Source organism: Cnephaeus nilssonii (assembly GCF_951640355.1).
Source record: "Cnephaeus nilssonii genome assembly, chromosome: 21".
Taxonomy (NCBI): domain Eukaryota; kingdom Metazoa; phylum Chordata; class Mammalia; order Chiroptera; family Vespertilionidae; genus Cnephaeus; species Cnephaeus nilssonii.
In genome coordinates, this window is record NC_137092.1 from 13,909,199 (window position 1) to 14,024,975 (window position 115,777).

The following is a 115,777-nucleotide window of genomic DNA, read 5'->3' on the forward strand; positions in this document are numbered from 1 at the left end:
CCAGGACCCTTTAGTCTGCAGGCTGATGCTCTATCCACTGAGCCAAGCTGGCTAGGGCTAAAATAAAATATTTTTTAAATGACTACTTAGCCAAGACCAGAAGTAATCTATCTACCTCCTGACTCTATCGAAGGCTGAGAGATGAACATTCGTTTCCCCCTCACCTACTTAATACCTCTTTTTGCTTCACTCTGCTCCAGGAAAGCGGTTTTAGCACTCTTGCTCCAAGATAAGGCCAGAAAATTTCCATTAGACCTCAAAAATATATACCCATTCATCCTTTCATTCACTCATATATACATAAGCTTCAAGGACAAAATTTTCTTTTTTCACAGCAATTGCTAGGAGTCTGGAGAAAAGATCACCTGAAGACCCAAACTCCAATCAATACCTATGAGTGTATGAAAAATACCATACAAATTTTAAAAATAACTCTTTAATCATATACACATAAGGGGAGTAAAGGGCAGCACCAGGCTGACAGGGGAAGAGAGCAATGTGTTCTCCCTTTGTCCAATGTCAGCTGGGCACAGTTCTGCGATCACACACACAAGTGGGCCGGGCTGGGAAGTAAAATAAGGGAGAGGACTGAAGAGACATAGGCAAGAGGGTGGAGGCCAGGGCTTGCAGTAGTCTCAGTCAGTAGACTCCAACACAGATTCACTCAGCGCAAGGTCCCAGTAGTGTTCAGCCCCATGCTTTTTGAAATGCTCCCGAGCCATGTTCTCTGTAGGGCACTGTTTGAACTTCATATCCCCAAAGCTCCGGTCTTTGGCTGTACCCTGAGAAAGAGACAAAATATGTAATAACAACACTGCAATTTCTAGTTTAAATCAGATATTCTTTTATAAAACCTAATAACACTTGTATAGCAACGTGCTTAGCTGAATATGATTTTAGGGTAAAAAGAAATCCTAATCTCCACCTCCTTGGATGTTGCATGAGTTTTCATGAATTTACGCATAAAGGTTTGTTGGTCATTTTTGACTGAATGGAAAAAGAGGAGTTCTGTGCTCTGGTGCCTGGGTGGAAGAGCAAATCTGGAAGGACTATGGATGGTGAGATGGGATGAACTTGTCTCCCATCAGGCCTCAAAGATTAAATTTGGTCTTTTCAGGAGAAAGGTGTTAGAGAACCAGAGGCCGAAAGGACTCTTTTCACAAGACTTAGTGAGACCCTGTGTACAAGGAGGCTTTGGGGCCCAGTGACGAAGAATACAGGGACAAGGGGGACGACCTCCAGAACTACAATAGAAAAAGATACTGGGTGGAAGCGCATTCTCAAAAAAGGCACCAGTAGCAACAACAGTCATAAAGTGCTACCTCAAGAGGCTTCCAGGGATCAGACTCCAATAAGGAGGCTAGAGCAGAACTTGGCTTGTTTTTGAACCTGAGATATAATTCCTGAAGACATTAGATAAATGGAAGAGATGAAGAGGCTGGGATATTAAATATGCAGGTGGGGTTTTATGAGACAAAAACAAAAAACAAAAAAGAAGGATACATGAAAAACAATTGCCTATAAGAGTGGTCTTAAAGAATCGGAATCAAAAGGGAACTATTTCAGTAAGTGCTTTTCTTTGTTGTTAGAATTTATTTTAATAAGCATTCACTGCTTTTGTAGAACATTACTTTTATAATGAACTAGTTACTAAACATGAGCACATTTTAAAAATTGCCCTAGCTGGTTTGGCTCAGTGGATAGAGTGTTGGCCTGCAGACTGAAGGGTCCTGAGTTCAATTCCAGTCAAGGGCACATGCCAGATTGCAGGCTTGATCCCCATTGTAGGGCATGCAGGAGGCAGCCAATCGATGATTCTCTCTCATTGTTGATGTTTCTAGCTTTCTCTCCCTCTTCCTTCTTCTTTGAAATCAATAAAAATATATTAAAAAAATAAAATAAAAAATAGAAGGTACACATGAACTCAATACAGAAGAACAAAATGAAAACAATAATCACAAAGGTAAAAATATTTACAATGTATAAAGTGTATTCTGGAGTGGGAATAAAAGGATTATTGTACTATATCAGGACACAGATAGCTACTGAGAAAAAAAACTTTTAATGTTTCCTAGAGAAATTGGGTATTTTATGCTTCAAAAAGGGAGAACAATGCTTACTTCACAAATTGGTCTGAACAAGCATATTCATTCATTCATTCATTCATTCATTCATTCTTCAGAACTAATACTGCTTCATTAAGATTTCAGGAATGAAAAAATTGTATAATCATAAGAAAGTTCCATTTGAAGAGTGATTTCGTTACACTGTACAAAGTACAATTACACAATAATCTAATTAGGTTCCCAAACAAAAAAACACCTGACAATAGGGAGGGAAAATTATATTTACATTTTATAGACAAAACAGCAGTATTGGATGTTAAACATGCCTCACCCAGTTGCACAGTTAATAAGTAGTACTGCCCAGATTCCCAACTTTATATTGAGTTTAGTATTTCTTTTACTATATCCAGACAAAGAAAAATCCAACAATTAATTTCCCACTTTATAGGCCTCATCTATGACTATGAAATAGCTCAATCGAGAATTTGTGATCTTGCCACCAGTTTTCCATACTCTTTTCCAGATGGCAGATACTAACATGCTCTTCAATTTAACTAAAATCTAATGAGGAAGAATTTGCTGCCAAACATTTAACAATAAATTCCCTCCCCCCTGCCCCCTAAATAAGCAAGAAACCACAAATTACTTAAGGCTTAAGGGATTAGTCATTGTTTAGTTTTACCATTCCATCACTTCATTTGAATAGTATAAACAATCAAGAATTAAAGTTCTGCTTCAGTGTTTAATAAAGAATCACCTACCTCCCAGACTAGTACACATTTGTTGGTTTTCTTCACAGCTTCCTCATCGGATTCCTCATCATCTGGAAAAGACAATATAGCTAAATCTTGCTCTAGATATAGACTAGAGACCAAAATTTAGGTTCTAAACAATGTTTAAACCTACCCAAATTATTTTAAATATTGTCAATCTTTACCATGAGTTGGGAGTCCATTCTCAAGGAGGTTTTAGTATAATGGAGGAGGAGGGCATATATATCAAATGAAAATAGGAACACGAAACAAAATATAGGTCAATTATAGTAAAAAATATACTTTGTGCCCGCCACCGTGGCTCAGTGATTGAGCATCGACCTATGAATCAGCAGGTCATGGTTCAATTCCCAGTCAGGGCACATGCCCAGGTTGCAGGCTCGGTCCCCAGTAGGGGACGTGCAGAAGGCAGCAGACCCATGATCTCTCTCATCATTGATGTTTCTCTCTCCCACTCCCTCTGTGAAACCAATAAAAATATATTTTAAAAATTTTTTGTAAGGTTAAAAAATACTTTAAGTAAGACCAAAATGTTAGGTAGAATTAAGTAAAAAAATAAGGCTCTCTGTATATGTTAAATGCCAACCGAAGTTTTCAAAGAAAATAATGAATACTGATGGAAGAATGGTGGCCAGGAGGATTTCAAATATATATATATATTTGATAAGATAAAGTTGGGCAAACGAATGAAAAGTACATTTTCTTAAACAAAGCAAGAAGTTTATTTAATCTGAAAATCTTTTGTGTGTTTTTTTGCCTTCAACCCCTTAAAAATTTTTTTATCAAAAAATAATACAGCCTTGGCTGGGTGGCTCAGTTGGTTGGAGCATTGTCCCATATACCAAAAAGTTCCAGGTTCAATTCCTGGTTAGGGCATGTAAGGGAGGCAACTGATCAGAAACATTGATTGAATGTTTCTCTTTCACATTGATGTTTCTCTATCAAATTAAAAATACACACACACACACACAAAAAAACAACACACAGACAAGGCCCTGGCTGGGTAGCTTAGTAGGTTAGAGCATCATTCAAGGTTACAGGTTTGATCCCTAGTCAGGGCACATACAAAAATCAACCAATGATTGCATAAATAAATGGAACAACAAATCAATGTTTCTCTTTCTCCCTCTCGCTTTTCTCCACCCTCTCTGTTAAAAAAAAAAAAATTAAAAAACAGCCCTGGAAAAAAATAAAAATAAAAAACAGCCCTGGCTGTGTGGCTTAGTCAGTTGAGCATGGTCCCACACACCAAAAGGTTGTGGGTTTGATTCCTGGTCAGGGCACATGCCTAAATGTTGGTTCAATCCCAAACAGGAGCAACCAATGGATGTTTCTCCCTCTCTCTAAAATCAATAATAAATCTTCACTTGAGGCCCTGGCTGGTTTGGCTCAATGGATAGAGCATCTGCCTGTGGACTGAAGGGTCCCAGGTTCAATTCCGGCCAGGGCCACATACCTGGGTTTCGGGCTCGATCCCCAGTAGGGGGTGTGCAGGAGGCGGCTGATCGATGATTCTCTCTCATCATTGATGTTTCTATCTCTCTCTCCCTCTCCCTTCCTCTCTAAAATCAATATTAAAAAAATCCTCACGTGAGGATTAAAAAAAAAGGATAATATAGACAATGCACACATGACAGTGAAACGAAAGAGGTAAAAAGGCCTTAATGGACAGGCAGAATAACTAACACTCATGCACATGACCATGCAATAAATACTGTATGAGTGTCTAGCATATTCATAGTCCAAATGGGCCTTTCTAAAATTCCAGTGTTAGCAAGAATATCAGAAGGAGGATTGATGAATGGACACAATACCATCCCAACTCCCACTTAATTCCCTCTAACCCCCATTCACCATCTCCCTTTGTGTTGGATGTCTGTTCATCCCACTTTATCCGATGCAGCATAAGACGCTTGAATTTCTTCTGGGACTTGGGGCCTGGAAACAGAAAAGGAGAATTTTGCCAGAATTGTGGAAAGTGGTGGGGTAGAAAATAACCTCTGAGCTCATTCAATGCTGACATTAATATGGTAGCTGAAGCAATCCCAGGAACCATAGCTTAGGTCCTTTTACTCCAATAAACACGAAGCAGAGGCCCAGGATATTATGCCCAGGTATGGTTCTAAAATAGTACCCTTTTCTCCTTTCTCCCACCATGCTAATCACTTCAAGGCATAGGGTTGCCTGGGGATAATCTCCCTCAATTTTTTCAGACTCACCCCCTTCCACTACTACCACGTTGACATCCTTGTGCAGTACCACCACCCCTGTCAGGTACAGTTGCCCAGCATTGGCCTCAATCTTGAACTTCTTGGCTGGGTTGCTCAAATTTCGAACTCTGGAGAAGGGAAAGTTTAGTTATGGCTTTCATTTTAGCATCGGTAGCTGCCTGAATGGAATGGCAAATAAAAAAGATGAATCCAAAATGATTTTCTGTCTAAAAACGAAGGTCTTTGGAGTAAGCAAATATACTAATGCTTAAAAGGTAGAAATGATGAGTTTAGATATATTTCTACTGCCTTACACTTCTCCAAAGTCTAGCACTCCACCTTAAAACAAATAACAGGTAATCAAAATTTACTCTAGATGCTTAGGATGTAGTTACAATGCTATCCATAAAAAATTTCTAGGATGCATGAAAAAACTGTTAGTAGCAATTAGCTATAGTGAGTGGTCCTAAGGGATAGAGAATAGGAAGGGGACTTCCCCTTAAGTGCCCTTCTATATTGTTAGAATTTTTTTTCTAATCTTAACAAGGATTCACTACTTTTATAATAAAGAACTAGTTACTAAAACATTTAAAAAATAGAAGACACACAGGTACTCAACGTAAGAGAATAAAAACATTAAATCAACACAAAGGTAAAAAATACACTGTATAAAGTGCATTTTGGAGTGGGAATACCAGTAAAAGGTTACTGCAATACATCAGGATATAAGGATATAGTTACTGAAAAAACTTTTAATGCTTCCTGGAGAAATAGGGTATTTTATGCTTCAAAAATCATAGATGATCTTTAGTTCACATTTGGCCTGAACAAATATACGCATTCATTCATTCTTCAGAACTATTACTGGTTCACTAAGAAGCCTCAGACATAGAAGGGTAAGCCTTTAACCCTCACCATTGTAAAAGATTTACTAACTCCTCTTTACACTTAGGTCATTTAAGGAGAGTAGGGGCTGATGTTAGGTATGCTTTTAGACCACAGTGATTCTGCTTCAAGGACTTAGAAAATGTTCTGGGAAAGGCTGCCAGTTTGAACACCTACCTATATACAGATATGTGTACCCCCTGAGAAATGTCTTCTTTAAGCTTTTTAATTTTCTTGACCTTTCTCTGTTCTGCTGTAAGTTTTCGGGCAGCGTTGGCCTCTTCATGCGCTCTGTCGTGACAGGAAGGACATCCACAAGTGAGAAAGGCATTGAAGATCAGAGGCAGGGCTGAGGGAAAGAGAGAGCAACGGAGGACTCTCCCCTCCCTTCAAATGTGGATCCCCTAGAAAGTTTGGGAAAAATACTTGCCCTGGGTTTCCACCCAGTCCCATGGCACTTACTTCTGTCTTTTCGCCATCTGAGCTCTGACATGGGCTTCTACCTTCGTGGGGTCTTGAACAGCTTCTGTTCCTAATACTCGCATCAAATTAGAAATTCTCACTGCAGTGGAAAGAGGACAGAAATCAATCTCCCAAATCTTCTCCAGCTGGGATAGCCTATCCTTTCTTCTCTACCAATTCATATTGTTTACATATTTCAAATCTGCTGAAAACTAACTTCTTCTAGGAACTCCTACCTTGAAAAGACCATACAATTAACTCAGTATTTGTGGATGTTCACACAGTTAATCTACATAGTTGGCATGCATTAAATTTATAAAAGACAAGGAACTTAATTTTTTAAAATGTCATTGTTTATTATTTTTATTATTTTCTTTTTAAAGAAACTTATAAATTTAATTAATTAATTTTTTTTTTTAGAGAGAGAGGGGAGTGAGAGAGAGAAGGAGAGAGAAACATCCATTTGTTGATCTACTTATTTATACATTCTTTGGTTGATTTCTGTATATATCCTGACAGGGAATCAAACCCGAAACCTTGGCTTATCAGGACAACACTCTACCAACTGAGCTACCCAGCCAAGGCTGTTGTTTTCTTTTTTTAATTGAATTTACTGGGGTTACACTGGTCAATAAAATTACATAGGTTTTGCCTGGTCAGTGTTGCTCAGGGGCAAAGCGTCCATCTATGAACTAGGAGGTCACAGTTTGATTCCTGGTCAAGGCAAATGCCCAGGTTGTGGGCTCGATCCCCAGTGTGGGACGTGCAGAAAGCAGCCGATCAACAATTCTCTCTCATCATTGATGTTTCTGTCTCAACTGTCCCTCTCTCCCTTCTTCTCTGAAATGCATAAAATATTTTTTAAAATTACATAGGTTTCAAGTGTACAATTCTACAATACATTATCTGCACATTGTATTTGTGCACTCACCATCCAAAGTCTAGTTAGTCTCCTTCCATCACCATTTGTCCCCCATTTACTCTCTTTCACCTTGGGAACTTAATTTCTTTGGTATTTTCACTCTGATAACAGCATTTAGTGAAAGATCCTATACATAACAGTGCTCACTCAAAATCTATTTGAATAAGGAAAGATGACAGAAATTTTGGAAATGGAAGAAGAGCCAATAAATGATTCTCAGAAACAGAATATAGAGATGCTGAAGTTCCTCTAGAATTGCAGAGATCAACATGGCCACCCTTTCATCCCCGCTTTTAAAAATGTACCTTTGGGTTCCGGAGGAGGCATCAGGCCCAGCCTGACTTTCTCTTGTAGCTCCTTCTGGGCTTCCCTCCTTGTTTGCCTTCGGAGTTTCTTCTGTTCCTTCTTGGTAAGATATACTCCCAGAGTAACTGGTGTGTCATTGTCGACTGTTAATTAGAGAAGTGAACGTACTAAAGCAATAAGCATGTTAGAGGGACATAGGTGTTATATCAATCACATTAAAAGAATCTTTAGTTTACCCCTAGATGGTTTGGCTCAGTGGATAGAGCATTGGCCCGTAGACTGAAGGGTTTAATTCCAGTCAAGGGCATGTACCTCGGTTGCAGGCTCAATTCCCAGTCAGTGTGCACGCGGGAGGCAACCAATCGATGTGAGAGACACATCAATGTTTCTCTCTGTCTCTCCCCCTCCCTTCCACTCTCTCTAAAAATCAATGGAAAAATGTCCTTGGGTAAGGATTATAAACAAAAAACAACAAACAAACCAGAATCTTTAATTGTTTTGGTTATTTTTAGGTAGTAAAGTTATATTTTTAAAAAGCATTCTTAACTGCGTAGTGTTCTAACTTGATTTTTTTTTAAAGCAATTGAACCCTTTATCAACTGAAATGCAGCAAATAGAGAAAACAAAATTAGAGCTACTCTGGTCTCTCTGCTTGAGGATTTTGAGTAGGTGGGGGTTATCTAGAATCCCATTTGGATCTCACCTGCTGAACCTCAATGTTTCTATGTAATACAATTTGAAAACCACGGCCCAAGATGATAAAACTTATAATTTTAGAGTTATAGGGAATGGAAAAAAATCATCTGGATCCCCAAAGCAGGTTTACACAACTTTTTAAAACAACCCCTCCACATTCTTCTAATGATTCACATTGATGACAGCTAAGTAGAGTAGACTCTGATGAAATAAAATTCAATATTATACCTTGTATTAGAGCTCAATCTATTTTTCTGAAGTTACTGGAGATACTGACAAGCAAATTTACTAATTGAGGTATTATCTCCTCTGTTCATCTCAAACCTGGTGAAAACATTAAAGTCTTTTATAATCCACACTAGAGACCCGATGCACAAAATTCATGCAGGAGGCTCAGCCCTCGCAGCCCCGGCTGGCCCTCGCAGCCCCAGCTTTGTCTGGAAGGTCATCCGGATGGTCGTTCTACTGTTCGGTCTAATTAGCATATTAGCTCTTTATTATATAGGATAACTCTTTTTTTGTTGTTAATCCTCACTTGAGGGTATTTTTTCCATTGACTTTTAGAGAAGTGGAAGGAGGGAGGGAGGGAGGGAGGGAGGGAGAGATGGGAAGGGATGGAGGGAGAAAGAAAAGGAAACATCAATGTGAAGGAGACACATTGACTGGTGGCCTCCCACACATGCCCCCACTGGGGTCTGGGATCAAACCTATAATCCAGGTATATGCCCTTGACCGGGAATCGAATCCACAACCCTGCGGTCCAGAGGCTGATGCTCTAACCACTGAGCAACCGGCCAGGGCTGAGCTAATAAAACTTTTGCTACAATAATGATAAAAAGAGAGAAAGGCTAAAGACAAAAATTGAAGGTCAGGAATTTAGAGTTGGTATACAAGACTGGAGTTGGGAGTCAACACTATGGCAAAAGCCCAACTTGTACTATACATCAGTATGGTCCTCTTTAGATTAGGCCTCAGTGCTCTAAAGCTGCAGTAATACTGTAGCTACTAGCCACATGTACCATTTAAATGTAAATTAATTAAAATTGAATAAAATTAAAAATTCAATCCCTTAGTTACATTAGTGCAACTCAGTTTTTAAGTGCTCAACAGTCACATGTGGACAGTTGCTACTATACAGACAATACAGATAGAGAACATGTCCATTATCACATAAAGAATAAAGTTCTATTGGTTAGTACTTCTTCAGAGTCTTGACTGAGTAATCTATATATTACCTGGAGGGTTGAGCTGGGCTGGATGTTCAACAAGATTTGTGATTCCAAAATAATCTTCTCTCTTGGGATTTTGCTCTGTACTAAAATTGGAGGAAGAAGGGAAAACAGGCTATGTGGGTAGAGATGATTCTGAGAGGGGGAGTCTCAGAAACACAATGAAAAAATCCACTCTCTATAATGCACTCAAGCACTTTTTAGTATTTGCATATCTATAATATGTAATTACATTACACAAAATTTCCAAGACGAGAAAACTGGGTCCCACTAAGGTTGGATGCACTCTCCACACCAGTTATTCTGGACCTTTTTTCTACTCTAACACCCTGATAGATACCACATTCTCTCATTAGTAACATTAATTGGTTGACAAAGAAAGGGTAAGGAAAGGCTGAAATACAGTCTCCTAAAGCCATGTATCAGGATGATGAAGCAGATATAATTAATGGTCTCCATTTTTATTAATGCTCTCCAAATTTTATTTTTTAAATTAAATTTATTGGGGTGACATTGGTTAATAAGATTCTATAGGTTTCAAGTGTGTATCTCCATGACACACAATCTGCATATAGCATTGTGTGCCCCCCCCCCCCCCCATCCAGTCAAATCACCCTGTTACTATACATTTGGCTCCCTTACCCTTTTCCAAATGTTTCTATATGCTTTATTTACCATTCTCTCTCCCATCAACTAAGAATCCTTGCTCTATTCTAGAACTGGATCTTTAAGAAACATAAACACCTATTATAAGTAAAAATATAAGAAATAAGTATGCTAAAAACAAATAGCAATATATAACAAAAGCAAATAATTTATAGATCTGCTCTTTTAGATTGATTGTGCCCATTTCTCCTACATTAACAAAAAAAGACACACAAAAATAACTCATACAACATATTCTTTATAAGTATATGAGCTTGTGTACAGTTACCTATTTCTCTTGAATTTTAAATGTTTACTTAATGCATAAGTGTCATCTCTCACATTAAAACTATAGTCTTATTAAAAGGAACTAACAAACTCACAGGTCAAAGCCATTGGGGATGATATAAGAATCCCACCACTCGATTTCAGGAATATCTCCTTCCTTTAACTCCTTCTTAGGAGCAATGAGAGCCAGCCTAGTTGAAGTATGGATGCCTGTTTTTCGAGCTGCTTGTGAGATCTCTGCCTGCAGCTTTTCCAGTTGAGCCTAAGGACAAGATAAACCGAGAAAGGAAGATAAAACATGGAGTGGTAGAATCCCAAATTTTAAAATACTCCCCCGTTAAACTCTTTACATTTAATGTAACTAGTTCATAATTTCTGAAAGTTTAGAAAAAAAGAGCTGTCCTGCTTTATTTTATCCTTTACTTAAGACATCTCACCCTCATCACTACTCTTTCACCCAATGTGTGCCTGCAGCAAATGTGCAGAAATTGAATGTTATGAAAACCTCATTCTGAGAAGATAAAAACAAGGCAAAAGTCATTGAATATACAGTCAAATCAACTCTCCAAGTGTGTGGATTGTCTGCAGTAAATTTTAACACCAGGATAGCTTTCCTCAATCACCCAAAGGGTTTTCTGAATTGTCTCCCTCCACTGTTATTTGGATGTGGAGAATTTTCAACTCAATTTTATTTCCACCTAAATAGAATGTAATTAAGAAGACAAATCAGCTAAAAATCAAGTCTGATTGCCTAAAACACAGAGAAATGAGTTGACAGTATTTTAAGACTCTATTCAATGTCCTTTGTCGCCTTCCTAACTTCTTTGAAGTTCTAGGTTATATTCTTATCCAGATACCTTTGTCCGTAACCGCTGGGCAATCTTCTCAAATTTGCCCTTGTCATGAAATTTAAAAGTGCGTCTCTGCCGCTGGGAAGGGGCAATTGAAACTCGGGGGTCAAAAAAGGTATTGGATTCCATGTCTTCTGATGGCTTTTCTTTAAGCTGTTGCTTGAATTGTTCCCTCTTCACCGCACGAATATTGGCCTTCAGAGTAGGCATTCGGTGTGTCAGCTCAATCTCCTTGCCTGTTGCATCTACAGTGCGACCTTGCTCGTCGAGAATCAGTGGTGTAGGTTTAGTTTGATCTTTTAATTCAACCTTCCTGAAAAATAGCCCACACAGAAATAAAGTGCATATGGAACAATAAGGCAAACAGAAAATAAAACAAATCAAAACCCAACAAACACAACCAGGTTACCCAATTCTAGGGAACATAAACCCATAGGTGAGTAATAACATTTTGATTGAAAACACCAAACTGGTTGACTATAAAGTACAATCAGGTTAAACAAATGGATAGATTACATTGACATGAATTTGCAATCCTATCTTTCTTTACTCCTGAATTCTTGGGTTAATAAGGGATGCCATAACAATAGTAGATGCTAAAGATGAAGTTTATCATCTTTACCCAGTTATAGAGAACTCTCAGATATGGTCTCACCTAATGTGGTTTATTGGATAGAGCTGAGTTAGGAACCAGGAGACCTGATCTATTTCTAGCTTCAATATTAGATGAATAATCTTAACCTCAGTCCTACCAATTATAGAAATATTATGAACTCTGCAACAGGGAAGCCAAAACAATAAATTCAACTGGTATTTACTGAGTTTATGTAAGAAATATTTAACTGTGAGAAATAATTTAGGTTCCTTGGAAGAAGAGGATTAATAACATGCAAAGACATTTATTGCTTCTCAAGCTTCAGAAACAACAAGGATTACATGAAATAGATACTCACGGGGGAGCAATGCCCATGGCATGAAGATTGGCCAGGCCCACCATATTGGCATTGCCAATGAGCCCTGGCTTCAGTGCCAGCTGGGCTTGGATGCGGGCTTGTAGTTCAGCTGCTTTCCTTGCCTTCTCAATGGCATCATTCATGAAAGTGGCGGCCTGGGAGGGCTGAATAGTGTTGCCAATTGGAAGTCGCTCTGGTTGGGAGGAAGAAGGAGTCTTTGGCTGTGAGATGGGTAAAAAGAAGTCAGAATTAGATGGATTAGGCAGGCAGGTAGGTAGGTGGGTGAGCGCCCATGCATGCACACACACACACACACACACACAGTGGTAGACTGGAGTGAAACATGCAGTCACTTCTGGACTCTCATTTGAATGGATGACAAGAAATTCTGAGTTAAAGATTCTTCTTTTCAGAGTAATCTGGGTATAATACCTGAGGTGTAGGGGGGCTGATGAAACTCAGTTGTTTTTTCCTCTCCTCGATTTGTCGTGTTGCTGCCTCCATCATCTGTTTGATCTGCTCTCGGGAATAGGGGAGAGTTGAAAAGCTGTTAATGTCTCTCTTTTATTTCTCCCATATAGGTTCCTAAATCCAAAGGGCTTTCAGGTCTAGAAGCTAAACATTTTTTGAATGACAACATCACATTCTGCCTGTATCATAGGCTAGAAAATTTAGTAAAGATGAACCCACATAGCTAAGCACTAGAATTTTTCAATGTATCTTCCCAAGGCAGGACTGGTATGTTAGGTAGTAACACAGCTTGATGACTAAGACTTTGGAGTCAGAGAAACCTGAGTTTGAATCTTAACTCTGCCACTTAATGCTGTGTGACCTTGGACATCATATTTAATCCCTAAGCCTCCAAGTGTCTAAAAGGGGTAAAAACAGTAGCACCTACCTTACCAAAGCTATTGTGAGCATTTAAATAACATATGCAAAACTCATAACAGAACTTCTATTCCTAGAATAGAAATCATTGTTTTGTTTTGTTTTTTAATCATGTTATTGGTCCCTGAATTACTTGTTTGGGTAACCAGAGATGACAATACAAAGACCTGCTTCATAGTCTCTGTAAACTCCTTGAGGATACAATCAAATAAACTCTTCTTAAATTTTCCAAGATAACTGGTATCAAGGGGCTCTAAGAGATAGATAGATAGATAGATAGATAGATAGATAGATAGATAGATAGACAGATAGATAAAATTTTATTGATTTATATTCAGAGAGAGAAGGGTGGGCAAGGGGACTGGGGAGGGGGGAGAGAGAGAAACATTGACTTATTGTTCCACTTATTTATGCATTCATCAGTTGCTTCTTATATGTGTCCTGACAGGAGATCAAACCTGCAACCTTGGAGTATTGGAACAATATTCTAACCAATTGAGCTACCTGGCCAGGACGCTCCATGATATTTTTTAAAATTTATTTTTAATTAACATTTTTTGTTATTAATCCTTACCCGAGGACATTCTGCCCCCCACCCCCAATTGATTTTTAGAGAAAGTGGAAAGGAGGGGGAGAGACAGAGAGAGAGAAAAACATCAATGTGAGAGAGACATATTGATTGGTTGCCTCTGCACATACCACGACCAGGCCGGGGATTGAGCCTACAACCAAGGTACGTGCCTTTGACTGGAACTGAACTCAAGACCCTTCAGTCTGCAGCCGACACTCTAACCACTGAGCAAAATGGCTAGAGCAACTTTATATATATATATTTTTTTTTATTGATTTCAGAGAGGAAGGTAGAGGGAGAGAGATAAAAGCATCAATGATGAGAGAGAATCATTGATTGGCTGCCTCCTGCACACCCCCCACTAGGGATCAAGCCTGCAACCCGGGCATGTGCCCTTGACTGGAATTGAATCCGGGACCCTCAAGTCCGCAGGCCAATGCTCTATCCACTGAGCCAAACTAGCTAGGGCAACAAAAAAATTTTTAGTAGGTAATATATTCACATAGTTCAAAATGTAAAAAGTACAAAAGCTTATATCGTGAATTCTTCCACCTCATTCTCTATTAAAAAACATCATTATCAGTTTCATTCCCTTTCAGAAATATCATATAAGCAAACCTATCTACCCAATGGAATATATCCATATATATTTCCTCCCAAGAAATTTTAACTGGTATAAGAAACAGTTACTGCTTATGAGGTATCAAAATTGTCTAACAGTGACCATTAAAAAAACACACAAGCCAGGTAATTCCTATTAAAAAAATTAAAAGTCAACGTGAAACTATGTAAGTGGATTATACTTTCTCTAAATTGTTTTTGGAAATTCTCTTCTGCTATCAAGCTGAATTCTGATTATTTCAATAATTTTCTCAATGACCCAATGAGGTAGATAATTGGGTAAATGAAGTTACGTAACACACCTTGTTTGCCACATAATAGGTGGTTTCCAGTTCTTTTTTTTTTAACTGAGGAGTAAGGATATTTTTTCCATTGATTTTTAGAGAGTGGAAAGGAGGGGAGAGAGAGAAACATCAACGTGAGAGAGACTCATTGATTGGTTGCCTCCCGCAGGAGTCCAGACTGAGGCCAGGTATTGAACCTGCAACCGAGGTACATGCCCTTGCCCGGGAACCAAACCAAGACTCTGGTTCTCGGGGCGACACTCTAACCACTGAGCAAACGGGCCAGGGGTGTTTCCATTTTAAAAAATATATATATTTTATTGATTTTTTACAGAGAGGAAGGGAGAGGGATAGAGAGTTAGAAACATCGATGAGAGAGAAACATAGATCAGCTGCCTCCTGCACACTCCCTACTGGGGATGTGCCCGCAACCAAGGTACAGGCCCTTGACCAGTATCGAACCTGGGACTCTTGAGTCCACAGGCTGATGCTCTATCCACTGAGCCAAACCGGTTAGGGCTGTTTCCATTTCTTAATACTAACCTGGAGCTTAGTCAGCATGCCAGGGCTCTCTGAAGGAGGCCCAGGGATCACTTCTGGCTCCTCTTCTACCTCCTCAAAACGAGGTATCCGTCGCTTCTTTACTCCTGATGATTCCTTGGAGATCTCAGAGTCATCACCAAACACTTCCTAAGGGAACCCAAGATGAAAGAAGAGTTGTATCCCTGCCCATGGGAGAAGAGAAGAATCATCCTAGTTCCTATCAACATTTTGTGGCATTTCCCAGAGTCTTCTAGACCCTCCACCAAATGGACCATCTCACCCAACTTCATCATTCACCCACTCCAGTCAAGCAAATTTCATCCCCATGTCCTTATCAACATGCCCATCTCAAGGTCTTTGCAAATGCTACTGCCCATATGTGTAATGATCTCCCTCAACTTTTCCACAACCCCTGTTCCAAATCCTGCCTAAAACACCTCCTCCAGCAAGTTTTCCTCATTAATAATCTCATCCCATACTGATCAAACTCTTGTTTTGCCTCCTCTTAGCACTTAATAGCTGGGTTTATACTATGTAAAATTACATTCTGCTTGCCAAGTGTTACATCTTTCAATGTTAGTACTTTCTCCCAATTAGAATCTAAGCTCTTCCAGGATAGGGGCTTTCTCTTTCTTCTTCAGTACTCCCCAATAACACTTTGTTCTTATCAAACAATGGGAACTCACTGTTGACTAACTGACAAGGTGAATTTAACAGGACCAAGAATGGCCAACTGGAAGGGACAATGGGAAAAAGCAAATGTACACACCGGTGGTAGGCTTTGGGTGACATCCCCTCTTCACTAGGAGGGCTCGTGTTTTGCAAGGACATATCCTCGGCCAGGGGTGAGCGCTTCCTGGAACTCCTACAGTTCAAGAAAAAGGACTCTCCCATAATATATGGTGTGGGGTTGGGACGTGAATGGACCAAAAAGGGACCCATATCCCAAGGCTATCTAGATACCTTCTTCAAGAATCCCACCTAAGCACTTATACAGCAGCATGCCCTATCATAACTAATGTTCACTCTACATATCTGTGTATACTGTATATCAAGCATTCCCCTTTAAACATAAAATTCAACAAAAGTCTACAGTCAACCCTAAAATTTACATGAAATTGCTACTCATATTTTATAATTTGTGATTATTTTGTTTGCTCCCCCGACCTTCAACCCTTAAATAGCAAATTCCTTTAAGGCAAGGTCTAGCTCTCATTCCGCTGATCACCCTCCAATGCCCTAAACACAGAGAGCATGAATGTTTGTTTCTCTTAGTTCCACAGCCTGGCCAGGGACCAAGCAGACATTGCTTATTCACCCTTTGTGCCTCAGGAAAAGCAATAGGCTACAAAGTATCAAAAGCACTCTGGAAGGTTTGATAGAAGTCACAGAAAGATTTTCTTTAAAGATAGAGACAGAGAGCAAAGATATATAGAGATCAGCTACTTGATACTGCAAATATTCAAAGAGGCCATGACCAATCAGCAACCACAGAATAAAAAGTGAAGTAGGTAAGGGAGTAACGATGGTCCCATTAAGTACTCTACTCATGGGGCCAGATGGCAAGTAAGATGCTATATAGAAAAATGGCAGGCTCTCCAGACAAATAGTAACTGTTGTTAGGTATTCCATCTATAAGTCCACTGCAGAGAAACCTCTAAAAAGGAGCAACAATGAGGTCTACACTCAGGTAGCAGTAGAATCACATTCTGAAGCAATCTATTAGGCATCAAGCAAATTGAAGCATAAAATCTTAAATCAATCAATTTTTAGGTAGTAGTAAAGGTGGGGGGAGGGGGAGAAAGAAACATAGGGAAACATGAGAACCAAAACCCCTAACTGTATATGAAAATAGGACAAACTTATCAATTGTTTCCTTGGAATATTTCAACCCATGAACTTAGGTAGTTCATTACCATAAGATGGTGATAATTCAAGTTCACCCCCTCTGCTTTAAGGTGTAAGTAAGTACCTCTCTTGAATATTAGGTATTCTAATAGTGGATATCAAAGTGTGAACCACGTAAGCTCAGCAACTTTGTTACCATTCAAAACACTCCCGAGTTAATCAGATAGTTAACTGTAACCTACCTTTAGCTCTCGTTTTCTGCTCCTGTCACTGCTAGACTTGGAATGTCTAGAGCTTCGGCCTTCCTCTACAGCCTCAAACAGTTTGTCCACAAATCGGAGAGTAGAATCATCAAGAAAAGGTTTCAGATGGTCTGAAAGGAAACAAAGAGGTGGTAGGGTTGAAAAGGTAAGAGTACTTAATTTAGTCTAATACTAGGCATATAACAGACACCAACACTGGAAATTTATCTCTGGGGGAGGAAAATATTTTCAGTTCTTTGTAGGATTCCCATAAATCCTCTTACACTGAGTCACTTCGCCCTATGAGGTAAAAATACAGTTATAATTCTTTAGAGTAGGAAGTAGCATAGCCAGAGCAAGCTACTTAAGTTGAGCATCAAACTTTGGGATGAAAAGAAGTCTCCCTAACTCTTCCCCAAATAGCAGAGATGATCATTAACAAAATCTACCTCCCTCAACTTTTTCATAACAACTTCTATATATTTAGATGTCAACCTGAATCTGAATGTATCCACCTCACTTTAACATATTTCCTAAGTAAATTTAACTTAGGTAACTCAGGACAGTGGTCAAGGGAAGTCAGTCTGAGATTCAAAATGTCACAAAAATAAAAAATAGGAGAAAAAGCAAAATCAGTTATTTGAGTTATTTTCATTATAATGCAAGAAAAAAAAATGTAGCCTGATCCTTTTGGGGAAGTTCAAAGCAGTCCTTGGGGTCATCTCATGGTAAGTCAGAAGATTCAGAAAGGTACATACCAGCTGCTTTCTTCTTGTCCATGCCCTTCCCCACACAGTTCAGTGCTGCTGTGACCACTGTGGGCTCTGAGAAACCCAGTACCCTCTTCACTGTCTTCTCTACCCATGGTTTTAACTCATCCAGCTCCCTCTTAGACAGCGCCATTCTTCAGGGAAAGGAGGATAGCTCAAATGGAGTTCTATACTGCACCTAAAAAGAAATCAGGAAAGACTTAAGTTAGAGGACAAGAAAAGACCAAAGTGATTCCAGGCAATGGTTAGTACATCATTAGGCTTCGGCAGTTCCTCCACTTCATTTCAAGCCAAATACTTTACCTAAAACGCATACTTCATAGCAGAAAGAGCTACATCCTGTTTGATTTTTAACCCTAACGCAGTATCAGTGGGTCAATGAAATTTGTGGAATAAATAAACCAACCCTGGGAATAATCTAGTCTGAGAAATGAGTTCTAGCCCTGGCTGGTATGGCTCAGTTGGTTGGGTGTCCTCCTGACATGGAAAGGTTGCCATTTCAATTCCCGGTCAAGGCACATGCCTGGGTGTGGGCTCGATCCCCGCTTGGGTGCATGCAGGAGGCAGCTGATCAATGTTTCTCTCTCTCACTTCCCCTCTCTCAGAAAAATCAATCAAGATAAATCAATCAATCAATCAATAGTTCTAGCTTCTTTTTCGAACCTGTCATATCAACAAGGACTTGTTTTATAACATGAAAACAAGATTGAAAAAAGCCCACCCAGAGTTTATCTTTTGTACTTCTAAGCAGGCATTTCTTAACTCAACCTATAGGTTCCCTTTCTTTTAAGGGTTGCAAGTAAGGGAGGGCTTGTCCAGGTCAGTTTATCCTATATTAAAGCTCATAATCTTTAAGACTATTCGGTCACATTTCTTTTTTTATTGTACATTTTTATAATTTCACAAACAAGTGTGACAAATCATTCGGCATCTCGGTGTTTCTATAGTTGGACAACTTAGATCTTATTCATCAGCCTGCTGAACTGTTCCTTTTTCAAAAACATAAAATACCATCCAAAATTTCCTGATATCCTTGTTTTTAACTGTTGTGGCTTGCTGAATCAAAACAGCTGAATTTGATACAAGTTCAATGTCATTTCCTTCAAGAATCAACTCATCTTTCTGGGCTTGAGATACTGAACAAGCAATGCCTGACCTCATCCGAACTCTGCGGATGTATTTTTCACCCAAGAAATTTCTAATTTCAACAAGAGAACCATTCTCCTGAATAACGACGTTGATGGGGAAGTGAGTGTACACAGACCCCATCTTGTAACGGAAGCCCAGTGTAACACCCTTGATCATGTTCTGTACATGACTGTAGATAGTGCGAACTGTGGCCAGTTCCTTTCTATTTCCCCACCATTTGTCAACCCGGAGCCTCTTCTTTTTCTTTCCAAGGAGACTGAGCTCTACATGGATGTGATTGAAGTCCCTCCGCAGGGTGCCTCTGGGGCCCTTTACTATAACTGTGCGTCCCTTCAGAGCGATGTCCACATTTTCTGGGATGTCCAGAGTCTGATTGCTGAGAATGGTCTTCATCCTCGCAGTAGATGCAGCAAAGAGCTGGTCACATTTCTTTGAACTCATATTCATCCCAGTGAGAATTCTATACCGATAATTTTCTCTCATGTCCTACAGCAAGCATGTCAAACTCCGGCCCCCGAGCCGCATGTGGTCCACAACGATTATTTTTGCGCCCCAGCCAATATAACGGTATGTAAGAAACTTATTAATATAATCGTGTTACATTCATTTTTCTTACTTGCAGGCGCACTAATACTCTCCACTAATAAGATTTCTCTCCACTAATACTAGCAGCGAATATTTTAGCAGCTGATTGCCACATCATTAATCTTGTACTGATTTGTTTGGTGTTCGCAATTGGAAATATTTCGATTTCGTTTGTGTTACACTTATTAATTTGTACAGTTATTCAGTGTCTGGTGAGTTAATGTTCAAGAAAAAATATTAATTTTTGCCGAAACCGGTTTGGCTCAGTGGATAGAGCATCGGCCTGCGGACTGAAGGGTCCCAGGTTCGATTCTGGTCAAGGGCATGTACCTTGGTTGCGGGCACATCCCCAGTGGGGGGTGTGCAGGAGGCAGCTGATCGATGTTTCTCTCTCATCGATGTTTCTAGCTCTCTATCCCTCTCTCTTCCTCTCTGTAAAAAATCAATAAAATATATTCTTTTTAAAAAGAAAAAATATTAATATTTATTAAAATGTAATAACAATTACTCATTTATTTCAGTCTTTTGTATTCAGCATGTCTCTATAGAAATAAACCTACGTTTTTATGAAAATTAAAGCTTTTTTTTTTTTGAGGCCCACATAAACTTAAACTTTGTTTATTTGGCCCGTGTTAGCCTTTGAGTTTGACATGCTTGTTCTACAGGGTCTCTGTCAGTTGACTTGATTGAGTAAATCCCTCAGCTCAGAAAAAAATACCCTCATTTGGACGTTCTAGCTCTTTGCTTTTTCACCTTTATTCTCCGACTTTATAGCTTAGCAGAGAAAACACTATCATAAAGGACTCTCTACAACAAATCCTTGTTACTTAATGCAAGCTGGTATAATTCTTAAACATTATTCATGTTTACATTCTCATCTCCTACCTAATCTCAACTCAAAACTCCGCATGAGCCTGGCCGGTGTGGCTCAGTGGTTGAGCATTGACCTATGAGCCAGGAGGTCAGGTTTCCATTCCTGGTCAGGGCATAGGTCCTGGATGTGGGCTCGATCCCCAGTAGGGGCGTGCAGGAGGCAGCTGATCAGTGATTCTCTCTCCTCATTGATGTTTCTATCTCCCTCTCCCTTCCATTCTCTCTCTAAAAATTAAAAAAACATTAACATAAACAACTCATGAGCATAGAGAACATTTTATTTCCCTGATTTTCTCCATAATGCCTAAAAGTCAATAATTGCACTGACCTCAATTTCTAAGCTAACCTCCCAGCAGTGCAACATATCAAGGTCTAACCTAGGAATCAATCTTTCAAGATGTGTTAAGGGCCCTAGCCGGCTTGGCTCAGTGGATAGAGTGTCAGCCTTCAGACTGAAGGGTCCTGGGTTCCATTCCGGCCAAGGGCACATGCCTGGGTTTCAGGCTCCACCCCCAGTAGGGGGTGTGCAGGAGGCAGCCAATCAATGATTCTCTCTCATCATTAATGTTTCTATCTCTCTGTCCTTTTCCCTTTCTCTCTGAAATCAATAAAGAAATATATTTTAAAAAATTGCAGTTAATAAAAATTCTGATTTTAAAATTAAAAAAAAAAAAAGATGTGTTAAGGTATCTTTTCTCCTAAAAGATAGTCTGATTAACTTCCACATTCTTGGCAGGTTTATCTTCTTTAAGATCTGTTGCTAAACAGTGTATTTAATTTTGGTATCACCACAAGCAGCTAGTAGATTCAAGTCATGAAAGTAGGAGTGAAAAGATTTTATGCCTCAGTGACACATTATATAAACAGTTCTCTATTCACCCATCATGAAATAGCAGTATAACCTATCCAATCTCTACATGTTAAGTGTGTACTGCTCAAAAGCAGCATATTCAGATACCAAAGTGAAGAAAGAGCTCACAATGAACAGTTGCAACACCCAGCTCTACTATTTAGCAGCCTTTGGGCAAGTGAGTCCCCTTAAGCCTCAGTTTACTCACCTTACAAAATGAGGACAACTGCCATACCTACATTGTACTTAACCCACTCAATAAATATGTATTGTGCCAAGCGGTATACTGGGTGCTGAGGATCTATACAATAGCGAACAAACCAGAGAAGAATCCTCGCCTCTAGAGTTTTATATTCCAGTAAAGGTGAATCACAGGCGAGAAAGTGCAAGCCATTGGAAAATCCAAAGCAGTAAATGAGCTACCGCTCTATTGGATGAAAGGTATGGCCAAGCGCTATACTAACAGATGGATTCAAGTCCATAGAAGGTAATGTGCACACGGAACAGGCAGTGGGCAAAAATCAAAGTTTCAAACAGTAACTAGCTTTGTCACTAATCAAATGTTGAACAATAACCGAGTGGGGCGGGGTGTTTGCTATCGAGAGGAAGGCGGAATGATGTCTGGATGAGCAGGTAGCAGAATCCAGTCTCCTGAAGGATTTCCTCACGCCCTGCTCTTCTTCACTACAACCCGTTACCCACCCCCACCCCCAGCCCCATCCTTCCCTTTTCGCTCTCTCCGTCCCGCCGGCGGGTCCCTATCCCAGCGCGTTCTCCCCAAACTCCTCATTTCTGAGCTCGTCTCCCCAGCCCGTCTCCTTCCCGCCCCCGCCCTTTTCCTCCTCCACAATCTCATTCTGACCCGTTCTCCGGCAGAGCCAGGTTCTTCTCTCGGCTGCCTTCCCACGGAACCTTCCCGCTTCGTTCCTCCTCTGGGACTGAGCCCGGGCCCCCGGCGCTCGGACTGGGGGGACACCCCCTCTGGGCCCGGGGCCACTACTCACCTCACAAACTTCAGCCCCTGAGACGGAGCCCGAACGTTACACCGGAACCGGAAACCCTCCGACTGCCCGACGTTCTGCCGTCGCTACCGCCACCGGGGCCTCCACGCCGCGGTCCTCCAACACGTGACGGGGGAGGGCCGGGCCTTCCCCTCGCGCAGCTGCAGTAGCCACCGTCCCCGGCGGCGGAGCGCACGCGCAGTGGAGCCCTGAAGTTGCCCCGAGCGAGTGCCTGCCAACTCCACTAAGTCGATTACTGCCAGGTTAATGTTGCCTAAAGCAGAAATTGGGCGGCTCGCAGCGTTCCTGGAGTGGAGAATCGGTGCGCCAAAGTCAAGTTATGCTAAAACTAAAAGCGAGCCTAGGCGCAGCCTTTCTGGTTGAAAGTCAACTCCTGGCAAGAGTCGACATGACTAGTTTTAGCCACGTCTCCTTAACCTTTCTCCCTTGGTTTAATTAACAGTGGTACCAGAGACCAACCACCCAGAAAAAAAGGCGAGTCTAGGACTCTGAAGATAGTAGCGCCCCCTACGTTTTATTATTTCATTCATTCATTGATGGAACAAATATTTATTGACTGCATGTGCCGGGAATCCTCTGAGAATCAAGATTGCTTAATGATTAAGTAAGACATGGGCTTTAAAGCTCGACTACTTCGATTCGTATTCCAGTTCTCCCACTCATTAGTTGTGACAGTAGGCAAAGACTTAAGCCCTTTACTATTCCCTCACCTGTAAAAAAAATCCATCTCATTGGGCTGCTGTGAGTGACTAAGGACAATGCACTTAAAACAGTGCTTCTCAATAAGCTACATGATATAGAACATACATGTGTAATAGACATCTCTGTTATAGATGTTTTATATATTACCTATATCTACTATATAGCTGTAAACAATGTACACAATGAAAACTAAATTGATCCCCCCCCCCCCCAAAGAAAACACACTCCAGCTCCCAATACCGTCTTCCTCATCTCAGTTAATGGCAACTCTGTTCTTACAGTTATGCAGGCCAATGATCTTGGGAGTCATCCTGGACTCCTCTGTTCCATTGGCCCTCTTTTCAAAATGTATACAGAAACTCTTCTGCTTCTCACCACCTTCACTAACATCACTTGTATGCTTGGATTATTTTAGTAGTCGCCTAACTGCTTTCTCTTGCTTCCACTTTGTTCCCTTTTAGTCTCTCACAAAAACATAAGTAAATTATCTAGTACTATAGTGAGCATGTTAACACATTAAAAAGGTCATATTACTCCCCTGCTCAAAACCATCCCCCCTGGCTTTCCATATCCCTGAGTCAAATGCCCTCCAAGAGGTGCCCCACGTCATTACCTCTGTGATCTCATCTATTGCTACTCTTCACTCATTCAGCTTCAGAATCCTGACCCCTTGTTGTTCCTTGGACATGCAAAGAATAATGCCAAGCTCAAGGTCTTTGCATTTGTTGCTTTCTGCCTACATTGCTTTTCATGTAGATATTTATATAGCTTGGTCCCTCATCTCTTCAGCATTTTATTCAAATGTAACTGCAGGGATGCCTTCCCTAACCACCCTATTTAATTCTGAAGACTGTTTGGCACTTTTTTTCTTTAATACTTTTATTGATTTCAGAGAGGAAGGGAGAGGGAGAGACAGAAACATCAATGATGAGAGAGAATCATCGATTAGCTGCCTCCTGCACACCCCCACTGGGGATCAAGCCCACAACCCAGGTAGGTGCCCTGATCAGAATTGAACCCTGACCTCCTGGTTCATAAGTCAACACTGAACCACTGAGCCACGCTGGCCAGGCCTGTTTGGCACTCTTGATTCCCCCAATTTTTCTTTTTTCTTTTTTCCATAGTACTTATCACCACCTATTGTATTAGTACTAAAAAATTTTACTTACTGTATTTACTGCCTATCATCTGACTCTCTCTGTTAGAATGTAAACTCCTTAAAGGTGGGGATCATTGCCATTAATATATCTTAAATGCCTACAGTAGTACATGGCACAATTAAATAAACATTTATTGAATTAAAGAATGAATCTTTTGCCCAGCCAGCATGGCTTAGTGGTTGAGTGTCGACCTGTGGGCCAGGAGACCATCGTTAGATTTCCAGTCAGGACTCGTGCCTGGGTTGTGGGCTCAAGTCTGTATTGTAGGGCATGCAGGAGGCAGTCAGTCAATGATTCTCTCACATTGATGTATCTCTCGCTCTCTCCCTCTCCGTTCCTCTCTGAAATAATATATATATATATATATATATATATATATATATATATATATATATATATAATCTTTATTGCAGTGGATCTTGCAGGCTTCGGAACTTGCTAAAGCCTGGTTTTTACCTAAAGAATAGAAATTCTTTAAGGGCAGGAATCATGTCAGATTGTGTTTGTACCTCCAGAACCTAAGATAGTGTCCGGCACAGTAAAGGCTCAATAAATGATAAATGAGTAAAACTTTCCAGTACTGTTTTCCTCATTCTGCCAAAAAGCCTGTATTTTTCTCTTTCTTCAAAATGAGGCTCTAAACCCTGCTGACCCTTTAGTGATTTTGAAAAGCATGTGTATGGGCAAAGTATAGTTTGGAATAAGCATATCCAACATTATGATACAATTTCATAGATGGGAAAATGAAAAAATATTCCATTATTCCATTATATCAGATTACAGACTACAGAAACTAAAATTCTAATTTGTTTTCATGGATAGTAGACTCACTAGAAAATGAAGCTATTTGCTAGGGAGGTTAAGAGAATTTCCCAGGGAGCACATGATTTTTGTAAGAAATAGATACCTAAACCACCTTCCCTGATCATTATGCAGCAGACAAAATGGAATAAAGCCTGGCTTTAAGGAACAACTTGAGGGAGCTTGAACATGGTGCTCAAGTTATCCATGCCTGTTTCCTCATTGTATCTACAGCCCCTAACACCAATGTCTCACTTAATATTCACTCAAAAGTCTGTTGAATGGGTAGTGAGTTCCAACTCTGCAGAGTTGTAAACTTTTTTGTTTCAGTGCTTTTAACCATCTGGGTTCAATTTCCCAGAAGGAAATGTTTTTCTAGGAACTGATTTTATTTCCAATATTTGGAATTGTATGGGTTTAAATCCTTATTCTCCCAGTTACTAGCTGTAATTCATTCAAGGAATTAATTTTTGAGGTTGTTTCCTCATTTATAAAATGAGAAGAATCTCTACTTCAAGAGTAATGTGAAGATTAAATGTAATATATAAGATACATTTAGTGTGTCACTGGCATAAAGACAGACATATAGACAAACAGAATAAAATAGCCCAGAAATAAACCTCACATACTAGTATATGGTCAGTTCATTATTGACAAGGATGCCAAGACCTTTCAAAAGTATGTTCAATAAATGGTGCAGGGAAAACTGGATATCCACATGCATAAGAATGAAGTTGCGGCTCTGACTGGTTTGGCTCAGTGGATAGAGCGTCAGCCTGCGGACTGAAGGGTCCCAGGTTCAATTCCAGTCAAAGGCATGCACCTTGGTTGCGGGCACATCCCCAGTGGGGAGTGCACAGGAGGCAGCTGATTGATGTTTCTCCCTCATCGATGTTTCTGGCTCTCTATCCCTCTCCCTTCCTCTCTGTAAAAAATCAATAAAATATCTTAAAAAAAAAAAAAAAAGAATGAAGTTGCACTCTGGCCAGTGTCTGCTCAGTGGTTGGAGTGTTGGCCTATGCACCGAAGGGTCTCGGGTTGGATCCTGGGTCAAGGGCGTGTACCTGGGTTGCAGGTTCGATCCCTGGCCCTGGCCAGGGTATGTGTGGGGGAGGCAACCAATCGATGTGTCTCTCTCACATCGATGTTTCTTGATCTCTCTCCCTCTTCCTCTCTCTCACTTCCTTCCACTTTCTCTAAAAATCAATGCAAAATATATCCTTGGGTGAGGATTAACAGCAACAACAAGAAAAAGAATGAAGTTGGATCCCTTCCTCATATCACATAAAAAAAATTGATGCAAATTGGATCAAAGACCTACACTTAAGAGCCAAAACCATAAAACCTTTATTTTTTAATTTTTATTTTTAAAATATATTTTATTGATTTTTTTACAGAGAGGAAGGGAGAGGGATAGAGAGTTAAAAACATCGATGAGAGAGAAACATCCGTCAGCTGCCTTCTGCACACTCCCCACTGGGGATGTTCTTGCAACCAAGGTACATGCCCTTGACTGGAATCGAACCTGGGGCCCTTCAGTCCACAGGCCGACACTCTATCCACTGAGCCAAACCGGTTAGGGCCATAAAACCTTTAGAAGAAAATCTTCATAACATTGAATTTGGCAATAATTTCTTGGATATGACACCAAAAATATAAGCAACAAAAGAAAAATAGATAAATTAGCCCAGCTGTCGTGGCTCAGTGGTTGAGTGTCGACCTATGAACCAGGAGGTCACCGTTCAATTCCTGGTCAGGGCTCAATCCCCAGTGTGGAGTGTGCAGGAGATAGCCGATCAATGATTCTCTCTCATCATTGATGTTTCTACCTCTCTCTCCCTCTCCCTTCCTCTCTGAAATCAATACAAAATAAAATAATAAACATTCCACCCCTAAATTTCCGCAGTATTTTTTAAAAAAAGATAAATTGGACTTCATCTAAATTAAAAACTTTTGTGCATCAAAGGACACTATTAAAAGAGTAAAAAGGCAATCCACAGAATGGGAGAAAATATTTGCAAGTCATACTTATATCCTATATAATAAAAGGCTAATATGCAAATTGTCCCCTCGACCAGTTCGACCAGCAGGCAGGCCAGCCAACAGCCCATGTCCCCTTCCCCTAGCCAGGCTGGCCGGACCCCACCCATGCACAAATTCATGCACTGGGCCTCTAATACACACACACACACACACACACACACACACACACACACACACTCTGAGTGGCCAGGTTATTATGCATTCAGAGATCATACTAATCTGGCCACTCAGTGTAATCAAGCCTTGAAAGGCAAGGAACAATGGCTTCAGCATATCTTCTGGCAGGCCTGCTTAATAAGTGTGAAAGGGAGAAAAGATAGTGAAAAGAAAATTAAGGCCAGAAATCTGAAGCCACACTACACCACCACAAGGGGGCAATGTTTGAACACTAGCAATATGGAGAGGTGTGTGCAGGGGGGAGGGGGTGGGGGAGCCTTGGCAATCTGCTCTGTTTACTTTTTTTTAAAACACCATGCTGAGAGCGGCCTTGGTTGAGATGAGGTGGGCTCGCAGCTTCTGCCTACCCTCTGCTGTTCTCCTACAAGGGGCTGGCATCAACTCTCCTTGTGTCAGCAGCATGGCTGTCAGGGGAACAAGACAAGAGGGAATACACAGGAGAGGAAGCGGAGTAGCTGGTCTTCCCAGGGATCAGATACCCCCAGCTATTAAAAATCACAGACCCAGACCCTAGCTGGTTTGGCTCAGTGGATAGAGCGTCGGCCTGCGGACTGAAGGGTCCTGGGTTTGATTCCGGTCAAGGGCACATGCCTGCCAGAGTTGAGAGCTTGATCCCCTGTGGGGGGCATGCAGGAGGCAGCTGATCAATGGTTCTCATCACTGATGTTTCTATCTCCCCTTCTCCCCTGCTCTCTGAAATCAATAAAAATATATTTAAAAAAAAATCACAGACCCAGGAGTGCCTTTTGGGGAAAGGTAGGGAAGGTGGTGGGGCTCTCCGTCTGGACTCCCGTTTGAGTACTATAGGACAGTGTTCTCAAATTTTTGCAGGCATCAGAATCACCTGCAGGGCTTGTTAAATATATTACTGGGCTCCAACCCCAATTTCCAATTCAGAAGTCTAAAGCAGGGTCCCAGAATGTACATTTCAAACAATTTCTCAGCTTCTGTAAATGCTGCAGATCTGAAAACCACACTTTGAGAACTGCTGCTGTAGGCATTTCTGGCTCAGTGCCCTTCTATTTCTCAATACTCCTATTTCCTTTATTACCATTCACCTACTGCTTTATTTCTTCTCCACCATCCCTCTATTAGCCTCTTTTAGGAAAACTAAAGGAAAGAGGGAAAACAGAGGTGAAAGTTAAATTTGTCTTAAAGATCCCTTTGGGCAAGGCTTCTAGCACTCTCATCTGGTCAACGGGTATTTCAGAAGCGGGGAGGGTAAGGAAGGGTGGGAGTAAAGGGGGAGATCAACCAAAGGACTTGTGTGCAAGCATATGAGGCTAACCAGCGGTTAAGGACAACAGGGGGGTGGGGGCATGTGTGGGGAGGGGTGTGGGATGGGAATGGGGGGACGAGGACAAATATGTGATACCTTAATCAATAAAGAAATTAAAACAACAACAACAAAAAACCCCAAATATATATAAGCTTCCTTTCCTTCTTTTACCTAACAATGGGGGCAGTATAGTAAAGAGTAACAGATGCTGGGACTTCCGGTCAAAATGGCAGTGTAGGTAAATGTGGTACTCGTTCCTTCTACAACCACATCAAAATTACAACTAAATTAAGTTTAGTTGTAAATTTGATTGGCCTGTGGATAAGTCCCTCTCACTGACATGCCAATAGCAATCAAGGTCACCAGTTGGGTTCCCAGTCAGGGCACATGCCAGGTTGTGGACTTGATCCCCAGTAAGGGGCGTGTAGGAGGCAGCCAATTGATGATTTTATCACTCTCCGTCTCCCTTCTTCTCTTTGAAATCAATAAAAACATATTTTAAAAAAGAACAGAAAACAAACATCAAAAACATGAATAAAATGGCAATACATTTCTATCAACAACTGAATCTAGCCCTAATCGGTTTGGCTCAGTGGATAGAGCGTTGGCCTGCGGACTCAAGGGTCCCAGGTTCGATTCTGGTCAAGGGCATGTATCTTGGTTGCGGGCACATACCCAGGAGGGAGTGTGCAGGAGGCAGCTGATCGATGTTTCTCTCTCATCGATGTTTCTAACTCTCTATCCCTCTCCCTTCCTCTCTGTAAAAAATCAATAAAATATATTTTTTTAAAATCTAAAAAACAACTGAATCTAAAAAACCAAAATAAATGAACAAACATAACAGAAACAGACTCATAGATACAGAGAACATTTTGATGGTTGCTAGATGGAAGGGGGTTGGGGTACTGGGTGAAAAAGGTGAAAGGATTAAGTACAAATAGGTAGTCATAAAACAGTCATGGGGATGTAAAGTACAGCACAGGTAATATAGTCAATAATATTTTATTAACTGTTATTGGGTCAGATGATTGTGAGATTTACTGGGATCATCTCTTAGTAAGTTATGTAATGTCTAATCACTGGGGTGTACATCTGAAATTAATATAATAATATATGTAAACTATAATTGAAAATTTTTAAATTGATTTAAGAAAAATAAGACTATGACAGTGGCAAGGGTATGGGAAAATTGTGTGGGGGTCTAGAACCAGCCACCCCAGGATGTGCCTCGGTGGTATGCAGATTACTTTGAGCTAAAGGCAATTTTAGCTTCAGGCTCAGGAGAAACTTCTGCTTCCCTGCCCCCCCTTAATTACTTAGAAGAATTTGAATTAAAGGCCTTGCCCATAAAAAGAGATTATCAGTACTAACCTTTTGACCCACTTATATAGCAGGGCACTTTTATTAACTGAAAACCCGTTCTTTTTATCATCCTGCAATGTGCATTACCTCATCTCTAACTCAGGGTATCTTACATACTTCAATCCCCCTTTCTTCCTCTAAATCTCTCCTGTATGCAGGGTCTCTGACTCTCTCATGTATGTGGGGTGCCCGTGTGCATGATATTAAATTTTATTTTCTCTTGTCAAAAAAAAAGAGCCCTAACCGGTTTGGCTCAGTGGATAGAGTGTCCGCCTGCAGAATCAAGGGTCCCAGGTTTGATTCTGGTCAAGGGCATGTACCTTGGTTGTGGGCACATCCCCAGTAGGGAGTGTGCAGGAGTCAGCTGATCGATGTTTCTCTCTCATCGATGTTTCTAACTCTCTATCCCTCTCCCTTCCTCTCTGTAAAAAAGCAATAAAATATATATTAAAAAAAAACAGGTAACAGCTGAAACCGGTTTGGCTCAGTGGATAGAGCGTCGGCCTGCGGACTCAAGGGTCCCAGGTTCGATTCCGGTCAAGGGCATGTACCTTGGTTGCGGGCACATCCCCAGTAGGGGGTGTGCAAGAGGCAGCTGATCGATGTTTCTCTCTCATCGATGTTTCTAACTCTCTATCCCTCTCTCTTCCTCTCTGTAAAAAATCAATAAAATATATTTAAAAAACAAACAAAACAAAACAAAAAAAAAAAACGAGTAACAGATGCTTTTCCAATAAGATCTTCCTTTGTGTTCCATGAAAATTGGGTAGGAAATGGTAGATACTGGTATATTCCACTACATTTATGAAATTTCCTTACCTCTCCTACTTTAAAAAATTTATTACTGTAAAATAGACCTAACATAAAATATACCATTTTAACCACCTGAAGTGTACAATTCAGTGGCATTCAGTACGTTCACATTGTTATGTAACTATGCAACCACCATCCATCTCCAGAACTTTTTCATCTTCCCAAATTCAAACTCTTTACCCACTGAACAATAACTCCCAATCCCCCCTCCCAACCAGCCCCTCTATGCCTAGACTACTTTTTGACTCAGTTTCTCTTTCACTTAATAGAAGAGAGGGTCCATTGCTGACTAGTGGATTATTTCAATATACACAGGCCTTCTTGTATATATATGATTGAGTTTATTGCAAGAAATGGGGTTGCAGAAAGAAAAGAGATGGAGATACAACCAGATAGGTGTTTTCCTACTATCCACAGGCCTTAGCAGCCTTGCCATGGATCTGCCCGATTCTTTCGCATCAAAAAGTTGATCTTGCGAGTCATTTCCATGTTGTAGATCCTCCGGCAGGTTTCATAGCTTTCCCTCTGTCGTCGGCGGCAAGGCTTCTCATAGTACCGGCGTCGCTTGATATCCTCAATGAGCCCATCCATGGTGAGGATTCTGTAGTAAGGCAGGCAATGAAGTTAGAAGCTTGGACTCATTATTATTCCTTTTCAATTTTACAGATGGCCAGAAGTCAACTGACCAAACAACTGATGTCTGTAAAAAATTAGGGCCCAGCCAGTGTGGCCCAGTGTTTGGGCATCGACCCATGAACCAAGAGGTCACCCGTTCAATTCCCGGTCAGGGCACATGCCTGGATTGTGGGCTCGATCCCTGGTGGGGGAGTGCAGGAGGCAGCCGTTCAATGTTTCTCTCTCATCAATGTTTCTATCTCTGTCCCTCTCCCTTCTTCTCTCTCTAAAAAAAAATTAGGGTATGAAATGGTGGCAATACAGCATTACTGCCTACTTATAGGGACCCCAAATAGGAATTTGAGGGGAATAAAAAAGCAATTAATTACACAATCATTTACTTTTTTGTAGACCTATTTAGCAACTATTTCATTCTGCCCTTCCATTAGTTACTTATACTCATATTTCCCTTATTAGACTGAAAATCCTCAAAGGTAGAAACCACATTTTATTAATCTTTAAGTGTCCATAAAACTGAGCTCAATCTGTCCCCCCCCCCCCCCCCCCCCCCGGATTCCTTGCAATGCAGCTTCTCCTGCTGGATTTATAACATGCCTAACTCAAACTCACCTCTGTGTGTGCACTGAGCCAAGAAGACATGGGGGTTTATTCTATAACCTATCTAATCCTATGCTCCTGAGAGCTCAATCTGTAATTTGTGTCTCCCTCTCAACCCATCATCAGTTGATCCTGAGGAGATCTGGAGGCACCTCCATTCCTGGCATTGTTTGAATGGTTCCATTCCTGCCTTCCCTGCCCTTTCATTACATATAAGAAGTCATAAACACAATTGGCGATAAGGAGGTTGAGACATGGCTATTATAATTAGAAGAAGGAGGACCCAGGAAGAAGTTAGTAAGAATAAGAGAAACCACCAGCTACTCTGCCAAGTGGGAAACCCTATTTACTGCTGTTATATTACAAAGCCCAAGATAACAACAATAGATTGAACATGAACTTGAAAAGATTTGAGCTTTGGGTAAATTACAAATGTGAATAGATATGGGAACCACTATACCTATGGGATCCTCTCCCAGCTTCTTGCTGTTTAATATCGAGAATGATTTGTAGGCTAGTAGAGAATCATATTTGGATTGCAGGTTCAATCCCCGGCCCCGGTGGGGGTGAATGCAGAAGGCAACCAATCAATGTGTCTTTCTCACATCGATGTTTCTCTCTCTCTAAAATCAATCAATAAATGTTAAAAATCTTTCCCAGTATACAAAATAGTTTAAGCCAGTGGTTCCCAGTCTTGTCTGCATATTATAATCACCTGGGGATATTTTCTTTTATTTTTAAAAATGTTTTTATTGACTTGAGACAGAGAGGAAGGGAGAGTGGGAGGGAGAGAGAAACATCAGCTGGTTGCTTCCCATAACCCACACCAACTGGGGACTGAACCTGCCACGTGGGCATGTGCCCTGACTGGGAATCAAACCAGTGACCTTTTGGTGCATGGGACAATACTCAACCAACTAAGCCATACCAGCCAGGGCCACCTGGGGATATTTTTAAAATTCCACCCCCTAGGCCACACTCCAGAAGAATTAAATCACAAGGGGAGAGGAACATGGTGATTCCAATGTGTAAATAAATCTGGGAACCATTAGTGTAAGCTTGAAGCCCTTAGCAACTGAGCTTCACCCTATTTCTCTAGCTTTACCTTTAATATCTTGCCTATAAAGCCTATGCCCTAGACATACTGAACTAGGTGCAGTTCTCCAAACATACTACTTTTTTAAAAAAATATATTTTATTGATTTTTTACAGAGAGGAAGGGAGAGGGACAGAGAGTCAGAAACATCAATGAGAGAGAAGCATCGATCAGCTGCCTCCTGCACGCCCCCTACTGGGGATGTGCCCACAACCAAGGTACATGCCCTTGACTGGAATCGAACCTGGGACCCTTCAGTCCCCAGGCCAATGCTCTATCCACTGAGCCAAACCGGCTAGGGCCATACTACTTCTTTTTTTACCTTGGCTCAAGATGTTCTCTTTACCTAGAATATCATTCCTTTCTTTTACTGTTTTATAAAATCCTATTTATACTTCAAAGGTCCACATCAGTAGTTCCATCTGTGAACTGGTCCAGGTGAAATTAACAGCTCCTTCCCTGTTCCAAAGCACCAGGGGTTCTCAGTCTTTAGCATGTGGCAAAGGAAAACTTGTTAAAACACTGACTACTGTGCCATCTCCATTTTCTGATTCCATGGTCTAGGGTGAAGCCCAAGAATTTGCATTTCTTTTTTTAAAAAAAATATATTCTTTATTAATTTCAGAGAGGAAGAGAGAGGGAGAGATAGAAACATCAATGATGAGAGGGAATCATTGACTGGCTGCCTCCTGCATGCCCCCTACTGGGGATCGAGCCCGAAACCCAGGCATGTCCCCTTGACCGGAATCGAACCCAGGACCCTTCAGTCCATAGGCCGACGCTCTATCCACTGAGCCAAACCGGCTAGGGCAAGAATGTGCATTTCTAACAAGTTCCCAGATGATGTTGCTGCTGAAGGTCCAGGGAAAACCAATGCCATAGCACAGTATTAATGCCCCTTTTAGAATACTGATCAGACAGTAGTATATCTAACTGTGGTTATTTGTTGTTATTTTTTATCATCTCTCTTACTGGTCTGTGTGCTTCTTAAGGTTAGGGATTAAGCCTTTATCAGTAAATATATGACAAAAATGAATCCTCTAGGTCCGTGGCCGGCAAACTGCAGCTCGAGAGCCACATGCGGCTCTTTGGCCCCTTGAGTGTGGCTCTTCCACAAAATACCACGGCCTGGGCGTGTCTATTTTGAAGAAGTGGCGTTAGAAGAAGTTTAAGTTTCAAAAATGTGGCTCTCAAAAGAAATTTCAATCGTTGTCCTGTTGATAGTTGGCTCTGTTGACTAATGAGTTTGCCGACCACTGCTCTAGTTGACTGACAAATGTCCACAGCTCAAGGGATTGACTTTATAATAGACACAGTTCTTGGAAATGCTGACTCAGAAAGCCTCAATGATATTATCTTTGCTAAGATAGCACATTAGATTTTTAGATAACTGAAGTTCAGAGAGGCTAATCTGCCCCAAGATCACAGAATACAGCTAGAAGTAGAATTCCGTCTTTAGTACTGTGCTCCACAACAGCATTCTGCTTCTCAAGCAAAAACCGCTGGGGTTCAGAAGACAAATCACTGCAGTGCTCATGAGCCAAGGAAAGAAGGAAGGAGGAAAGAGCTGGCTAGGCTCCTTAATTAAAGAGATGTAAGCCAAAACATGGCACACTGAGGGAAAGGAATGATGCCAACACCTAAGCATTACTTCTGTCTAGTTGGTTACTGCTGTTTGATGAAGGCCACTTTTTGGACTAGGCACTAGTATATTAGAGAAAAAAGCAGGAAGAAGTCCCTGAGAGAAAAAACTAGAGATATAATATAAAAAGGACAAGGAGACTGGATTTGAAGACAGACTATAAAAAGAACAGGGACCCCTGGATAGGACTTCACCTTGGAAGAGGGCCCTACTGGAATGACAGACAGTTTAAAAGCAGGATGGAAGAAAACTGCAAAGGGAGGAGAGAGTTGAGACACACTCGGGTATCCTACCGGAGTTTCAAAAGGGGTTTGAAACCGAAGTGGTCATCTTACCAAGTAAATGCCTGTGTGGTGAGGCCAAAAAGTAAGACGCGAAGGAAACTAACAGAATATGAGAATGGAGGAGGGGCAAGAACAAAAAGATCGGTGGCCCACAACATAATTAGGGGGTTGCTAATGGTTTTCCCGGGACTAATCTAACTAACTCCTGAACACAGACCAAATAAGCTCCAAGATTCCAGGTGCAGATTCCCTCCCTTACTCTGTACTTTTTAGTTATTGTAAAAAAAAAGTACAGATTAGCTTCAAATGGTCCCGAGTTCCTACCATAGAGGCATCTACTCCACTTATTTCTAACAAAAAGGATACAGGAGGAGTTTTGCAGAACTCATGACGTAAGCAGACGGTGTTACTAAAGATGTTTCTGCTTCCCGAGGTAGTTCAAGGCCTAGAAGACCAGCAGCTTCAGTGTAAACAGATCAGCCTCGAGTTCAGGCGCCTGGTAACCTAACACTGAAGGAGAAATCAGCTGCCAGTTTTAGTGAAAATCAAGGGATTATGTAAAGGGAGCTGCGGGGGGAGGGGAGCGCCTGGAAGTGGCAGACTCACATGTCCACATAGCTAGCCTACGTCAGGACCAATGTGAACGCAGAAGGACTCAATGGGCCCAGAAGCTTGCCCACCGGAAATAAAAGGGGTCATCCGGGCATGTGTCCAGTGTCCTTGCCTTTCCTCGCTTGGGGTCAGCCAATCATGCAGGGCTTCCTAGCAAACCCCACTCTCTTATCTCCTCATCCCGGGGCACCCCTGAGGGCCCTGGGTTATATAATAAACATTTACGGCGGTCTAACGAGGCGGACACGTAGGCTGTTTCCTTTGTAAGACTGCTTCCACAAAACATGCGCAAGTTTTAGCCACCTCCCTCTCCTCTCATTTGCTCTCCATCTACTGTTGTAATTAGACCACAGAACACGCAACTTATTTTTAAACTACCAACTATCAGAAAGCTGAGAGAGATAAGTAGCCTGGGACGTAATAGATACATACAGAAAAGGTGGCCAGAGAGAGGATATTAGGGAAAAAAGGAGAAAAAGAAGAAGAGTGTATCAGAAAACACTGTGTCTGACAGACAGAAGACTGGGACACTCCAGCACCAGCTAGCTCATAGCTGCACGCTTAAAACTCTTGGCCTAGAAAATTATTCGAAGAGCAAAATAATATAAAGTATCACTTTATTTATTGAGGCTAAAATGCAATTATGGGATATATATCTAACACTTCACGATAAAAAGGAAGAGAAATGCAGCTTCCTAAAATCTAAATTTTAGTAACACTTAAAGTAACACTTTTCATCTCTTGCTTACTTCTCCAAGATCCCAACTCTGAATTCATCTTTTCCATTAGCTTTGCCCCACACCGTTCCCTCCCTAAGCTTTCTATGAATCATGTACTATCTTCCTGCTTCCTGGCAACTTTCTAACTTGATTTTCCCTTTGGGCTCTGTTTGAGGTCTTGGATAGAATTCGGGTTCTGAGGGGCTGGGAAGTTTCGGACTGTGAACACCTGGGCTGGCACTGGTTTGAGAACAATGTGTGACAGGGGAAGGGGAAGGACAACCACTGCACTTCTCAAGGGCCTTGGTCTGGGCCATGATTCTGGTCCTTTAACACTTACCTGTTTAGGGTCCTGTATGCACCTTCCACGTTCCCTTCCTGCACCATCACAGTCCTGGCAATGAACTTCAGGTGTTTTGCCATGACCTTGGAATTAAGCCTTCACTCTCTGGGACCTAAAGGCTGATGGAAAAACGGGGAAGAAAATATAGATGCCAGGTAAGAAAGAGAAACACAACAGAATGCACGCTCTACCGCATGGCTTATTGTGTGTCTGGATATGCCGCGCTCAAGAATACGCAAGAGAGGGCACGTGCAAGTTCTCCTAGTTTACAAATCAATGCGAATCGTTATCAAGACTCCCTCGTTCTGCCCTGGCCGGTTTGGCTCCGGGTTCGGTTTGGGTCAAGGGCATGTACCTTGGTGGCGGGCACGTCCCCGGTTGGGGGGTGTGCATGAGGCAGCTAATTGATGTTTCTCTCTCATCGATGTTTCTCTCTATCCCTCTCCCTTCTTCTCTGTGAAAAATCAATAAAATATATATATATTTTTAAAAAGACTCCCTCGTTCTTTCTGCCAGTACAAACCCTACCATGGTAGCTAGGCGTCACCACGGAGATTTACGTGGCCGGTTACGAGAGGACACCCCGCGCCGCACACTCCACCCGCACGACCGCTCGCGGCTTCCGGAGCGCTGGGGTGGGGCGGTGTTCGGGGCCTTTCTCGGTCTTTAGGAAAGGGGACCACGGCGCGCAAACGTGCCCTCCCGCGGCACCCGCCTGCCTTCCCCACGCCCAACACGGGCTCCTCACCCCGCGCCCACGGGACCCAGCCGACGCGAGCCCCCTCGCAACCGGAAGCGGAAGTGCGTAATCCCGGCGCCGTGCAAAGAAATCGAGACTGAAAGGAGGGGGTGGGGCGGAAAACCTACGCGGAAACCATGGCAACGTTCTCTGTCGCCCGGGCTGCCGGTGTCTCCAGCGGTCCGCACCAGACACCCCCCGCCCCTCCCCCCCCGGCCGGATCTCTACGCCTGACAAAGCGAAATACCCGTTGCCTTAAATTCCCCGTAAACAAGTTCCTCGCCTTCTCTTTAGAGGTCGTTATCCTAAGGCTCCTGAGATCAGCCCGATTCCTTACCTCTTAAAACGATGACATCTTTACTAGGTCCGCAAGCCATTAATTTCTCTCTCTCTCTCTCTCTTTGGAAGGAAAATGAAAGGAATGGGCGAACCTCCCTGCGCATTCTTCCAGTTTTCTCGTCGCAAAGAGCACGGATTCTTTGAGCTCTGCTCTCCGGATGAAAAACAGCGTCACACCCCTCATCTGCCTAAAAACCGGTCTGAAAAGAAGCGAAATGAACAGACGATGAGTTTCCTATAACATCATCTTGCCAGCCGCGTCACTAAATAAAGAATTGGGAAACACCTGCAGGGTTTAGGATGGAAGACTTTTATGTCATTTTGCCCCCTAGTGAGACCTAGAGAAATCTCTCTTTTTTTTTTTTTCTTTCTTTCTCACTATGGAAACAGCCTTTCTTTTACTCGTATATCACTTCTACATATCCATTATTGGCTATTGACATAAGTTCAGATCTAGTGTCTACTGGGAAATAGTAGGGAAAGGCTCAAAACAAGAAAGCAGGTCCCAACGAGGTAGTTACTGGTGCAATAAGGTTCTTTGAGTATCTCCTCCAAAACGGGGGCGCGCGCGGGCACTCACAGGCATCCTCATCAATTATGCTAATTACTTTAGAGTAAGCCATGTTCAAAATATCCAAGTAGAGCTACACTGGGACATCATGCTTATGAACAAAGTTTTATTGAATGCCTACTCTGTGCTAAGTATTGTTGCTATCATCCAATACCTATTTGGATCACCAAAAAAACAGTATGTAGACAAAAGATAAATAATAAAACAAGGTAGCATATGATAAATGTAAAATAAGTTATATAGGTTACAGCATAATATGGTGAAAAAGCACTGGATTCCAAGTCAGGAAATCTGGATTCTATTCAAATTCTGATCAGGCATATGACCTTGAACAAGTCACTTAAACCAGTAGTCTGCAAACTACTGCCTACAGGTCAAATCCAACTCCACCACTGTTTTTGTAAATAAACCTTTATTGGAACACAGCTGTGTTCATTTGTTTATATATTAGATATGGCTGCTTTGGGCTACAATGGCAGAGTTGGATAGTTGCAACAGAGATGTATGGCCCACAATGCCTAAAATATTTACTATCTGGCTTTTCCTGACTTAAACCTCCAGTCTATTTCCTCATATATAAAATGGAACTGATATTTGCCTTCAATCACACAAAACTGATTGAGAATCAAATGGAATAAAATATAAATATACCTTGAAAGAAAGGAAGGGGGAAAGTAATATTTTGAGGGCCTACCAAACCCTGCACATGATCTCATTTTATGGGCAAAAGGCTGAGCCTATATATAATGTTTAATGGAGAAAGTAATTGGGAAAAGGACTTGTTAATCACTGACAGAAGGGTAGGGCTTAGTTTACAGAACCAGGAAAGACTGAACAAAGTGGTCAGCATGAACATGAGTTGAAAGGCAAAAAGACTTACAGTTTATGGGTCAGTTGGTTGAGTGTTGTCCCATGTACCAAGAAGTCTCCAGTTCCATTCCTGATCAGGGCATATGACCGGGTTTCAGGCATGATCCCCAGTAGGGGGCATGCAAGGGCGTGCAGGAGGCAGCTGATTGATGTTTCCCTCTCATCAATGTTTCTCTCTAAAATCATATTTTTTTACAAAAAGGCTTATAGTGTTCAGGGCCAAATAAGAAAACTCGAACAGGAATCACACAGGAGAGCAGGGGGTGGAAATGGAGAGCTTGACTAAAGGTTTTGGACTTTCATCTTAAAGCACTGGTGAGCCATTGGGGGATCTGAATAGGGAATGACATGCAAAGCATTGTCCTAGGGAAATGTATCTGGTTATCGTGAGAAGGGATTCGAGGTGAGAAAGACTATTGCTACAGTCAAAATTTAGATCAGAGAGGTGGCAATGGAATGAATGGGAAGAAACGTATTTTAAGAGATATTCCAAATACAGAAAAAAAAAGGATTTGATGACTGAATAACACCAAGTTTTAAGCCTAGTTGTCTGGGAAAATGATGGTACATAGATAGCACTAACAGAAGAAAAAGAGACTGTAAGAAGGCAGAACAGAATGTCTTTAAAGGAAATATAATATTTGTATTGGTGAGCACTAGAAAAAGCACCAGACTATAAACCAATTGCATCTAAGTTTTGTCATCTATAAAATGAAGGGGTTTGATCAGATACAAATGGTACCTCTTGGATATAAAATGCTGAAATTTTTAATAAGTTTTAAGTGTTAGTAATATGTAAATAGAACTCTCCAGCAGGAACGTAGACATTCATTATGTCATCTCTCAGGCGAAAGATTGAGACTGGAGATGAAGTTTTTTCAGACTTCTAAAACTGAGGCAATAATTACAGCCACAAAGAAGGAACCTTTAGTGAAAGGATGTTGTCAGAGAAGAATAAAGAGCCAATGTGTGAGCCTAGGGGAACACCCACACTCTGGAATTGGCAGAAGTGGTGCCATTTAGAGTTATACAAGTTGTTGCCAGATAGGTAAGAGGAGAATCAGGCTAGTGCGCTGTCATGGGATCCGAGGGAGAAGGGTTTCAGTAGGCAGCATCAAGAGTGTCAAATGCTACAGGGAGCATGAACTACATAGCCTTTGTAAAGGCCCCCTGAATCTAGCTATTGATTGGGTGGAAGCTACACTGTAATACTCTGATTCTGTGAGCTCATTAGTGACTTGGGAAGGTGCAGTAGAGTGTTAGTGGAAGCTAGCCTACAAGAGGTTAAGGACTGAGTGGTAGGAGGGAGTCAGAAAGTACAATTAGACTACTCTGTCAAGAAGTATGGGGAAGCCCTAACCGGTTTGGCTTGGTGGATGGAGCATCGGCCTGCGGACTCGGGGGTTCCAGGTTCAATTCTGGTCAAGGGCATGTACCTTGGTTGCAGGCACATACCCAGTGAGGAGTGTGCAGGAGGCAGCTGATTGATGCTTCTCTCTCACCAATGTTTCTGGCTCTCTATCCCTCTCCCTTCCTCTCTGTAAAAAATCAATAAAATATATTTTTTTAAAAAAGAAGTATGGGGGAAAAACCACAAGACAATCAGGCTCAAGAGAGGTTTTCAAGAAGGGGGAACCTGATCAAACTTATGAGAGAGTCTGGCCAGTGTGGTACAATGGATTGAGCATTGCCCCATGTACCAAGGAGTCACAAGTCGATCCCCAGTGGGGGGAGGGGGCGTGTGGGAGGCAGCCAATCGATGTATCTCTCTCACTGATGTTTTTCTCTCTCTCTCTCTCTAAAATCAATAAAGAAAAACATTTAAAAAATCTTGCAGGATAAAGAATAAATAATTCAATAACAAATTGAAGTTACAAGAGAAAAAGGTTAGAATAAGTGATACAGCAAAAGTTCCAGAAGTGCAAGGTAACCAAAAGCAGAAATAGAGAGGTTTGCTTTAGAAAGGAGGTCATGTTCTCTGAAATAAAAGAAAACAATTATTCCCTGAGAAAAGAGGACTTGAGACGTAGGGGAGATATATAACTAGCTGTGAGGAACATACTCAGTAGCCAATAAACAATAACTAAGATGACTGTGTAGTCTGATATACTGTCAAGACTTAGAATGGGAGAGGTATGGTTTTGGTGGAAAGTGAGACAAATCAGGAAGAGCACTATACAGAGGAATAGATATATAGGTAACTTCACAGACTTCATTTTTGCCACCTGATAACACTGGGTAGGTAGCCTTCCTTACTCAAACATACAGAGGTGGGCAAGAGTAGGTCGATACTTATTCATACTAATAGAAGAATTAATAATAATACAATAAACTGTTTCCCATACTTATAATTGTAAACCTACTTTTGCCCACCCCTTTACATTTCGCAGCTGCAGCTTTTTTATTAAAGACTAGAGGCCCAGTGCACGAAATTCGTGCATGGGGGGGCGGTCCCCCTCAACCCAGCCTGCACCCTCTCCAATCTGGGACTGGCTCCTAACTGCTCACCTGCCACCTGCTTGCCTGCCTGATTGCCCCTAACTGCCCCCCCCCCTGCTGGCCTGGTCACTCCCAACTTCCCCCCCTGCCAGCCTAGTCACATCAACTGCCCCCCCTGCTAGTGTGCTGCCCCCAACTGCTGCCCCCGCCAGCCTGGTGGCCCCTCACTGCCCCCCCCCCCACCGGCCTGGTCGCCAACTGCCTCCCCTGCCGGCTTAGTTGCCCCACGCAGCCTGCTGTTCAGTCCTTTGGTTGCCCCTCACTAACCCCCCTGCCCGCCTGGTCGCCCCACGCAGCCTGTTCGGTCGTCCATTCGGTTGTGGTCACTTAGGCTTTTATATATAGATGAGGCCCAGTGTCTGAGGGGACTCCCCATTCTAACAACTCTAGGGCACCCCTTCTCTTCAAAACTGGCAACCACAGTGCCTGTTCCGGTTCTATGTCCCGCCTCTGGCAACAGATTACATATCATTTATCCACAAGAATCAACAGCTCCCATCAAGGCAAAGAGCTATTGCAAAGCAGAAGAACCTGCTAATCTGGGCCAGCTGGATGATTACAAGAGGGAAAGACACAAAGGGAAAGGTACTCTTCTTTGAGGCTGAATGAAAAAAAAAGCCAACTCAGCCCTGTAACTGTCGCAAGGCTGTTCCCTAGGAAGCCAGCAGCAGAGACCCTCTTCCTTTCCCACAGGACTTACATTGTCCCACCCAAACTTCTCACTTGGTGGAGCTCGACTTCACAAACCTGCCCATCCCCTTTGTTCTTTCTGCAGCATTGAGGATAAATATTGGTATTTTAAACAGAAGGTTTAAATTCCCCCCCCAATTATCAAACTGTTTAGGTATAAAATGTCTTTAATCAGAAAGGATTTCTCTTCCCTCAACACAAATGCACACATTAAAAGTAATACACACACACACACACATAGACATATGTTATACAAATTAGAAACTACAGTCTCAAGTCTTGGATTAGGGGTTGAGAGGATGGACATCAGGAACTGGAGAATGGCTTCTCATCTGTTCTAGGTGTCCCACAGTCTTCCCTCTGGCCATGGTGGGAAGATCACGAGGGGACAGGGGACAGTTCCAGTCTGATTGCAGAGTTACTGGCAAACTGTGGCAACGAGGTCTCTCTCCAGATAGTTTCTTAGGATAACCGGGGATGGCAGGAGATGCTGTAGTGGGTGGAACTGGACTGGTCGGGGCAGAGTGGGTAAAAGGCTGCTCTCCATGCTGAAGGAAAAAGATAACACCAATGCTGGTTCCAGTGCCTAAAGGACCATGGCTAAAGGAGACAGTACTTGGAGTACTGAGAGGGGGGTTGCAAATTGGAGTGGTGTGGATCCAAGTGAGGTTCATAGCTGGCCACTGAGTGAGATGCCAAGGCTGCTTTGGTTTTAATACAAGATGTCCTAGCTGTGTCTGTTCCATCTTTTCCAAGGAAGGTGCAGGAGAGGAAGCAGCTGGATAACTGTGGTGGCTTAGAAAATGCTAGGGAAGGGGAGAGAAAAAAAGAGATTATGAGAAAACTTTCAGATGAACTCTACCTGGTTACTTAAACCTTTGCTTTCCTTGGGAACTGTTTGCAAAGCAAACGTACCTTGTTTTATGCAACAGATAATTTCCTGCCAGGTCATAATTAAGTAAAAGTTTTAGTAACCAAATTATATTTTCATTTATTCAACAAATACTTGAGGGCCCACTATGTACCACACACTGTATTAGGCACTGGATATTCAGACATATCCAAAATAAAACAGTTCTATGGGTTGTTATTACTTATAATTCATTTTTAAATTTCTTTTCATTGGAATCATCATTTCCCATTTCTGTATTTTAAATTCTAATTTCCTATGTTGAGTGCCTTAAGAAGTACAAATTAATATGTAGGCAAGATCTTCCTGCTTATTTTAAAAATTTTATTTCTAAATTACAGTTTACATTCAACATTATTTTGTATTAGTTTTAGTTGTATTACGTTACATAGTTACACAGTTATTGCAATACTATTGACTTTAGGTCCATCCATACTGTTGCAAATGGTAAGATTTCACTGTTTTCCTCCCAGTTATTTTTAATAATTTAAAAAATTTAATTGATTTTAGAGAGAGGAAGGGAACGAGAAAGAGAGAGACAAACATCAATTTGTTGTTCCACTTATTTATGCATTCATTGGTTGATTCTTGTATGTGCCCTGACCAGGGATCAAACCTGAAACCTTGGCATATTGGGACAGTGCTCTAACCAACTGAGCTACCCAGTGGCTTATTTTAAAATTGATTATTCTCACAGTGATAACTGTGGTTGATTGAAAACAAGGTCTGTCTATTATCTACAGGAAACTTTCTCCTATCATTCGAGTGCCCCTAAATACCCTATTATTTGAAAGGCCAGAAAATAGTTCACTTCCACACTAGGTCTAAGGCTCTAACAACCCCCCATGAGTGCTCCAGGGCTGTCCTCCTCTCGCCCAGTGATGTACTTATGACCAGTCCATTAAACCCATGCTTCCAGAGGGTCTGGTATAACCATACTGGGGTAGGAATAAAAAGGAGAAGGAAAGCATTTTAGGGGCAGCAGAGGAAAAAAGATTTGCAGAGAGAAAGCATTTGGGTTCAGGGAGTGAGACACCTTCCTGCCTGAATCATTTGGCCAGGTAAAAAGCCTTCTATATCTATGCAAAAGGCAGATAAGCTGCCATCTGAGGGGTAGGATTAAACTTCATGGAGTCCTTAGCAGTGACAGAACAAAAACAAAATCTAGGAATCAAGACAATAAAGGAGGTTTCATATTCCCCTTCCCTGAAAAGGAACTTGTCGAAAAGATAAAAAGACCCAGAAAGAAATGGAAGAGGGAGCCCATTTCTAATTGTATACTTCATTTCCTTGGCTATTTTCCCACCTCTTCCTCAGGTTTATAAATTCTTACCTTGGTCAGCTGGTGCCTGCTACTACGCAATGATGACTTCTGGGCAGCTATGTGAGGAAACCAAGTCTTTAACATGCCTTCTACCTGTAGCAGAGTTCTCAGATACCGCTCCCTGTGAAAAAGAAATTAAAAACAAACAAAAACACAATTAAGTGTGAAAGAAGCAACATGACAGGGCTGAAAATATCTCCTTTTTAATGATGTACTGAGGAAAGAACCAGAAGAACTCACCCCATCTGTGGCTTCTGCAAAACACCTATGATACGCTGGATCCTGTCCATTGCCACACTCTGCTGGAAACTGCTCAATCCTGGGTTCGGGGAGTGAGAAAGAGATCAAGGATTGGAATTCAAGAATTTGGTCAGGTAAAGAAAGGAAGGACAGAAGGGGGTTAAAATGGATTCACCCAAAGAAATTAAGTCACCGAAAAAAAGGAATAATCAAGACCCAAACAAAGACTTACGAGAAATACACATTTAAAACGTATTTTGAAAGAGAGAGAGGAGAGAGGAAAAAACGAGAGATGTGAACCTAGCTCAGATGAATGCAACTAACCTCTTTCAAAGCGACCCATCTTCAGCCCGTTCAGTAGGTCTGTGAGAGGACGAATGAATCCCTGGAGCTCCTTACACTGTAGAAAAACGGGACAAAGGCTATGAGAAGACCATGCAGTGCTGACACCAGTACTGATCTTCTTCCACCTCCAAATCTGGGAGCTGATACTATCCTCATAGGGTCCTTACCAGTAGCAGGGCGCTAAGACGCCCCAGTAATATCTTGTTTCCCCAGCTTTCTCTTACCTTCTGAGCAAAGAGCAGGTCTCCTTCTGTGGTCGCACCACGGATGTTTAGGCTGGTCTCCAAATCACGATCTCTTGGTCTTTTGACCCCAGACCCTGCCATAGGAGAAGCCAAGCCCCGCTGTTCCGAGTGAGACGCTGTATGTTGGTTCCTGGAAACCTTGGGTCGTCGCCTGCAGCGGATAGGACCGGGGCTGGGCCGAGAACCTCCCCTCTGCCCAACAGTGTCCGGCCGGGGGCCATGGGCCCCCTTCTCCTCCCCCTCACTATCCGAGGGGAAGCCAAAGTCACTGTTCACTGGGGAGGTGGAAAAAGAGGAAGGGGGAGAGGAGGAAGAGTAGGAAGAAACGCTAGATGGAGAATCCATAGGTTCAGAAGCAGGGGCTGGAGAGCAGCTCCTGGAGTACCCCAAGATCGGACCTGCAACTGAAGAGCAAAGCACAGGAGTTTGAAACCAGAATCCGAGAATCAGGAAATGGACGGGGGGACTGGGGCGTACTGTACGGGATAATCATCTCTCTTCCCTCCCTCGCCACTATTACCTGTCTCAGGGACAATAGTCAAAGCCATCTCCCCAGCCTCCATGAAGAACCTGAACTGCCTCCCTGGCCTCGCCAGAGCAGCGCTCGGCCTGACAGACTTCTGTTCTTCCTTCCCTCATTTCAAGAGTCAATACCTGACTGAACACCTTCCCCAGTCCGGCCCATGGTTCGCCCGATCAGTTCCGAGCCTGATTCCGCAGCGAGCCTCTCAATCTGAAGTCACGCCACCCGCCAGCGTTAAATCTCCGGCACCGGAACCCACCTAGTGACTCTGCAGGAACCCCTCCCATAGAGACAGTCCTCCTCCTCCCCCGCGACCTGCCTCTCCCCGGTCTTTCTCACCAGGTTTCCCACTCCGGACCCCTCTCGGGTCCCTCTGCCACGTGACCCGATCCCTCCCAACACCAAGAGGTCCCTCCACCGACTCTCCCCCGGGCTGACCCTCCCGCGCAGACCACAGACTGCTCCCCGTCCTCCGGGTCTCCTCACCTGGGTCGGTCGGCCGGCTCTGCCCAGGCTGCCTCCGGCTCCTCACACACTCCGGGTCGCAGCTACCCACCTCCGCCTCCCTCCCCGGGGTCCCGCCCCTTGCCCCTCCCAGACACGTGCAGTTCCGCACGTGCCTTCCCCCCTGCGTACACAGACCTCGCCCCCTCATTGGTCCGCTAGCCGGTGGCACGTGACCACAGTTACTGAACTTCTTATCCCATTTGCTAGAGCCTACAGGGGCTCGGCCAATAGAGAGGCAGCCAGGTGACGATTGGCTGGAAGGGCGGCATTCCGGGCTCCGCCCCTACATGCGGCTCGGGGAGAGGACCCGGTGATGAGAAAAGGAGGAGGATGGAAAAAAGAGTGGAAAAGAAGGGAGGGGCGGAAGAGGGCGGAAGCCGTGGCCTTAAATAGGATGGTGGTGCGCCGGAAACGCGTGGCTGGAGGGTGCTGAATGGTTGTGTGACCTGGGTCGCACGCCTCGAGCTAGAGGACTCACTCCTGGCTCCTCGGGATCCGACCCGTCTGCCCCCTCCTTGAGCGCCTCCGCTCACGAGTGAAGCACGTGGAGCCAACAGCGACTTGCATCTACAATGTGTGTTTTCATGGATGCGTGCCCCCGTGTGGCCTCTCCCCCTTCCGGCTGCCCAGCCCTCGTCATTCCGCAGTCGGTTTCGCCGTACCCTCCTTTCGCCTACAAGTTGGGTGCCTCTTGCCCTGCTGGGTGAGGAGGGTGGGGACTGCCGCCGAGAACACCGCGTTCCCGCTCGGGCTCCCGCTGGGGCGGCTCCTCCCTTACATAACCCGTCGTGCACGTTACTAGCACGGATGCCAGCCCGCCACGACTCTAGAGGTCAAAGCCGAATTCGATTGTCCCTGGCTTTTTCCTACCCGGGCTCCTCCGGCTCTGCACCCTGAATGCAGTGATTCCTAGCACTGGCACGTAGTGGGGGGAGGTCCCTGATCTTCTAGGTTATGTGTTTGTCTAACTTCAGTTTCTTCATTTGTTCCCTGGAGACATTCGAAAGGCTTTGAAGGAGGGAAGGTGACAAGTCCGGAGTTCGCTGCCCCTTGCAGTATTGAAACGGTACCATGGAGAGAGGAGGGGATAGGGACTCAGGGGCTGTAAGCGGATGGAAGCTGTAACATAGGAGAGACCGCAAGGGGGCAGCCCAGTCTTGATTAGGGTCCCGAGGATAGAGAGAAAAAAAATTGATGTCCCTGCCTGCCCTAATTACTAATTGGAAAAGGCACATTGTTGGGGGGTGGGAGGAATGGAGGAGGGTGTGAAATTTTATCTATTCTAAGTAGTTTTTTTATATTTTACATATGTTTAACAATGAGCTTATTTATAAAAAGAAGACAAGGGTTCTTTTTTTTTTTTAAGACAAGGGTTCTAAATAAACTTATTTCAACTATCCCCAAACACAGTTTTAACACGATCTATAATCAAATAAAGCAGTAGAATCAGAGGGAGTCATAGACTGTGAATAAACCTGTTGTCTGAGGGTGCTTTTCTCCATTCTTCCCAAAACTTCAGGTTTATTCACAGTCCTAATACTATTGTCACTTAACTCCCTTTTTAATTTTTTGTTTTATTTTTAACATCTTTTTTAAAAACTATGTTTTCAGAGAGGAATGGAGAGGGAGAGAGAAATAGAAACATCAATGATGAGAGAGAATCATTGATCAGCTGCCTCCTGCACATCCCCTACTGGGGATCAAGCCCACAACCCTGGCATGTGCCCTGACCAGGAATCCAACTCTGACCTCCTGGTTCATGGATCCATGCTCAACCAATGAGCCACACCTGCCCGGCCACCTAAATCCCTGTCTAGTCTACCCTTCCCACCCCCATATCCTGGTGCTTCCTTTAGTGTGTGGCTTTAGAACAGACCTTCATAAAGGAGTAGAGAGTAACCAGATTATTTCATTTATTTATTTTATTTTCCAATTTCCTCTTCCCAAATCCCCATCCAAAGAGTCATAACAACATTTTCATCCTAAAAAGGCAAAAAAAAAAAAAAAAAAAAAAAGGAAAACAATAACAACTAGGTTCAGGGGACTCAGGAAACCCCTCCATGCCCCCACCTCTATGAAAACTCCCCAGATTTCATGTTGTGAGCTGTATTTCTCCAAGACATCTCCTGGAAGATGTTTCCCCTCCCCTTTTCACCCATTCCCTCTGCTAAATCTCTCCACGCCCCATAGTTATTTAGAATCCCAACTTAAATCCTTTCCTTATAACACAGGTTTCTATTCCCTCCTCCTTCCCCCCACCACCTCTCCCCTACATTAGGGAACTGCCACCGATTCTGCCTCTGAACTTTGCCTCTTGACTCTGCCAGGTTACAGGGCCCCTCCCATTTTGCCCTCTGGCTCTTGCCATGCCTTAAACTACCATCACGCTGGAACCACCTTTAATAACTCAAGGCAGGCTGGGAACCAAGAGAGGTTTCTTCTCCATTCCACCTGCTTCTGCTCTAGGAGGCCCTGAAATCCTTCCAGTTCAAAAAAATTAATTATTCTTATTACAAAAGTCTTGGCCTTGACATCTAAGGTTTTTCTAAATATGATCCCTCTGCTTTTATGCATTTGACCAGCCTGGAAACACTAGCCAGAAATAGTGATAAAAACTGCTTCACAGACTTCATCAAGGCCAGTGGCTGCACTCTCACCTTCTACATTAAATACATCCACTCCTGAAGGAGGGTCCAGGACAGGAGAAGGGAAACAGGACTCTGCAGACTGGATACAGCATGGTTCATATCTGGACTCCGCTAAAATAGAGATATCACGCCATAGTCAGTCACTGTCATCCCTCCTACAACTCCCTCACCACCTGGAAAGATAGCCATCTCTTCATACCAACTTTTGTCTTCCTTTCCTCTGAGCATACCTTCCTCCCCAGCACCGAAAAGAATTCCTTCGTCTGTGCCTTTCACCCATTCCTGACCATACCAGGGAGGTTGGACTCAACTCAATATGTATTTTTATTTATGTGCTGGTCCCTGTGCTACATGCTATAGGAGGGATATAAATGTGGTTAAGACATGGCTCCTACTCAAGGAGTTTACAATCTAAAAGAAGCCTATTATATACTTTAAAATGTTTATCTGTGCTTGTTGTCAGTCATAACTTTCCATTCCTCCCATTTGTGTTCAACTGTATTCAGACTGTACTTTGGTCCTGTTGCTCCTCTTTATTTCATTGCCAAATATCACACATGGTTGGTCTATGCTCTTCCTTACAATGTACTCCCTCTCGGATTCCACAAAATCTAGCTTTTGCTCCAACCACTCACTTAAAACTGCTTTTGGGGGGTTATGAATAATCTCCTTCTCCTTGGCCTCTTGGTAGCTTTGCATTGATTATATTAAACTTTCTCTTCTAGACTCTGTAATACAAACATAGTTATCTGCATTTCCTCTTTCCCCTTCTGCAGGCACAGGCATTGGCCTTTTGGTCTTCTGTGTGTACTGAGCTCATCTGCTTTCGTAACTGTGATTTTGCACTTAGAACTGCAGTCCTGGCCTAATTCCTCTACCTTTTTTTCTTTTTATCTTCTTTTCTTTTAATTCCTCTACTTTCGTGATAGCCTCACAGGGCTGACAACATGAGTCCAGCTTGGCCAATACCACATTTATAACCACTTCTAAAACCCTGTGGCCTCCCACATCCCATTTTGGTCAACCATTTCCCTGGACATCCATGTTTAAAATATGTTATTTTAACTCTCTAGTCATTTAGTGCTCATATGAAATTATCACTGAAACAAGATTTTTTCCCCCAAAAGATTTCTTTTTCTCTTCTTCATTCAAAATGCCACTGCCTTCCCTAGTCCAAGCCTTTAATGGATTATTTTGGGAATGATAGAAATCTCACGAATCTCTCTTCACTCCATTGGATCCTGTGTACAACAAGACAAATAGTTTTTCTAAAATACTGCTTTTATTGTGTCTTTACTACCCTGAAGAACTTATGAGGCTCCCTATTTCTTGTAAGTTCAAACTTCTTTTATTTTAAAAAATAAAGCCTGACACTTCAGATTCTCTATTATTTTGTCCTATCTTCCCATTTGTGAAATTATCAAACAAATATTAAGAGTCTTGTAAATTTTACTTTTTTCTTAATTTCCTACTGCTCCTTTCCATATACCCTCTCCTTCAATCATAGCTCCTCTACAAAACATGTCATGCTTGTTCTATCCCCATAGTTAATGCAGCTCTTCCGTTCTTCCAATAACTATTCTTCCTAATTGCTTTCATCCTTTTATAATGTACCACCAGCCAAAAGCTCACCTATTCTTCAAAGTGTATCTCAGCATAATCACCTTCTAAAAGTCTTCAACTCCTGTACTGATCTCTCTCTGCCTAAAGCACTTGTCTATGTCATATGCTCTCAAACTTGTACGTAACTTAACATTGTTATAAGTGTTTTCATTTTGTTCTAAATATTTCCTAAGTGTAAACTTGGGCATCATAAATACTTTGAGGACAATAACGACATCATAGATTTATTTTTCATCATTGGCAGCATCCTTAGCTGCTTTAAGCATGGGTTACATAAACACAGGTTACATACATTACACGTCCAACTGAAATCTAACTGCACCAAATATTCCCAGGGTTCTGTATACACTGAGTGGCCAGATTATTATGATCTCTGAACTCATAATAATCTGGCCACTCAGTGTATATTCTATATAATAAAAGGCTAATATGCAAATTGTCCCCTCGACCAGGAGTTCAACCAGCAGGCAGGCTGGCCAACCGCCCATGTCCCCTCCCCGTGGCCAGGCTGGCCGGACCCCACCCATGCATGAATTAATGCACCGGGCCTCTAATATATATATTAGAGATCATAATAATCTTGCCACTCAGTGTACAGAGTTAGTATTAAATCTCAGTGAAAGAAATGATGGTGAAGCTGAGATGAACACCTGCATTGCAATGCTAGTAATTTGTTTTCCCCATCCACCAAAGCCTGGTATTCCATTCCTTCCTCTGTTCCATGTCACCAGCCCTGGGATCTCACCAAGGTAAGGGATGTCTCATGTCCCTCCCATCTTATCCCCAATTAACTCACTGGTTCCATTGTCACTGGTTCCATTGTCATTGGTTCCATTGTCACTGGTCCCATTGTCACTGATTCCATTGTCACTGGTTCCATTGTCACTGGTTCCATTGTCACTGGTTCCATTGTCACTGGTTTCACTGTTTCAGGCCTCTGATGGTCTACACGTTCTGTTTCATGAATAATGGTCGTTTCTTCTGCTTCCATTACCTCCTTATCCAACCTGTTCTATCCTCAGTAGGATTAGGAAACTAAGAGTTATCATCACCTCCATCCAACATCCTCATCGATTCTCTAGAGTTCATCTCTCCTTCACCTCTCCTGTCCCCAACCCCATCCTGCTCACCCTCCAAGACTTAAGCTTGGGGACCCTCTTTACCTTGCATTTGCATGGATTGTGTACCCATCCCATTCACCAATTCCCTGCACTCAAGGGCTACTCCTCCCTCTTAGTGTCTTAACCTACTGGGTTCTGGCTTCTCTTCCCCAGCTATGATAACATGTCTGTTTTGTATCCACTACCAAGTTTCACTTCACCTAACGCATTTTCATTTCTGTTAATAATTTTCATTTCAACATTGTTCAGTTTCTTTTTAACTGTTACCTATCCTGATCCTCTTAGATGTCACTCACCAGTCTGTCCTCTGACTCAAACATGGAATAATCAACAGTGAAATTTGCACCAAAATAATCTGGGGAGGAGAAAACAATCAGTAGTAACAAAAGAGAAAGGCAGTACTACCTCTGAAAATGAAAAGACGAAAAAATTTCTCAGAACACTTCAACTAGTTCAAGTTGTAAAATTTACTGGTATAATCTAATTCTAATAAACTTTAATGTGAGAAATGTCTGTGAATATGTTTATATTTTCTTTCTTTATCCTTCTCCTTTTTTTTTAGAGTGAGAGAGAAACATTGATGTGAGAGAGAAACATCCATTGGTTGTCTCCTGTATGTGTCCCAATTGGTGATCAAACCTATAACTCGGGTATGTATCCTGATCAGGAAACGAACCCACCACCTTTCGGTGGATGGGTCGATGCTCCAACCAATTGAGCCACAAGAGCATTTATATTTTCAATCTAACATCTAAAATAATTTACAAATTAGAAAAATTTCAAATTGTTCAACCAGTTCCAAAGAATTGAAAATTGCTATCTTGAGAAATAACATCATGAGCCTTGATAGTCTGCTCATAGCAACATTTCTCTGACCCAGTTGCTCTATTGCAAAGGGAAAGACAAAGTCTCAGAACGAAGTCTCCCCCAAACCTCTCTCTATCCTGCTAAGGGGCAGAGCCTTCTAAATACTCACCATAATTGGGGGTGACTGTGTAATTATAGATCACTTGATAATAATAATCCTCTTCCAGTACTTCTTCATCCTCATATATTTGTCCTAAGGGAACAAGGACTAAGGTCAAGGGGCATGTGGGACTTCTTAGCAACAGAAGGACACTTGAAGTTTATCTCAGCTCTATCAGTTTCCCTTCGACCTCACCTCCAAGGGTAAGACTATCTCCCTGTCTCTGCACCTCTCAACCCTTCTCAGTCTTCTGGGCTTCATATCAGGATGAGGCTTGTTCCTCTGTGCCCTTTCAATCCAGGAAATCCCACAACAGAAAACAGATCCCTTCACATACTGTAAACCAAAAACAAAAACTAAACCTAAAAAAAGGCAGGAAGCAGAGAGAGAGAGACCAGAACTTAAGAACTCCAAATCTACAATGCAGTATGCTCCTGGCTGTACTGTATTTATGAGAGTTATTCTCTTATCAGTGTCTCTCACAAATAAAGAACACACATACCGTTAGGCTGTGGATTTTTATTTTAGTTCCAGTTCCATTGCTGTCAGGATAACTTTGAACAAGCCATATAACATCCGTTTTCTTAAAATGAGTCAGCTGGAGTAAATGACCCATCTGCATTCATTTTTCTTCCTTCCCCAGACTGAAAACATGTAGCTTTGACATGATTGGATCAAGAACTCTAGGCCTCCTGCTAAAACACTTCCCTAAGCCCCTTGAAGTCCTTAACCACAAGCAATGACACAAGAATCTGGAGGAAAAGGAAACAATCCGAGCACCTGGCAGACTGGGAACAAAGGAGGGAAGGAGCCCAGCTACTTTTCAGACCCTGTCCCTGAAGGCACCCCGTTCTTCACTCCCCTAAAGGTCACCTCCACTTCTATTTCTTTACTCATACAAGTTTCCCCCCCCTCCAACATTCTGGGAAAGAAGACAGACTGGCTCCCCGCACTAGTTTCAAACTTCCCCACCTTCAGAGTCCACGGCTCTCCTTCACTCTCACTTTAGTCCCTCTCATCTTGTTCAATTCTGTAGTGATGGAGAGCTGCGTTCACTCTTGTTAGGACCTCCACGGTTCTGGGGCTTCATCCTCATCAGCTGTCTCTTCTTTGACAGGACTGTGCTTTCCTCCCCCTTTCCTGGCTGTATGTCCCGGATCCCCCTCCACCCCCAACACTGGACTGTAGCACAGATGAGAGTGTTTATCACTCCCCATTGAATTACATCTCTCAACCGCTCCTCTTCCCCCACCCCCACCCCCACTCCATTTACGGTAGTAGACCTGGCCCTAAAGCTCAGGGAGAGAAGTGAACTTACCCAGGATTAGTGGCACAGCAAGGATGGCTACAAAGAGGACATCCATTCTGGATGCTGCACTACTACTGTGAAAGTTAAAAAGGAAATTGCAGCGTTTCCCACCAAACTTACCCCGCCTCCGGCCCTCCTCCAAAGCGGGGAGGGAGCTGCAGCAACTCTTCTCTCAGGGGGTGGAATTCCCCTCCTACTTGCTGACGACTAGATCCTCAGTTCCTACCGGTCCTGTCCTCAGTCAGAGCTGCCCCTATGAAGAAAAGTGAAGTGGGCTTCGAAGGGAACATGTTCATTGAGCTCCCGCAGGCCTAGATTAGGTCCATTTAGGGTTCCTGCCGCCACTAACAAAAACTACAAAAACAAAACAACCCCCACTCCCACTACTAAGAAGCTTCTCTTAGTAAGCCCTCTCCCTTCCTCTCCTTCCCTCTCAGTCCTCACAAAAAGCTCACCTTCCCTCTCACTGTCCCTAAGTTACCATCACCATCCAGATTCTCTCTGAGGCTTTATCACAGTCTCTTTCTTCACAGTTGACATGTTCTGAGAAGGGATGGGCATTTTCTAGCTGAAAAGAGTCCCTCTTTTCTGCCTGCCTTGGACAGTGAAGTGCAGGAGCAATATCAACATCCTTGTCTGACTCTCAAAGCACCTGCTACATTGCTTTTGATAAAAATCTCTCAGCCAAGGCCAGTTATTTCCTCTCTGGCAAGTACTGACCTCACCTCACCTCTTTCTTAACTTTCTGAATACAGGATGGAAGGGAGAAAGCAGATAAGTCTCTTTGCCTGCGTAGGTGCCACACCTCTCCCACTTTCAGTCACTTGGTGTATTCCTTTCATCCCAGCCTTCCAGGAGTAGAGTTTATCTTATCCTTTTCTCTACTTTTATGTTTCCCATTTTTTATTGAATTCTATTCAGAAACATTTAGTAACACACATGCTAGGCACAACGTGCTAGGCTGAGTCTGATAGGCAATTCAGGTTCACAGGCAAAGGAATAAGAAAAAAAAAATACAGTGTGTGTGTGTTGTTTTTTTTTTTTTAAGGGTGTTAATACTTGTTTTTCAATATCTGCTATGAGCCAGGCACTTGCAAATCTCTGTGGAACCATACACGAACAAGATAGATTTGGCACCTGCTCTCCTCTCTTAGGAGATGCTGTGGTAGCAGTTCAAAGGAGATAGAGGAAGAGTTGTCTTATCCCCCACATCTTCCCCTGACTTAGCCTGATAGACTCAGATGCAAGGCACACTAGAATTTTGAGCACTGGCCAGGGTGCTCCCTCCCTCTCAGCCTTATTGGGAGAGGATTTGCTTAGTGACTTTCCATGTAAGTCTATACAATCTATTCCTTCAGCTCCTTTCCAGAATTTCCTGAAAAAAGAAAAATGTAAAAAACACTTATGTGGATATATATGCATTAAGACATAAATCACTTCCAGGAAGGAAAGGAAGCCTGGTTCTCCTTGAACAACCTCCTGGTACTTTTGCCTAAACATCCTCACTAAGGACTAACCCCACCCATCCAAATGAGGGTATAACCCCCTCCTCTCTTACTCTTTCTTTCACTCTAATGTGTAACCCCTGCCCTGTTCCCCTAGCCTGAGAAAAAGACACCACCAAGGTTCATTTCAGGAAAAAGAGGAAATATGACATCAAAGGAACTGAGTGACTGGGATGGGGGGGTGGGGAGGAAATAACTTTCCTTCAACCCCATCGCTCTAATTGCTTTTGACAATTTTAACTATGAATCCCTTCTGACCTCAATATGGCTCTCCAAGCTCCTTTTCCTCCTATTTCTCTTGTCATTACCGATGAAGGCTTCACTAGCGATATACTACACTGTATTGCATGTTTCCTATACTGGCCTGTTGGAAGAGCTCCTACTTTTAAGTCTAACTTTCATCTCTTAGGCAGTAGCTCTAGCCCATTTCCTCTCATTCAAGTCAGAACAATACCCGAGCCTATCTCCTTGCAGCCTCTATCCTGTGCTTTCTTCGTATTTGTCCCTTAGGTTCCTACAGGATCTTCCCCCCTCTGCAGCTCTTCAAGTAGGGGTAGGATTGCTACCACCCTTTCCCACAAAATAACTAAAGGAAGTCGCAGCCAAGGCACAATCGAACTCTTAAGCCCAGGCCCCGCCCAGGCCCCCGTCTCGGCCAATTCCCTTTGTGACTTGAGCCACGCCCAGCACCGAAGTTGAGGGCTTATTAGGGCGGGAGGACTACAACTCCCAGCAGGCCCTGCATCCCGCCCCCGCCCCTCCGATTTTCCATTGGCCGGGGGGCGGGGTGGGGATCCGATGGGAGGTGGCCAAGGGGCTGCGGCAGGGGTTTGTCCCCTCCTCGGCTTCCGTAGAGGAAGTCGCGCGGACCTGTATTTGGGGTTTCGGTGCCCCCCCTTCCCCTTCCCCGGGGCCCGGGGGTGACATTGCACCGCGCCCCTTACGGGGTCGCGTCGCCACCCCGCGCGGACTCTCTAGCGGGCGTGCTCCTCCCATTTGCCTCTCTTGGCCAGGCCTCCACCCCGCCCCCAGCTGACCAGCCATGGGGGCCGCCGTGTTTTTCGGGTGCACTTTCGTCGCTTTCGGCCCGGCCTTTGCGCTTTTCTTGATCACTGTGGCTGGGGACCCGCTTCGTGTCATCATCCTGGTCGCAGGGTGAGTAGGGGTCGGGGAGGCTCGGGAGGGCGCCCAGGAGGGAGATCGGGAAGGGGCTGGAGGAAGGGGGGTTAGCCCGGGAGCCGGAGTTGGGGGGGAGACAAGTCGGAGGTGAAGATCGGAAAGGGTTGAGTCGGGGGTTTGGGCGATTTCCCCTTTCCCGCAGTTGGTTTCCGCCTTCCAGGGATCGCACAGATTCCTTCTATACTTCTTCCGGCGACGTCAGAGGAGGCCGAGGCCAAGGCTCGGGAGGGGCTGTGGGGACTTCGGGCGGCCCTCAGGGAGGATCCAGGAATGGATACCTCGCCCCCCTGTGCTCATACACACCCTGACTCTCATTGGTCTGAAGGCTCTTGAGTCCATGTCTACCCCATCCCCTGGGTCCGGGACCCTAGAGACTCCCTTGGTGGAAACACCTATCTTATCTGTTCCCGGTCTCCCTGACCATCCGGAAGTCTAACTTCCACTTTTCATGTTGCAGCTTTGGTTGGTTCCCCTCCTGGATTTCTCTGGCTGCCCCTCCCCTTGCCTGTCTAATTGCCCCCGTTTTTCCTCAGGGCATTTTTCTGGCTGGTCTCCCTGCTCATGGCGTCGGTGGTCTGGTTCATCTTGGTCCATGTGACCGACCAGTCAGATGCCCGGCTCCAGTATGGCCTCCTGATTTTTGGTGCTGCGGTCTCTGTCCTTCTACAGGAGATGTTCCGCTTTGCCTACTACAAGCTGCTTAAGTAAGAAGATGGATGGTCAGGAGGGGAGAAGGGCAGAGGATGGCACCATCAACAGTGGGGCAGCCCCTGGGTGGTGGTGGTTTGGAAGGAGAGCACTAAGGGAGGATATTAGAGGGAAAGGAGCATCCTGCCTTCCCTCATGTGTCCCCTACCCCCACCCCACCCCACCCCACCCCAGGAAGGCAGATGAGGGGTTAGCATCGCTGAGTGAGGACGGAAGATCACCCATCTCCATCCGCCAGATGGCCTATGGTGAGCCGAGGGAGATGGGCCGGAGGAGGGCACTGGACACCTTCCTCTCTCAGGGAAGTCGCTAAACATCCACCTGTTCTAAGTGGCTCCTTGTTTTCCTTCATGTCTGACTTCCAAGGAGAGGTGGTCTGGAGGGAGAGTAGGTGTGGGGGAATTGTGACTGGAAATGGGGAGGGATCACTGGTAATCAGGCTATACTGATTCCTGACATTGATGAGACCCTCCCTCCCCCCAGTTTCTGGTCTTTCTTTCGGTATCATCAGTGGTGTCTTCTCTGTTATCAATATTTTGGCCGATGCACTTGGGCCAGGTGTGGTTGGGATCCATGGAGATTCACCCTATTACTTCTTGACATCAGGTAAGACCCGCTTTTTATCTTGACTTCATGCCCCATCCATCCTGGCCCTGACCTTATTGATTGGCCCTCCCCGGGAGACCCCTGTGGCTCCACAGCTCAGGAGGCGGGGAGAAGGTGAAGGACGTGTCTCCTCCCCCTCTCGCTCCCTGCAGCTTTCCTGACAGCAGCCATCATCCTGCTTCATACCTTCTGGGGGGTTGTGTTCTTTGACGCCTGTGAGAGGAGACGGTACTGGACGTTGGGCCTGGTGGTGGGGAGTCACCTACTGACATCAGGACTGGTAAGTCTGGGACAGGGGCCTAAGTCAGAAAAACAGGTAATGGTGGGTTGTAAGGAGGGGAACCGTAGCTTCACTTCTGAACATTTTAAAACTTATCTTGGGAGGAGGCAGAAAGGTGAGTCTTCAGCATCGATTAAGTAACCTTCCCTGGGATGCTCTGGGGAGGAGTTTGCATGGATGGGTCAAGCTGTAATGCAGAGGGCCTGAGGTGAGCAGGGGCGCAGAAACCTCCGAGGAAGCTGAAAATCAGAAGTCTCTTTAACCACAAGATGCTGGTGTGGAAGGGAAGGCCGGGGGGATCTGAGTGAGGTTTGGGTCAAAGGCACAGAGAGTACATGGCGATTAGGCAGAGGAAGAATCTAACCTTTTTTCTACTCTTACTCCCATCCCCAGACATTCCTGAACCCCTGGTACGAGGCCAGCCTGCTGCCCATCTATGCAGTCACTGTTTCCATGGGGCTCTGGGCCTTTATTACAGCCGGAGGGTCCCTCCGAAGTATCCAGCGCAGCCTCTCGTGTAAGGACTGACTACCTGGACTGATCACCTGACAGATCCCACCTGTCTGCCCACTGCCCATGACTGAGCCCAGCCCCAGCCCCGGTCCATTGTTCACCATTCTCTGTCTCCTTGTCGTCGGTCTGTCCCACCACCTTCAGGGTTTTTCTTTGTCCATTGGTGACCTTTAGGCTTTACCAGGAGCAGCCTGGGTGCAGCCAGTCAGTGACTGGTGGGTTTGAATCTGCACTTATCCCCACCATCTGGGGACCCCTTTGTTATCCAGGACTTTCCATGTGTCAGTGCTCTGCTTTCACCCTGCCCAAGACTCACCTCCCTTCCCCTCTGCAGGCCGACGGCAGGAGGACAGTCAGGTGATGGTGTATTCTGCCCTGCGCATCCCACCCGAGGATTGAGGGAACCTTGGGGGGGAACCCCTGTGCCTGGGGTGCTCCCCTGATCTCCTCGCTCTGTATTTCTCCATCTCCAGTTCTGGACAGTGCAGGTTGCCAAGAAAAGGGGCCTAGCTTAGCCATTGCCATGAAGGTGAAATGAATGGCGGCTCAAGGTTAGATGAGCTCGGAGTTTCCCAGTACCCCCTCCCCAGACTGGACTTCTTGGTCTTTTTCTCAGGTCTGAGGGGAACCATTTTTGGTGTGATAAAGACCCAAAACTGCCTTTTTTCTCCCCTCCCCCCCCCCAACCTTTTTTTTTTTTTTTTTTGAGAAGGAAAAGGGAGGAGGTATGTTGGACTTCTCCTAACCTCCTCAAATTGCTCCTTATGGCTTGGGCTCATATCTGTTCCCTATTCCCCATGGTCCCAGGACTTGGGGGGATAGGAAGGAAATGCATGTTTGGGAACTGGTATTACTGGAACTGATGTTTTAACCTCCTTGACCACCAGCATCCCTCCTCTCCCCAAGGTGAAGTGGAGGGTGCTGTGGTGAGCTGGCCCACTCTAGAGCGCCACTGGAGGAGCCAGCCTCCCATGACATCGTAGGGAAGGAGGGAAGATTTTTTTCTAGTTTTTAATTGGGACTGTACGGGGGTGGGGTGGGGAGGTTTTCTATAAACTGTATCATTTTCTGCTGAGGATGGCGTGTCCCATCCTTTTAATCAAGGCGACTGTGATTTTGACTAATAAAAAGGACTTTATAATTGTGGGGGAATGTGCCTTTTAAGGAAGGGGATAACATTAGTTGAGATTCCTGTCCTCTCACATCTCTCGTGCAACTTTCTTCCTAATTTGGCACCTCTGATCCCCTCCTAACCTAGGTTTGGTGCAAGGGCAGAAATATGGGCTGGTGGTTTAACGTGTCAGAAACATCGGGTTAAGCATTTTCTAGGGTCTCTCCTAGGATTGGGGTAAAAGAAGTTACTCACACATGCTTCTTTTCCCCAATCCTTTGCCTACTTCTGCCACCTGTGGGATTAAGGAACTCTCCCACACTCAGGAGTCCCAAAGGTAAAGCCAGAGGTGGGTCAGAAACCTTAATTTTCAAATATATTGAGCAAAAATATAACCCCCACAACAGCAACCCTTTTTCCTGAGGGGATATCTAGAGAAAGAGCCATAAAGGAGAGGGGGTGGGGGACTTTGGGACACATTTCCAACTTCCCCTACAACCAAACACAGTTTGCCCTCTGCATTATCAATGTAGGGGCCGCCACATCTCTTATATGTTTTGAGAGACTGAAGTTCTTTCTTGACTGAGAGCCAGTCCATGACTGTCTGGAGGAAGGAGGGGTTTGTATTTCTGGCCAGTCCCTATCCCCCATTCTAGAAGCTCCCTGACAGGTCTGATTTGGGCGTCCGTGATGTTCGAGATGGAGTCTATTCCATGGTGGCTTGTGCTGAGGTGAATCCCACACTCTTCTCGTTTCTCGACTTCTTCTTCCTGGAACAGGGAATGGTTCATGGACATGACTGGTGTCCTAAGAGAGACAGCTAAGTGGTCGGCAAACTGTCCTAAGAGAGACAGCCCAGTGGTCGGCAAACTGCGGCTTGTGAGCCACATGCGGCTCTTTGGCCCCTTGAGTGTGGCTCTTCCACAAAATACCACGGCCTGGGCGAGTCTATTTTGAAGAAGTGGCGTTAGAAGTTTAAGTTTCAAAAATTTGGCTCTCAAAAGAAATTTCAATCGTTGTACTGTTGATATTTGGCTCTGTTGACTAATGAGTTTGCCGACCACCGGACTAGGAGAATGCTTTTCAGTAGGAAAGAAGGGACTAGAGGAATGAGAAGTAGGGCCTCACTGAATTCTCTTAGCGATGAAATAAACAACCAGCAGAAGGCAGATGCTGCCAATCAAGATTCCCATTCCTAGGCTCAGCATTTCACCTGGGAGAGAGAAAGATGGAAGGTGTCAGCCTAAGACTGACATAGATAGTGAGCCCTTCCCTTGCTTGTTGAGGAGCCCCCCCTCCCCCCCCAATAACTGGGTAGGGTGCCTTACCTGTGGTATACGAGGATTCGTCTGTAAGGGAAGGAAAGTTGGGTCAGTGGGCCGTCAGATCCCCACCCCAGCTTGCCCCTGTACTTGGGGAAGTCACCTGGCCACTGAGGGTTGGGCAGTGGTTCCCAGTCCGAGTCCTGGAAACCCTTACCCTCATAGCCATCTTTTCTTCCAGGGGCCCCCTAGTTCCTGCCATGGAGAACCCCAGTTTCCCATCTCCTTTTCCGAGCTTTGCACAGTCACCTTGGTTGAAAGAAGCAAGGACTGTTCGCTGGTTGAGAGGTTGGAGGACTCGGTAGTTCTGTACCAGGAGCTGAGAGGGCTCCTTCTCGGTAGAGAAGAGTGTCTCCTGAAGCTTTTCCAGCTAGAAGAGTGGGGTTCGAGGAGAGTGTCACTTAGGCGTGGGAAAGGGTCTGGGGTTACAACTATGTCTTTGCTGCCTCACCTCTCCACCACTCACCTGTCCCTTTGAAATCTGGACCTTTTGACTGAAGACTGTCCAGAGCACACTCTGGTGGCAGGGGGGTGTGGTGAGCGAGCCATTGTAGCGGAAGTACCGTGCCAGCACCGGGGGGAGCAGCTCTTTCACGCTGAAGGGAGGCACTGCGGTCATCTGACCTGGGGGAGAGCGGACTGGGATCACCCTCGCGCTGCACCCTAGCTTCCCCAGGAAGGGCGCCCGGAAGCAGAGTTCCTGCTGCTACCTCGCTCCTCATCTCTGGCCTCTTGGTATTTTTTTTTTCCTTCTTTTTTTGCAGTGGGAGTGGGAGATTTCTCTGAAGTCTAATCTCACCTTGTCCTAAAACAGACTTTTAGGGCTCACCTTTATACCTGATTTCATGCAAGTGACTCAGAATGTGTTCATAGGCTGGATTCTCAGTCTCGCCCTCCTGGAAAGGGAGAGAGTTTGGCCTGAGTCCATGTTCGGAGTAAGACATTCATTAGAAAATAAATGGTCAGAGTGGTTGCTGACTTGCCTTGGGAGGGAGACATGGGCAGAATAGGACTGAGGGGTGCAGCGGGAGTGAAGAGAGACCTAGAAGGAAGTGGGGGCCACTAACCTCAATGAGGATGCCCAAGACAGCCAGGCCCTCCGGGCTCTTAGCAGCCTCACTCAAGCTGTTATAGGAATCCGAATCGTAATGCACAATGTGGAGCTGAGGGGAGAGGGAATCGCATCGTTTCGTGTTTCTCCACCACCCCCTCCCAAAGGCTCTGACCGCAGCTGCTATCACCCCCACTTTCAGCATGCCCCACATCTCTCCCACAAGCGTTGGCGTTATCCTCCACATATGACTTTTCCAGTTTCCAGATCCTCCTTTCCCTGGGGCCCACCCTGCCTGCCACCACGTGCTAGTCCAAGCCTCGCTCTCTGGTACCTCTGCAGCTGTGGCTTTGCTGTTGATCTGGTGCTCTGACCCCATCAGGGATCCTTTCTGACCCCAGTGCAGGTGGAGCTGGACAGCTACATATTTCCCGGGAAGTCCCTCCAGATACAGGGTAGGGGGCAGAGAGAGCTGCACTGTGCGGAAGAGAGCGAGCTAGGGTTGGTAGAGGAATGTGGACACATCCCCGCCCCTGGGTTGCCACCAACTCTTGGGAGACTTGGCCAGCCTTCTCCGTCTTCCTTCACCAATAGCACCCAGTTCTTCCCATGGGCCACTGCTCTTCTAGCACACCTATCTCGCTGAAGATCAAGGCGATGGTGTTATACGAATCCACCCAGAGAGCTTGAGCATAGACCAGGCGTCCTCAAACTACGGCCCGCGGGCCACATGCGGGTGTTTTTGCCGTTTTGTTTTTTTACTTCAAAATAAGATATGTGCGGTGTGCATAGGAATTTGTTCATAGTTTTTTTTAAACTATAGTCCGGCCCTCCAACGGTCTGAGGGACAGTGAACTGGCCCCCTGTTTAAGAAGTTTGAGGACCCCTGGCATAGACATTCAGTTCCCACTTTTGCTACGGGAGCCTCATCCCCATGCTCACATCTCCAAGCTTATAGAAGAAGCCTCAGGACTTAGAAGTTAGGAGAACGCTTCTCCCCTGACTGTAAGGTTGGGCCTAGAGCTTCCCCTTGCTGAGAGCCGGGGCTGTTTACCTGTGTGGCCATTATTGTGCAGCTCCAGAGGCTTGGTGCCAGGCTGGTCATATCCGTGAGGCCGCAGAGCGGGCAACTTGGAGTCAAAAGTCACACTGCTTGTCTGGATATTGACGGGGGACTGGGCATTGCCTCCACACTCAGGGAAGGAGGCTGGCCAGTGGTCTTGACCATGTGGGCCTGGCGGAAGTTACCACAGATATTTGTCCTGCCCTCCAGCAACCACCGCACCAGGTTACACTGTGTGGAGGTGGAAATGCGCGTCCTCCCACCCCAGGTGAAGACCCCGGTTGTGTTCAGCTGGGTGAGGGAGGCCCTGCTGGACCTGATGCTTCCGTGTCTTCCACCTGCCCCGGGGCAGGGATGCCCCCCCAGCTTTCCTGATAAATGGGGGTAGTGGGTTTTACTTACCTGTAGGTTGAGGACAAGGAAGCTCAGTGAGAGGAAGAGGGGCTAAAACACCTGCATACCCAGCCCGGGGGCAGGGGGGAGGAGCAGGAAAGCTGGGGAAATACATGGTCCCGGGGAGGCAGGGTCTCTAGGGCTTTCCCTCATTTGCTTTTTGCTCTCACCCTGGACCTTGCATTGACTCTGGACTTCAGTTAAGTTATTAATCAAAAGTTCAAAGGAATTGAATTCCACCTCCATCAGGATCACAAACAATCCTGCCATTCTGTGCCTCACCCCTGACCTCAAGTTCTGTCCCAATTCCAGGTGCAGGTTGGGGGTAGAATCGATTAGGATAGAAAGAGAGGTAGGAGGTGAATTGGCAGCTAAGCTCACGGTTCATTTTCCCTAGCCCCGTGGTCGGCAAACTGCGGCTCGCGAGCCACATGCGGCTCTTTGGCCCCTTGAGTGTGGCTCTTCCACAAAATACCACGGCCTGGGCGAGTCTATTTTGAAGAATTGGCGTTAGAAGAAGTTTAAGTTTCAAAAATGTGGCTCTCAAAAGAAATTTCAATCGTTGTACTGTTGATATTTGGCTCTGTTGACTAATGAGTTTGCCGACCACTGCCCTAGCCAATATTCTTTCCACTCCAATTCCCTCATCCCACAAACTGAGGACATAACTGGCTTTTCTGCTGAGTCAGGAGGTGTGGGATTTGATGATTAGAACAAGGTCTAGGAGTCACAGATCCAAAACCTAGGACATGGGGTGATGGGGAAGGAAAGAAGCTAGGGCGAAAAGCTAAAGGATGCCATACGACATAACTCTTCCTGCCAGGTGAAGAGGTCCCCGTGTGAAAGGAGAAATCAGTGTAGGTAGGCCTCGGATTCAGCTCTCACCCTCATATGTCCAGTGTTCATCTGCAAGGCAGAGGAATTTGAGTTACCGCCTGGGGCAGGGCCCTCTGGGGCATCTGTACCCTCCACCTCCCTCCCTGCTTGCTCTTCCTCCTCCCGCCCTCCTCCGCCCCAGCACTTCCCAAAGGAAGCCCTGAAACTGGACACCTCGGTGGAAGGTCGGAAAGGTCGGGGGCCTATTTAAAATCACCAGCCAGGCTGTGCCTGTGCTTGCTGAGAAAGGGGGAGGAGAAATGAAAAGAGATAAAGGCCGGAGACTAAAATTAACCTGGACCCAAACGAGCAGTCCACCCAGCCCTCACTTTTCTCCAGCCTGTGCCAAGCCAATCTAACAGAACATCGGGGTGAGGTGAGGGTGTGGGCAGGGGGTCTGGAGGAAAGAGGTGAACGGGGAGGGAAAGAAGGTCAGAGTAGGGGACAGTGTTACTGAGGGGAGCAGGGCGGCGATTCCTTGGCTTTGAAGCATTGCTCTGAGCTGGAAGTGAACATTTAACTTCCTCCTCTGGTCCCAGTAACTCTAAAGGGAACTTCCCCCATCACCCGGAGCCTCTGCTCCCTAGATTCCCAGATGGCTAGGGGAGGCGGGAGGCAGGCCAGGGTCCACTCTACATGGAGGGTGGTGGGTGGGCACAGGCAGCCAGGCTGGCAGGGACAGGATGAAAGTGAAGCATTGTGTGTGGAAAGAGAGCTGCCAGCTGGGTCACATGCCAGGCTCTCGTGCAGCCCTCACCTCACCCAGGGCCAAGCTGCTTCCAGGGGAAAAGCCGGCCCTTCTCGCAGGTTCCGTCTGCATTATTCAAATTGCTAGAAACTTTGGAGAAAAACCCCAAATTCCTTCCTTTCTCTCTCTTATTCCCTTAAATTCCTCAGACTTCTATGATAGCCTTGATCTCCGTCTTGGGTTCTTCCGCTAGCCCATCCCTCGGTTCAGACAACAGTGAAAAGCCGCTCGCCCGCGGGGAGGGCTAGAGGAGCCTCCATTCACCGGCTCAGTGGGGCGTCCTAACAGCTCGAACCCCTGGCTCTGGGCAGGGGCAGCCTGGCCCTTCCCCGCCGCCAAACCCTCAACACCCTCATTTTACTCTGATTCCTGGGCACTTCCCCCATTCTTTTCTTTCTCCTCAGATGCAATTAGCTGCTCTTCATGGCCCCCCACCATCCTCTGTTCCACTGCGCTCTCTAGACAACCCCCCTCACCGTGTTCTTCCAACGGCTCTTAACCACACACCTACTGGGTGCGGGGTGCTGCGGGAGGCACAGGAAACACAAAAATGAGGGTTGGGGTTCCGGGGACGCCCCCGAAGCACCTCAGCCTGTCCTCCCAAGAGTCCCTCCTCACCTCCCTGGGGCTCTGAAAGGCCTTTGTAAACTGTAAAGGGCCCAACCGTGTTGACTATTATTGCTACTGCCTTCTAGGGAAAAACTGGGAAATTAGTCATTCCTAGACTCAAAGGGACCCTTGGCCATGATGTTCATAGTCCGGCATCAGGGTCTGAGTTAGGCCGGTGGTTAGGGTATACCCCTCCCTGACATCAGTTTTTCGTTTTCTCGCTCCAGGGCTCTCTGACTCCCTAATTGGAGGAGTTAGTAAATCAAACAGGCCAGGAGGGCTGCCTGGGACTAGGGCAGTGGGGGGAGAGCTCTGGAGAGAATCTGTAGCCAGCACAGAGGTTCCAGAGTGTGTTTCCACATCCTACCCCCCCCCCCCCCGCCCCAGCTTTCCCCTCCTCCTCCCTAACAGCAGGGCTGGAAAGGCAAAGGGAAAAGAAGGAAAGTGGTCTTCTCCCACCCCTGTTTTCCCCCTAATCACTGCGACTGTTTTTCTAGCCCCTAGGCTTCCTTAACCACTCTTCTCCCGCTAAGCTTGCGTAAGGACATCAGCACGGACACCGATATTCAGATGTACCTACCCCCGAGAGCAGCCAGGATCCAAATCACCTGTAGCAGGAGCGTGAAGAACATGATGGTATCCTCAGAAGGAGCACAAGGTACTGGGAGTTTGGAGATTGGAGGACCGGATGAGAGAGAGGGAGAGAGAGAGAGAGACAGAGAGCGAGAGAGAGACCTGAAGTTGAATGTATTTATCTCTTGCTGTCTCTGTGTCTCTGTGGGCTTCCAGGGTGGTTGGTTTTCAGTAGGCTACCGTTGGTTTCGAGGTCCCCAGGACAAATCTCGCTGCCTTCTCTCTGGGCCCTCTCTCTTTTATCTCCCTCTGCAGTCTTCACTCTACTTGCTGGCCAGCGACTTCACAATTGCCTTCTGCTTTTAAGGTGGCTCTGGATGGGTATAGGTGGGGAGCTGGGCTGCCTGGGTTGCTGGCCAACAGCTCCTTAAATAGCCGATTAGGCATGCAGGATGGCCCCGCTCAGAGCCGGAGCACGCTGAGTGCACCCTGGGTGCACCCTGGGTTTCACTGGAGACCTGGCCCTGGCTCAGGAGCCCAGCTGGGGTGAGCTCTTCCTTCCTCCTCTTTTCACACAGACACTGTTCAGATGGGTGTCCCCTGGAGGGGGAGGGGGCAGGGAAGGAGGGCTTCGGGGTTCAATCCAGCCCACTCAGGGGGACACTGGGTTCTCATTCCCCGGCTGGCTGCTCTGAGGAGCAGCTCCCTGGGTGGTATGGGGCAGATGGAGGGAGGGCCTTTCCCAATCTCCTGAGGAATTTGAACTGCGCTGGAATAGGAAGAGTCCAGAGTTAGGGGACAGGTAGCCAGGAGGAGTTGGGAGACTCAGGGTAGGAAGTCAAGGACTAAAACCTGAGTTGTGGGAAATAAAGAAGAGAAGCGAGGCGAAGAGAACTTGTCTGGAGTGCCTGTCACCACCCCCTTCCCACGGTGAGGCCTGGGTCCACGTGCCTGTGTGGCCGGGGTGGGGGTGGGGGGGTTTTGTTTGTTGTATAAAGCCCATTTGTGTGCCCAGCGGGGGAGGGGCCCGAGCAGCACCATGGGGAGACGGCGGCTCCAACTGCCAGACCCAGGCACCTCCCTCCCCGGGGAGTCCAGATCTAGGGCAGGCTTTTGTCCCTGCAAAGGACACTCACCCCTGGCAGGGAGGCCAGGGCAGGAGGGGAGATGGGGAGGCCTCAGGAACAATCCCTACCATCACCAAAAAAGGCGGGCTCCAGAGAAAGAGAGGGGAGGGAGCGCAGACCGACCATGTGATCCAGCTGGAAGAGGGGCCAGGGTCTTCCCTCCTGCCCAACAAAGGGCCGGGCGGGACACGTGGGGCCCAGCGAAACCTGCCACCAGGGCGCTGGGCGCGGGGCTGTGTCAGGAATGTGGGCTGCTGCTTGCTCCCCCACGGGACTGGAAATCCCGATCGGAATGTGCACCCAAAGTCCTTCATTAGAGAACGGGAAACCCACAGATACTTTCAAACCACACGCTGCAGTCTCTTTCTCCTGCATCCCCTTCATCAGTCACCAGCCAGGAGGATGCTCCCATCTGAGCTCCCTCTGCCCTCCCTCCTCGCTCCGGCTAAGTAGCAATAAACAGCCCAAACAAAGGGAGCGGAAGCTAAAGAAGGGAGCAGGGTAAAAGCCCAGCAGAATAAAGCTGTGCGGGATCGTCAGCACCTGCAGAGGTAGGAGCCCCCCAGGCTTTCTGGGATCGATCTGCAAAGCCAAGCCATTTTGCAGATGTCACTTCCTTCTTAATTCTCTCATCAGCCTCCATATGATTTTTCCCTTACAGGAAAGTTGTTGTTGTTAATCCTCACCCAAGGATATATTTTTCTATTGATTTTTTTTTTTTAGAGGAAGTGGAAGGCAGGGAGGGAGAGGGAAAGAGAGAGAAACATCGATGTGAGAGAGACATATGATTGGTTGCCTCCCACATGCTCCCCAGCCGGTCTGGGTTCAAACCTGCAACCCTGGTACATGCCCTTGACAGGGAATTGAATCCTCGACCCCTTGTTCGTGGATTGATGCTCTATCCATTGAGCAACACCAGCCAAGGCACTTACAGGAAAGTTTTGTTTTGAGGTTCCCATAAAGTCCCCACACATCTCATCTAAGAAGAATGGATGGTAAAGTGTCCATTAGACTTCCTGGGAATGAGGATAGTTATCACAGAGGAACAAGAAGGAAAAAAAGAAAAGAAAAGAAAAAGCAGAGCCCTGGCTGGTGTTGGCCTGTGCACCGAAGGGTCTCGGATTCCATTCCCAGTCAAGGGCAGATACTTGGGTTGCAGGTTCACTCTCTGCCCCCTGGTCGGGGCGTGTGTGGGAGGCAACCAGTGAGATGTGTCTCTCTCACATTGATGTTTCTCTCTCCTTCCCTCTCCTCCCTCCCTCCCTTCCGCTCTCTCTGAAAAGCAATGGAAAAAAGTATTCTCTGGTGAGGATTAACACAAATAAAATAAAATAAAGCAAAGAAAGCAGAGACGTCTTTTGCTTGGCACTAAAGAAGGGGCCTGATCAGAATGACCTCAGAGTTCCTGGGGAGCGCCTGGGGCTGTGATTCAACCTCCCCAGGCAGATAGTGTGTCTTGCCAGGCGCCACCTCCTGGTTGTCTGTGAACTTTTTTTTAAAACTTTAATTTTTAGAATTTTAATTTAAAATGTTTTGTGAGTGATTCCTTCTGGGAAGTGTTTCACTGCCGGTGGGCTTTGGGACTTTGTCTACACAATTGAACACTGTTTCACAAAGATGCCTTAGCCCCAGCTCAGCATTGTCTCACTTCCGAGTGAGCAGCTCATCTAGGCCCTCATGCTTCCCAAAGGGCAAAGGGCCTGGCTTCTAGAAGAGAGAGGCACCGTCTCCAGAGACTTGCCTTTATTTTGATCTTTGGCTCCCATGTGGATATTTCTGATGTCACCAGGCTGCTTTGGGATAGATGGCAAGAGGAGCCTTATATGTTTAAGAAAAATGCCTCCCCACTCCCCCCCCACCCCCCACCCACACACACACACACTCACCCCCAGCCCCTTAGTTGTTACTCAGACTCTGGCACCTTTGTTTTAATTCCATTTTTCCCTTTCCAGCCCTTGCCTTACACCGGGTTTGGCTGAAACCCTACAAAAACCAAGGCACTCCGCTGCCTCTGGCGCCATCTCCTGACCTTTCAAAGGTACTGAAATGTGAACAGGTCAGAATCAAAGACGTCCAAGTGTGGCGAGTTTTTTGGTTTGTTTTTCCTTCTAAGGCCCTTTTAAGAAAAGGATATTTAAACTTACTAAATATCCCAAATAGTCTAAAACCCCTGACAGGAACCCACTAGGTTCTCTGAGTTTGTATGAAGAGTATATGAGAGTTCAGAGAGGAAGGGAGGCAGATCAAAAGGAACTTCCTCAAGCAGTACAGGTGGTAATTGCTGAGGACAGAGAATCAGTGAGGAGACAGAATTGGGTAGCATCTGATTTCCTACAAGTGCAAGCAACTGTGTTCCATGAAGTGATACAGACCCAGAAATAGTCCAACTTGATAGATAATCACATTTATTATCACACCCTTGTCTTCTAACCCATGGGTACTGAAGCCCCTTAGGTGAACACAAAAGTTTCCAAGAATTAAAGTAATTTGGGGGAGGGGTGGGTCACTTTCTCAGTTTTCCAGTTCACATGCAGGACAGATACAGTATAAGAATCTTGTAGGAAGAGGACAGGTAAGAATTTGTGGTCTGAAATGTTGCAACTTTAATTAAAAAGGAGTAATTTTGTGTCATGCATTGATTCCATGCCCAGAACACTGCCTGGTACATAAATATTTGCTGATTGAATGAATGAATCTAGTCATTGGGACATTTATTTACTTTTTTTTACCTTTGGTATTTCGCAGAATTTTAGACCATAAGGATCCTCAGGAATCATTCCAACTTCCTTATTTACCTTGTAAAGGCTGAGTTTTGAGGGATTTAGGGATTTTCCTCTGGTTTGTCATACGGTTGCTAAGCTGAACCAGAGCAAGGACCTAGGTCCCACTGAACTTTCTCCTGCACACTGTGTGCATCAGAATCATCTGGAAAGCTTATTAAAGTACACATTCCTGGGCCTCCCCCTTTCACAGTTTCTGGTTCCATAGTCTGGGGTATGTCCAGAAATTTGCATTTCTGACAGGTTTCAGTGTGATGCTGAGGCTACTGGTTGGAGGCACCACACAACTGGAGAAGCAGAGGCAGTAGGGGACTTACCATTCTTTGTAGGGTTCCAGCCATCTGGAATTGTTCTTTGCAGTCACTTTTGTAGAGTTTAGCAACAATACCTTCATTAGTTATAAACATACATGGAATACTTCTAGGCGCTAGGCATTATGCCAGACCCTAGAAATAAAAAATTAATAAGATGTAATCCCTGCCCTTAAGAACTTCTTAGAGGCCCTAGCTGGTTTGGCTCAATGGATAGAGCGTTGGCCTCCGGACTGAAGGGTCCCGAGTTTGATTTCGATTGAAGGCACATGCCTGGGTTGTGGGCTTGATCCCCAGTAGGGTGCATGCAAGAGGCAACCAATCAATGATTCTCTCTCATCATTGATGTTTCTATCTCCCTCTCCCTTCCTCTCTGAAATCAATAAAAATATATTTTTAAAAAAGAACTTCTTAGGGGATGCAGATACCTTACCCAATTACTGGAATACAATGGTGACAAGTTCTAATTAGCAGTAGAGCAAAGGTTTATGGGAACCAAGGCGGATGGACAATTAGCAGTGAGAGTTTCTTTTCTTTTTTAAAAAAATATATTTTATTGATTTTTTACAGAGAGGAAGGGAGAGGGATAGAGAACTAGAAACATTGATGAGAGAGAAACATCGATCAGCTGCCTCCTGCACACTCCCTACTGGGTATGTACCCACAACCAAGGTACATGCCCTTGACTGGAATCGAACCCGGGACCCTTGAGTCCACAGGCCGACGCTCTATCCACTGAGCCAAACCGGTTAGGTTAGTGAGAGTTTCTTTACCTAATGTCAACAATCTTTCCACAGGATGGGAGCATAACCAGGTTCTATAGTTACATGTAAGAACATAAAAATTGCTACTCCAAGGAAGGCAGACTCATGCTTCACTGTCTCTGAGGGTGACACCAAATGATAGGTTATATCAAGGCAGGATTCCCTGAATATAGCTAATAAACTGCTCCCTTTGCAAGGAGGAAGGAAAGAGGATATCATGGTGCCCTAGAATTGTAATTATTGGTTCCATCTGCTTTGGTGGCCACCTCATTCTGCCGATCTTCTCCCTTTTCTTCTTCTTCTCTACCATTCATCTCAAATGATGATTGTGTACCAACCCAAGCAAAAGACATCAACACTTCTACCACTTCCTTTTGATTGTTTGAAGATTCTAGTTAAAGAGAATTTTTTTCTTTATTTTTGAAGAAACCTTTATGTCTGAATTGCTATAGGAATAGAAATTAGAGGGCAATACACCAAAATCTTGTGATGATGGGTAGGTTACTAGTGGTTTAAATCATCCCCGAAATAAGAAGTCTATTCTCGGATCAGAATGTGACAAATGATTTGGATTTCTTTGCAACCTTATACGAACTAGCTTGCTGTGCTTTCATTGACATTTTGCTCTCAAAATATCTACATTTTTCAAAAGGATATGGGTCTTGAAGGGTAAAGTCACTTGGCTGAGGTTACATAGAAATATTAATAGGACAAAGAATCAGGCTCTGACTGACCCCTCACTCAAAAGGTGTTAAAATAATTAAAAAACAAAAACCTTTAAAGAAAATAGAGGGAAGCCCTAGCCAGTTTGACTTAGTGGATGGAGCGTTGGCCTGTGGACCAAAGGGTCCCAGGTTTGATTCCTGTCAAGGGCAGGTACCTGGGTTGCAGGCTCCTCCCGGGTCCAGGACCCTGGTCTGGGATCCTGCAGGAGGCAACCAATCGATGGGTCTCTCTCACATTGATGTTTCTCTCTGTCTTTCCCTTTCTCTTCTACTCTCCCTAAAAATCAATGGAAAAATATCCTCAGGTGAGGATTAACAAAAAAGTAAATAATAAATAAATAAATAAATAAATAAATAAATAAATAAATAAAAGGAAACAGAGGGCAATTCTGGCTCAGTTAATTCTCTGTAGTAGCTGAAGAGGCTTTGCTCTGAGGAGGAAGTACAAATACAAAAACGAATAAACCTTTTTTTAAAGCTTCAAGTAATTTCTAAGGCAACATCTGCAAAAGTGAAATGCAATATTTTTTAAAGGTTAAATTGGCTTTATTCAATGATTCATAAATCATTTATTAATGCGCTCACAGACCCTGCATTCTCCCCATTGTTCTACCATTCATCTTGCATTTTATTTCATGTATCACATATATTTTATTTAAGTAGCACTCTCACAAGTTGGTCATAAATCCATGCACTTTGGGAAGAATTGATCCTTTTGCTCCTTTTTTGAAACAATAAAAAAGAAACAGTTACTTGGAGTTGGCACCAGAACGGCAGAGAACATCTGATATTGGAAATGGTTTGTCACTTTTCCTTAATTATTATTTTAAATTATAGAAGTAATAGCTGATTAGGGAAAATAGAAGATTCAAAAAATAACATCACTCAAAATTCTCACGACTAGAGATAACCACTGTTAATATTCTGGTATCTTACAAACTTTTTTCTATGAAGCTACATCTGAATGCATATATTTTATATGTATAAATATTGTTTTTACAAAAATAGGACCATTCTATATACATAATTGGTCTATAACTTTTCTAACATTATTTTGTGAACATTCTTCTATGTCAAAAATGTAAATCCCTGTCATCAATTTAAACTGCATAGTATTACATAGAAGTAACTCAGGTAGTTAACCAATCCTTTGCCTTCAGACTCTTAGGGTCCCCCCGCCCCAGCTTTTACCTATGACAAACAATATTTCAATCACAATATTCTTGTTCACGTATATTTACACACCCGTCCAATTGTTTTTTAAAGTGGAATTGCAAGAGGGTATATACTTAAAAAAAACACCACCTTTTTATTGTGAAAAAAATGTTCAGGCCCTAGCTGGTTTGGCTCAGTGGATACAGCGTCAGCCTGCGGACTGAAAGGGCCCAGGTTCAATTCTGGTGAAGGGCACATGCCTAGGTTGCAGGCTTGATCCCCAGTAGGGGATGTGCAGGAGGCAGCCAATCAGTGATTCTCTCTCATCATTGATATTTCTATTTCTCTTTCCCTCTCTCTTCCTCTCTGAAATCAATAAAGATTTTTTTTTGGGTAAATGTTCAGATTCATTCATTTTTTAAAAATAAAGTTTATGGAGGTATAAATTACATACAGTAAAATCTACCCTTTTTAGTGTACAGTTCTATGAATTTTGACAAATGCATACAAGTGTGTGACACCATCATGATCAAGATGTAGAGCAGTTCATCACCCCTGACACCCTCCCTGCCATAATTCCTTTGTGCCCCTTCATAGTCAGCTTCTCTTCCCACACTCATCCTTTGGTCACTACTGATCTGTTTTCTGACCCTATAATTTTGCCCTTTCCAGAAAGTCTATGTATTATAGTGTACAGTATGTGGTCCTTTTTGTTGTTGTTAATTCTCACCCAAGGATATTTTTAAAAATATTTATTTTTTTTATTTAAAAAAAATTTTAAAATATTTTTATTGATTTCAGAGAGGACGAGAGAGACAGAAACATTAATGATGAGAGAGAATCATTGATCAGCTGCCTCCTGCAAGCCCCACTCTGGGGATCAAGTCTGCAACCTGGGCATATGCCCTGACCAGGAATTGGACCGTGACCGCCTGGTTCCTGGTTCATAGGTGGACACTCAACCACTGAGCCAGGCTGGCCAGGCTATTTTTATTGATTTTTAGAGAGAGGAAGGGAGGGAGAGAGAGAAACATCGGCGATCTTTGTGGTGGGGCAGGATCTCAGGGAATTATCAGGGTGACGCCAGCAGAGTTTATCAGGCCCAATCATAGTGGAAGTTAAAATACAATTTTTTACTGATTTCAGAGAGGAAGGGAGAGGGAGAGATAGAAACATCAATGATGAGAGAAACTCATTGATCGCTGCCTCCTGCACGCTCCCCACTGGGGATCCAGCCCGCAAGAAATTGAACCCCAGGACCCTTCAGTCCGCAGGCTGATGCTCTATCCACTGAGCAAAACCGGCTAGGGCTGAAATACCATTTTCATCCCGCCTCTGATTCTGCACCAGAAGCCTGACCCCGCAGGGCAGTGCCAGGAAGGCATGCTTTCTATGTGATGTGCATGCATGTTGCTGTGCACCTTGCCTACAAAGCAGGAGCTGTGCTTTCAAATCGCCAAGAGCCAGTGCGTGCTGTGTGGTGAATAGCCAATCTCGCAACTTGGGCACGCAAGAAGGATGCTTTCTTTCTCCCTTTAGCACTAAGAACATGAAGAAGAAAACAAAACAAAACACCCAAACAAACCCAACAAGCATCAGAACCGCCGGAGAGCCTAGAGAAAGCGCGCCAATCACACAAAGAAAAGTAGGGGGGCTGGTGGGATTCAAAATAATTTCCCAGGACGAACACCCTCCTGGACCTATCGGAGTTAACTGCGCGCTTGGTTGTAGCTAATAGACACAGCATTGCTGGCTCAGGTCCGCCCTCGAGGCTGATAGACATTTGTGCTGTCCAATGGGATAGTGCGATGTTGAAGCCCTAACCAATACATTCGGGAGGTGGGTGGAGTGTGGGCCAGGGGGTTGGCGGTGTCGTGTCATGGAGGCTCAGTCTCTCAGCAGCCATTGAAGGGGAAGGAACTGCGGGTGTGTGTATGTGTGTGCGTGTGTGCGTGTGTGTGCATGTGAGTGCGCGCGCGAGTGTGTGGACAAGGAGGTGTTGGCAGCCGAGTTAGAGTCCCAACTCCTTGGGCTCCATTTGCCATTCTCTTCTTTCTCCCCCACACCTATCTGCTGGTGGTGGGCGTTTATATTTGCGTTTCTTTTCATTCATTTCCAAATCTTTTAAATTTGAGGGTTGGGGGTAGTGGGAAAGGCAGGACCGGGTAACGGAGGAGAGGAGGAGCAGAAGACAGGAGGAGGACATGGAGATGAAGACGAGGATTAACCTGGAGTTAAGGAACCGAGCCCCAGAGGAGGTGAGATGACTCAGCCCCCTCCCCTTCCCCACCAGCCAGTATTCGGAGGATCGGGTTTCGGGGGGGCCTGGGTGGGTGTGTGGGGAGGGGTAATGCATTAACCCCAACCCCAGGAAATATTTAATTTGAAGTTTAAATCATTAATATCTTTTACTTAAAATGGCGAAGGATTTAAGTTTCTAGGGGCTTTTTTTGTGTGTGCATGGGGGCTTAGTCCCATTCTCCTTTCAGGCGTCCTGGCCTCGTGGGGGCGGGAAGCAGGGTGTCGGGGGCCGCTCGGCTCCCCGAGTCCCTCCTCCTGGGGACAGGCGGCGTGGGCGCGACCCCGAGTCCCACTCGCCCCTGCCGCAGCCATCGTCGCCGGAGAAGTTAGTCCAACTTTTCTTCGGTGCTGCCCTCTTTTTGGGGGGGAGGGGCGGCCCGGCCTGGAGGGCCCTGGGCGTCTGCAGACGTCGCGTCGCGCAGGCTGGGGTCGGTCCGGAGGTCGGCGACCACCCGCCCGCGGCGCCCACTCCCCAGGGGAAGCGCGCGCGCCGACGCGCAGGCGGAATCTGGGTCAGCGGCCGGCTCTCCGGCCGCGGGTCAGTTTTGGGGACTCGTCGCTGTAATCGGTGGTGGGGAGGGGACGCGAGGAGTAATCTCCTTCCCCGCGGCATTCGGCTGGTCTCGTCGGGGTGGCCGCAACTCCGAATTTGATCCCTGGAGACGGGTCCACAAAACTCAACACTGGGGCCGTGGGGTTTGTGCTTTAAAGACGGGCTCGGCGAAACTAAATGATGCGCGCTCGCTGCTGTCGCCTTAAAGGGACGGGGTTGGGAGGGGCCACGCGAGGCGGGGTTGCGGTCAACTTTTGGGGGGTCGGGCGGGAGGCGTTTCCGCCTCCTTTCCGAGGGTGCCTCTCGGGCTTCACCCAGCCCACCCCGCCGGGGGCGGAGGCGGCACTGGGAGGCGACCCCATTTTTCCGTGGGGATTCCCCGCCCCTTGTGGGGTTTCCGCCGGTCGGAGCGGCAGGTCGCCCGAGTGGGGCCGGTGACCAGAGGGGAACCTCGCCCTTCTGATCACGGAGGAAAGCGTCAGGAGCCTTAACCGCGGCCTCTGAGATACATGCAAGAGTTGGGACCTAAGGGGTGTAGCTTGCTCCGCGGCGTGGCGGCGGTGCTGTGCCCGCCCGCGTGAAGGATGCGCAGGGTCTGTGCGGCGGCGGCGGCGGCGGCGGCGGCGGCGGCGGCGGCGGCGGCGGCGTGCACTTTTAAAAGAAGTTTGTTTCCCTGGAAAAGGCAGGTGGCCGGGAGGAGGAAACAGCCGCTGTTATCTCCGAGATAACTGAAAGTTTTCTAGCACCTACTCTTTGGGGGCTGCAGAACAAACAAACAAACTTAAAAAGCTGCCTCTCAGAAGCACACATGTAGAATGCTTTTTTATGGCTTGGGGTGGAAAAGTGGACTTATACCCCCACCTTTCTTTTACCTACCCTGTCGCAGTAACCCCTGCCCCCACACTCTTACCTAGGGCTATGGAAGTAACTTCCTTTCCAGTTTTGGCGAGTGCCCGGATGTTGCCTTTTTGTAGCCTCCTTCCTCCCCTCTGGTGTAATAACGGTCGTGTGTCTGCATAGCTCTTCCCAGTTTGCCAAGCACGGTTCCTCTTTGCTCTCACTGGCGAGGTGGACTGTGTTGGTGGAGTCCCAGGACCGTGCAGTTAGTTACTCAGGTGGAGGCACCGGGGTGCTGACACCAAACCTAGCGGCCTCTCCCCGCTCCGCCAGCCGAGGAGTCGGAGCCTGGGAGAGGAGGCGCAGCGCTGCCGCGTTCTGTCTGACTCCAGGCAGGTCACTCGCACCCTCCGGGGTTTGGCTTCTTCGTCTCTAAACAGATCATGATGCCTTCTCCGCTCACGGAAGTAATTATGTCGAAGACACTTCCAAGCAGAGAAGGTGGCCCTCCTCGTTGCTAATTTGAGCACTCACAATACTTGGAACATAGTGGGCCTCCCCCTTAAGAGGAAGTCCGTGTAGGCCCACATCAGAAACTTATGTTCTACAACTCTGACCTAATGGAGGATCCAGCCACCACCTGCCCCCTCCCAAGAATGGGGAGAAAGTCACAAAAAATGCTACCAAGATGGCAGGGAGAAATACACATTTTGTCAACGATGTATCATTCTGGGTGGTATTGCTTGGCCTTGATGTTAGAACAAATAACACCCCAAAGATGGGTTGTCTCAGGAGGCGCTTGCTTTTTTTTTTTAATATATTTTTATTGATTTCAGAGAGGAAAGGGAGGCGAGAGATAGAAACATCAATGATGAGAGAGAATCATTGATCGGCTGCCTCCTGCACGCCCCCCACTGGGGATTGAGCCCGAAACCCAAGCATGTGCGCTTGACAGGAATTGAACCCGGGACCTCCATCCACAATCCAATGCTCTATCCACTGAGCCAAACCAGATAGGGCAGGAGGAGCTTCTAACATTTCTTCAAGGGTAACAAGGCATTTCTGAGTTTTGGTGGCATTTATCAACCAAAGATAAGGGGGATTAAACTGAAAAAAGTGAAAAAATAATTTCCTTTCTTCTCTCTACTGTTTGCAGGCAGCTCACTCGCACCCTTCCCCAGTAGCCTCGGTATCCCCTCACTGCATAAACATATGCCCTGATGTTGAGAGTTCTCATCAGAGGTGGAAACAAGTTTCACCTGGGACCTTTCTTCAAAGGTTTTTATTTAGTTCATCAGTGATTTGAAGCAGGCATTAAACTTCTGAGTCCAAGTTTAAATTTAAAGCGTTAACTTATAGTGATGACTGGTGGACTGTATTTCAATATTTTTGGAGAATGAAAAAAAGGGATTGGTGGTTTTAACATTCACTTTTCCAGAGTGTCTGGACCCCAGGTCTTTTGCTAAACAGACTGCAAACTAAAGAATCATTCTTGTTCTCTCTTTACAGCTGACACAGTTAGTCCTTGATAATTGCCGTTGTGTCAATGGGGAAATTGAGGGCCTGAATGATACTTTTAAAAAACTAGAGTTTCTGAGTATGATTAATGTGGAACTAAGTTCACTGGCCCGGCTTCCCAACTTAAATAAACTTCGAAAGGTAAGTTGACATTAGGCATCAAAGCATCATGATTTGAATGCCAAGGACTATCTTGTTGTTGTTTTTTTTACCAAATGGAATGACTATTCTGCCTTATTATTATTTTTTTACTATTCTGCCTTTTAACTAAAAGGTTCTAAGTTTCTAGAGGTAAGCAAAAGGGCTATGTAGAATTTTGGAATCAGCTGTAATAATTGCTTTTATAAATTTATTTTATTTAATATATATATATTTTAATATATATTGATTTCAGAGAGGAAGGGAGGAGAGGGAGAGAGAGATAGAAACATCAGTGATGAGAGAGAATCATTGATCAGCTGCCTCCTGCACACCCTACAATGGGAATCGATCCCGAAACCCAGGCATGTGCCCTGACGGGAAATTGAACCATGATCTCCTGGTTCATAGGTCGACACTCAACCACTGAGCCATGCTGGCTGGGCTTGCTTTTAGAAATTTATATTTAATAATGAATTGCTTTATGGTATGAATTTCAACTTAACATTTTCAACTTAAAGTTTTCCTCTGAAACATAAAATCCAACTATTAAACAATTGGAACCAAACCTACATTAGGAGACATTATACCAACAGCACCCGGCTTACAGTGGTTTGACTTACAACTTTTTGACATTATACCAACAGTACCCGGCTTACAGTGGTTTGACTTACAACTTTTTGACTGATGGTGTGAAAGCAATATGCACTAAGTAGAAACTGCACTACCAGTTTTGAATTTTGATCTGTTACTGGGCTAGCAATATGGGGCATGTTACTCTCTCGTGATGCTGAGCAGTGGCAATGAGCCACAGCTCCCAGTCAGACACGTGATCATGAGGGTAAACAACTGATATCCTACAGTGTATATGTTAATTGTATTAGATGATTTTGCCCAACTGTAGGCTAATTAATGTAAGTATTCTGAGCATGTGATAGGCTAGGCATAAGCTATGATGTTGCTAGGTTAGCTGTATTGAATGCATTTTTTAAAAATCCTTATGTGAGGATATTTTCCCATTGATTTTTAGAGAGAATGGAAGGGAGGGAGAAGGGAGAGAGAGGAGGGGAGAGAGAGAAACATCTATGTGACAGAGACACATCAATTGGTTGCCTGCCGCATGCGCCCTGACCTGGGCTGGGGATTGAGCTGCAACCGAGGTATGTGCCCTTGACTGGGAATCGAACCTGTGACCCTTTGGTCTGCAGGCCAATGCTCTAACCACTGAACAAACCGGCTGGGGCATTAAATGCATTTTTGACTTGCAATATTTTCGACTTACAATGGTGGGTTTATTGGATATAACCCATCATAAATCAAGCATCCATTCATAGAGGAGTTTTAACATATTATTTGGTGGTTGTGGGTGGAATTTGGAAATTAATTACTTGTGACAGTCTTGAAGCCAGAGAGAATGACAAATGCTTTCTGTCAAATTGATGTATTTTTAAAATCTTTGATCTGTCCTAAGTCTTCACCATTCTTTGTTTCTTCCCCATGTTGAATATATAGTTGGAACTTAGTAACAATAGAATTTCTGGAGGGTTGGAAGTCCTGGCAGAGAAATGTCCTAATCTTACCCACCTCAATCTGAGTGGAAACAAAATAAAAGATCTCAGTGCACTAGAAGCTCTGGTAAGTGGAAAGATTTGTCTCTGGGCTTGCTTTTTTGGTTGAATTTTCAGAGATTTGCATATATAGGGTATCCAAAAAAGTATACATACACTTTGAATAATTATAAAGGCAGTGTTTATTAAAACACATTTCAGTTTCAAAATTGAGCTATCAGCTGTTAAAGTATATATACATTTTTTTGGGATACTATATATATATATATATATATATATATATATATATAACATGTATAATATATATATGTAAAATATATATATTAGCAGGAACAGAAAAATATTGCTCATTTATTTAGACAAATATTTTTGTCTTATTTATCAGTAGAATATAAGAATATAAATAAGGCCCTAGCTGGTTTGGCTCAGTGGATAGAGTATCAGCCTGTGGACTGAAGTTTTCCGGATTCGATTCCAGTCAAGGGCACATGCCTGGGTTGCGGGCTCGATCCCCAGTAGGGGGTGTGCAGGAGGCAGCCAATCAATGATTCTCTCTCATCATTGATGTTTCTCTCTCTCCTTCTCCCTTCCTCTCTGAAATCAATAAAAAAAAATATATAAAAAAAGAATATAAATAAGAAGGTTAAAAGGCATACAATGGATACCATACTGGAAGGAAAAAAGTAAAAGGAGATGGGAAGGTACAATAAAGTTTAATCAGTCACTCTCAAATGAGACACCAATATTAGAAGACTATTGGAAACACTGAAAAATTTCAGATGGTTTCTAATTACTAAAAAACAGATTTTATATTCGTAGTAATTTGAATAACAATTTTCATTGATATTACCTATCAGAATAAAAATGGAAATTCATATATATCAGAAATTTTAATCTCTGCTTATTGTGAAAAATACTGATAATATTTAGACAAATATTTAAATATTAAAAAAATGAATAAAAAATAAATATCAGGAGAAGTTATCCTATTGATTCCTATTTCATTCTTTTGAAACTTCTGAATTTCTTATATATTATGATCTAGATCAGCGATTTTCAACCTTTTTCATCTCATGGCACACATAAAATAATTACTAAAGTTCTGCTGCACACCAAAAAATGTATGTTTTGCTGATCTGACCAAAAAAAAAAAAAAGATAGCATTTTGAATGATTTACAGAAAAAAGAAGTAATTACCTACCCTTTTTGCTCCAGAGTGACTTTTTAAAAAATCAGGTGCCTATTCAGAATTTCTGGTATCAAGAATTAACCAATCAGGCAAAAAAAAAAAAAATTAAAAAAAAAAAAAAAAAAGAATTAACCAATCAGACACAACCTTATGTGATGTGACCAATAAGATGCAACTCTATTATATGACATACATATTTATGGTTCAAGACAGGACATTCACACCAGGTGGCTAGTGTTGTGTTGTTATTTATTTATTTTAAACCTCACCTGAGGATATTTTTCCATTAATTTTTAGAGAGAGTTGAAGAGAGAGGGAAAGACAGAGAGAAACATCAATGTGAGAGAAACACATTGATTGGTTGCCTCCTGAACAAGCCCCAAACCAGGGCCCAGGCCGGGGGGGGGGTGGGGTGGGTGGGGGTGGGACCCGCCTGCAACCAAGGTACGTGCCCTTGACCAGAATCAAACCCGGGACTCTTTGGTCCACAGGCCATGGCTCCATCCACTGAGCCAAACCAGCTAGGGCGTGTTGTCATTTTTTTATTTGACAATCTAAGGGAAAAGAGTTCAGTGCCCCTGACTAGTCAGGTATTGCATGTTTTAAAAATTCTTGCAGCACACTGGTTGAAAATCACAGATCTAGATGGTTAAGGCTTTCTTTTCCTTTTCAGTAAAACATTCAGATAATTTTTTAAACCCATGAGAAATTTATTGTATTATCAACTTTAAGAGTTTAATATCTGGTCTGAAAATTTCTAGCATTTTCTTAAATTCTATTCCTTTTCCTTTCTTCTTGACTTTTTAAAAGTTATTTCATTATTTGCTCATTTGTTTCCTAGTATGAGGAAAGGAAAAGAAGATAAAGTGAAAATTGTTGCTCTGATTTTTAAAAATTTTGTGAAGAGGTTGAAATTATTGAAAGTAAGTTTGTGGATTTAAACTAAACATGTTATTATTGTTGCCTATTTGTGCATAGATTTGCTCAACAAATATATTGAGTGCCTTTTATAAGTAAGGCACTAAGCCAGGTGCTGGAGACACAGCAGTTGAACACAACCAAATTCCTACTTCTGTGGAGTTAGCATGCCAGTGCTTTGTTAAGAGAACTGGCTGTGTTTGATATAATAACACTTCATTATAAAATTCTAAAGATTCATAAATCATCCTCTTGATTTCAAGTATATGTTTTCTGGTTCATGAGTTAAAAGAAAATAACAAGATATTTTACATCTTGATTGTAAGTTTTAACTTTTTATTTTTCCAGCAAAATCTTAAAAATTTGAAAAGTCTTGACTTGTTTAACTGTGAGATCACAACCCTAGAAGATTATAGAGAGAGTATTTTTGAACTGCTGCAGCAAATCACCTACTTAGATGGATTTGATCAGGAGGATAACGAAGCACCAGACTCGGGAGCAGAGGATGATGAGGGTAATCATTCATAATACTCATAAATGTGCCACAATTATAGCCTGCACTCTAACCAGGCAAATTACATTGGGCATGGATATTTAGGTGTAGGGAAAAAAAGATGTAAGACAAGAAACATGTAGAAACCCATAGCCCTAGTACTGTATTCTTTGAGATTTCTGATAGCTTTGGGGGCATTTAATGATTATTATATCAGGCTCCGTGAAATTTTATATATCTGTTATAAGCCACCCAGTAAAAATGGCAATATTTATTTAGTTATTTATTTATTTTTGTTATGTTAAGGTTTTTTGCAACTTTTAAAATAGTACTTTAAAAAATCCCATTCATCACAGTATCTATATGTATAAAAGGCTAAGCAACCATCTGACCTTACTACTGTCCGACCGGTAGATATGACACATACTGACCACCAGGGGGCAGACGCTCAACGCAGGAGCTGCTGAGCTGCAGTGACTTGGCAGTAGCGGTTCTAGGGTGATTCTCACCCTGGAACCAGACAGGAGGGAGCCCAATTCCGGGGTGTGTCACCTGAGAACTGCCCTCTTGCATTCTGGGACCTCTCGGGATGTCAGAGAGCCGGTTTCGGCCCGATCCCCACAGGCCAGGCCGAGGGACCCCACCTGCCAGAGGGACCCTGCTCACTCTGCAGATGCCCTTTGAGCCATGGCACCGCGCCAGGTGCAGCTGACCGGGGAGGGACCGCAGGAGGTTGGCTCCAGGACTGGCTCCAGGGCGTGTCCAGGCCGTCTCACCCAGTCCCACCCCGCCAGCCACCTTCTAATTAATTTCTTTTCAATGAGCAGGAATCCATGCACCGGGGCAGTAGTTATCTATAATAGCCACTAAGTAGAAACAGCCCATGTTCATCAATTGATAAGTAGAAAAACAAAATGCTATATATATATATATATATATATATATATATATATATATATATATAGAATGGGATTATATTCAGCCATAAAAATGAATTAAGTATTGATACCAGAGTGAACCTTGAAAACCTACTAAGTTAAAGAAGCCAGACATAAAAGGCTACATATTGTATAACTATTTATATTGAAATGTCCAGAGTAGGCAAATTCACAGAGATACAAAGTAGATTATTGGTTGCCAGGGCTAGGGGAGAGGAGAAGGGTGAGTGCTAATGGATTTGGGGTTACTTTGGAGTTGATGGAAATGTCCTAGAATTAGACAGTGAATATATATTTTTGGGAAAATGGGTGACTAACAGATAAGATGGATAAAATAGCTGTTATTAGCAATGGTACACTGTGTTACTATTATTTGAAAAGAATTTGGTGGATCAACAATGTTATAAAGTGATGGAATGATGGACAAGCAGGTTTTGAAGTGTCCACAAAGTAAAATAAACTTTAGTACATGTAATATTTTGATGAAAAGCTATATGTTGGGAAATTTTCAGTATATAGAAACTGTATTTTTCAAGTAGTAAATATGGGTGTTATAAAGAGGACATTTTTAGAAATAAAATCACCCTGAGATACCTCCCACCCATTCGCTTAAGAGTTTGAAGTGATCGGGGCAAGGGTTAAAGGAATCAATGTATTGTCAGTAAACGTTTGCCCCGCCATTTGCCTGTCTCTGAAAATACTTCTAAAGACGGAGAGGAAGAGGATGAAGAGGAAGATGAAGCAGGTCCCCCTGAAGGATACGAGGAAGAGGAGGAGGAGGAAGAGGAGGAGGAGGAAGATGAAGCAGGCTCAGAACTGGGAGAGGGAGAAGAGGAAGTGGGCCTCTCATACTTAATGAGAGAAGAAATTCAGGTGAACAGACCCTTCTTACCTGCACTGAAAATTAGTTATTTGGGCATAGAGCTAAGTACTATAAACAGTAAGGTGTGTAGAAATCTGAGTTATTTCTAACCTGTGGGGGTGCATGTGTCTGTCTGCCTGTCATTTTTCTCCCCCACTCCCCTCAGTTGTACCATATCCGGATAATCATAAACACCTATTGATTTTACCTCCCAGATACCTTCCAAATCCATTCTGCACTCAGCAGCATGGTGTGATGGGAACATTTTACAACTGTTTCTGAGTCTCAGTTTGTGCTTTTATAAAACTTAGATTATACCAATCTCGTAGGATTGTTTCAAGGATTTAACAAAATAATACCTATGAAGTATCTAGTGCCTAGCACATTGTAGGCACTCACAAAAACTTTTCTTTACCCTAATTATTTCTTGCTTATGCTTTTTTAAAAAACCTCTACCCAAGGACATGCTTGGGGAGAGGAAGGAGGAGGGGGTAAGAGAGAGAGAGAGAGAGACATTGATGGGCCGCCCTCCATTCCCTCCCGACCAAGGATCACACCCCCAACCCAGGTACTCCACCCGACTGAGAATCAAACTGGCAACCTTTTGGTGCCTGGGATTATGCCCAACCAACCAAGCCACTGGGGCCGGTTTCTTGCTGTGCTTTGTTGTAGCTTTCTAAATGCTCTCTCTGAATACAGCATCACACGAAGGTGTAGCCTTCGCAGTGCTTGCCTGTGTGTTGTGAATGCAAATACTAGCCTGCTTGAAACCCTTCAATGTGTCCCTGTTGCCACCAAGACACACAAGGCCCTTCATTATCTAGCCCCTGCTTCCCTCTCCGGCTTTGTCTCCCTCAATACCAAATTAAATTGTCACACGGAGCTATTTCTTGCCTTCCTGTCTGTATATATAATGTGAGTATTCTATTAATATGACTTTGTACCCATGTCCTCTGATGAATTTTCTTTTTTTGAGATAAACATAAATAGAGCAAAGCATGTAAAGCACACTGATTTTATGTACAAGTCCATGAAATTGTTTTTAATCCTCACCTAAGGATATGTTTTTTCAAAATTGATTTTTATAGAGAGTAGAAGGGGGAGAGCGAGAGGGACAGAAACATAGATGTGAGAAACAGGATCCCTGCAACCTAGGTTGTGCCCTGACTGGGAATTGAACTAACGGCCTTTCCGTATATGGGACAATGCTCCAAGCCACCGAGCCACACCAGCCAGGGCAAGTCCACGGGATTTTACATATGTTTATCCTGTGTAACCACCACACAAATCATGCCTCGTGAACTGTTATCTTTGAAAACTCAACTCGGCCCAGCCTGTTTGACTCAGTGGTTGAACGTCAAGAGATCACGATTCAGTTCCCCTTCAGGGCACATGCCCAGATTGCGGGCTCCATCCCTAGACTGGGTGTGCAGGAGGCAGCCAATCGATGATGTTTCTCATCGATGTTTCTACCTCTCTATCACTCTCCCTTCCTCTCTCTCTAAAAAATCAATGAAAGTATTTTTTTTTTAAAGGCTCTACTTTATAAAAAAACACAAAACACAAACTCTCAGCTCTGGAGTTGCCTCATTGAAGCTTTTTATAATTTTTTTATAGACAATCACTCCTTTCTCTGTTACCTTTGAACCTTGATTAGACTTCTGTTATTACCTGTAGTCACTTTTGTAAAAACTTGTTTATTTGGCAACTTTCTGCTAGATGGTGAGATCTTTAAGGGGAGGGAGTTTCTCCTATTGTTAATTTATTGAGTTTCGTTTTCATAATTTATAATTTAAAATAAGTTTTTATTATTAAAAAGAGTATCTTGCACTAGAAATTGTTAGTATTCTCTTTGTTTTCCTAATGACTTACATTGGTTAGATAGATGATATCACTGATTAATGGTAATTTTTCTCTGATACTCCTTTAAATATAAAGCTAGTATGAGGAAAAATAGGACTCAAACTTGTTTGGGCCCTTAGTGAGTTAGGAGCTATAGAATCATGAAGAACTTTTAAGTATTTTATGTATTCATAGAGATAGGCAACATGTTTAATTTGAATCCGTATGCAACTTGAGTGTTTTCCCCCTAAGTTTTAATTTATTTAGTAAAATAATGAACTCATGTTATTTTGTCTTTGGCTTTTTTTTTTAAGTCCAGATAGTATTAAGTAATTTAAAAATGACCTTTAGCTAACTGCAAATGTTTATGTGTATCATTCCATTGAACATTGGGAAATATTAACTAAAACTGAATGGTCAAGTATAGAGCAAAAATATCTAAGGTAATACATACAACATTAAGTCAATGTAGTACCCAGGTAGCAGGGACTAGAAGTGTTCAATTATGATGAGATAATTTGGGTGTTTAAAATGAGGTCTTGTTTTTAGAAACTAAGAACCAGTGTCAGGGAGTGTCAGAGAATACTGAGATTTAAAAAGAAAGTAGAAGGAAATAGAAACGGTATTTGATTAGGTATTTTTTGTTTGAGTCTTTTTTTAAATTAAATTTTCACCTTAGGATATGTTTTTTATTGATTTTCGAGAGAGAGGAAGGGAGAAATATAGAAACATCAATGTGAGATAGAAACATCTATCAGTTGCCTCCCGTATGTGCCTTGACTGGGGATCGAACCCGAAACCTAGGTATGTGCCCTGATTGGGAATCAAACTGAAACCTTGTGATATACAGGATGATGCCCCAACTAACTGAGCCACCCGGCCAGGGCAGTTTGAGTCTTATTTCTATTTCAGCTGCTCTTCAAAAGTAAGGAATTAATATGTATAAAGAAGGACTTTATGTAGGACTTATAATAGGCACTGTAATCATATTTTCTTTAAAACAAATTCCAGAGAAGTAATTAGCTTTTTAAACTTGGGCTTTTCTAAATTATCAAGGGATAAATGTGATGAGTATCTCATGTGTTTTTAAAATTGTAAGTATCAAACTGGAAAATCTGTGTCATGGCTCATTTATTCTCAAACTGAATATTTGAATTTCAAGGATGAAGAAGATGACGATGACTATGTTGAAGGGGAAGAAGAAGAAGAAGAAGATGAAGAAGAAGAAGAAGAGGGTGAGTTATATTAGCCATAAAAGTATTCTAAAATTAGAGGGGGAGGGTCAATATGGCGGCATAGGTAAATGCAGTATTTGCCTCCTGCCACAACCACATCAAAATTACAACTAAACCACAGAACAACCACCATTCAGAACCACCTGAAATCTTGGCAGAACAGAAGCCCTACAACTAGAGAATTAAAGAAGCCACATTGAGACTGGTATGAGGAGCAGAGGTGTGGAACGGGCTGGTCCAGCACCCATGTGTGATGGTTAAAAATCGGAAGGGATATCTTGGCTGCAGAACTCCCCTTGTTAGGAGCAAGGCTATCCCAGCTCCAAACCTGAATCCTCAACCCAGGGTTCCAGTGCCAGGAAGAGAAGTCCCTGTAACTTCAGATTGTAAAAACCAGTGGGGATTGTGGCTGAGTGACGCAGAGGCTGCTGGAGTCCCAGGCAGTTCCTCTTAAAGGGCCCACACACAGACTTACTCAGACTCACTCCCTCTGAGCTACAGCACTGGGGCAGCAACTTGAAAGGATCCAGTAAGGGGTTCACAGGAGGCAGGTGATCAGTGATTCTCTCTCATCATTGATATTTATATCTCTCTCTCCCTCTCCCTTTCTCTCTGAAATCAATAAATATTTTTTTTTAAAAAAAGAACTAAATGAAATGGAAGCAAGAAAACTACCAGATACAGAGTTCAAAACAATGGTTTTAAGATTGCTCAAGGGACTTAATAAGAACTTCAAGGACATACAAAAGGAAGTCAGAAATGAAGGATACACTAAATGAAATGAAGAATAATTTACAGGGAATCAACAGTAGAGTAGAGGATGCCAAGAATCAAATCGACGATTTGGAATATGAGTAAGCAAAAAACACCCAATCAGAAGAGCAAAAAGAAAAAAGAATCCAAAAATATAAAGATAGTGTAAGGAGCCTCTGGGACAACTTCAAGCGTACCAACATTCGTGTCATAAGGGTGCCAGAAGGAGAAGAGAGGGAGCAAGAAATTGAAAACCTGTTTGAAAAAATAATGAAGAAAACTTACCCTACCTGGTGAAAGAAATAGGTTTACAAGTTCAGGAGGTACAGGATGAACCCAAAGAGGCCCACACCAAGACATCTCATAATTAAAATGCCAAAGGTTAAAGACAAAGAGAATCTTAAAAGCAGCAAAAGAAAAGCAGTTAGTTACCTACAAGGGAGCGTCCATACAACTGTCAGCCAGTTTCTCAACAGAAACTTTGCAGGCCAGAGGGAGTGGCAAGAAATATTTAAAGTGATAGAAAACAAGGACCTGCCCCAGTTCAGCTCAGGGGATAGAGCATCAGCCTGCTGACTGAAGGGTCCCAGGTTTGATTCCGGTCGAGGGCACATGCCTGGGTTGCGGGCTCGATCCCCAGTGGGGGGCGTGCAGGAGGCAGCCCATCAATGGTTCTCTCATCACTGATGTTTATCTCTTCCTCTCTTTTCCTCTCTGAAATCAATAAAAATATATATATTTAAAAAAACAAAAAACAAGGACCTACAACCAAGACTACTCTACATAGCAAAACTATCATTTAGAATTAAAGGTCAGATAAAGAACTTCACAGACAAGAAAAAGGTATAGGAGTTCATCATGACCAAACCAGTATTACATGAAATATTGACAGGTCTTCTTTAAGAAGAAGAAAAAGATAAAATATGTGAACAATAAAATGGCAATGAATACATATCTATCAAAAATTGAATCTAAAAAATGAAAATAAATGAACAAGGAATCTAATGAATAAAACAGACACAGAGGGATGGAAACAGAACAGACAGATGAATCTCAGAGGGAAGAGGGGAGGGGATGGTGGGAAGAGGTTAACAAAAGAACTTATATGCATTACCCATGGACACATACAATAGGGTGGCGAAGGCCTGGGGTGGGGCAGGATCCAGGTGGAAGAGGGAATGGGGGGGGGAGGGGACATCTGTAATACTCAGCGATAAAGATTAAGAAAAGAAAAAGATATCCTAAAATTAAAGTTACAGCTATTCATGGATTTTAAAGATTGACTCTATAATTCAAAATTACTACTGATCTTTTGATTTTGGCAACATATCATAGAATTCCCTTGAAAGGTATAAAACCTTTTTTTTTCCTCAGGGTATTCATTAATTCCAATTGAAAAACAGCCTATAACATTTATTTTCAAAGTAGGAATAAAGAGATAATGGATTTCTTTTTAAAAATATATTTTTGTTGATTTCAGAGAGGATGCTGGGGAAAGGGAGAAATAGAAACATTAATGATGAGAAAAAATCATTGATCGGCTGCCTCCTGCACCCTGCCTACTGGGGTTCGAGCCCGAAACCCGGGCATGTGCCCTGACTGGGAATCAAACCATGACCTCCTGGTTCATAGGTTGATGCTCAACCACTGAGTACAATGGCCAGGCAAGATAATGGATCTTTGAGTTCAGTTTATTAATTTTTTCAGGGTCTTACGTTTTGGAGAGGATGAAGGCTTCTCTAGAAGGGAAGAACAGTTGGAACTCGATAATACCCTTTTTAGATTTGCTCTCTGGTACTCTACCTAGGCCTTTCAAAATAAATTTTAAAATTCACTAATAAGTCCATTATATCAAGCCCTGAATTTCTTGACCTGTACTTAACGATTTGGCCACAAGGGTGCACAGCAAGCTGCCATTATTTATGGATTTCTAAGTCTTAAGTTCTTTCAACTGAAGTTGAAAAAAAATTCACAGAGGACACTTAACCTATGATTTTTTACACCATTAACTTTTCACTAAGATAGATCCAAACTTCGTAATTTAACAAATATTTATTTGCTAAAATTAAGTATTTTTTACTTTTCCTTTCACTCTTCTTTCAGAAGAAGGTCTTCGAGGGGAAAAGCGGAAACGAGATGCTGAAGATGATGGAGAGGAAGAAGATGACTAGATCATTCTAAGACCAGTTTCCCTAAATTCCTGGGTGTGCAATAGAGTGGTCACATCTTGTTTCTTCATGTATAATAGTTATCCCTACAATAAGATAATGTGTAACTTTTTATAGGAAAAGTGTGGTTTTACTATTTTTGCCTTATCATTCCAAATAAGATTTACTAGTCTGCTAATGATCATATTATATGTAAAGAAAAATTTTCATTGACCCCATTGTGAAATTCCCTAGCAGTTTATTTAGAATCTTAACTTTTCTAATACAAGTTTACTTATTAGTCATTTTAGCCCATAATTAAAACATGATGGCTTTTGCACAGGCATAGTATGTATGGTGCGTTTCATTCATAAGGTTTTAAAGTTATTTATGAATTAACAGAAATTACAGTCAGCTGGAATATGAAATAAAAATAATCTCTTGAATGATAAGTTGGTTATTTTTTAGAGGTGACCCAGAGATCTTCATTTGGAAGGCAATGCCCTTTTTTGGCTAAGGGATTTTGGGTGCTCTTTTGTCACATGAGTAACTTGGAAAGTAGGAGCAGAATAGTAAAGGTTCTATTCAACAATACAGTTCCTGGCTTTTGGGGAGGCTTCTAAAACCTTGAAGCCAGGTGGCTAGTAAGATTTTATTTTTGAAGGAAAAATTGCTTATAGTAAGTTCAGAGACATGCAGAGAAGCCCTTTGTTCTCAAGCTGAATGAAGAGCATGACATGCTAATGGTTGGTTTTTCTTTGGTTTTTAAGTGTGCATTTTTCATTTTCCTTTCAACAATTCCTTTACGATCACCTTCCTTTCTTGTTTCACTCTCCTCAAAAAAACAGATGGGGGGAAAACTTATGAATACCCAGGAAAACCTTTATTCTTATACCTCAACTACCTTTTCAGACCTGTCTCAGTTTTTAAAAAGCTAAGTGAAACAAACTGAGTATTTTCTGAGATATGAATATTATTATCTATGCAGTTTTATGCAACAGACTCTGCTTACTGGAAATCTTTCTTGGTTGACAAGATGTACAGACTGTAGAAGGATGAAGAAAGAAAAGAAGCAGATGGGCTTTTGGAAGCAGCAATAGTGTTCCTCAAAAGTCACAATAATTGCCTGTTGGTAATTAATGAGACATTCAATTCAAATTATAAGTTAGCTTCCCAATGACTTAGCTACCACTCTGCAAGCATTTCTAATTTTTTCTGAGTAGAACCTTTAATTATTCTTTCTATAGTTTTAAAGCATTATCAGATATAGCATTTGATTGGAATATATTAGGCAATGGAAATATTTGAAACTAAATCCATATTAAAATTAAGATTTGTTTTCAAGTGGATGTCCATTAAAAATAGAAAAATATTTGGGAAAAGTGCGAGTTGTTTTCTTATATGGCTACTGATTATAATATGAGTAAATAAGTTCATCTCCTTTTTGTTATGGAGGCTCCATGTTCAAGGCAATTGCTTTTTTAATCTTGGCTCTCTAATTTTTTTCCCCTTTTGAATATTTGTAAGTTTTTTTGTTAGTGTCAGCAAATTAACTGAAGTTACACTTTCATACTGGGACACATTTAAATTACTGAGTATAGTACTGCTTTTTTAGTTTAAGCTAAAAAAGTGGCACAAAATGACTGAATTAAAACTTTTGGGATAAGTTTAGTGGGGGGATTCGAATATCCAAATAGCTAACATTTTATTCCTTTTTAACAATTGAAATCCCTTGTTTTAGTCCCTAAGAATTCTCATCACATTGTTTGCCAGATTATAAAATACTTATTTTTAAAATTAAATTTATATATTGACTTTCTTATCAATCATTTTATTGTGCAATCAATATTATTGTTCTTTGGTTTGTAAACAATTCTTAAGAGCCTCCAAATAACTTTTAAGACTTATTTAGCTTTGTGGGTGGTATTTTCATGCAAATAAGGGTGGGTTTTATATTTTGTAGAAGTTTTCGGTCCTATTTTAATGCTTCTTTGTATGGCAGTGTGTATATAGTGTGTTAAATTTCTCAAAACTCTCAAAAATCTTTGAAGTTAATACTTTTGTGCAACTGTGTTTTGAATAAAGCCATGACAGTGTTAAAACAAACAAAAAAATGCAGTACTTCTGAGTATTCTTTTATTGTTTCTGACCGTTCCCTGTTTTTTCTGAGACTGCTGTAACTTAAAGTTTTTGAAACTGAATTGCTTCAAATAAATTGAAGATTTGTTGTTAATGATTAGTTTCAGTGTATGATATTCACTTTTGAACACCACCATTGGGGGCATTGAAGATCTTTTAAAAAAACTGAGAAACAGCTTGGAAGTTAACTCATTTAAACACTGGGGTGTGATATGAGGCATTATAATTTAATAATTAACTCATGATCTACCTTCTTAATTTTTTTTCCCAGAAGCAGAAAAAATTCTGGATTTTCTTAATTTTTCTTTTGGAGTTGCAAATTGACCCAGTACTTTTTGTATTTTGATTTGAAGTAATAATTCCATTACCTACAGTTGAATTATTACTTATAGTTAACTAACATTGTTATAAACCTGTTGTACATCAATAGTTTTGTAAAATGGGTCCAAACCCTCCATTTATACTGTATGTTTATCTTTAGGACCCTTCGATAATCTCAATACAAACATACATAATTCTTGCATGTTTACTTTGAGCAAATCAAACCTGAACCAATGTTTTTTTTCTGCTCTCTTGGTTTTCTTGTGATAAGTAGTTTTAAAAATGTTTCATTTTAGGCAACTGGAATGTATTTTATCAAATCAAGGTACAAGTATAATGTTAGGTAATGTTTTTGTGATTATCTTACAGTTTCATATTGAAAAGGTATTTTAATTATGCAACTCTGCTTCCTAAAGAGTTGGAAAATATTGAAGCATATTTTAACTACAGGAATTGTTTATTGAAATTAGCAGGGTATTTTTTTTGTGTGTTACATCTTTAAAACATTAAAAGCCTTTCCCCTCTGGTTAAAGGAAATGGCAGAACTACTAAAAGTTTTTGGTGGGGGTATTAGATAATGAAGCAATTCTGAGAGATTGTAATTCAAAACACTTGTATTGTTTATTCCTTGTTCTATATTTTGTATTGTTTATTCCTTGTTCTATATTTTAAAGAGAGGCTTTTCATGGGACATTTATTTTCCCAATTGCTGAAAATGTCCTCTCTGTTCTTCCTAGGACTGGGTGCAATCATATTCTGCAGCTGTTGCTTAATAGCATTCTGCTGCATTCCTTATTCATGTATTAATCAGCCTAAGATTTGAGAGCCTGGCTTGGGTAATTTGCCCCCAGGTAGCTACTTGTGTTACTAGTCTATTGGACAACCCTAACTTGAAGGAGAACAGGTTATACCACAAAATGGAAATTACAAAATGAGTTAGTCTCCAAGAGAATCTTTGAAAAGACTACTAGTAAAATATTTTTATTTCATACAAATCTAACCACTTTTTTGGGTGATAAGACCCTGAAGCAGGTTTTAATTCTGATTAAGAGAAAGTGAAGCAAGTTTGACGTTTTAAATTTTGTGAATGTTTACTCATTTATATTTTTGTTAAGGCATCATTTGGACCTGGTCACTTATGCAATGGACACATCCATATTACTGATCAATACGGGACATAAGCCACTAAATAGGCACACAACACTGGTGAAAACCTATTTTAGCTCTTCAAGAAGTTACTTTGAGCCCTAGCCGGTTTGGCTCAGTGGATAGAGCATCAGCCTGAGGATTGAAGGGTCCCAAGTTCGATTCAGGTCAAGGGCACATGCTCAGATTGCGGGTTCCATCCCCAGTAGGAGGCATGAAGGAGGCAGCAGATCAATGATTCTCATCATTGATGTTTCTATCTCTCCCTCTCCCTTCCTCTCTGAAATAAAACAATATATTTAAAAAAAGAGAAAGAACAACAAAAAAGAAGTTAATTTTGACACTGTAAATGCTTCCTTATACCTCTGCTTACCCTATTAAATACTCAGACTGCACCATCTTGTAGAAGGCCATGCATGATCTGTGCCCTCCACTTTATTTTTATTTCGTTAATCCTCACCGGAGGATAGTTTTCCATTGATTTTTAGGGAAAGTGGAAGAGAGAGGGAAAGACAGAGAGAAACATCAATGTGAGATGTGAGAGAAACACATCAATAGGTTGCCTCCTGCAGGAGCCCTGACCAGGGCCCAGGCTGGGGAGGAGCCTGCAACCAAGGTACGTGCCCTTGACCAGAGAATCAGGACTCTTTGGTCTGCAGGCCGAGCGCTATCCGCTGAGCCAAACAGGCTAGGGCTGTGCCCTGCACTTTAGCTGTGACTTTCCTTGAATAGTCCACAGCCCCAGAATGAACTCACAGCGGCCATACCAGGTTTCTCCACTTGGAGGCATTTTCTCCGACCAGTAGAGTCCTGTTCTTTTGGCATGGAGACGCCAACAACAGGCTCAGTGGAACTCTGTTATTTATATAGATACGGTAGCTGTGACTGACTGGGGAATGCTGGGATTGGTAGAAGAATCTGTAAGTGTAATGGAAGGAACTGCAGCTAAAGCAACTAAACTTAACCAATGGCAGCTGCACCAGAGGAAACTGGCGTCTGCCAGGGAAGCGCAATTACCGTCACGGTGCACCTCCGGCAGGGAAACCAGTGCAGGCCCAGCGCTTTTAGCTGAGCACACGCTCCCCTCTGGTTTTCTGAGAACACTCTGAGTTAAGAACGAACTCCTAGCTGCAATGTTGAGGATTTTATATTTGTAGGAAATAAGTGAAATCTTTCTGAATAGGATTCCAGGTAAGGGGGCTTATTTATTTTGTACCAAGCTATCTATATTGGGATATGTGGAGGTAAATTCCCTTTTATTGTTTTGACATATTTGGCATTTTATCCTTTTGCACTATTGTTTGCTTCCCCACTGCTAAGGTTCCTAGGCTGTAGCCTTTGGTGTGTGGATTAGAACTACAGAATTAAGCCTCATCTGTTTTGCTTTTACCCCATTTCCTTTCCATTTCAAGGACTCCAGCCTTAAGATTGAGTTTCTCCAAGTCCTTTCATTCTGCCATACTCCTCTGGGGCGAACCCACCACATCATGCAGGTAAGGCATCACTACTTAAGGTTTTTTTTAAAAAATTGATTTTAGAGAGGGAGAGAGAAACATCAAAGATGAGAATTATTGATCGGCTGCCTCCTGCACGCCCCCTACTGGGTGGGGATTGAGCCCGCAACCCGGGCATGTGCCCTTGACCAGAATGGAACCCGGGACCCTTCAGTCCGCAGGCCGCTGCTCTATCCACTGAGCCAAACCGATTAGGGCAGTACTTCAGATTCTTGACAGAAGGCTTGAATAAACAGATTGGGAGAGTTTATTGAAATGCTCAAATGCTTTAGATGCTTAAATGGGAATAAAGTGCTCTTCGGGGACACGTGTTTTGAGGTAAATTATGTGTCCTAGTATTATGGGACACTCGTCTCTCTAAATTTTTACCTTAATTTCCCCAAACCCTCAACCCTTGAGATATGAAGCAGTTTTTCCTTTTTTTCAGGGTACTATTTTTACAACAGGGTGCACTACAGACTCTGGAGTCTAAGCAGTAGGAACAGGATTTGATCGCCTTGGGGAGAGAGAGCAACAGAACTTCCAATGGGAGCAATGGCGCTCTAGCTATGGAGGAAAAGACATAAAAAGCACCACTTTAGCTTGTGCCCCTAATTAAAAAAAAAAAAAAATTGTGACCTTGGACAAATTTTCAGCTTCTCAGAGACGGTTTGCTCACTCACCATCTTGACCGGAAGTCCCCTGACGTGCCCCTAATTTGATTCGGTGGACATATGGTAACAAGGTCCTCCAAACCAGGACCTTAGAGTCAAGAGCAGAGACGAGTAGCAGGGAGACTAGAAAGTGGCCAGGCCTGCGGACAAACCCAGGCTAACCGAACGGCTCTGCACCGACGCTCTCGGAACCGCCTCGGCTTGGGCCGGAAGAGCTGCAGCCCCGGTCACGTGCTCTTCCCCCCCCCCCCCCCGCCCCCCGGCCCCGGATCAGCGAGGGCGGGCGCGCGCCCGCGACGCTCACTCCGCGGGTTGCGCATGCGCCATGAGGGTACGTCAGGCGCCTGAGGTCGGCGGGAGACGTCGGTGTCTCCCCTCCGCTTCCCTCTTTCTCTTTCCAGCTACTGCACATTCAAACTCGCCTGTTCAGGGCCTTGGAACCTTCCTTTTCTTCATGCAGCCGTCGCTTCTGATTTAGTTCCTGTCTTCTTTTTAATTCCAAAATATTGAATTATTCTTAGTTCCACATTCATGAATACCATTCAGTGTAGCAACTATGAGCGTCAGTGTGTATGTACCTTTTCAAGGTCAGGTGGAAAGGTCATTGGCCTGAGGCCACGTTGCTTCTCAACCTCTTGTTTGTCCCGGTTTTGGTTCAGGATGGCACTTGGTTGACCTTTGCTTCTTCTCTGAAGCCTGCTGTTCCTTGTCGTTTCTATTCCCTGTCCTAACGCCAGAATGGCTGGATTGATGAGTCTCAATAGTTAGTCAAGTCGGTATCCAAGGACAAATCAGTTATGGAAAATACATAGCGCAACCACACCATCGGAGAATGATATGCAGCCCACATGTAAAATGATAAAGAACTTGAACATGTAGGATCTTTTTCTTTGCTGGAAGGAAAGAATGGTTTCATTGCAGGAACTTTGTAGAGGTTAGCTTGCAGACTTAGGATTTTTTTCTTCTTTTAGTTAGGGCAACTGAATTGTAGTTTGGTAGCAGTGTCTCAAATTATTGAAGCAGAACTGTCATCAGATTACACTTTTTATTGAAATCAGTAAGTCACCTTTTAGAGAATATTTGCTCCAGTTTGTCTTGTACACCAGAAAAGTTTCTTTGGAGAGATGGAAGGCGGAGAAGACAATTGAATTCTTGTTTAAACAATTTTTAGAAAAATATTAAAGTATGGGTTGATGATTCTATTGAATTAGCAACTGTAAATATTTAACTTCAGTAAAACTAATGTTAATAGTTTCTCAGGCATTTTCAATGTCTTTTACAAACCAGCCACAAAATTGGGTCAAACAAAGGCCATTTACTTCCTTTAGAATAAGAAATGAGAACATATCTGTATTTTGAGAAGCCAAGGTTTTCTGTTGGATAACATCATTTTTCAGAAAAGGATTTTCCTTTGAACAGAGTAAACATGACCCTACCCTGATCCACAGTAGGGTATACCTTTTTCTTCTTCTTCTTATATTGAGGAATTATGTCTCAGTGCTATTTTGATTCTGCCACAATATTAAAAAAATAATTATTAGCAGGAGGAGTTGATAGTGAATTTGTTTTTTACAACCCGTGGGACATGGAGAAGCTACCTGCTGAGGAAGTGGTTATTGCCATCTGGTGTATGTGGTGAGGCCAAAGCATGATACTGATCCTATGATAAACCTCCTTTTTTATATCATCTATTTTCCCTTTAACCACTCTGCTATGTCAGCCTTGAGGTTGCTGTTGGAGTTCAGGGATAAATAAGAGGATATATAATGTAAGCCACTGTATAGTGATGAAATAGCAATTCTGCGATCTGTTTCTAAGGCTCTGTCCTTAATAAAATACAGGGTGCTGTATGGTTATGAGCTTTCACTTCATAAGATTAGTTATTTTTCATTATTTTTAGTTCACACACCTGAAAACTACTTTCTTATAGGTTTTTCTGTGTTCAATCTTTACAAGTTGTTTGTAATGAACAGATGAAGAAGTAATGGAGAGGTTATATACTAATCCTTTTTAAAGTAAGAAGGCCTATAGCTACTGGTGAAAGCCATAAAATGTGGACAAACATACATTTAATAGATTTTTTAATATTTTTGCTTGAGGCACCTAAGTGCTAGGAAAACAAAGATGAATAATACTCAACTCAATCCCTTGAAGAACACAGTCTAAACATGAGATTATGAGTCAGGAGAGAAAATGATGGAAGGTAGATAGCTTGTGCTCAGGAAGCTCAGAGGGTGCCAGAACCTTGATTTGTGCACTTCAGTGAAGGTCTGACCTTTAGCAGAGCTTGATTTTGTCAGTGCAAAGTTGATCAGTTTCTGAGGGACAGACTTCTGCCTGTCTAAACCAGCTGTGTCAATCAATGTAATAGTTTACTGCAGTATTGTTCAATATATTAGATCAGTGATCTCCAATAGAAATATAATACTATCCACAAATATGAGCTACAGAAGTAATTTAAAAATTTCCAGTAGCCATACTAAGACAAGTAAAAAGAAACAGGTAAAATTAATTTCAATAATATATTTTATTTAAACCAATATATCCAAAATGTTTATCATTTCAACATGTAATCAATATAACTATTACTGAGATATTTTCCAAAGTCTTCATTATATATATTAATTCTATGTATTACATTCTATATATTACAAAGTCTTCAAAATCTGGGGTGGATATACAGCACATCTCAATTCAGATTAGCCACATTTCAAGTACTTATGTGGCTACATGGAGGTCTAGGATATCTCCTTATGAGAAAAAGGTAAATAGGAGGGCACATTACTAATCAGAAGGCTCTCTGGTGAGCATAGAATCAGAATACAGGATGCTAGATGGTCTTGAAGGATATTGTATTGGCCACACAAACATGATGACCCTACCCTGATCCACAGTAGGGTATACCATTTAAAAATATATATGTTTTTATTGATCTTTTTTTAGAAAGATAGGAACGGGGGTAGGGTGGGGGTGGGGAAGAGAGACATCGATATGAGATAGAAACATCCATTGGCTGCCTCTTGCAGGCACTGAGAATTGTGCTCTGACAGGGAATTGAACCCGTGACCTTTCAGTGCACAGGACCACACCCAACCAACTGAGCCATACCGGCCAGGGCTAGGTTTTGGTGTTTGTTGTATTTAGCATGTCTTGTCTCAGAGGTACTAGATTAATACCACCACATTTTTCTTTTGATTCTGTGTAAACCACTGTTTTCTACTAACGTACTTTGATCTCTTGATATAGGTGGTATCAAAAAGCCTAAAACCCATTTGTGCCTTGCTTCATTATATGAGTAGAGGATTTTATAACCGAATTTAATTAGAGAGAATAGGATGAAACCAATATAAACAGATCAAGTAAAGCAACAGGCTCTAAAAGGAGGTCAGGGAGTGATCACAACGGCTCTGTACAGCTAAAATAGATTTCCATTCCAAGGTTCTGCTAGTGAGAGCTTGACGATTGTAGAGCTCGATTTCAATTTCGATATATATATATTGATTTCAGAGAGGAAGGGAGAGGGAGAGAGAGATAGAAACATCAATGATGAGAGAGAATCATTGATCGGCTGCCTCCTGCAGGCCCCACACGGGATTGAGCCCGAAACCTGGGCATGTGCCCTTGACCAGAATCGAACCTGGGACCCTTCAGTTTGCAGGCTGACACTCTATCCACTGAGCCAAACAAGCTAGAGTTCTTTTTTTTTATAAGTGAGTTTTTATTAGGAAAGGAAGTTGTCAACTGAAACAGCAGCAAATGAAGAGTGGACTAAGGAAACCCCTGTTGCAACAGCAACACAAGACTTCCACCCTATGTGAACAGGAGGCATTTCAATTTGTGACCCGCAGCCCAGAATTGCCAAATACTTTCCCATTCAATCTAATACATCCAGATTCCTGCCAAAAAGGAATACATTAAGAACATGGAAACTTGTTCACCGAAAGGAATCCCCCAAAGAAGAGTAAGGGAGGGAATGTAGAAATTAAGAAGTTACGTAAAACCCTCTTTCAATTGTAATTTACTACGTTTTCAGATCTTCACAGTAATACCAAACACAGTCACTTGCAGAACTGGTTCAGATTACTTAAATATCAAATACATTTTTAGTCCTCTATGTAAGTGTTTGGGAGTTACTTGTGTTTATGTGAAATGAAGCTATTAATACTTTTCTACAGCGGTAACTGCACACTAGGAAGGCCAAGACGAACACAAATCAAGGAACGGAGTTTTCCCACAGCTGCAGTGTGAAAAGACTATACACCGTTGAGTCCATACACAGGAATGGGTTTCTTTGCTCTAGGAAACCCAAATGGAGCAAGGGATGGAGATGTGCACAAAGGCTTCTGGAGGGAGGAAGGATGACACTCTTCTGTCTGCGGTTAGTTTTTGGCTCCTTCTGCGGCATCACATTCTTCTCCTGCATCACATTCTCCTCCTGCATCACATTCTCCTCCTGCATCACATTCTCCTCCTGCATCACATTCTCCTCCTGCATCACATTCTCCTCCTGCATCACATTCTCCTCCTGCATCACATTCTCCTCCTGCATCACATTCTCCTCCTGAATCACATTCTTCTCCTGCATCACATTCTCCTCCTGCACTGTCTGGTGTCCATAATATGAGGTTGTCTCTAAGCAACTGCAAGATGAGGATGCTGCCTTTGTGTGAGTCATTCAGCGTATGGAGTTCTGCAACGGCCTCATCCAAAGCCGTTTTCGCCAGTGCGCAGGCCAGTTCGGAGTTATTAAGGATCTCATAGTAAAAGATAGCAAAGTTGCGAGCCAGCCCCAGACGAACTGGGTGTGTGGGCTGCAACTCTTTCTTGCTTATATCAAGAGCCTCCTGGTAAGCTTCTTGGATATTCTCTATCGTCTGTTTTCGATCCTCACCACGTGCAACTTCAGCAAGGTACCGGAAGTAATCTCCCCTCATTTTCAGGTAGAAGACCTTACTCTCTGGATTCGTTGCGTGGGCTATCAGATACTTATCCAGCAATTCCAGGACCGTGGTGCAGATGCACGTCAGCTCGGACTCCACCTTCTCCCGGTAGTCCTTGATCACTCGCAGCTTCTGGTCCGAGGTGTCGGTCTTCTGCTCGATGCTGGAGAGGACCCTCCAGGCGGCCCTGCGGCTCGCGACCACGTGCCTGTAGGCCACCCAGAGCAGGTTGCGCTCCTCCTCAGACAGCTCGGCGCCCTGCTCCGTCGCGGCCTTCATGTAGGTGGCCATGTCCTCGTAGCGCTGGGCTTGCTCCGCCAGCTTCGCCTTCTGGATCAGCTCCGTCTTCGACATGGGGACAGGGAGGAGAGCGAGGGCGATCACCGACCGGGATTGGAGGCGTGCAGAAGGTCTGCTGCGAGGCGGGGGCGGCGCGGCCAGACGGTGCACCTGCCACCTGGCCGCCCGCTGCCCCTTTTGTCTGTCCCTGCACGCGCCGCCCCGTTGAATTTCCCTCCCCCGCTCAGGCTCCGCCCACTTGGCTTCTCCTGCCCCGCCCACAGCCCGCCCACTTGAATTTCCCTCCTGGGTCCACGCTCCCTGCGGGGCGCCCAGGACGTGAGGGGCTCTGGGGGAGGCCTCTTATTTCTTTCTTTAGTGACATCAGGTAAATCAGTGAGAAATGTGATGAAGGGAGGAAGTTACATTCGGTGCCAGTGCAAACGACTTAAACATTTTTTAGCCCTGGCCGGTTTGGCTCAGTGGATAGAGCGTTGGCCTGCGGACTGAAGGGTCCCAGGTTCCATTCCGGCCAAGGGCACATGCCCAGGTTGCAGGCTCCATCCCCAGTGGGGGATGTGCAGGAGGCAGTTGATCAATGATTCTCTCTCATCATTGATGTTTCTCTCATTCTCATCTTCTCTGAAATCAATAAAGAAATATATACAATTTTTTTTAAACATCTAGTCTTCAGTGATTTGTAGGTTTTAAAATTGATAGAATCAGGATTTATAAGCATAATGCGTTTACATGAGTAATAATCATTCATAGCAGATTCGCATAAACCCTCCTAATATAACTTTCTAAAGTCCAGATTTGAAACTTAACATCTTATACCATGTTTATACCATACAGATTCTTGGTTGCCCATATTGTGCTAGAATATAGTACAAACATTCATACTCCCCCCTACTCTTTCCCTACCATATTACCTACATTCTGCCAGAAGGGCAAGCTTTGTTTTCTAAGCACTTTGAAAGGAAGTGAACAGATCTAAGGAGTAAAACTGGAACAGAAAGTTAAAGGGGTAAAGAATTTCCCACTAGCCAGGACTTTGGGGAGGAAAGTCTTAATTTTCTATTTTTTGTTTTCATGCAGAAATGAAATTCTCCTTTATCTCACTCAAAGGAATTGGTCTAGAGAAGAAGAGTTTTTGGCTTATAATTTTTAGGACTAATGTAAATGTTCTGGACAACCTCTAGGCTAATACAGCGGTTCTCAACCAGGGGCGACTTTGCTCCCCAGGGGCCATTTAGTAATATCTGGAGACTTCTTTTGTTTGCCACAGCGAGGGCTGGGGGGTGCTACTGCCCCTAGTGGGTAGAGGGCAGGGATGCTGCTGAACACCCAACAATGACAGCCCCCCACAAAAAAGACTTAGTGGCCCCAAATGTGAATAGTGTGAAATTGAAAAATCTTGGGTTAATAGAATGTTATTTAATTTTTGACAGGCTTACTGTGGCATGATGTCAGATAGTGTTTAACATTTTTATTAAAAAAGTATAAGCACTAGAGGGCAGTCCCTGTCCAACAGATGAAACTGATGTTGCTTTCCTTGGGAGGTCTTAGGAGTCAAAAAGGAGCTTGTGTTTCAGGTAAGTGACTGGAGGAGAGTCTTAAGAAACTATGTAAGTAATTCTAGATCAAAAGACAATTTTAATGACTACTGTTTCTGAAACCAGTAAAAGCATAATTGGTTTTTTTTTTCTTCTTTTTATAATGATGCCTCGTGAACTTTTGCCAGAGAAAGGGGCGAATTCACGCTAGGTTTTCACACGGAGAAACACCAGCGTCATTGCCATTAGCGTCATTTGCTCCGTGAAGCAGGTGATGGAACGTCGCTATTCCTAGGGCATGTGGATCATTGTAATGCTGGAGGCTGTGTCTGGAACAGGGGAACTTAGGTCAGACAGGCCATTAGACGTCAGATTCTGATTCAGCTCTCTGATTCCCTGATAGTAACCAGTTTGTTGTACGAAGGTATTTATATTAGCTAACTATGCAAGAACACAGTACAATTTTCTGTTTTCTGCTAAAGATCAGTCCAGTTTTTTTAAATGAAACTTTTTTTTTTAGAATGAGAGATCCAGGAGATGACCCTCCTGGATATTTTAATAAAAATTGAGCCCTAGTCCCCAAAACAGAATAAACCATTTGCTAAATGCACATGAACCCTACACAACCCTTTTCATTTATTATTAAATATTTAAGGTGTACAACATGGTATAAAGAATGAACATCCATGAACCTGCCATTCAGCTTAAAAAAAAAAATCCAGTTGAAACCCTCTGTGTACCCTTCTCTCCCTGCCTCCCGCCCTGCCATCATGCTTGGGGAAATGAGTTTGATGTCTAATATTCCTGCATATTTCCTCATACTTATATTACATGTATTAGTTAAGTATATGTAGCAACATATAACTGTTGTATGTCCATGTTGCTGCAAGTAGCTCCAGTTATGACAACATTTACTTACCCTCCTCCTATTATAGATATTTAGGTTGTTTTCAATTACTTGTTAATACAAATCATGATGTTATGTAGGTTCTCATATATAGCTGTTTTTGTGCATGTGCAAGAGTTCTCTGCAGCAGGAATCAGCAAGCTATGCTGATTCAAATGCTTTCCACCTGTTTTTGTATGACCTAAGAGCTAAGAATGGTTTTTACATTGTTGAATGGTTTTTAAAAATCAAAAGAAGACTAATATTTTGTGACATGTGAAAATTACATGAAAATTAAAGTTTTAGTATCCATAGATAAAACTTTATTGAAACAGTCACACTCGTCCTAGCTGGTTTGGCTCAGTGGATAGGGCGTTGGCTTGTGGACCAAAGGGTCCCAGGTTTGATTCTGATCAGGGGCACGAACCTTGGTTGCAGGCTCCTTCCCAGCCCGGGCCCTGGTCGGGGCTTGTGCAGGAGGCAACCAATTGATGCGTCATGGATGTTTCTCTCTGTCTTTCCCTCTCTCTTCCACTCGCCCTAAAAATCAATGGGAAAATATCCTAAGGCAAGGATTAACAAACAAACAAACAAAAAGAAACAGTCACACTCATTTAAAAAAGATATTGTCTACTAGAGGCCCGGTGCACGAAAATTTGTGCACTGGGGGGAGGGGAGTCCCTCAGCCAGCCTGTGCCCTCTTGCAGTCCGGGTGCCCTCGGGGGATGTCCAAGTAGGCCTAAGCCGTCTGTTGGACATCCTTAGTGCTGCTGCAGAGGTGGGAGAGGCTCCCGCCGCCTCTGCGCTCGCCAGCTATGAGCCCAGCTTCTGGCTGAGTGGTACTGTCATGTGGGAGTGCACTGACCACCAAGGGGCCGCTCCTGCATTGAGCATATGCCCCCTGGTGGTCAGTGCACATCATAGTGACCGGTTGTTCTGTTGTTCGGTCAATTTGCATATTAGCCTTTTATTATATAGGACGGCTGTTTTCAGACCTAGTGAGTAGCTGCAACAGAGATTGGATGGCCTGCAAAGACTAAAGTATTTAATATCTTACCCTTTACTAAAAATGTCTGCTGATTCCTGCTCTGGTGTATACATGTAAGAATAGAATTGCTAGGTTGCACATATTCATTTTTTGCTATCTCATCAAATAAATCTAAATTTTAAAAAAGTACAAAACCCTATAACTTGTTGGATCTATATTGTATATTTTCTTAAACTTTTAAACAAATGTGAAAAGATTGCTTTGAATCTTACTCTTTCATTTGGTTTAAATAATGAGCTTAAACATATCTTTGTTGTAGCTTCTTTGTCCCTAACTCAGGGTGGGTACCACTTGGTGTAGTGGTACAGAATGCCAATGAAGTTTATCTTTCTTTTGAGAGAGTGCTGGGAATGGGAAAGACTAGGAAAAATAATGGGCTGGGATAATTTTTAAATTATACTTTTTTACTTTTAAGGTCTCTTTTAAAAATCCAAGAATAAGTCATCTAAAAAAACAACAACAAGCTAGACTGACTTTATTGGTCACTAACTTTACTGCCCTCTACTGGAATGTAAACTCCAGGGAGACAACAGCTTTATCTATACTTGTTGTAGATGTTCAAGGAATACTGTTAGTTGAATAAACGAATACAAAGAATACAATCCATCTGGATGAAAGCTCAAAATTTATTGAACCACAGTACTTGGATATTTAGAATATGTCACTTAATACTAAACAATGCTTTATTTGGAATTAGGCAAGATATTCCCTGTTTTCATCTAGGAATTTTATACAGTACAGACATAGTTTGCGATGCTGCTCTCCGTGGTCAATAATAATGATTATGAAAATAGGTAATACTGGTAAGCAAGGTGTGGGCACAGTTCTAAGTGCATTTCATGTATATGCTCATTTATTCATGTAATAGCCCTATGAGATAAGTAATATTATTATCCTATCTCCATTTTTACCAATGAAGAAACTAAATACAGAAAGTTTAAGAAACTTGCTTAAGGTCATAAAGCTAGTCACCTGCAGAGCCGAGTTTTGAATCTGAACAGTTTGGAGGAATTTTTTTTAAAAAACATATTTTATTGATTTCTTACAGAGAGAAAGGGAGAGGGATAGAGAGCTAGAAACATCGACAAGCTGCCCCCTGCACACCCCCCACCGGGGATGTGCCCGCAACCAAGGTACATGCCCTTGACCGGAATCGAACCTGGGACCCTTCAGTCCGCAGGCCGATGCTCTATCCACTGAGCCAAACCGGTTTCAGCAGTTTGGAGGAATTTTATTGTATAAGCCTGGAAGGAGGGATCTTTGAAGTCCTGTAGTTTCCAATCCTTTAAGTCAAGCTGTATCATGGAAAGATAACATGAGCTGCTTTTTAAATTTAAAAAATTTCTAGTAGTAGCCACGTCTTAGAATTACCGAGATATTTGACATTATTTTATGGTACTAAATCTCTAGAATGTGCTGAGTCTTTTACACTTTCAGCATATCTGAATTTGCTGGTGGCGCATTTCAAGTGCTAAAGAGCCATATGTGGCCACATGGGCCACAGTAGATATTTAGAGTAAGCTACTTAGCTCTTAAAAGAGGAATCTAAACCTTGAAGGTACCTAAGCTGCCCAAGTCATGCAGGCAGTTGGGTGATTCACTGGTACAGGTAAAAATTCTTATAATCTTGGAGGCAGCGGGAATGGTGCCAGTAAGTGGTAAATGAGTTTCTAGAACTTGGGAAGATAGACTGGGACCAGGGCAGACCCTTTGAAATACAGGAGTAATATGAAGTCCCCTAGGACCACTAAGCAGGGCTCAAATGGATTGATTTTAATGGCCAAGAAGTTATTTGTTCACATTCTGAATCAAAGTTCCCTATTTTATTTTATTATTTACTTTGTCATTTTCCTCAGGTTTTTTTTTTATCAGTTCTTGATGTATTAAGACATAATTGGTTTTTTAAAAAATGAACAGTATTGATAGTTTTTAAAAAATAGTATTTCTTTAAACACCAATTTTCAATATGTAGGATTTTTTTGGTATTATTTGAAGAAGACGTTTAGATTCATTCCTTTTTAGGCACTCTTTCCCCCCCCCCCCCCTTTTTATTGAATTTATTGAGGTGACTTTGGTTAACAAAATTATACAGGTTTCAGGCGCACAATTCTACAACACAGTGTCTGTACACCATAGTGCATGTTCACCACCCCAGGTCAAGTCTCTGTTATCCCCCCTTTACCCTCCTCTAACCCCACCCCTCCCCCTACAATCACCACGCTGTTGTCCATGTCCATGAGTTTTTTTCTTTTGCTTTATCCCTCCACACCCTCACTCCCACCCTGCTGACAACTGTCAGCCTGCTCTCTCTGAGTCTGTCTCTATTTTGCTTGTTAGTTCATTTTGTTCATTAGATTCCACCTATGAGTGAAATCATATGGTACTTGTCTTTCTCTGACTGGCTTATTTCACTCAGCATAGTGCTCTCCAGGTCCATCTATGCTGTCACAAAAGGTAAGATTTCCTTCTGTGTGTTTTTTTGTTTTGTTTTGTTAATCCTCACCTGAGGATATTTTTCCCATTGTTTTTCAAGGAGGGAGGGAGAAGGGGAGAGAGAGATAGAGAGAGAGATAGAGAGAGAGATTGACTGGTTGTTGTTGCACTAGGGGTGAGAGGCCAGGGAGGGAACCTGCAACCTTGGTACTTGCCCTTGACTGGGAATGCATGGGCTCTAACCACTGAGACCACTGGCCAGGGTGGATTTCCTTCTATTTTTTATGGCCAAGTAGTATTTAACTGTGTAAATGTACCACAGCTTTTTTTTTATTATTAACTTTATCATGCTGTCAATGAGTGTGGGCTCAAGTGGCATAAACTACTTATATTAATCACTTATTTTACAAAAAATAAAGCTACAAAGATAAATTTTCTGTAAAATGTACATAGGACTTACCAATGTGTAGTAAAAGCATGCTTTTGGGGAAAAAATGCTTTTGGGAATATTTACTGCTTTGGATTATCTGCTCCAACTATTTTCCTAAAGTAGTTCCAATAGAGTGGACTGTATATAAGATTTTTAAAAAATTACTTTATTGAGGTGAAATTCACATGAAAATATTTTTATATTCAAAGTTTGGAAAGCTATATAGTTTGCTTTGGAAATGATGGATAGGCCGTGCACCCTTACTTTTTTGTACCCCCAAACCTGAAGAGTGCCTTACTGTTAATTCCCAGTGCTCAGGGACTGACTTTTTTTTTTTAAATTTTATTTTTTTAATTAATGCTGGTTTCTATGGGCTGCAAACTTTTCTCCAGCAGCTGAACACAGATTTCTGGACACTTTTAAATTTCTTCTTTCTTTGTCATTTTCAAAGAGCCTGCTTGCTTCCTCTGTTTGTCACCGTGTAGACCGAAGTACAGACTAGAACATGCCAGGCAAGACAAGTGTACATGCGGCTTTTCTTTGTAAAGAATTTGATGGACAAATGGCACGGGGTTCACTGTTCTCGCCGGCCGAGAGTTGAACTTCCAGAAAGCGCCACTTTAGGGGAACAAGGAAGTAGTGTGGGGCCTGAAAGGCTTCATTGACACACCAGCCCGGAGGCCCTTGTACCGCATTGTCTGGTATGCGATGCCCTTCGGAAACCAGCCCTCAAGATTCCCACACCCCCAGCGTCCCCCAGAGCTTAAAAAGTTGGTTTTCTTTCTCCCCATTATACTTGGTTTCCTAAGAGGCATTCCTGAAAAGGTGTTTGTTTTTGTTTATCTTTTGCCTTTGGGTGTCCGTCAGCGATTTACCTAATCTTTCGGCTTACTTGGTGGGAACACTGGGGCTCTGGGCAGTAGGGTGGATGAGTGGCTCAGCACTAAGTGTTTCTTTTCTGAACTGGAAGCTCACTCAGCGCTGCAGCAAAAGGGAGGAGTGGGGTGGAGGGAATAAGGCAAATCTGAAGCTGATGATTCAAATCATTACTGATGTCTCCGTTTTCTTGAAGGTTGATCTGGAGAGGTTTCAGTTTATGCTGAGGAATAACTTTTTAGTGGAACAAGGTATGGAAAGTGACTAGATTTGCAGCAGCGAAGTGGACTCGTTTGTAGACTTTGAGAGAGCTCTTCAGGGCAGACACAATCATCTGTGGCCAGGGGCCCCGCACCCTCTTTGTCAGTGGTTTTCATTTAAGTACTAACAGAGTGCCCGTTATGTGTCTAGCCTTGAGAGAGGATGTGGCTTGTGCTCCCAAACTTTGAGGAGCTCAGAGTCAGAGACCCATAGACTGTGGGAGACCCTGAGAGGTCAGCACTCTACCCTTGTTCTGCCAGGAGCACGGAGGCCCAGAACGGTGACTTGCTCAAGATGACACCGATAGTGGCAGACTCTCGCCTGCAGGCCAGATCTCTTCACTCCTGGGTTGGTATTTTTCCACTCGACTGTGGTCGAAAGTGCCTTGTAATTGTTAGAGAACAAATCGAGGCAATGTACGATTAAGTGTAAGTTGAGTAATCCGTCGCCATTTCACGTGGGAAGGGTTTATTGTTAACTGGAGTTATCTGGAACTGGGACAGATTTTGAAGAATGGGTAGGGTGTGAACATTATAAAAGAACCAGAAAAATCCAGACTCTGTTCTGTGTTGTGGGGGAACATACAAGAACAAACTCATAGTCTTCAGTCCAAGTGTGAAGCCCTTAAATGTGCTCTCTGTTGGACCATGTGCGCCCAGGAAGTTCCCTTGGTGAATATCAAAATAAAAGCCAGGCAGGGGTTGGGTCCTAGCTGGTTTGGCTCAGTGGATAGAGCGTCGGCCTGCAGACTGAAGGGTCCCAGGTTCGATTCCGGCCAAGGGCACATGCCTGGGTTGTGGGCTCGATCCCCAGTAGGGGGTGTGCAGGAGGCAGCCAATCAATGATTCTCTCTCATCATTGATGTTTCTATCTCTCTATCCCTCTCTCTTCCTCTCTGAAATCAATAAAGAAATATTTTTAAAAAAAGAAAAAGAAAAAAAGCCAGGCAGGGGTTGGGAGGTTGAGGGGTGGAAAGGGAAGTGGAGTCCAAGTGATTCACGGATTTCTGAGTAGGCTATGAAAGGCCATCACACATGTGAGGATGAGTCTAGATGTAGAATTTTGAGTCTATGACAGGAAGGGCCCTGGTGGAGGTCTTGATGTAAAGAACTCGAGTCTCCCCATGCCTCTTGGCTGCTAGGCGTTAGTTCTTGGCCTTAATATTTGATCTCTTCTCACCCTCTATGCTTTTACGTTTCCTTGCCCTTTTTAGAGGACTGATGAAAGCAATAGTAACAATCTTAACCATCTGCCACTTGAATAAGAGATTTATTACTTTCAATAGAAAGGGTGCTTGTTCCAACAGGAGAAGGGTGTGCATCATCGAGGAAAGCCTGTGGCAGAGCGTATACTGTGGTCACAGCGCTACAGTCAAGTTTGGGAGTGGGGTCCCCAAAGAGCAAGCAGCAAATGAGAGTTAGACACCAGAGAGAGCACTGGGAACAGAAAACTCAGTGCATATGCAGTGTAGCTGGAGTTTAGAGCAGAGGGCCAGGTGCTGAGGTATTTAGTAAGGAGAGGGAGAAAAGGGAGGATGAGGCTAAAGAATCCAGAGGGCTCTGTAAACCATGTTAAAGGAAGTAGACATCAGCTCAAGGGCAATGGGGAGCATGCCTATCAAATTTAAGTTTTAGATCACTCTGATTGCAGTGCGGGGATGGATTCTGGGGGAGGGAGGATGAGAAACAGCGGAGTCGGTGACTCGTTACAGGACTGTGGCAGTAGCTGAAGAGAAAAGGTAGATGGCCTGAACCTGCAGAGGCAGGACCATGAGTCACCATTTTGGCGCTCAGGGTAAACCACTCAAAATTGAATGCTTTAATTCAAGACATGGCTTGCAAACAGTGTGAACTGGCAATGTGCCCTCCAATAGCTTTCAATTTAACTAAATATTCCTGATAACCAGGTGTTATTCTTCCTTTCTTCTCCTTTTTTTTTTTTTTTTTGTTAATCCTCACAGGAGGATATTTTTTCCATTGATTTTTATTTATTTTTATTTTATATTAAAGATATTTTTATTGATTTCAGAGAGGGAGAGATAGAAACATCAATGATGAGGGAGAATCATTGATCGGCTGCCTCCTGCATGCCTCACACTGGGGATCGAGCCTGCAACCCAGACATGTGCCCTGACCAGGAATCAAACCTTGACCTTCTGGTTCATAAGTCGAAGCTCAACCACTGAGCTGCTCCATTGATTTTAGAGAGAGTAGAAAGGAGGGAGGGAGGGGGAGAGGGAGAGGGAGAGAGAGAGAAAATTGCATGTGAGAGAGACACATCGACTGGTTGCCTCTTGCACCTGCCCTGACTGGGGCCAGGGATCAAACCTGAAACCCTTTGGTGGGTGCCTGGGCCCACGGGCTAACCACTGGCGAGGGCACCAGGTGTTATTCTTTTTAAATAATTATATAAAGGAACCATCTTCCCTCCTGTAGATTTTTGTCAAAGCTCAGTCAGCCCCTGGCAGTTAGTCTGGGACAGAGGCAGGGGCGGGGGGAGCAGGGGGTCAGATTCAGGAGATATTTAGGAAGCAGGATGGACAAAGAAAACTTTAAAAAAATATATGATTTTATTGATTTTTATTTTTAGAGAAAGAGAGAGAGAGAGAGAGAGAGAGAGAGAGAGAGAGAGAGAGAGAAAGTGAGAGAGAACAATCATAGATCGGCTGCCTCCGCACACACCGGAGGACCTGGGATCTAGCCCACAACCTGGGCATGTGCCCTGACGGGGAATTGAACCAGTGACCTTTCAGTGCATGGGATGACGCTCTGGCCAGGACACACTGGCCAGGACAAGGAAAACTTTTGAGAGAAAAAGATTTTAAGGTTGTTTTTTAATTGAAAGAGTAATACTTGTCATGATAAAGTTCAAAGAGCACTAAAGATATACAATGAAAAGTATGTCTCATTAGCCAGATTCAAACACTCCTAATATTTCCTGTGTGTTCTTCTAGAATTTTTTTGTAAATTTAAGTTTAAATTTTAATTATTTTACTAAAATAAGTATTAACATATTTAATACTTTTATTTTTATAAAATGGGAACACACTATACACCCTGCTCTTCCCTTTCACTTAACATTATATTTTGGCAGTCTTGCTACACCTACTTTATTCTTTTTAATGATAGCTTAATAGTCCATTAAATGAATGTGTTATAATAATTTATTTAAATTAGTTTCCAAACTGATGGACATTGGGGCTGTTTCCAATTTTCGGTACTTGAATTAGATTTTAAATAAGAGAAGAAACATGAATTAATTAAGAAAGAATTCTCGGTGGTAAAAAACAAAAAGGTTTATACATAAACAGGGACCCCTAACATTTTTGTGATCAAGGAACTACTTACTCTTGATTTGCCTAAGTCCTAGGGTGAAGGTATTTATGAGGGTGGAAGTGGGAGAGTCATGGGTGTTTATGCAGACCTTTAAGTCTATGTGTAGAACTGGGATGTGACTTCAGAATGGGGTATTTCTAACAGGGATGGATTGAAGCTGGCCATAACGACTTCTTCACCAATTAAAGGTATTTCTGGGGAGGATGCTGCCACAGCTGTGAACACTGGTGATACTCCCTGCAATAGAAATGCCTTGTTGCCCATCCACGGTTGTCACCCCATTGTGTCCTCAATCTCCTTGCTGTCTTATGCCATATTCAGAAACATGGAGTATTTGTAAAAGCCAGAATATAGGTGTAATGGCTTCAATAGAAAGTTGTGCCAGGGAGGAATGAGAAATGGGCCATTTGTGTAAGGCTACCACCCACTAGTTCCTCCTTTTCCTTAAAGCACACTTTGTCCTCTCCCATGGATGTTGAAAGAGTTAGTTTCAAATGCAGCCATTTGCCAGTTGCGTGATCTTGGGATAGTCTCAACCGTTTCAGTTCCCCCATCAGTAAAACAGGCATACTAACCCCTGGTTGGTGGACGTGTTGGGAAGATTTAATAAACCAATGCATGCGAAAGGGCCTGTGTTTCATTTTATTTCTTTCCAGGGCCTTGCTGGGATGGAGCTTGTAAGGCGATATGGAACCCAGCCCAAGGCAGTGAAGCATGTTCTGTTCTCTCTCGGATGTGCCTGCCCGTGTAAGCCTCCCATATCCTCAGCCCCTGTGCTTTATTGGAACCCGTCCTGAGAGTTCATCCCTGTAGGAAAATATTACCAAATTTCTTTACATTTGTACAACACTTGATGGCTGACAAAGAGACCTTAGCAATAACGAACGAATTTGAGCCTCCCAGCAAACCATCTGGGGTAAGTAAAGCATGTTTCATTCCCATGTAACAGATGGCATAACTGAGGCTCAGAGTGATCGATATGAAGAGACTGAGACTCAGAGAAGGCACATAAATAATACACAGCAGAGGGCAGGAATAGATCCCCTCTAGACTACCACAGGATTGACGAGCTGAGAGGTAGCTCCCCTGACCTCACTCTGCATAGGCTTGGAATTCTTGAGTCTGTTTCCCCAATCATATTTTACATTCTAATAAAATGCATGCCACTTTAAAAAAAATATATTTTTTTATTTGTTTCAGAGAGGAAGGGAGAGAGCGAGGTAGAAACATCAATAAGAGAATCATTGAACGGCTGCCTCCTGCACGCCCCCTACTGGGGATTGAACCTGCAACCTGGCATGTGCCCTAGACCGGAATTGAACCCTGGACCCTTCAGTCCGCAGGCCAATGCTCTATCCACTGAGCTAAACCGGCTAGGGCGCATATCACTTTAAAAATAATTTTTCATTGAAAAAATAAGTACCATTAGCAAGATACTTGTGGTTTGCAAAACCCCTTAAAATTCTTGGACTTGTTTGATTCTTACAATAACCCTCTGAGGTAAGTAGAGCAAATACGATTCTTTCCATTTTGCAGATGAAGAAATAGATTTAGGAATTGAGACTTGCCCAAAGTCAAACCACCAATAAGGAGCAGAACCAGAATGGGAACCTGGTCTTCTGGCCAGCAACTTCAATGCCTTTTTATACTTTCATACTATTATTATGCATTTATTGTGATTTTATTGTACTGTGTAATTCTCTGTTTTGAAAATTCAAATTAGATAACCTTGTGTAGACATTCATTAAGAAATGTTTATTGAGCCCTAACCGGTTTGGCTCAGTGGATAGAGCGTTGGCCTGCAGACTCAAGGGTCCCAGGTTTGATTCCGGTCAAGGGCATGTACCTTGGTTGCGGGCACATACCCAGTAGGGAGTGTGGTGGAGGCAGCTGATCGATGTTTCTAACTCTCTATCCCTCTCCCTTCCTCTCTGTAAAAAATCAATAAAATATATATTTTAAAAAAGAAATGTTTATTGAGTACCCTTATAAACTGCTCACCATCTAGTTGGGAGAGAGGCAAGTGAACAAATGTTTACAAAGACAAATATTCAATTTTTTGTTCAAATTTGCAAATTTGGATACTTAATGATGGCATGATGACACCTTTTACTCCAGAGTTAGTAAATCACAGTGACTCTTGTAAAAAGTGGGAGAGAGAAGCCACACATACATGTGTATAACCCACCCCCCACATCAGTAAATCATTGCATTTTACATTCCTATGAATAACTGAGATTTCCTTGGCATGTTAATCTGTAGGAAATTATAGGCTACGTGTTGGAGTAGATCATCAGAATATGTCAAGTAGATTATAGTGTTTTATTATTTTGATGTCACTGCTGGGCATTGCTTTGGTCTTTTCCTTATTAACAGATAGATTTACTGGATCGTATTTGAACATGATGTAAAAAAAGAAGAGAATTTGTAATCATTTCCTTTGTAAACAGCACATTTCTTGTTTGATAATAAGAATTTTGCTTCCTTCTGTCCTCTTGCTTTTTTGAGGCCATAATTGGTTGTTGGTCTACTCAACCTTCTCCATTCCACAGGGCAATCTGTGACCGGAAGCAGATTGTACAACTTTGAGAACAAAGATTAAACAGTGTGCAAGAGCACTAGATTTGGGATTTTAAAAAAAGAAGAAGAAAACCCCCCTGTATAGTGAAGAATTACCTTTACCCAAAGAGAGATTTGCCCTCAGCTGCTGGAAGGTGATCGCTAGGCCCCAAAAATGTCCTACCTGACACGAGTGTCAGTTTGCCTGGTGGGGTTTGGCCATTGGACAGTGGAACAGTGTGATTTATGCCATATCAGTGCCGACCTCCACTGGACTTGAGGCCGTATGGGACCCTGAACTTGGGGCTGGTGTCTGAAGTGAGGCCAGCCCTGTGGCAGACTGTGCCCTTGACCGGTGAAGTTTGGCCTAACTCTGGTAGTTGGTGTCAGACATCACTGCATTTTTCAAAACCTCAATTTGGATTAAGATCTTGGCACTTTT

The 115,777-nt window shown here is 43.3% G+C and overlaps 9 protein-coding genes across 13 annotated transcripts; 2 read left to right on the forward strand and 7 right to left on the reverse strand.

The window, feature by feature from the left end:
- Positions 1 to 420: 420 nt before the first annotated feature.
- On the reverse strand, positions 421 to 22,638 carry PRPF3 (pre-mRNA processing factor 3). 2 transcript variants are annotated; one of them, XM_079760734.1, is made up of 16 exons: positions 22,515 to 22,638; positions 18,042 to 18,231; positions 17,284 to 17,414; positions 15,194 to 15,340; positions 12,719 to 12,802; positions 12,287 to 12,507; positions 11,340 to 11,646; positions 10,578 to 10,744; positions 9,556 to 9,635; positions 7,624 to 7,767; positions 6,397 to 6,496; positions 6,112 to 6,225; positions 5,059 to 5,177; positions 4,694 to 4,777; positions 2,828 to 2,889; positions 421 to 782 (listed from the first exon to the last, which is right to left on the reverse strand). In XM_079760734.1, exons 2-16 carry the CDS (start codon positions 18,184 to 18,186, stop codon positions 636 to 638), a joined length of 2,052 nt encoding a protein of 683 aa, XP_079616860.1. In that variant the 5' UTR covers positions 18,187 to 18,231; positions 22,515 to 22,638; the 3' UTR covers positions 421 to 635. The 2 variants fall into 2 exon arrangements, with proteins under 2 accessions (XP_079616860.1, XP_079616861.1); XM_079760735.1 differs by lacking the exon at positions 22,515 to 22,638 and adding an exon at positions 22,373 to 22,507.
- LOC307093047 (large ribosomal subunit protein uL6-like) lies at positions 18,868 to 19,699 on the reverse strand. The gene has a single exon (XM_079760736.1). The coding sequence runs from the start codon at positions 19,683 to 19,685 to the stop codon at positions 19,017 to 19,019; it is 669 nt and encodes a 222-aa protein (XP_079616862.1). The 5' UTR covers positions 19,686 to 19,699; the 3' UTR covers positions 18,868 to 19,016.
- Positions 22,639 to 31,187: 8,549 nt separating the features above from the next.
- On the reverse strand, positions 31,188 to 38,118 carry MRPS21 (mitochondrial ribosomal protein S21). Of its 3 annotated transcripts, none has more exons than XM_079761297.1 (3): positions 37,875 to 38,118; positions 36,796 to 36,917; positions 31,188 to 31,470 (listed from the first exon to the last, which is right to left on the reverse strand). In XM_079761297.1, the coding sequence occupies exons 2-3, from the start codon at positions 36,876 to 36,878 to the stop codon at positions 31,290 to 31,292; spliced, it is 264 nt and encodes an 87-aa protein (XP_079617423.1). In that variant the 5' UTR covers positions 36,879 to 36,917; positions 37,875 to 38,118; the 3' UTR covers positions 31,188 to 31,289. The 3 variants fall into 3 exon arrangements, with proteins under 3 accessions (XP_079617423.1, XP_079617421.1, XP_079617422.1); XM_079761295.1 differs by lacking the exon at positions 37,875 to 38,118 and adding an exon at positions 37,547 to 37,595; XM_079761296.1 differs by lacking the exon at positions 37,875 to 38,118 and adding an exon at positions 37,327 to 37,539.
- A 4,524-nt stretch (positions 38,119 to 42,642) lies between these two features.
- Positions 42,643 to 46,665, reverse strand: CIART (circadian associated repressor of transcription). Its single transcript, XM_079760336.1, has 6 exons — positions 46,580 to 46,665; positions 45,550 to 45,974; positions 45,305 to 45,380; positions 44,981 to 45,059; positions 44,750 to 44,861; positions 42,643 to 43,312 (listed from the first exon to the last, which is right to left on the reverse strand). Exons 2-6 carry the CDS (start codon positions 45,913 to 45,915, stop codon positions 42,791 to 42,793), a joined length of 1,155 nt encoding a protein of 384 aa, XP_079616462.1. The 5' UTR covers positions 45,916 to 45,974; positions 46,580 to 46,665; the 3' UTR covers positions 42,643 to 42,790.
- A 1,836-nt stretch (positions 46,666 to 48,501) lies between these two features.
- On the reverse strand, positions 48,502 to 54,367 carry LOC307093530 (uncharacterized protein C1orf54 homolog). Its single transcript, XM_079761699.1, has 6 exons — positions 54,278 to 54,367; positions 52,969 to 53,052; positions 52,289 to 52,347; positions 51,668 to 51,883; positions 49,258 to 49,359; positions 48,502 to 48,582 (listed from the first exon to the last, which is right to left on the reverse strand). Exons 1-5 carry the CDS (start codon positions 54,321 to 54,323, stop codon positions 49,261 to 49,263), a joined length of 504 nt encoding a protein of 167 aa, XP_079617825.1. The 5' UTR covers positions 54,324 to 54,367; the 3' UTR covers positions 48,502 to 48,582; positions 49,258 to 49,260.
- Positions 54,368 to 56,579: 2,212 nt separating this feature from the next.
- Positions 56,580 to 60,187, forward strand: APH1A (aph-1 homolog A, gamma-secretase subunit). The gene is made up of 7 exons (XM_079761581.1): positions 56,580 to 56,928; positions 57,486 to 57,656; positions 57,835 to 57,908; positions 58,144 to 58,266; positions 58,419 to 58,546; positions 58,940 to 59,063; positions 59,394 to 60,187. The coding sequence occupies exons 1-7, from the start codon at positions 56,816 to 56,818 to the stop codon at positions 59,456 to 59,458; spliced, it is 798 nt and encodes a 265-aa protein (XP_079617707.1). The 5' UTR covers positions 56,580 to 56,815; the 3' UTR covers positions 59,459 to 60,187.
- A 652-nt stretch (positions 60,188 to 60,839) lies between these two features.
- CA14 (carbonic anhydrase 14) lies at positions 60,840 to 66,864 on the reverse strand (the record flags this gene model as incomplete). The annotated part of the gene is made up of 9 exons (XM_079761646.1): positions 60,840 to 61,383; positions 61,499 to 61,519; positions 61,742 to 61,862; positions 61,959 to 62,116; positions 62,322 to 62,388; positions 62,560 to 63,020; positions 63,598 to 63,777; positions 64,885 to 64,905; positions 66,813 to 66,864. 9 exons carry the CDS (start codon positions 66,862 to 66,864, stop codon positions 61,295 to 61,297), a joined length of 1,170 nt encoding a protein of 389 aa, XP_079617772.1. The 3' UTR covers positions 60,840 to 61,294.
- An 8,575-nt stretch (positions 66,865 to 75,439) lies between these two features.
- ANP32E (acidic nuclear phosphoprotein 32 family member E) lies at positions 75,440 to 93,186 on the forward strand. Of its 2 annotated transcripts, none has more exons than XM_079760738.1 (7): positions 75,440 to 75,925; positions 78,868 to 79,017; positions 80,527 to 80,649; positions 83,038 to 83,203; positions 84,830 to 84,993; positions 87,987 to 88,059; positions 90,919 to 93,186. In XM_079760738.1, the coding sequence occupies exons 1-7, from the start codon at positions 75,872 to 75,874 to the stop codon at positions 90,981 to 90,983; spliced, it is 795 nt and encodes a 264-aa protein (XP_079616864.1). In that variant the 5' UTR covers positions 75,440 to 75,871; the 3' UTR covers positions 90,984 to 93,186. The 2 variants fall into 2 exon arrangements, with proteins under 2 accessions (XP_079616864.1, XP_079616863.1); XM_079760737.1 differs by having other exon boundaries at positions 75,521 to 75,925; positions 90,916 to 93,186.
- Positions 93,187 to 101,111: 7,925 nt separating this feature from the next.
- LOC307093751 (14-3-3 protein theta-like) lies at positions 101,112 to 102,026 on the reverse strand (the record flags this gene model as incomplete). The annotated part of the gene is made up of 1 exon (XM_079762041.1): positions 101,112 to 102,026. One exon carries the CDS (start codon positions 102,024 to 102,026, stop codon positions 101,112 to 101,114), a length of 915 nt encoding a protein of 304 aa, XP_079618167.1.
- Between the last annotated feature and the right edge of the window lie 13,751 nt (positions 102,027 to 115,777).

Coding starts and splice junctions, on each gene's coding strand:
- MRPS21 (XM_079761297.1), bottom strand. CDS start 36,878: ATGGCAAAACACCTGAAGTTCATTGCCAGGACTGTGATGGTGCAGGAA. Junction 31,471..36,795: donor GCATACAGGACCCTAAACAG/GTAAGTGTTAAA, acceptor GCCTTACTACAG/AATCCTCACCATGGATGGGC.
- LOC307093047 (XM_079760736.1), bottom strand. CDS start 19,685: ATGAGAGAAAATTATCGGTATAGAATTCTCACTGGGATGAATATGAGT.
- LOC307093530 (XM_079761699.1), bottom strand. CDS start 54,323: ATGGATGTCCTCTTTGTAGCCATCCTTGCTGTGCCACTAATCCTGG. Junction 52,348..52,968: donor CACAGTCACCCCCAATTATG/GTGAGTATTTAG, acceptor TCTCCTCCCCAG/ATTATTTTGGTGCAAATTTC. Junction 49,360..51,667: donor AACCAGTGACAATGGAACCA/GTGAGTTAATTG, acceptor TCTCTATTTTAG/CGGAGTCCAGATATGAACCA.
- APH1A (XM_079761581.1), top strand. CDS start 56,816: ATGGGGGCCGCCGTGTTTTTCGGGTGCACTTTCGTCGCTTTCGGCCCG. Junction 57,657..57,834: donor GCCTACTACAAGCTGCTTAA/GTAAGAAGATGG, acceptor ACCCCACCCCAG/GAAGGCAGATGAGGGGTTAG. Junction 59,064..59,393: donor TATCCAGCGCAGCCTCTCGT/GTAAGGACTGAC, acceptor TCCCCTCTGCAG/GCCGACGGCAGGAGGACAGT.
- ANP32E (XM_079760737.1), top strand. CDS start 75,872: ATGGAGATGAAGACGAGGATTAACCTGGAGTTAAGGAACCGAGCCCCA. Junction 75,926..78,867: donor GGAACCGAGCCCCAGAGGAG/GTGAGATGACTC, acceptor CTCTCTTTACAG/CTGACACAGTTAGTCCTTGA. Junction 88,060..90,915: donor TGAAGAAGAAGAAGAAGAGG/GTGAGTTATATT, acceptor CTCTTCTTTCAG/AAGAAGGTCTTCGAGGGGAA.
- CIART (XM_079760336.1), bottom strand. CDS start 45,915: ATGGATTCTCCATCTAGCGTTTCTTCCTACTCTTCCTCCTCTCCCCCT. Junction 45,060..45,304: donor GATGGGTCGCTTTGAAAGAG/GTTAGTTGCATT, acceptor CCCCGAACCCAG/GATTGAGCAGTTTCCAGCAG. Junction 44,862..44,980: donor TTGCAGAAGCCACAGATGGG/GTGAGTTCTTCT, acceptor TCTTTTTCACAG/GGAGCGGTATCTGAGAACTC.
- PRPF3 (XM_079760734.1), bottom strand. CDS start 18,186: ATGGCGCTGTCTAAGAGGGAGCTGGATGAGTTAAAACCATGGGTAGAG. Junction 17,415..18,041: donor GGACAAGAAGAAAGCAGCTG/GTATGTACCTTT, acceptor GTTTCCTTTCAG/ACCATCTGAAACCTTTTCTT. Junction 6,226..6,396: donor CAGATGGCGAAAAGACAGAA/GTAAGTGCCATG, acceptor CTGTCACGACAG/AGCGCATGAAGAGGCCAACG.